The sequence below is a fragment of the Mycena indigotica genome, assembly GCF_014461135.1.
Source record: "Mycena indigotica strain 171206Taipei chromosome Unknown Mind.scaff0004, whole genome shotgun sequence".
NCBI classification, from domain to species: Eukaryota; Fungi; Basidiomycota; class Agaricomycetes; order Agaricales; family Mycenaceae; genus Mycena; species Mycena indigotica.
In genome coordinates this window covers 4,829,673-4,959,161 of record NW_023503003.1, presented here as the reverse complement: position 1 = coordinate 4,959,161, position 129,489 = coordinate 4,829,673, and the positions used below count along the sequence as shown (strand labels likewise).

Below are 129,489 nucleotides of genomic sequence, written 5' to 3'. Positions count from 1 at the left end.
TGCCCCACCTGTCATCAGCGAATCCACCATCGGCCTGTTCCCAATCGTCGCCTCCAGTGGGAAATCCGACGCAAGTACTGCCAGCAGTGGTCGATGCGAGCACAGTCGATATGCGATTCAGAGGTTTTCATTTTCCAGCCGAATTCCGTTTAGTTCGCTTGTACCCTGGGACGAATCGTAGACTGTTGCCAATCTAATATACTGATTGCTGGCCTTGCTTTCTTGCCCGTTTGTTTGCTTCTTACAGACCGATGGCCGGCGTGCCCTGTTTGTGACCACGTTATCGATTCCTTGAAGTTTGCCACTGACAACAACTTACAAAGCTCAAGCATGTCCGACTTGACCCACGACTCGGAGCAGGCGGCCACCGCCCTTCAGGCGCAATTAGCAGATGCGCAGCTTGAAGTTCAGAGACTCCAGTCTCAGGTTGCCAATATCGAAGGCATCCAGCTCGTCCCACTACACAAGAAAATTAGAAGTATGGCCTTTCTTTTCAGCAACATTCAAAGACGAATTGACCATTTTGAAAGCTCATGCAAACGGGCTCTTCTTCGCCGTTTTTCGGGGCCGAAAGATTGGGGTGGCTGAGGGCTTGTGAGTGCAGCTAGATAAAAGATAGGAACTCCGACTCCAATTGACCGTTTGCTACAAAGCTCCGCCTCCACCAAGCCGTCTGGGGCTTTCCGGGCATGATTTACAGGTCGTACACCGATCTTGATATGGCTCTCAAGGCGTTGTCCCACGCAGAAATGCTTGGGCTGACTTCCAGCAAGACGATAAGCGCCAGGAGAGTTGCATTTACCCATCTCGATGACGCCACTCCCTGTCAACATCGAGGACCTGGATGCCGAACCAAGCCTCCGCCCTGGAGAGTCATGGTATGTTTGCATTGAAGGTATCCGACCAGGCGTATATGCAACATGGTGAGATCTATTGTCAGTCCCAGACGTCGAAGGACACTGATAGCGAACTCAGGATCGAGTCTGCTGCCAACTGGCATGGGATTGAGGGCGGTAGACATAGACAAGCGCAATCGTTTGAAGATGCTCTGGAGATCCTTGCGCGTGCCAGAAAGGATGGGGAGTTGCGGGTATCGAGGGTTGCTTCGACACAACCAGTAGGCAGAACCATTAAATCAGACCCCCTGTTGGGTTGGGTGTACGTTTAACGTGGTAATGGCATGTATTGAATCCAATCTTCAACTTGAAAGTACATCAAGGTTTGCCCTCACTGGCACTCAACTCCTATCGCGCGCGCTGAGGAAAATAAGGTGTGGGGCTGGCATTGCTCTTGCTTGGAATATGTCGTTTACACGCACTTGTATCGTGCCATTCTCTGACGATTCACGATAATATCTCGGTGTCTACATTGGAGCTCGTCAATTCTGTCCCAGGAAAGAAAATGCGGGAAGACATACGTTTGTCGATAGCGACGGCTTGCCTCTCGACTGCGCCTTCTTCTTCTCTCGTCCTCCGAGGCATCCTTCTGTATCAAACGGTCCCTAGTGGCCAGAGGGTTTGATGTCAATGGCGCCAGGAGCTTCGTGGCTTGGCTTACCGCTGCATCCGCTCTCGTGCTTTTTTCCTCAGCACTAGGCGATTTCTGTAGGGCCAAGGCACTCATATCAGTAATAAAGGACTGTGCTTAGTTCACTGACTTCGTGCGATACTTAGCGCAAGCTTCTCGTCGAGCCACCAATGCAGAGTTGCTTTGGAAAGTTGAAGTCATCGTGGCACAAGTGGCAGTGTACAAACACGGGCCGTGACAGTATGAAGTCAACGAGAAGTGCACAGATTTCATTCAGTGAACTCATTACACAAGCACCGTCGATATGTAACCCCGTAAGGTTCTCCAGTTCGCGTGGTGAATGTTGTAATGGCGGGTTCGCTGGGGTGAGGACAGACTTCGCCCTGGATAGGCTCGCTGTGTCCAAGCTGGTAAACGTAACCGATAGAGCTCATAAGCTCGCGCCAAAAACAGTCCCATCCCAACGCTACCCAAAAACATTTAGGAATCCAATCAAAACGGCAAATTGGAGGGCTAACCTCGATATATGGGCACACCGCGACGAGCATGGTCTATTTTGAAGCAATCCGCGCAGCCATAGAGGCCCGTCCGACAGTAAGGAGTGCAGCAACGATATAGTGGACCATTCGAAGAGTAGCACCAAGTACAATGAAACGGGCCGCCCAGTCGGACTTCGCGGCGCAACTCACGACGTCGAGCGAGGTAAAAACGTGGGTTGAACATAAGTTGACGAAGAGATGAATCTGAAGGTCGGGGAGGCGACGAGTCTGACGATGCCGCTTGCCCAGCTTGAGAACGTAGAACTCGATCGGAGGAAGGAGTTCCTGGGTTGGATGTAGTAACCTGGCGTCGCCGGGGGGGAGGTGAAGGGCGAATGGGAGAAGAAGCGGTAGAAATATTGTTGTTGTCTGCGCCATTGCCACGGGAGCGCAAGAGGCGATTCCGCTGGTTTCGGGACCGGCGAATAGAGCATAACTCGACGAGCCTGCCAGTGAGCGGGCGGCGAGGACTTCAAGTTGAAGTGTCTTGAAATCCGTTGCTGATTATATGGAAGTGCAACCTAGCCAGACCTGGCGCATTACAGCGGCTTGTAAGAGTTGAAACACTCTTGAATCTAGATAACCCTGTCGCATTGGTGACAACTGGAAGGTTGGCACACTGGCGCTGAACCATTGTTTTGGGCCAGCAGGGTCGCAAATAAATGTAGCCTAGAGCCTTGGAGGTAAAACTAGGCGGGTTAGCCTGAGATCTTCGTTACGGAGGCATGAACCGCTCAAATTGGGCAGATTTTGCCGTAAGATCGCGAACAAATTTCACGCTGAGAAAATGATGAGTTTGGTAACCATGAAATGACTTGGCGATACTTGCAAGTTAACAGCGAGTGCGACAGGCTGCGACGCGTCGAGCTCCAGCGGGATCGCCTTTTCTGTTTTTTTTTTTTCATGTGACCCAATTGATTGCTTCTTTCCGCCATCTCCACCACAAGCCACTCAAATGCGGCCACAAGCCACTCAAATGCGGTTATGAAAATTGGCAATGTCACTGTGGACCCGGCCACAGTAACCAAAAGGTACCAAAATGCATCGCGGTCAAGGCTAGCGAATGCCGTTACTGCCCTTCAATGGTGCACAAAAAAGGCCACAGCAACGATTGCACGACCTCGCTTTCTCCCAAGTCGCACTTCTCCGTGGTGCCAGGGCCATATTTGCCTGGTCCGACTCGTCGCACAGCTTCAACTTCTCTCCCCCGGCTCCATGGCATCTTTATCGGTCGACGTCTCAGCGGACACCTCCAATTCCAGTATGTCTGCGCTGCTCAATCTCAGGCTCCGCGTTACTAACTAACTATGTTTCCACAGTGCCAGCCGAATCAGGGCAGCGAAGACGGCCGCGTGCGGAGAGCGCCGCAAGCGAACTTTCAGGTAATCTCTCGTTCCACTGGCAATGACTGCTTCCAAGCTAAATGACACGGGCAGCGGCTCTGCGACCTACTCGACGCGCACGAACAGCCGCAACTATTGTCAACACCGTGGTTAACGTCAGTGTTACCTCCTCTCCGCCCATCGCTGTTCTGCCAGTCGAGGACTCTCAGACTGCAAGTTCTGTCTCCTCAGGAGAACTTTCCGACGCATCCAACACCACTGGCACTGCCGACAGCCCGCCGCCCTTCCTATTGGACGACGAGCGCGAGCAACTTGACCAACGCGCTCAGGCGCTGCTGAACATGGAGCGTTTCAGAGAGCTCCGTCGACAGCGGTTTCTTAATCGCAGAGCGGAGGGTCATCGCGCGCACTCAGAGGAATTGACAACAACTCAACTTTACCTCGACGGCGGCCTGTTTCACCCACCACCGAGCCCAAATCCCCTCGTGAAAGCTTTCGAATGTCCTATTTGTTACGAAATGCTCTCCCATCCTGTCGTGTGCGTGCCAGCTATACTGACACCAAATCCTCGTTGGCTTACTCACTCTCTCATAGTACCGCGTGCGGACACACATTCTGTTACACTTGTATCCGGAAAAACCTTCAGGCACGATGGGCCTGTCCCGAATGCGCCAGCCCGATTCAAACCCAGCCCCACCGTCATTACAAGTTTGAGCATCTCATTCAATTGGCTTATCCTGAATGGATCGATCCCACCCGAGTCTCCTACAGTTTTTCCGACCTCCGTTTCCCTCGAGGCCCCGCCGCCAGCACTTAGAGTTACCTTTATATCCTTTTCATATTCCGTCTCCCGTTACTGCACTCTCAAAACTTTGACCTGACTACTCCCTCCACTCATCATTATACATTATGCCCAACTTGAAGTAGATCTAGACTCGTACTGGGGATACAAAATTATATTTTCCTTCGCAATGCGGCGCGCTGAAAGGACTGAGAATAAGACATCCGTAAGGTGTGATTCGTCGCCTGTTCCAGCTCCAGGTTTTCGGGCAATGCGCTGGCCTTGACAACCTGCGCACGTTGGTCTTCTTCATCGTATATTTCATGCAACATGGCATCTCTGGCAGCGCCGCCGACACCGTTTCCTCTCTTTTTCTTCGTTTAACCTCTTTCTAAGCTCCTCCTGCTCTTCCTCCTGTTGTCGACGTAAACGCTCACTCGCGAGTTTCTCGAGCAGAGCATCGACTCCATGCTTCCGAGCATATTCCCTATGACCGGAGCATTAAAAACACTGGGCTTTGTATAAAGGAAGAAAAAAACATGCCTCTCACTCAAATCGGTTCGTATTTGAGCAGTCTCTGCGCGTTTAGAACGCTGCTTGCGGTTTGCAATCTGAATTCGCTTTCGATGTTCCGCATGAAGAAGGGGGTCTGCTTTGATAGCAGCGCGGTACCTGAGTCAGACTGAGCAGGACTCGTCTTCAGAGAGCAGCCTTACTGCTTCATTCGTTCCCGAGCGCGAGCCTTGACTTCCTCAAGGTTCCTGGCCAGACAGTTTGACAATTTACTCGGGTTTATGCTCCTAGTAGTTGGTACCCACCTCTGCCTATAGTTTTCAGATGCACGGCGGCGGGCATCTGAGGTCTTGAGCTGAGGAGGCGAATTCATTACGCCGAGGAGCTAGTAGGGAAGTAAAGTCAGATGGGAGAATCTTGAGAGAGAGATGATCGACTTATTTGATCATCTCTCGAGATAAGACAACACAGTCGCCGACACATTTTTTCCACCCCATAGTTTGTCTTGAAAAGGTCAGCCGAGTGTGTACTGAGCTTGTCTCAAAGCACTTACTTATGCGGCATTTCTGGATTTACAAGCATTGAATCGACTCCTTCCAGCTGAACTGGAGATAAAAGGGAAGCCCCTGTGATTGAACAAGCATGAACATCCGCGGCCGATAGACTGATGTCGACAAGTGTTTTGAAGCCACAGGGGTTGTCTACGATGTAGGCAGTACTTCTATAGGTCGTTAGCCGAAATTCAAGTTCCAATATGAATCAAGAAAGGTTGAGACGTTGTCGTTCTATGTGGTTTATAGTGGCCTATGACTGATATTCAGACAAACACGAAACCCTTTATAACAAAGATCGCCGACCAGGGATTGCTGGACTTAGGTTGGGAACGAAGTACACGACCTGCTGACCGAGCTTTAGAGGCTACGATAACTTTCCCTTAGAGTTATGGTCGAGGCCAAAAGCACAAGTCGAAGAGTGTGTGCGTTACATCACTTGAGTGTGCGTTACACAAGTCAAGTGTGTGTTACACCCATGTCGTTTTCTGCTCTTCACATACTCTATCTTGCGCTGATCGGCTTGCTTCTTCATGGACCGCTCGCATTCCACTCAACAGTCGCCACTTCCCCAGCAACGCGCTGAAAACACAGTGCTTGAGCGAAAACGTGAAGCCTGCGCTAAGTATCGTGGCGGTACTGCAGGTTGGCCACTTCGTCGGAAGACACTCAAGTCCACCAGGAATATCTCGAAGCTGCGGGAGAAGGCCAAGGAACGAATGGCGAGGGGCGTTTGCAGCAACAATCTTTGCCCTCAGTTGGGAATACTGACTGGTGCCACAGACTTCAAGAGAAGTACTTTCAGACGCAGAGCAAGCATTGGGCGCTCGACGGCGCGCTCGAGAGAGTACAGCCAACGATACAGAGAAGCGTACTAAACCGAAATAACTCTCTTGGGGTTGCTGAATCTTCCATCTTAGAAATCGGGACACAATTCTCGTCAAACAGCGAACTCAGCGGAGAAAGTGCGTTATGTCTTGCCCGCCCTTATACTCTTATTCACATGCGATAGAGAGCATTCGAAGACCGCTATGGTTCCATTTGCCCTCGATCTCTGGCTCCATGGGAAGAGCGGCAGCTACTGTCGTTCTATGACACGAGTGATTCAGATACTCCATCATGTTGAAGTCCGTCCCCTACTCCCCTACTACCTCTTCGCTATCTTAAGTTATTTGCTTTGTATCATTGTGCTATCAATTGTCATTTTGGAATGCTGCTATCATGCTGGACTACGTGCTACCCATGAATTACCATCCTTCTTGGCTCTGTCGAATTCCTCCTTCGCCTCTTCAAACGACGTTGCCTTCTTGTGTAAACCACCCCGAATTCCAATGCAATTTAATGCGCATTCTATCCTGCAGCGGATGGTCAGTACGAGGCAGCTTTTGCATGACAGGGAAAGCGCACCAGGTTGGATAGACACCAGGATGAATACCAACAAAACACATATACCAAAGGTCGCTCGGGGCGCGGGCCAGAAGACGGTCTCCGACTAGCAAGGGGTCGCCTGACTGCAATGGGCGCGGCGTCATGTTTAACGGCATGGGTAGCGTTCCGTGTGCTAAACTTGTGGTTGTGCATTGTCCAGCCTGTAGCGCCAGCTTGAATGCATTGCGTGCGTGTTCGATGTGAGTGTACGACGAGAATATTGAGCCGCGAAAGCCGTGGACCGCTTCCTCAACATCAGGCCTGCAAGTCAAGTTGAATGTCAGCAGGGGGCGAAGGCCAAAAGAGAACTCACGTGTAGGTGTTCTTGACTCCAATACTTTTCCCTCGAAATACAACCCAGAACTTCGCAGTACCACCCTTTTGGACGGACGAAGGATGCAGCTTGTCGACATGACCTCCGGAAACACCCTGGGAACGGCTGCCCGCCTCAGCCCTGTGAATGGTCGGTCTAATACGCAATTGGAAAATGGCTTCTTACCAGTCTGCTGTGAGAATGATTGGCTGGCCAGGTACTTTGTAAGCATATTGCGGTTGGCGATGAGCGTGAACTTGAATTGGCAACGAAAACTTGCAATTGACGGGTTCTTTGTGCCTCGTGCCGGCGAACGGAAGGAGGAGCAAAAGACGATGACCCTTCGGACAGCGACAACGAAGACACAAGTGACGTGCTTGTGGAGGTCATCAGACTCGGAGAAGCTGAGTAACGCAGAGATAGGCTTGAGTGGTCGTCATATCCACGCTGACTAGACTGGTGCAGACGAAGCTCTAGCTGCCTGACTCGTCGGGCGGAGGGACTGGATTTCGAGCTCAGCGAGTCGCAGTCGTAGTTGATCGCGGTCCAGCTCGACTCGGGAGAGGCGTTGCTTGAGGTTTTCGATGTCTTTATCTGTCATGATGGGGGGGAGGAGCCAGAGGCGAGAAAGCATCTACTGTAGTCATTTGTTTCAGACTTGGACTTGGCAATTTGTGGCAGCTTGGGAGAAACCAAGGAAAATGTTCTGTGCCGCGCGGTCAGAAGTCAGATGGCACGTTTGGAACGGGATCGATATCGCCAAATGACGACAACACAACGGCTAGTAGATCACACTGAGGCTGATTGATTCAAGGTACGCGAGGGACAAAATTGGCAGGCATGGGGGGTGCGGGCAAAACAAAAGTATTAGGAGGCAAGGCCGGGTTGAGGTCCTCCGCCTCGACAACGATACTGTATCAGCGAGTATTCAGCTAGAAGCCGGAGGTAAGGAAGAAACAGACACACCCGCCGCAAAAAGGTGCGATGAGCTCAAGATCTGCAGCGTCGACATCGAAAATACGAGCATCCCAAACGGCATCAGGCCCACCAGAGATGGGAGCATGCTTTATGACCACGTAGTTGCCTTGAATTGATCGATAGTTGGGGGGAAGTAAAGTGCCAATGGAATCGTTGAGAGTTCTGTCCAGATTGCTTTGCGCGACGGGCGGTCGCCGTGTGCATGCAACACCCAATGAAAGTTAGCGCGTAGGGAACCGCCGAAGTCCGTGGTTGCGCCGTAAAGCGACGGAAGGCACATTCGAGACAATACAGTGGACGAGATTCCCAGTACTGGGCCAGACTCTCGCGGCCTCCAGCCAACGCCGGAGTCGGAGTAGAGAAATCGTGGAGATTGTGTTGGCGCTGCCCAGAAATGGGATAGACGACGATATATCGACGCTAGCGCGAGTGGGTGAGTTGTAGCTATATAAAATAAACGGGTGAGGATCTTACCGTCGGTGCCGTCTGTGCTGTCTGACCTGGCGTAGAGGCCATGAGTTCTCCAAAAGATGCGAGACGATAAGCAGGAAGAGGTCGAAAGCTTTGAGACTTTATATCGGATGCCGCAGAAAAGAAAGATTCTGGGCCTTGGCGTTTGACAATTAGACCCCTCGAAACAAGTGTGTCCGAACCAGAGTAACGGTCCTTTCTTTTAAATTCGTTCCTTCTTCTTCTGGCCTTCAACTCCGACTGAACCTTTCTTCCCCTCCAATAACTTGAGGACGACAACAGCGAGGCGACTGACTAGAACTACAACACGTGTGCGTGTTAAGTCGGCAATTCTGCATGTTGGCTTACTGCTGACCTTTTCTGATTCTGGCTTGCAGGATGGCACGCACAAAATCGAATAGCAAGAAGCGGTTGATGTCGAAGTCTGACCGCAAGTCTAGAAAATTCTGGGCAAAAGGCGTTAGAGAGCGCATTCTGTGGCCTCACGTCGAAGCGTACGCCAAAGCCATGTCCTTGGACTGGCGAACAAATCGCGACAGAATTCAACAAGCTTGCAACGAGTATCATGCAAGGATTTCCTGGCGAACGGCAGACGACGAAGAGCCCGACCTCCCCAACCCTCTGGCTCCATATAACCCTCACGCCAGACCGTCGTCGCCGGAGCCACAAACGCAGGAGGAGCTCGAGAAGAAACATGGGCGCATCAAAGATCTCAATGGGGTATGCACGTGATCGCTATTCCGCTTCTGTTCTCTCACTCATGTGGCAACGCAGAGTATTGCTCGCTACATGAAGTATCATGCCCGAAAACTGCGAGGGAAATTCTTCCGCCCTGTCGCCAACAGTCCTTACACCGTTCTTTTCCATCGCCTGAAGGCAATACCCAAGGCGAAGCGCAAACTTCAGCCCCAACAACAGTACCAGCATGAACACACCGTAGAGTTGCGCTCGGTTTACCTTGCGGAGGCCAATCGCATCAACGAAGCCAATCCTGGCGCCAAACCCGTCGTTATCAACGCTCCCTTCCGGCAAAAGGTGGTCAAGGATATTTTCACAGCATTGCCCGAGGAAAGCCAAAAGGAGTATGCGGAGGCGTGCGGAGGCAGAGGCAGCAGCCAACAAATCCAAGGTTTCGATCTACGACAAGGAAGGACTCCCAATGACTCCAGAGTTTCGTGAAGAGTGGGTTTTTTCAAGACGAGATTTGGCTGCTAAAGCGCTCGATTCACAGATGCATGCAAGACTTCAAGGATTTCATTTGGCCCATCGCGACCAGGTTTACGGAGATTACTCAACTCCATTTCTTTTGCATGGTGGGCGGCTTGAAACCGACAGAGAACGGTGGCGAAATTTGGACATCCTCGTAAGTTGTTGTCGGCTTATTGAATGACCAAGTATGACACCTTCTACAGGGTTTATAATGGCGTGAATCGCGCCACAGATCCAGTTTCCTGGCCGGCCTCCGATAAACCTCGATTCCAGACAAACGTCGTCGATTTCTTTCGCGAATATCTGGAGGGAGCTTTCAGTGAGTGATCCTTTTTTATTTATTTCAGTTCATCTTCTGACCAGCTGGATACAGGCGACAAGGAACGAGCTGAAGCAACGTTGGGTAACAAAGACGCTGTTGCAGCAAAACCTGTTATCCCCCAACCCCAATCGATCAACTTATCCGTCTTCCTACCGAGGCCCCGACGACCACGAGGAATTTGAGTTCCGTCACTGCCTCAGACCTGGAGGGTTCCGATGAAGACAGCTCAGACTCGGACATGTCAGAGAATGAGTCGGACTCTGAAAGTCCGAAGAAGCGCAGAGATAAAGCAAAGGCGCCGATGAAGACGAAGACTAAAGCCACCACAACGAAGACAGCGAAGACTAAAGCCGCGACTACAACAAAACCCAAACCAAAATCCACTCCCTCCACCGTCGACTCTGCGGCCAATACCAGCGGTAGCTCCTCCCAAGCAGGTCCCTCGACCCTGGCTCAAACAACTACCCCCTCGGGTCCGAATGGTCTCGTTGTGGCCGGCGAAACTTCTGGTCAATCAGAGTCCAGGGGTCGAAAACGTGGGCGTGACGATGCAACAGAACAAGATGTTGCAAAGCGCCCAAAACGCATGACGGAATCCGCCGCCGAAAAAGAAAAGGCGTCTTGCAGATGAGGCATCGGAGAAAGCCAAGCTACTCGCGCGGGAGAAAGAGCAACGAAAGGAGAAGGCCTACTAGAAGAAGCTTGCCAAAGATCGAGCGGATGCCGATAAACTATTGGCGGGCTACAGGCAAAGGATTGCGAATGAGGAGAAAGAGGCAAAGGAGAAAGAGGCGAAGGAGAAGGAGGCGAGGGAGAAAGAGGCGAAGGAGAAGGAGGCGAGGGAGAAAGAGGCGAAGGAGAAGGAGGCGAGGGAGAAGGAGGCGAGGGAGGCCAGTGTTATTCAGCCCACGAACAAGACACTCGCTGTTCCTGGCCCTGTCACTGCGCCTGTTGTCAACTCCCCTGTACAGAGCAACGACAAACCCCCAGACTGTCCTTCCGATGCTCCTGCCTGGTTCACCAAGATCTACTCCGACATTACGGGGGTCAATTTGGGACCGAAGTTCAACCGCCTCTTACGGAGTCTCATTTTACTCGAAGCTGCATACGGCTTCCTCGATCGCCCTACCAAGTCCTCTGGTCGCAATCGCCCTGTTTTAGTAGCCACATGGTTCAAGACGGGTCGCATCTACAAGGCCGACAAAATGACAATGCCAAACCCAGTCGAAGTTCGGCCAGGAGTGGGTCGCCTGGTGGCGGAGCTTGCAACCGTCATGGCGAAAAGCCAATGCCGATGGCAGTCTCTCGGTTGGAACCAAATAACCCAGATTGGGGTTCATTGGCCTTGCCGGGATCAAGTGGGATGGGTGTTCTGGTTGCGTCGCTAAGCTGGTGGGGTCGAAAAGTCTGGGACAAGAAAGTATCTGAGTGGGAGGCAGCGGTGGATGAGGTTGAGTGGGTGTTGGAACGGCTGAGAGCGGCGTCTGCGACGACGTTGACGGGACTAAAGACTCAACGGCAGTGATACTTATGCAGCACATAATATCAATAATACAATTATCTCCTGTGGCTACTACGTCCATTTTGTCGTTAAATGTCGAAAAGCACTGATCTGTTGACTTTGACTCTTGCAAGTGAGGAAGTGACTAAGGTGGCTGCGTTGGTGTGACAAAGCTTAAATTTGCTCTTCTTCTTTTCCACTCATCGTCCTTACAATGCCTCCGTGGGCAACGGGACTGAAGCAGCCATGGGGACAGGGAAGGAGGTGAGTGAAAGCAATACTGCTGTCTCCCTTGTCTAACTTAGGTATACTACACAGACCATCTGAAGAACGCATATACGCAAAAAGGGAAACTTTCCCGCCAAGACCGCGCCTTAGCTCGTGCTCTTGCAAATGCGGGTTGGACGCGAACAAGTGGGAACTGAGCTTGAAACTGGGACTGGGAACATTACTCGGGCTGTCCACAATGAGACGCCAGCAAAAGATACATTAGCGAGATGGGCAATATTTGGACAAACAACGATACAAGGAATTGACCGGGACGGATTGGGCAAGTGAATCATGGGGGATTTCGATTGGCTGACCCTAAATAGCAACCGGATTCCCAACCTGAACATGCTACCAGCGAAGATGAAATTGCTGAAACGGACAACGAAGAGGAGAATACGAACGACAGGGAGAATGTCATGGGCCGTGAGGTACATGTGCGTTGAGAATCTTTTTCTTAGTTATTATTGACCTATATATCTATAGGACAACGACGAGGATAATATCAAAGACGAGGAGAATATACACGACAAAGAGAATATCGCAATCGACAAGGATATAGACGAAGAGAAGATTGGCCGAGGCGAAAGCGAAACAACAGCCAGCATGGAACCCGACGAGTCTCTGTCCGTCGTTGAAGGCGATATACTGCAGGCATCAGGTCAACCGCTCGAGGGAGACGAAAAAGCACTATCAAGTTTCTTATATCAACCACCCTATATTGACTGGAGCAACAAACTCGAAAATTTCAACGCCCACGACATTTCCACCCTTGAAGACCTGATGCTCTTGAAGCGGTGGCCGCAGGAAGAGGTGGATGAAGCACTGCTACTGCTGTTCTCCCGCAACACTTACAGTTGGATATCGGACGGGGAGCAGCAAAAGCAACCACACTGCCTCGGCGCTTTCGACATCGTTGTGCTCGGCCTGCTCATTAAAACGACAGAGTATCGGGAGCCGTCTCCAGATAGCTACTGTAAGGGCAACCCCGGAGGCCTGAGATCAAGGTCCTAGCAGGGGAGGATCCAAAGAGAAGAAACTCTAAGGGTCCGCCTGCTAGGTAGCTGACTATATACTGCTTGTCCGTAGCTGCCGCTGTCGGGCACAGAAGGCTTGGGCGGCGTCGCAGGCGAGGTCCCAGGGCGACCGTCGGGAGGGCGTTGACGGATCGGTGATTGTGCGGGCGAGATGGAGGGCCGGACCGGAGTCGGAACCGGAGTCGGACCGGAATCGGGCGCGTCTCCGGGCCGAAAGGGAGGTTCCCCTGACATCACCCCCCCCTTTGAATGCGGCGTCCCGACGCATAGACCGGAACGGAATCGAGTCGAAGGTCGCGGAGGCGATGTGTCGTGGCTTGCCAGGGTACTTACGATAGAACTCCGCGATTTTCTCCGGGGCGAAGACGCGGTCGAAGCGGACCCACTGGTCGTGCGACGCGTCGTAGCCTTTCCATCTGACGAAGTAATTCAGCCGTTTATACCTCACCCTTGCGTCCAAGATTTCCTCTACTTCCCACTCCGGGACTCCGTCCTCGAGGTCCGGAGGGGGTTGGTCGTAGCCGGGGCGTCCGTCGAAGGGGTCGTCCTGGGCGAGCTCGAGCTTGACGACGGGGAAGACCGGGTGGAGCTTCGAGTAGCGCGGAGGGAGGTCGAGCTTGTAGGCACCTTTGCTGATCTCAGCGACTATCTTGAACGGTCCAAGGCGGCGATGGGAGAACTTTTCCGAGGGGCGAGTCGTCCTGATGTCAGAGGCATCCAGCCAAACACGGTCGCCAACCTTAAACTCCGGAGACGGAGTCCGTCTCCGGTCGTAGTAGCGCTTGTACTCCTCTTTGGCCTTAGTGAGCGCGGCCTTGGCTTCAGCAACACCAGTGGCGATCCGGTCGCGGAACTCGTTCACTGACTCCATGGCGGAACGGATTCCGGGTTCGAAGCCCATGCGCGGGAGCCGTCCCGTGTCCGTCATGAAGGGGACCTGCTGCGTGGAGGAGTGAACGTGGTTGTTGTAGGCGAACTCCGCGGCCGGAATCAGCTCATCCCAGTCGTCCTGCTGGTAGTTGGTGAAGATCCGCAAGTACTGCTCCAGCTCCTGGTTGACGCGCTCTGTCTGACCGTCTGTCTGCGGGTGGTACGCGGTGGACGTGGCGGGCTTGATGCCGATTAGACGCCAAAGTTCTCGGGTGAAGTCCGCGATGAACTGCGAGCCGCGGTCGGAGACGTACTTCTCCGGAGTCCCATGGTGCCGCCACACATTCCGGTAGTAGAGACGGGCTGCCCCTACTGCATCGACCGTCGTATGACACTCTGAGAAGTGGGCGCGCTTTCCGAGGGTGTCAACGACGACCATGATCGCGTCGTACCCATGGGCTTCGGGAAGCTCTACGATGAAGTCGACGGAGACGGTATGCCAGCGTTCCGGGGGCGTTTCCGTGGGGTGCAGTTCTCCGTGGGGCAGTCTCCGGAGTGCCTTGGTGCGACAGCACAAGTCACAGGTCGCAACATACCGGCCGATATGGCGAGACATCTGAGGCCACCAGTAGTTCCGGGAGACCAACTCCAGGGTCTTGAAACGACCTGCGTGTCCGGCGACTCGGGTGTCATGGCAGAGCTCGATGATGCGTCTCCGGAGGTCCTTGTCCTTTGGTACGACGATCTTTCCTCGGAAATGGAGAAGACCGCCGGAGACGGCCCATTCGTCAGAACGTGAGGAGCGGGGGCCTCGAGCTTGACCTTGAACCTTAAGAAGTTGCCGGGCCGCTAGTGCGACGGGCTCCTCCAGGTCAGGCTCACCGGAGAGGGCATCACGGATGTCGCGGAGGAGTTCAGAGCCGGGACCGGAAACGGAAACGCCCTCGAGTGCGCGGACGTGGAAGAGTTCAGGCCGCAGAAGGACGACGTCGGAGTTGTCGGAATCGACTCCGTGGTCGGGTCTCCGGGAGAGGGCGTCAGGCCGACCCATATCGCGGCCAGGCTTGTGGTGCAGCGTGAAGTCGAACCGGGAGAGGTACAGAGACCACCGGGCCTGTCTCCGGTTGAGGTGCTGCGTCTTCCTGAAGTACTCCAAATTCTTATGGTCAGTCCAAATCTCGACAGGGTGCGCGGCGCCCTCGAGGAAGTGTCTATACTCCTCGAGTGCGCGGATGATCGCGAGCATCTCCTTGTCGTGGATTTCGTAGTTGCGCTGGACATCATTTAAGCTTTTGGAATAGAATGCTACAGGGTGCCACTTCCCGTCCGGGGCGGATTGTGAAAGAACCGCCCCCGTCGCATAATCAGAGCTGTCCGCCTCGAGTCGGAAAGGCCGTGCGTCGTCCGGAATCGCCAGGACCGGTTCCGAGGTGACCGCGTCCTTGATCGCTTGGAACGCGGAGGCCTCCGCGTCGCCCCAAGTCCATTGCTGGTCCTTCTTGGTGAGCACGAAGAGAGGGCGCGCAAGGGTCGAGAAGTCCCGAATGAACCTGCGGTAGAAGTTAGCGAACCCAAGGAACTGCTGAATGTCCTTCTTGTTTTCCGGAGTCGGCCAAGCGGAGACGCCTGCGACCTTGACGGGGTCCATTTCGACGTGGTTGTGGGAGATGATGACTCCGAGGTACTCGATTGACGATTTTTCAAAGTCGCACTTCTCCGCTCGGAGGTACAACTTGTGCTCTCGGAGTCGCCGCAAGACCTCCTGAACGATCTGCCGGTGTTTCCGGAGGTCGGAATGGGCGATCAAGATGTCGTCAAGGTAGATCATGACGTCTCCGGAGAGGATGAGGTCCTGAAAAATGTCATTCATCATCGTTTGGAACGTCGCGGGAGAGTTTGTCAGGCCGAAATACATCACCAAGGGCTCGAACAGGCCTCGGTTAGTCCGGAAAGCCGCTTTCCACTCGTCACCTTCCTTGATCCGGACGTTGTTAAAGCCCCAACGGACATCGAGTTTGGTGAAGTAACGAGCGCCTTTGAGCCGGTTGATGAGGTCGTTGATCAGCGGAAGGGGGTACCGGTTTTTGACAGTCATCGCATTGAGAGCACGGTAGTCCTGGACGAAGCGGAGTCCGCCGTCCTTCTTCTTGACGAAGAAGACCGGAGACGCCATCGGAGACTTGGAGGGGCGAATCCGGCCCGTCGAAAGCCCTTCCTCGATGAACGCGTCGAGCTCGCGTTGCTCGAGGGGCGAGATGGGGTACACCTTGCAGTTGGTGGGCTTAGCGTCGGGGACGAGTTCAATGGCGTGGTCCCAGGCTCTCCGCTCCGGTAGCGTGTCGAAGGACTCCTTGTTGAAGACGTCCTGGAACTCCTTAGCCCAGTCCGGGATCTCGGAGGGCGGAGGGGCGGAGTTCCTGGCGAAGGCTTCGGCCAGGCGTTGCGAGACAGTACTGCCAGCGCGTATCTCCTCCGAGGGGCGGAACGAGGTGTAGAAGATGCGGTCACCATCTTCAAGCTGACCATCGTCATCGTCGTCGTCGGAGTCCGGCGTCAGATCAGGCAGGCCGGAGTCGTCACCGGAGACGGAATCGTCTCCGTCATCAGACCCAGAAAGGTCCATGGCGCAGACCGAGGGGAACGGGCCGGAGCGGAGACGCTTCTGAAGCGACCGGAGTCGCCGCAACTCGGTCCGTTCGACCCGCTCTTCCTCACGGCAGGTCGAGCAATTGCGGGGGCACCGTGTCATCTTGACCTCCTTGGTTTCCCAATCGATCTCTGGGTTATGTTTCCGCAACCAGGAATACCCCAGGATGAGGTCTTGCTTGCCAAGATGGGTGACGGCCAGCTGAACTCGTTCGGCATGGCCCTTGTAGCGCAGGACCAAGTCCGCGATCTGTTTGATGGAGCCAGCGTCATTGGGGGTGCCATCGACATTGAAAACCGGAATCGGCTGATCAAGAGTGCGGACCGGAATGCCATTCCGAGCAACATAGTTCGTGTCAATGAAGTCGGAGGTGGCACCACAGTCGACAAGCCCAGAGAGCGAGAGCTTCAGTGCGCTGGTGGTGGACTCGAGCTCTAACGGGAGGTGGAGGGAGTTCGCCCCAGGGGCAGCGGCAACGGTGTACTGCTTGGGCAGTTTCTTTTCCCAGGCAGTGAGGCGGCGGAGGACGATGACCGGAGTCGCGGGCGGAGTCGGAGACGGAGTCGAGGCGGGGGCAGGAGAGGGTGTGTCTTTCGTTTCGGGCTCATTGTAGGGCAAGGAACTGCATTCATCATACAAAGAGGCAAAACGATTTATAGACGCGAACGAGGGCACACCAGTCACTCGTCGCGGGGGACAAAATCCTCTCCGGCCATCGACTCCGCTGCCGTCTCCGGCAGGGCAGCTGTGTCCGTGTAGCGGGCGATCAACTCCGCTAACATCTCGTCACCGAGTTGTTGGATCACCTCGTCGAGGATGTCCATCGAACGGACATCGGCGGGGAGGGGGCAATCCCGGGCGAGATGGTTTGGGTCGCCGCACCTGAAGCAGGCGCGACGAGGGGCACCCCGAGCCCTGGTGCGATCCAACTCCATAGGGACGGGAGCTGGAGGCGCCGGAGCGGGGGCGCGGGCCGCGGGTGGTACGACCGGAACCACCGGGCGGAAGGGAGCCGGAGCCGGGATGCGGTTGACCGGAAACGGAGTCCGAATCAAACCGCCAGGCGTCTTGGGGGCGGCTGACTTGATCAGCTTGGCCCGGACCAGGGCCTCATATTGACGGAAGGCCCGGGTGCGCCAGCTAAGGTAATCCCGGAGGTCCGGGGGTCGTTCGAGGACGTGATTCCGTTGTTGATCAAGGGGTCAAGTCCGTGGCGGAACTTGGTCACCTTGACCAGCGCGTCTTCGAATCCGGCGAGGTCCATCAGGTCCTCGAAGTCGTCGGTGTACTGGTAGACATCCTTCGTGCCCATGTGATAGGCGGAAGTCTCCAGCTTGGAGAGAGCGTGATCTTGCTCGTTCTCCTCGACGAACCGGAGTCGAAACTCGGAAACGAACGAGCCCCAGGACGGAAACGGAAACGGGGCTTTGCTTCCGTGGCGCTCCGCCCATTGCTGAGCGGGTCCTTCTGCCATAAACGACATGGCATAGCGGACAGCCTTTTCCTCGCTCGCCTCTCCGTTGACCACGAAGGCCTCAGGGGCAAGGCGGGCGTAGGTGCGGACCGCGTAGAGGAACGCGCGGCCGCGTTTCCGGTCGCCGTTGAAGGTGAACGGGGGGTTTGGTCGTAAGACCAATTTTGAGGCGAGGTTGATGTCGCCAAAAAGGGCTTCGGAGTCGCCCTGGACCGGAGTCGGAGTCGGAATCGACGTCTCCGGCGATGGTGTTTGGGGTCCGCCAGCATTATTAGCGGCGGCAGCGGCAGCGGAAGCCTGGTTGGTGAGTAAAGCAAGGGCCTCAGTTAGGCTATCAATTTTCGCCTCGAGTGAGTCCAGCCGGGCGTCTGCGGTAGGAGTGACTCCGGACGGCATGACGGGTGCGGGGACCACAGGAGTAGAGGAGGAGGGGACAAGTGGCAGGGGCGGTGACGAGGGCGGAACGGACTCGTACTCCGAGCCTGAGTCAGCGCCGAACCTGGCAATCTTGTCCGGTTGATCCCGTAGAGAGTTTCTTCTGCTGTAAGGGCAACCCCGGAGGCCTGAGATCAAGGTCCTAGCAGGGGAGGATCCAAAGAGAAGAAACTCTAAGGGTCCGCCTGCTAGGTAGCTGACTATATACTGCTTGTCCGTAGCTGCCGCTGTCGGGCACAGAAGGCTTGGGCGGCGTCGCAGGCGAGGTCCCAGGGCGACCGTCGGGAGGGCGTTGACGGATCGGTGATTGTGCGGGCGAGATGGAGGGCCGGACCGGAGTCGGAACCGGAGTCGGACCGGAATCGGGCGCGTCTCCGGGCCGAAAGGGAGGTTCCCCTGACAGCTACACCGTAGTCCTTCCTACCGGTTTCGATCCCGGCTTTGCAAGATTCCTTGTCCAAGTCAAACCGACCGTCGACTTTGGAGAGCGACTGAATTTGTTTGCTGCGGTGGGCTGGACCAACTTCAATGCGATACAACAATTTGCTGGGTGGGAATTTGCCGCAGTCTTGTCGACTCTCGACTCACGCTGCGTGCCCCATTTCGCCGCAATGGTCCTGAATGGGTTGGGCGGCACCTTAGAGACATTGGAGGAGGTGGATTGAAGATGATCGAGGTGGTGGCACTCGCGCAAGAGATGCGGAAATGGCTGGCAGCTCAAGGAACTCCTTTGCAGCGTGGTCGTCGCGTAACTTTGATAACTCTTTGACTTGGACTGCTTTTCTCTCTGTTGGACAATGAATCCTTATTACATACAGTAGGTACAAATACGATATGCTTTGTAACTCGCCACATTGACTCGAAATTGATATTCTGAATGGCGCGTGAATTTGAGAGGGCTCCGAGTTGTGGAAAAATATCGATTGAGCGGTTCGGGATGTTTTGGTAGTCGACAGTATAGTCAGGATGATGCGAAAAAAAAAGAGTCGCAGTTAATGCGCGGAAAGTGGGGGAGGCTGCCTCGCCGCCTCGCCTCAGAAGAGAAGCAATGTGAGGGGAGGAATTGTGCAGTTGCTTGAACCAAGTTTCCTGGAACGGTCGTCATGTTTTGCAGACGCGGTTACTGGCCCATAATATCGAATGTCGAATGCGTCACAACAAACCAAAAAGGGTGGACTTTAGATACAAATATTGGGTTGATGTGGCCCGCATGCCGCGTGCCGTTCAAGCCATCTTTTCCTGCCCGCTGATTGCCTGGTCGCAGCCAGCCGAGGAGCAAAGCCTTTATTCCGTGGCTATTGCCAGAGGGTGGCTGGTGCCAGCCCATTTGGAATCAAATAGCCTGGCAACTGCCACAGGTTTATTGCAAATACTTACAGCGTGGGCTCCCCCCTGACAGCTAGAGCGGATGGGCCGGGTCTTATCCATAACAGACCGATTGTCATTATCAACTGACAGAACCCTTCTCGGTTTCACAGAGTCAGGGATTCAAGGACCAGATCTGCCGCTCATGTGACCATATTATATAAGCACTTAGTAAGTGTTCAAAATTGGTTGTGACTAAGTAAATTGTGCTATAGACTCTTCAACTTCTCATAGCAAGAACAAAGTCTAATGATAACTGCAGACAAATACTAACTTGATGCCAAGAGAAAGGCTACAATGTGTCTATCTTTTGACGTTGATCTGTTCATCTAAGTATTTTTCAGAGATGTAGAGAAAAGAAAGCAACTCCAAAAGTGGAAACACCGCTTCATAGCCACTGACAGATTTAAGGCATTTTCGACCCACGATTGTCCATGCAGTCTTAGTCGACTATAAAAAGCGTCTGAAATCCAAGTGCTCGATATCTAATCGATTGAGGATTGCGCAGCTTGATCTTGCACTTGGCAATCACGCCAAGCCCCTACGCAATGGTTACATTCCATCGTCACTTACTCCCAACCACAACCATGCACACCCTCTTACTCCTTTTCACCCTCGCCATCGTCGTCTCCCTCTTCTTGTCCGTCGTCCATCAGCTCTTCCCGTCTGGCGTTGACATTGCCCTCAGATCGCCAGTTGCTGCGTTTGGAGCCGGAGATATTCCCGATTTCGCCTACTTGAATGGCAAGCATTTCGCTTTTGGACGATCGAAACCTCATTCTCTTTAGATAAAGCCTTTCGTCATGGCGACATCGAGAACATACTTGCCACGCTTGCCAAAACCGCAGGGCATGCCGCACTGTCCGGCGCGAGTGGTGGCGACCTCCTTGGGTTCGCCAAATCTCTAATCAAAGAAGCTGCGTCTGGCTCTGGCGGCGCCAAATTCTCTTCTGGCGATATCAAGAAGGTCTACTTTGTACAGTTTTCCTCTTGTTGTCAATCTGAGTGCTGCTGACCTGACCGATGTAAAAGGGGAATTGGCTTCGCGACTATTCTCAGGTAGGCCCTGCATATGATCCATCTTTCGTTTGCCACATATCGTTTCACGTAGGCAATGGACATCGGCGGCTTGAGCAAGCTGACGGCAGACACACTTGTCCTTGTGGTCTCGGTTCTAGGCTTCATGGTACGTGTCGCTGCGACAGGGAACCATTCACTGGGTTGACAACCAAACTAGACTTTCGGCTTCGCGACGCAGGAGTTCCAGGTGACTGCTGAGCGTCTCGGGGTCTATCTTCCTGTCGTGAGTTTAGCATCCGTGCTTCCATTGTAGTTATAACATCTACTTAGGAACATATCGACAATCCCAAGTGTGTCTTCTCATTGTTGTCGTAACCATAACTCATGCTAGTTTTCCAGAGGATACGCAGAGAAAGAGGGAGATGCCCGTCGCTTCCACCCCAAACTGCGGCCACCCGTCAACCCACAAGAACTTGAGATCGATGAGCGTACGGGAATGAAGGTATACGTCACGATCTTCGAGTAATGTCCTTTGCTGACGCTGATCCAGTGCTACATGGGTTTGTTTTTCGTCACGGTCATGTGTCTCTAGCTCACCATTGTCAGCAACTGAAAACCGCGGTTGGGACACGTCTACGGCACACATCCGACGCGTTTTGGTGGAATGCATCGAAAAGGGCCGGCGTGCCGGGGGTCGTGATGGGCCAGATTTGTATGAGGCCTATCGGCTGCTTGGGACTGGCCTGCACACTCTTGAAGACCTTCTAGCCCACAGCAACTGGGTCGAAATCGGACTTCGCAAGATGGGTTATCGAGACGTGTTTTGTCATGTTGGCGACCAAACTGAGATTCAGACACCCAACGGTCGTGCCCCGCCCCTTGTCACGGGAACATTTGGTGGAGCAGACTTTTTGCACTCGTAAGTTTACGACCTCTTGAACTTGCTTGGCTCATATAAGTTACATAGACTAATGGGAGAGGCGACTGAGTGAGTTTCTGTCAGTATGAACGTCATCTATAACTGACACACTCAACTAGCAAATTGAGTCAAGCCAGTGTAACAGACTTGGCCTCGAAGATGGACCAAGCGCAATCGCAAGACCAGGCCTCCAAAATCTCGACCTTGAAAGCTATACTCTCCAAACTTCCGATCGGAGGTGGGGATTCGAAGGTGGACGAGGGCGCGCAGCTGGGAGAAGAAGCCAAAGCATACAACTTTGACCCGAACAATGTCGCTCCCCCAGAGGTACAGCAAAAGTTGCTGGCGTTGCTCCGTTGGCGTGATGATGTAATGCGCTCGATTCTTGAGAAGATCGAGATGATTCCGGGCTTGGAGCAGTTGATGGACCAGCTCTCTGAAGCATTAAATGCCTGTGGGTTGCACTTTCTACGTCGCCGAGTGTGTCTAAAATCGTGACTCAGATGTTTACACTGTAATTGCTCCCTGGCTCACGGTAATGCTAGTTTCATTGCATGGTTGGAGATGGTGTTGACCTGCGCCTGCAGCCCATTCTCCAACAAGCGACCTCTGCTTTGGGAGAGGGCAGCAAAGCAGTCATTGATTCGGACGACCAATACGAGGTGTTCACTAACCCCCGCGCTTCGGATCCTTCACACAGTCTGCTTTCAAAGGCTTGTCATTCTCTTCCTACCTTACAATCATGCTGATAGGTACTCGTAGGACCACTTTGGCTTGATTTTGAACGAGCCGGCGGGAAAGATTGCAGTTTTGGTTGTCCAGCATACGGTCAATGTGATCGTTAAGGCCTGGTCAGACAACGGGGACCCGAATCGTGCTGTCGACGTGGTTCGTTCCTATCCCCTTGGCCGAAGGAAGTCATTGTGTTGATTCGATTGACCCAGATTCTCGAGGCTTTCCACCACCCGTACTATGCCACGGGTCGTTCGGACATTCAGAATTCGATGTTCAAAGAGCTCGAACGTTGGATCCGTGACTTGGACGATGATGTCGCCCGACAAACAATCAACGCCTTGACGAAGGTATGGAATATTTTTTTCTTTTTCTTTGATTCGTCCATGATGCAATGGTTTTTGCAGGAGAGCGTCCGCAACGGGAAGAACAAACGATTGGGCAGCGAAAATCAGAGTTATGACGAGCCAGGTTATGCCGGATGTGGGCATGGGCATGGCGCCTCAAGCCGCCCAGGTAATCAAAGCTCGAGGCCCACACAACAACAACAGTATGGAGGTCGGTTTAACTTGGGACTTGTTGTTTGCACCAGGCTGAAACTTATCTTGAACCCAGGGACCCAATCTTCCCACCAGAGCAGCGGCTATGGTCAATCGGGAGGCGGCCGTCGCCCGGACGAAGACAATAGTCAGAGCTACGGGCATTCTCAAAGTCGGCCCGGCAATCGGGGCTACGAACAAGGTATTCCGGCTTGCTTGGTTAGATATCGGCATTTTTGATGGAAACACAGAGACCCAATCGTCGTACAAGAGCAGCAGCTATGGTCAGTCGGCAGGAGGCAACCAGAGCTACGGAGAGTCGCAAGGTCGCTCGCATAATCGACAAGACCAATCGTATGGAGGTTGGTTTGACTTTATTGTGGGAGGTCAGGGCTCATCTCCATTACAGAGACACAATCTTCGTATAAGAGTTCTAGTGGTGGCCAATCGAAAGGCGGTTACCGCGAAGATGAGGACAATAACCAGGGCCGGTCTGGTAATCAAGGCTACGGACAGGAGCGTTCATACGGAGGTTGGTCGAATAGGTTGACGACAAAAATCCGGGATTGATTTGAAACACAGAGACCCAATCTTCGTATCAGAGCAGCGGTTATGGTCGTGCAAGTAATCAAGACGAAGGCAATAAGAGAGAGCAGCAGTATGGCGGGTCTCGTCGTCAAGAAGAAGATTCGTATGGACGCCAGAATGAAGGCTATGGCAGAGCGGAACACCACGGCCAAGGAGACTCTTATCGTCGTCAAGAGGAAAACTATGGCGGGCGGAACGAACACCGCAAGACGGAAGAGCACTCGTATGGTCGGCAGCAACACGAGACTGGGTATGGGCGGTCTGAGGAGCGTTCGTATGGTGGGCGGAATGAACATCAGGAAAGCCAGCAACGTCATGGGGAGACTGGGTATGGTCGGTCTGAGGAGCGTTCATATGGTGGGCGAAATGAATATCAGGAAAGCCGACACAGTTCTTCTGGACGGAATGACTACGAGCAGGCACAGGGGGGTGGTCGCCATCAAACATCCGGCTATGGACGAGAGGAGCGCCAGGGATACGGAAACCAAGAGACATTCGGGGCTGAGCGGTTGAATATCAGTGACGAAGGATACGGTGAAGAGGAAAACCGCCACCATAAGAAGAAGTCTTATTACTGAAAGGTTGAAGGACAAGTAGAAGTGTAGAATAAGTCTGTTGTAAACTGTTCGTGGTGAGAGAAAGCAGGGCATGACTAGAGCCAGTCGTTATTGGATGTCACACCGATTTTCAGCTTGATGGCAACCAGCACTGACGCTGAAGCTGAGCTCCTCGAGAAGGATCCCATTTGGACTAGCAGTCGTACTGCTCGTCAAATATATGCCCTTGGACAAGTAGAAAAGGTTGGTCAACAATGCAGAATGCAAAGTCTTATTACAAACACAGGACATTTCACGATTGCTCGCTTTAGCCGCGTCGTCCATCTCCCTGCTGACGCTCCCCCAAACGGACGCGCCGGAAGATACCCTCCCCAAGGACGGAGAGCGTTCTGAGCAATTTGTGCTGGAGGTGAACGAGTATTTCGACCGGCTCAACGTGAGTGCCTGTTGTTGTTGTTGTCCAGCTAACGACCTTTCCGCAGTCTATCCAGAGTGCCATTCGCAGCTCCCTTGCTCATATAACCTACTCCCGCATCGCCCCGTCTGCCATAAACGCGCCACCACCGAATGTCGTCCCGCCATCGCTGGGTGTCGGGATGCCCAGCGACTCGTCCAAACAGAGCCGTGGATTGCAGGAAGAGCGCATCGAAAGGGACGCGTGGAAGGGAATTCTCGATGCACTCACTCGACTCAAGGCAGAGCAAGAAGAGGCAAAAATGGATGTTACAGAATAAGGCAAGAATTCGTATCGTATCTTAACGTGAATCTTATCAAGTCTACAGCGCCGCGTCTTCAAGTATACCTTCAGCCTCGAGATAGGCGTCGTCGCCCGTCAACGCTGGCTGCTTCTTGGCTAGCACCTACGGCCTTCAAGCAAGGAAACGCGAACAGAAAACTCTTACCACGATGTCGCGCAAGTTGCTGAACGCCTTCCCTAGTCGCTCGGCAGTGTCAATTACCATCTTCTCCGACTCCTCCATCATCCGTGTCTATAGGAAAATCATCAGTTAAGCCACCGGCCAAAGCGCGGCTTTTTACCGCATTCTTGATCTCCCATTCGTCACCCGCATCAGCGACGAGCTTGTCCTTCCTTATTTTGAGATCGACAGCCTCTTTCTGATAGAGGTCGTGTTCCTTCTTGAGCCTGGACGAGCGATTAGATCGGTTGGCTGGTGGCGCACGAAAGCAAGGCACGGGCGACGGGTAAACGGTAGTCTTTGGACAAAACAATGACTTTTTTGATAAAAAATATTCACCGTGCAGTAACGCCTGCTCTGATCTGCAGCTGTCGGCGGAGAGTCTGGATTTCATCCATTCCTTTCTTGGTCTTCTGTGTTGTGGCCCGTGAAAATCCAGACAGGAAGGCTAGGGTCGCGTACTCGTGGGGGCTGCTGTCGCTGGTTCGCGTTTGAGGGGGTGAGAGAGTGCTTGGACGGTAGCAACCCACAGACTGTGTAGATGACGAGGGGGTGAGGCAACCCAAAGATAAAATCTAACCAACGCGTGTTCTGATGTGATCTAATCAGGCGCGCGTTTTCTGCCTGCAGGCAGCCCAGCCAGGGCCTGACTCGTCCTGACTCGACGCGAATCCGTTCCCCCCCTCGTGTTGGCTTTGGCAGGAGTAATTCCGCCATGTCGGCCTTCCGCAGTTCATTCATAGATGCAGACAAGTACCGCCTCCGGTTACAGTTGTGGGTTTGGGCTCTTCACCATCTCACCAAGACAGGGAAACGGTGACTGAGAAACTCCTGACTGCCGATGTCAACTTCATTTCCGCAATCTCGCGAAACGTTCTACTAAATCCTGCGTAAGAACTCACTCGTTCAAAAAGGTTCTAACAGAAAAGCCATGTTATGTGTGGTTTGTTTACAAGTTATGTGTACGATCTAAGTGTAGGTGTGGGCCGCTATGTACAAAAAAAAAAAGGTCTCCATCCAACGACGCTAGAGTTGAGAGCACCGGCCAGATGAGCGAGCGCGGCGAAGAACAACACCAAAGGGGGGAATGCATGCAGTATATGACGAGGGGGGACGAAACCAGCCAGAAGAAGTGGGCCATCGAGGCAGTTAAGTCGTCCACTGAGAGAAATCGATTCGCAAGCGCCACGGGCGAAGACAACGGACATCGGACACAGAACCAGGGAGTTCGAGCAAGGCCAATTTGCCGCAAGCACCCGTCAGCCAAACGCCCTCCAACCGGAAACCACCACATCGGAGGAAACTAGCCCGTCACGATGAAAAGCAGCTTGACGGCAGAAAGGCAGGCGAGAACGCAGGCGGCAAAAGGCAGTCGAAAGCTGTGGAGTCGGGTTGTTGGAATCGGGGAGAAGGGAGACGGGGGAGTGTGGGAAATTCGTGTCCGTCGTCGTAGTTGTTGCATCTACCATTCGAGCTTGTTGGTCGCAGCGCTAGAACAGCTGGCGCGAATCGAGTTGGAAGGTGAAAAGCAGGAAGAGCGCCGGTGACGACGGGTAGAAGTCGGAAAGGGGGGGACATAAGGGTGGCCGTGAAAGACATGATGCACATAAGTAGAATAAGTCAATTGCGATTCGTGGAGGCGGCAGGTGTCGATGGGGTAGTATGCTCCAGGGGTGAACAAGGGCCCAAGAAAAGTTGACAGGGCGAAGCAAAACCCGAGCGAACGCGATGCCGAAACGCAAATGAGACTTGGTCGAAGACAAAAAACGGTGAAGACACCGGTGTGTTGGCAACGGGCGAGGCACGGAACCACAGTTAAGTGGTCGTCGCCTCGAGCCCGGATGAACAGTTGAGGATTCGGGGATGGTGGCAGGACAAGCGACGATTAAAAGGGGGGGTAGTACAAGAAAGTTCCAGAGGCAGGCGAAGCGAGCACTTCCAACTCAACAGAGCGGAAGATATAGCGCCTCAAGCAGCAGCCTGAGTCTTGTGTCGGTGTCGTGTCGACTGCAAACCATCAACCGGGCATCCAATGTTCATCGTCGTCGTAGATTGCTCGAAAAAGTCTCGAGGGCGAGAACGGCGGTGGCGAACGCGTGATTGGGAAAGCGGCGTTATGGGCCAAGGAGTCGTCCAAGCGACAGGACCGCCGTGAGAGGAGAGCGATGGCGTGAGTATATACATTAATGCGGGGACGAGTCGTTATAAGTCAGGTACGCCCGTCCAGACGGGAATTTTTTTGGGGGGTAGGATGGGCGTAGGAAGGGAGAGAGAGACTCAGTAGGAGGTGACCATGCTGCGGGTTTGGGTGACAGCCCGCATACTCAAGACCTCGTTGATGTGGCGGAGGTGTTTGACTTGAGTTTCGGCCTCCTGCAACCGTTTCTCCAGCTCGGTCTTGGAGGTATCGAGGTTCCGGATGTGGCTGGTCGCTAAAGAAAATGAAATATCAGATATCGGTGTCAATCAAAAGGAGAAAAATCGGGAGACTAACCTCGATCGAGCAGGGAGACTTTACTTGATTTCTGGTTGGTAGCAGGAAGGGTCTCCTTGAGCCGGGCATAGCCATCGCGGAGTTCATCTCGTCTGCGTTGCTCGGACTCAATGCGTTGACGACGAATGGTCTCGCGACGGGTGTCAGGGCTGCCACTGAGATTGGCGGCTGGCTGGAAGTCATCGTCTTCATCCTCGCTGTCGTCGTCAGCAGAGGCACGACGAGTTGGCTTTCGTCGTTGAGGACGGGCGATCGGGTTATATCGGCGACCAACATTAGCCAGAGCACGCGGAACAGCAGAGGGCGAGTGGATAGGAGGGGACATTGAGCCACTGCCACGGCTACCACGGCGGCCAGAATCGGGGGCAGCGAGCATGTACGAAGAGCCAAGTAGAGTCGGGGGAGCAATACTGGCGCCACCTTCAAGCGGGGTGAATGTCTGAGTCGGAGAGCCAAAAGGACCAGAGGTACCCGAAGAAGATGGAGACGATGGCTGGTAGTAGACCTCATTGAGTGTGTGGTTGAGGCCTAGGGCACCGTGCAAGTCGTGAAAGGTGGCGGGAGGACTGGCAGGGACTATGTCTTGTGTTGTTAGCAAACACAACGATGATGAGGTGAAGAAGAATGACTCACGGTCCATCGCGTCGAGAGTGTCGGTCGGATACTGCATGAACTCGCTGTCCAAATAGGAGAAGCCGGCCTCAGCTGCGTCCAAGTAGGAAGGGGTCTTTGGTGCGTGGTCGAATTCCATCTTAGTCAGATTATATGGAGCGCAAGAAAGAAGGAGCAAGCAGGAGAGCGCGGCCCAGCGAAGGGAAAGGGGCGGAAAGAGGGAGAAGGGGAAGGGTTTGAGGAGGATTGTGCCCGCGGGAGTATTTATACAGTTACTTCGGCCCTTGTACCGCAGTCACACGTGACATGTGACAATCTACTGATGGACTGCATCGAGATTCAAGGGAATCCTACCCAAAACGAGGGTCCTCGGATTCACACCGATTCCGCCACACATGCTTTTAATTTTAATCGCCCGTCATCGCGGGGAAACAACAACTGATATTTAACACAAGAAGGCCAGAAACGCAATAAGTCACGGTAAAAGGTTGGTCATTAGTAGAGTCGTAAAAAGTCGTAAGTAGCAGACAGTCATTACAAGGAGACAGAACAAGGAAAATGAGCGTCCTTGAGCGGGATATAAGCAACGAAAAACGAGTCTAGCCTAGGCGTAGTATCCTGACAAGACGATCAGCAAGAAAACACAATAATCTGTCACCAACAAACCGTTTCCGAATGGTCCTTTCATACCGGAATAGTGTATCATTCTTACACAGAAGCGCCACATTAGGAAGAACATGTACAGCTATTTCCCGTTCGTCAGCAAGAGAGAGCTTACGCCACACAAGGATAGACGATACCTGGAACCCTAGGTCCGCCAGTAGCGACACAATAAATGACGTGTTGATAGCAGGGAAACCAACGATGCATAACCCTGATGGCATTGGTGGAGAAGAGGAGATGTTGTGAGCAGCCGACTCCCAGTACAAGACACCACCATTGTCACACTCCCATTGGATCTTGTCTTTTCTACAAGCGAGGCATCAGACCCATTGGAGCAAAAAATGAAAACGACAAGAAAAGAAATGCACCCGCGGTTCAGTTGTACAATCATAAGTATAGCGCGGATTGCACAAGCGACGATGACGAATGGCCATACAAACTGCATGGCACGGGCAAAGGTATATGATCGCTAGTTGTATGTGAGCCGTCAAGACTTCTTCTTTGTGGAGTTAAGCAAAACTCACTGTGGCGAGGGCAGCAATCGAAACAGCAGCGACGCCCATCACCCCCATACCAATACCGCCGTATATTTGCCTGTGAGGCGAGTGATTAGGCGAGCAAGAAGGATTGGAAGAGCGGATTGACTGACCATTCAGGACGTAAGAAAAACAAGTATTGGCCGTACTGAAGCAAGAATATACCGCCGCCAAGGCTGTATAACTAATTCAAGGTCAAGTCAGAGAACGTTTAACGAGCCAAAAGCAAAAAATCGCACGAAGATCACAACGCCCCAAGCAATCGCACCGGCTCTCTGTTCCAGCCGTCAGCGGAAACATGGCGCAGGAGTAGAGTTTCCAGCATACCAAAGGTAGAACGAGCAAGCAGTTATCGCACCTAAACGCTATGAACATAAGATATCGCACTGAGAAAAGCTACGGACCACATCGTGAAATGAACGTCAATATCAGGGGTGTAGCACCGGGAAGAGGCGAATTAAAGCGCCAAATAGAACAAATGAACGGTTCTGGGTGTCGCAGTGGTCGTTGACGGGGCCGTTAGAGGACCGCAGGCGCTGTCGGCGTCGTGGGGCGGGAAAAGGAAGGACGTGTGACATGTGACATATATTGTCATTTCGGCTCAAACGTGCACAGCTACCGCTCGTCTTGTCCTTGTTGTCCCCCGACATGGCGGGATTTTCCTCTGGGATTCCAATATCCTGCCTTGACTCGAGCGCGTGGAACTGATGCAGCCATCTCGCCAAAATACTTTTTGTTGCCCACGTTCCAACCCATACTGTCAGACTGTCTTGACCCAATTCTGGTAGTTTTCTTCATTTGTCGTTTCTCCCAGCACGTATTCGAAACTTCTTGCTTACCGGCAAACCTCCAGGCACCCGTTGTTACTCCGCTGTAAAATCACATCTTCCGCTCCGTTTCCCGTTTTTGCTTCGCCAATTCTCGTTTTTACTAGACTGTCACCCGCGACTAGTCCGGGTATCTCTGGTATACTCTCCGTTTTACTGTCTCCCTGTTCTCGAACCAGAAGTGTATCAACCAGAAATCCGGCGCCGTCCTGGCTGCGAACGAGAATCAGCGTCTGGTCGATCTGATCATAGCCTCGCGTTCTCTGGCAGGCGCTCAAGGTTAGACTAGTCTGGAGTTGTCCACAATTGCATGACTCCCCCTCGCCGACTCTATTCAATCTTCAGTTTGACTCGCCCCTCAACACCCTTCTCGAGGCAGTTGGGCTTTCGTAGTAAAGAGGCGCTCAGGTCAAAGCTGTACCCAATATCGTCTCCGATCTTGAAGGTGGAAGAACGGCATTATCTCGCTATTACGCGTTCTACCTTTGATTGGTCCCATACCTCGCAGCCAGCCGTGTCGTTTCGTTTATGGACTTGATTTTCATTCCATCACCCTTGACTTGGAGTTCGCAATCGTTCTCGAATTTCTTTTCGTTCGTCTTGACCCAGTCGCTCCCACAGACTTTGCCATCCTGACGTAGAAGCCTCAGCGATGTGGTAAAGGTAAGAACGTGACACTTTTGCGTCCCTAGCAAGTAAGTGGCAGCCACAGTTAAGGATACTACACGCTATTGCTTAAACCACTGCAGGATCTCTGACGCCAGTGCATGCCCAACACGTGTCCCAAATTATCGCCCCCGTAACTGGACCAAGCTCGACAGTCCTCGAAACTTCACCCTGATTTGGGGACAGATATGGCAGAGGGAGTCGCCCCATTTCGCGACCCTTACTCCTTCAGCCGCCGCTTCAAGAGATGTAGTTATAAAATGTCGCTTGGGAGAGGGGTCACAAATATCTGTTTGGTTTCACAGAGAATCACCTTCAAACAGAGTTGTCTGTGGCGAATGAATCAACGCTCGCATATTCTTGTCATGGGAAAATGTTACTGGACCACAAGCTCGATCTCTTATCGGATGTGCCCCAGCTAGCTGTCAAGAGGGATCGTCCCCACCAAATGTCTCTGAGGCCGAAATGGCGGAAGCGCGAAGCAGTTTTTCGGAGGCCGACCACCCCCACAAGGTTGATGGACGGACCGGAGACGGCAGAAGATCTTGCCGATTCACTTGGTCGGCGAGTGTGGGGAAGACAGTGTCGAAATTCCCCCCATCACCCATCTGACCTAGCCTGGATTTGGAGATCGGGCAGTTGTTGTTGCTCACGGCAACGCATTAAATATTCGTGAAGCAAGAACAAGGACAGGTTGGTATCATTGATCTCTACGGCGAACTCAAGCGGGCGGTAGGACAATGCCCCTCGCGTAGCCCGGCGGCAAGGAATGTCTGGGCGGAGCTTAGCCCCAGCTGTCAAACGAGCAAGCACTGATATCACAGCGCCAAATCCCCTCTTCAGTACATACCTCCGCCGGTCAATGCATCTGGCTGCTACACAACCGCGACAGTATGCGGTTTGCGCCGATGCGCTCAGAATAGGACCTCGCGGGAGGACTTGCTTCATTGCCCCAGTTCATACCACTCCAATCGCATGTTCATGGCCGCTAGATCCCGACACGTCGAAATCCTGACAATCTTCTCGCCTGCAGAATAAACAGAAACACGAAATGAAATGAAATACTTCCGTCGTCAGCTTTAGATAATCAGACCTGGCTGATAACGCTAAGCGCGAAGCGCCGACGTTCGGAAAATCATCCACACACCCACAACCGACCACCGACAAACGAGCGCTTCGGGTTTACTCCACAGTTCGCGGAGTTGGGAATCCAGCGTCCGGTTTAGACTCTCTTGCTTTGCCAGGCAGCGGCAGAAGCGGTCGAGTGACCGCAGTCTAAATGGGTCTGATGGCGACCGACGGTGCCACAAGCTAGGTCATCTGGGGAACACAATTGCGTGTTCATCTTGCGGCTCAGGGCCAGCACGACGTCCGTGGGTGTCCTGGCTATTCTCTATAACCTGGCTGGCACTTTGCTTCACAGAACTCTATTATCTGACAACCATTGCGGTCGCAAATGATCCCCGCGCAGGCCTGGCTTCGCGTGTTCGGCATCGCCAAGCCTGAATGCTACATTCCGTCTCACTTGTGCGCCGCGCCGCGTTTCTGTGGCCCCGAAATCAATAATTTCCTTTTTCGGATCGGTCCAAGCGCATTATCGCAGGCGTTGTGGGGCCAGGGGCGGTGAAAGGTTGGGGGCTTGACAGCTCAGTCTTCTGGGCTATTTCGAAAGGAGTGGAGTGGGGTCTAGTCGCTGTAGATCTCCCCGCGCCACAGCGTCATGCCAACTTTTAAAACCCACCTGCTCCGTTGATTGGAAAGCGTGATTTGGGTCAGAGCTGCCGCTCAAGGAGCTGTCGACACTGTTTGCCTTTCTTCCGTGTGAAATGCAGTCCAGAACTGCAGAGGGCAATTGTAACAACTTGTAAGGTGATAATATTAATGATCAGGGAAAACATCATTGCTGGTGGCCATTGGCTCGATAGCAAGAAGGTTCCGCGACCATCGTCGGCCGCCGTGAAAGGATTGTATATGTAGAAAAAGGATCACGCTTCGTCTCGTCGGTCAACTTTGTGAGATTAACCACTGAAGAGCGAACACTAATGCGGCTACTAGTAAAATCCAGGCGGAACTCTGGAGAACTATAAGGGAATCACCGCCGAGGGTAGACTAGTAGCTCCAGAAATTTGCATCCTTTATTATATTGAAATGCACTGTGTGGTAATTTCCTTGAGCTTAATCGTGTCGATGGTGGCCATTCCTTGATCCTGAGGTCTCCGGAGCAAGGGTCAGTTGAGAGAAGTGAATGAGTATGGACTGAAGATGCAATCGAAAACGGTTGGTAGGATTTCAGGGTAGGGCCACCAGTGCCAGTGATTCGCCACAACAATCCTATTCGATTTGACGCGGCGAGGAAGGGATCGAGGGCCAACGGCTTGCAGGCTGCGGTTTCAGCGTTACAATGAACTACTGCCTATGCTCCGCAAGATCACGAAGGGTCGCTTGTAAGAGCCGAGGACGTAGAGTTCCCAGGTAGAGCGTGAGCCGACGAGTTTCCAACACCAGCGTCCAAGTTGTAGCGCCGCAGACCGCGGAAGTTTGTCCCAGTGACCGCAGTTGAACAGATGACCTATGCAAGTTTGGCTCTGTGAACGAGTGGACGGCAGTCCGAGCTGGGAGAAGTAAGCAGGAAAGAAAGTCCTGAGCGGCCTGCCGGGTGATAGAAGAAGTATTCGAACATATAATTGGTGACCGCAGAGATTGCGTTGATCGGTTGCTGAAGAGAGCCCGCTGTTTGATGTTCCGTTTCTCCCATTTTGAAAGACGCCTTCTTGCTCATTGACTTGTTCGAAGATACCAAAGTCCGTCTCGAGTTCTGGCACTTGAAGCTCCGTCGGCTAGCTTGCAGAAAGAATTGAGTTGATCGACTGGCAATGACCACGTGGATCTTATCTTTGAAACTTTGACTAATACGCGAGGTCGCGAGACACGGTTCTTCAGCGGATTTGTGGACAAGCGTATGAAACAATTTTGCCGTTAGCCATACGACGTTTGAAGAGTCCGCTATTGATATATTCCCAGAGAAACCCACGCCTTGTTACTCGTAGTCCGGAACCAAGTGGCGTACAGAATCGACCAAAGCCTAGGCTTGCGAAGATAGGAAGACTGCTGTTGACGTCCTACTACCCCAGCCTGAACATCTCTTCGCGCATTATTGGAGGCCGTGGAAGCCCGGCCCGGCGTTTTGAGCCTGAATTTTGACGTTGAAGGAATGCGAATGAAGAAGCCGATTGACGTTTCAACCACGAGGGCGTGATTCCTACTTTCTCAGTGCATCGCCAACAGTACCTCAAGGCTCTCCATTTTGCGATTTCCCTGTTGCCGTTCCGCTTCTTTTCATATCTATATTGCCTCAAGGGCGCGTCGGCCGAAGAGAGTGGCGCCCGAAAAGAGTTCTTAAAGCGCCTCTCGTTAGTCAATGCGGGAAATTCCCTCCACAGCTCGTCGACGAAAACGCTCAGCTTCCATTCTTGCCCGCCGTTAGAGCGGTGGTGGCTTGAATTCCCGATATGGCCTCGGCCAACTGCAATTCAAGAGAGCTCAGGAGAGTTGCCGTTGCCTCAAGGTCCCGGAGGGCGTAAAATCGGCCCAGGTAAGCGCCATCCCATCCCATAGAGTATTCTTCCAGCATTGGTGCCTGATAGCGCACCGTCGCAGCTCATGGCTAGTAAGTCATTTCAAGTTCCGGTCAAATTTTGGAGTGGTATATGCCTACCGCGATTCGATTCTGACTCGGTCAAGCTCACTAAAGGCGTCCAATTGCTTTAACTTGAGCTTGAACCTTCACAGGATCTGCGAGAACACCTTGAGCATATCCGCGTCAACCCACCGCCATTCTTCATCAGCACGAATATAATTGGCTTGATAAAAGGAGGGCGAGTCAGAGACTCACGGCAAGGCGGATCTATCTCGACAGCAGTGACTTGTGCGTCAGAAAGGCCGTTCAAACTTCAAAAGTGTTGACCGTTGAGTTCATCGAAACCAGAATCAGAGTGTGAATCACATCAATATGGCCATCAATGGCATCAATTTAATTGCATTCAAGTTTTTCGTTCTTCAATCGTTCTCTTTCTCCGACTGTTCATGTGAAGAAATGTACATTTGATTCAAGATTCGCCTAGCTAACTACACTAACAAATGGTGGATACTAACTACAACTTTTCTGGGTTGGGGTACGACTCTACCAGGGAAGTCACCGCCGGGCGGGTGAGCGCTATAGCTACAAGCTATCAGTCCGAGTTGTGGGTCGTTTATGTGTGGTTGTGTGTCGTCCGTGTGTCCGCTCCGTCGAGGTGCGGGAAACAGGGATGGCGTGCGGAAGGAGAATTGGATGCAAGGCGGATAAGAAGACGGAAGATCGACAGTGGCAGAGCAGCCACCGAGGAAAAGCCTCACAATCGAGCTATATCCAGCGACAACAGAACCATTCACCCTTGCAGCATCCTCGCAAGCAGCCCCATCAAGGGGCAGCGCGGCAGACAGGCAAGGAGGAAGGTCGAAAAATCGCGATGGAGAAGAGACGATCGGTGAAGCAAAAAGTTCCACTTCGAATCCAACGACACCAAGAATAAAACTCCCCTCGTGCCTCCATCTTGGTCGACATGTTTATACATAGCCGGCACTAAGGCCAGCCGCGGAAGCAAGAGTCCTTCATCAAGAATTCGTTGTTGAGGTCGTAGTTAGGCGGACACGGCTGGTCGCGGTCCGTCGTTGTCGTCAGTGCTTAGAAAGGGGAAGATAAAGCGAGTGTGGGGGTGATTTAGCTTGTTTGTTCGAGGTAAAATGGCGCACAACAACACTGCAAGCAGGAACCGTCTTGACGGGCAAGAACTGTGCGATGTCGATTCCTGGACAGGGAAATCATTTACAAGGAAAGTTTTGATGGAAGAACTTGGTGTCGGAGTGTGTTACCCATCGATTGTCGCTATCGATAGGTTTTGAGGTTGCGAAAGCCGCAAGACAGGCAAAAGCGGCCCTCTGCTCCGAGTTCAATCGATGGTCCGAGGGTCCACTCGGAGCAGACACTCTGTACCGATCGGCGAGCTCGACAGCGACAGCGACAGCAACCTTCTCCTTCGTTCCTTCCAGCAAAAAAGCGGGGGCTATGTTCCCAATCCCATCAAAACCGAAAACCGAGATCGCAGCAGTGTTGTGGATGGTTGTGGTGCTGAAAACGTGTGTGTGCGTAGCAAGAAGAGCCGTCAAAGCCAAATCAGATTGGCGACGGGGGTTATGTGCAAGAAAAAAAGTGGAGCGACGGCCAAACGGATTGTCGGCGTTGAACGGCAAAAGTGGGCGGAGTTTGAACTGGCCCAGAACAAAGAAGATCCAAGGAAGAGGACCCTCGATTCGACCATGGAAGGTGGATTGCCTGAGAGAAACGACAGAATGCGCCACACAGGAGAACTTCGATCAACGACATCAGAACACGCGTTCCGGGTGAGGCTTGCTCACACAGCACTACGTGGTCTTGGTCCCAGTGTTTGTCTCTCATTATGTCGCATCAGTAGTATCCTTCCAATTTTTTGTTTGTTGAATCCGTCGACACCATAAAAATACAAGAGCGGAAAAGAAATTGTGAAAACCAGGATTTCATGAGCAGCAACAGCAAAGCAAAGCAGGCAGGCGGGGCGGGGCGGGTGAGTAGGAGCAAGAGTCTATCGTCGTCGTGTCATCGAGTCCAATCAATCAATACCCATTGTCGGAAGGTGTGGATGCCGTCGAGCCGTCGCCTGTCGCGCCAGCGAGAGAAGAAACGACTGGCAAAATCATAGGGGTAGCGACCTCGGGAGGGGGAGAAAGTGGCCGCTCATACATGCCAGGTGAAGGCGTGTCAAGGGAGCCACCAGAGAATTTGGCGTTCAAGGCAGAGATGCGACGAATTTCCTCTTCAAGTGACGCGATGCGCTCGCTCAGATTCTTGTTCTCGAGCTCGAGTGCAGTGATGTGGTTGGTAGCTAATCGAATGATGAGCCGATTAAAGAACAATGGACAGCAGGCGCACCTCGGTCAAGCAGCGAGACCTTGCTGCTCTTCTGGTTAGACACTGGAAGTACATCCTTCAGTTTGGCGTAACCGTCACGAAGTTCGTCGCGGCGGCGTTGTTCGGCTTGGATTCGCTGTTGTCTGGTGGCCTCCTTGCGGGTTGTGGCGACGTTCTCCTGGTAGCCGTATCCTAAATCTTCGTCATCAGAGTCCCCGTGACTTCGACCGCGTCTTCGTCGCGAAAGGGACCCAGTTGGTGAGGGGGTTGGGTCATAGGGACGACCATGGCGCTGGACGAGACTGTTTGCACGCGAAGAAGTGGGAGAGGCCTGCGGAGAGTAAATACCGTCTCCAGAAGTGTCGGAACCGGAAAGTTGTGGCGAGATTGGGCCGTCGGAATACATCTGCTCTGGAGAGGGCGGTGGAGAAGGCTCGACATGCGGTGAGGGCGGTTGAGTTTGTTGTGAGTAGTATGAATAAGTGTGGAATTGCGGCTGAATGTCAAGCTGATGGTGGCCTGAGACAGACTTAAGCAGTTGCTGTTAACACGAGGCTACAATGCGATACGCACGCGGCTGCTGGGGATGGACTTGATGGTAAGGGCTCACTTGGGTTGTTGGATAGTATTGCTGTTCGTGGCCGTCTGTGCCGTAGAAAGAGTAAGCGTCCTGGGGGTGCTCCATGTCTGGGTCGTGATAGTCGTAAGGAAAAGAGAAAAGTGGGTCAAGCTGGTCTAGAAAAAGAAACCAAAGCTTGTTTGTCCCATTATCTGATGTCACATAGTGTGGCGTTTGTGACATGTCGCCAAAATTTCTTGTTTTCGACCACGACCACTATTGTGAGTTATTCGCCCTGTTGTCCTACCATTGTCTGTACATGACGACTTCCACCGAAGCAATTTAGGAAGTGCCGGCTGAAGGCCTCCTCGTTCTTCACTGGACTTGTTGAGCCGCCGCTGTCGAATTCGGTTCTCTGATTCTCCTTTTTCCTCTTTGACTCTTCCCGTCTTGCGATATAATTTCTCATCATTCCTTTCACAGGTCAGCTAAACTCTCTGGCCACCGCCGTTCACCACGGATATGATGATGTATACTCGTATATGGAAATATGACTTTGTCTTTCTGCTTCCTCTGTGTCACAAATTACTCTGTCTTCATCTTCTCAGCCAATTCCCTCCGTGCCTCCGCCGCTACATTCTCCAAGCCATTCGATATCCTCGGAAGCATCGTCCTTGCCACAACGACCAATAGAATGATGCTGAAAATGGCAAGCGGTGCCAACGATGCCGGAAGCACGCCCAACAATAATGGCTCGAGCGTCAGAACAAATTGAACGTCAGTCTTGTTTGATCTTCCAGGCGACTGGCTGTAGAAGCCAGGAAAGTAGACACTGTAGAATAACTCGATAAGACGCGAGGAATGTGGTTTGAATGGAGGTGTGAGGACCCCCGTATCGACAGCACGTATCCGAGCATATTTCCGACGTGTAGCTGGGCCGCTAGCGGTTGCTGGTGAGAGTGAAAGAGCAATCAACGCGTCAGCTGGGTCGAAAATGGCAACAGAAAAGTCTGTTGGACTCTGTTTGCAGTTCAGAAAAGATAGGACGATGAAAACACGCGAACCGAGGCGGGGTACGACAACCTGAGAGTGAACTTCTTTGCTCCTCGTTTGGGTAGGTCAACTACAAACCACCGTTCGTGGGCAGCTGAGACTGCTGTTAAGGGCGTCCCAAAGGGTGCTGGCGTCATTGTCCAGTTTGTTGTAGTCCGTTGGTGCAGCCATGACCTAGGATTCTCTCTTAATCCATTTCCTTCGGTCACCAGACATACCACTCGAGTTCACGTCCATACAACAACCCTGAGACATCGTTTGCTGCCGCGTTTGCTGCAAAATTGACAATTTCAGTGTTTGCAATAACTAGGGCCGGGCATAGCAGTAGAAATGCTGAACTGCGCATCACTGTTGAAGGCAAAGAAAAATTGGTGAGATTTGCTCCCGTTGCAAACCCTCACAGTCAGGGGAAATGCTGGAATTATTAGACTAAGGGACACGAGACTACTATACACATGTGCGGTGGTACACAAGTACGACATAAAAAAGCCTGAGGTAGACGACTGCGAATGAAAGAATAGGAAGGAAAACAAAGGTTCAATACCAAATGCAGGAAGGACTCGAGGAGCTATCATGATACAGGAGCGAAAAGAATAGGATAACGGTATTTCGGCGGAAAGGAGGCTGAGGTCTGCCCGCCGGAGAGAGCTTTGGGATGAAGGTGAATCGTGTTCAAATGACTGATAAGAGACGAATTTGAGGGCGTCCTTATCATCTTCTGGAGACAGGGAGCAGGAAACACAGAGGCGGCATGGTCCTGTCAGTCGCAAGGTTGTGGTGCCAAAGTTGCAGAGCAGAAAACAACAATTGCCCTGATTGGTTGATGTAGACGAAAAAAAGCACTTTAGTGTTGGGGGGACTGAGGCGTGTGGCGACGAAAGGCCCTGAGTGTGGGGTTTAAGTTTTAAGAGATTTTGTTGGCCGTAGTAAGCTAGTTAGCTGGGTAGAAGCAAAGAAGGAGAAGAAGAGCATCAGGATGTTGATCGAATTCTTCGGCTGTCTTTTGCCTTCTCCCAAGCCTGACCCCAACCCTCCCCGACACCAACGACGCCCACTCATACAGTGCGGCCTCTCCAGTCCGCCGTTGGTTATCTCTACTGAATATCAGAGACCCGGCATCTGGTGGTGAAACGGGATCAAAGTTTGTTCATGTTCTAACCCAACGCTCATTCCAACATACTACATGTCCGACCCTACGCCTGTTCAGCAATGGGCCCCTCCAAAGAACCCTCTTCCGCCTCACCGACTTGCGCGACTAGCCAATGCCCTTGGTGTCTCAACTCCCCTTCCCGCCATCCATGCCCCGCCACCCATACTGTCTCCTTCATACAACGGTTCAAATACCACATTGGACCAATACCGACGATCTCCAACGCCATCTACCGCCACTTCCTTTGCATTTGCGTCGTCATCCAAGTACCTCCTCCATGTAATTCCGCCAGTCAACTTACCTCACGATTCGGACGCGTTCGACTCGGATTTGACACCACCACCCTCCACCGCATCTGGCTACCACACCCATTTCAGGCGTGGAACTCTCGTCCCCTTCCATCCAACTCTACAGTCGCAACTCGGGGCCATTGCAAAGGAGTATGCACTCCCAAGCACAACCGGACTCGTTCTTTACCTCGTCTCCCAATCCTCAGAGAAACCGAAACAATATCCAGAAGAGGACGAGCCCCCAGGTCCTAGACTGTCCGAAGAGGTTTGGAGGCACCTGTGGGCTCGGGTGGCGAAGTCAGAGAGTCGTGATGAAGGTCTTGCACCACCTTTACTTGGACTTGGTTTGGGTGTTGCTGGCCGCTCGAGCCCCTATCTACACCAGTCCAGCGCGTACCCATTGCCATTAATTTCCACAAACGGTACTGTTGGATCATCAGCCCTTCATCCCCAACCTACCTACCCATTCACTCCATCCCCAACCACCCCGTCTTCCACTTCCGACATTCCTCGTTTCAATACGAAGTCCGCACCCCCGTCTTCGTCCTCGCGCTCCATATCCGATGCGGATGGCGATGGCGAAGCTGAAACACCAGCAACTTCTCGAGCCGATTCGCTTGATTTACCAGGTCTTGGCAACGATTCACTCATCCCCATCCTTGCCAAAGTCGAGTTTGACATCGATCGACGACGTGCTGGCTGGTATGACCCATGGGTGCGCAGCAGGCGGATGAACCATGCTAAACGAGCAAGGACAACAAGCGAAACTGGAGCAGGAAGTAGCGCAGATGATGCTGAACGGAGAACGGCCCCATTGCCGTTTAAGCTCAAGGGCAAACGAAACAGTATTCCTGACTCGCTCGCTGCGGCCAGAGCTCGTTATCTACCTTTTTCCGAATCTCCTCAATCCATGAATGAATCCGATTCCGATGCTGACGATGAGGACACAGGTTAGCATTTTTTTGGTGTTCATTTCTGCGATGCTCACTTTCTTTCGAGTAGATGCCAGAGGTGGCCCTCGGCCTCATAATCCGCATCTTGAGGGGGAGCATTCCGATGATTCTGAATTTGTCGAAATGATTGGGCGGCCAAATCTTGGCGTGGATATTCCTGCAATGTCAAACCGGTCATCTCCTTCCCGACGACGCGGTCCTCCAACACCACTTATTCTACATAGGCCTCCAAGCGACGCAACTCCCGTTGCTCGTATTCCGTCTCTTGCTCCCGATTCCGACAGCGACGGGGCAACTCCGCCTACGGACGAAGAAGGCCGAACAATTTTACCCTATCTTGATTCTGAACATGATCCGTCATCAGAAGAGCGGTCCCGAAAGGCACCAGATAGGCGCGAGGGAGGATTTTATGACGATATGGACATTGGGTTTTCTTCAGACGATGTGGGTGCCTATTAGTATTGATCATTATCGCTGACACACTTTAGCTTGACAACGACGATCCTAATGATAGACGTAAGAGTCAGTTCATTATGCGTGCCCAGCTGGACGAGATCGAGAAGGTACGTGCCCAGTCATATGTTTTTAGTCGAGACTCAATACGTCACGCAGAACTTGGCACAATTTTCTCCGAGGCAGCTCAAAACAGAGCTCCTAGAAGACAGTCAGAAGCTTACGCTGGCTCAAATCGCTACTTCACCTACACTTTCACCGCCAAGATTCTCTCCGCAATCCGCAATCTCACCATCCGAAGTATTCCGTGCCCTTTCCAACGCGGATGTCTTTCCTCCGACACCCCGCCTGCCGGAAGATCCCGATAAGCCAAAGGAATCGGACTCGTATGTCCTTTACTTGGTCAAATATGAGTGTTATAACTGATGATTTTCTTTCTTGCAGAGAAGAAGACCTCTCCCATCAGGCTGCTTGGCCAGCAGTACCCTTCAGCTCTCTTGTGGAGCGACCACCAACAAATGAACAATCTCCTCCACAGCTTGCTGTCAACGGCGTCAGTGCATCAGTCCCCAAGCGGTTTCGTGCGGGCACCAATTCCAGTGGGACCACGAATGCGCCTAGCGAAACAGAAGTGAGGAAACGGGAGCTTGCTGAAGAGCAGCCCTCAACAGCATATCCTGCCATGACTCCATCGATTGGAAACAAGAGTTCATTAAATTCACCATTAATACCGCTTTCGCCTGATCCCTTCGGACGTTCTTCTTCGAGTGCGACGGCTCCTCCTGGCTCGCGAACATCTGGTGCATACTGGGAATCACCAGTAGTTATCCCCGCATCGCCTGAGCCGCCGGTCAATGTGAAACGCAAATCGTCGGAAAAGTCTGTATCGGACAAGAGTTCAAGTCGATTCTCAACAGACTCCATTAATGGTGTTGCCAACAGCGATGCATCATCCCTAGCTGCAAAGCAGTCAAACCGAACGACCATTATGAGCGTTAAGGGCATCAAAAATCTGTGGCGAAAAAGCCAGAAGAACTCGGTTTCGATACCGAAAGACCGGTCAATACCCGCAGTTCCAGAGAATCCATTTTCTCCGTTGGCGCCTCCTTCCAGGCCCAATCGACCATCAATGGAGGAGATGCAGTTCCCTGATGTCGATGTACCAGTTCCAAGGACACCATTGACTCCTAGCTTTGGTCAGCAGCAACCACCGCCTTCTCCACGAATATCACCTCGGCCTTCGCCACGCCCTTCTATGGATCAGCCTCCATTACCAACTCGTCGTCCATCGCAAACATTGGATCAAATAGCGCCGATTTCACGAACACCGCCTCCTCAGGCTGCCGTTGTCCCACCGCAACTGGTTCCCCCACAACGAAGACCATCTCAGGATGAGCTTCGAATGCAACATATAGGACAACCACCCCCACAACTAATGCCCCCACGAGCCCCAACACATCCAGCGCTGAGCAATATGGGGATGAATCGCCCGCCACCGATGCTTCAGTCAGCCAATAGTGCTCCGATTGTTGCAGCGAAAGCAGGCCCGCCTAGGCGGCCATTTGGCGACGAGTTGCACTGGGATCAAGAATCACCATATCCCACAAGGATGACACCAATGCGTGCCCCCTCTGTGACGTCTTCAGTGCCGTCAAGACCGCCATCAGCAGCATCGACTCATCCCTCAAGTTCTCCTTCTCCGGCACCCACTGCTACGACTCCCCCACCAATGCCAGCAAGCCCTCCACCGCCACCAGGGTCAGAAAAGGACAAAGCTCGCAAGTCAATATTGAAATTGAAGCCTGCCACGAACGGAGCAGCCGTGCCTGCTCCTTTAACTCCATCAGCATCGACATTCCGTGCCAGTCTTGCGGGACGGAGACCAAGTTGGTCGCAAACTTCTTCTTCTCCGCCAACCCAAAACTCCCCGTTGGTTTTCCCGCCGGATATTCCGCCAAGCCCGAAACTGCCCGAGCAGTTCGTTAAACTGGCTGGAGCGAGTCAACCGTCACAGCAACAGCAATCCTCTAGGACACGGCCAAACTCGGCGGCGATTATGCGGAGACGACTGAGTGCGAAGATGAGCACGGACTCGACGAGGCGACATCGTACTCAGGGGTCAACTGTGTCTATTGCACAATCGCACACGTCAGAAGACACACACGAAAGCACGAGTTTGGATACCTCGGGCTTCGAGATCGTGTCTCCCAAGATGGGCGGGGCTCTCAACTTTCCATATACGGAGCATATTTCGTGATTTGTAGACAGCATCCTTTTGCTTTGCATCCATGGTAGTCGCTTTTCTTTCGCTTCGCTAACACCATTTGTATACCGTCTGTACCTCGCACGATCTAATTTTCTAATGCATAGGAATTTCTGGATCTCCTTATTTGGAAAAGCAGGCGAAAAAAAAAAGATGAAAACATTTATCAGTCACTAGCAAGGAGCCGCTCAAAGTCGGGAGTACCGAACCCGCCTAGCAAACGATTAAGTTGGAAGCGGGATCCAAAATTCGACTCCAGCAGGCCATAACTGGGATATGTTATTAGTGAGACGCAAAAGGGTAGAAGAAATATGTACGAAGTAGTCATGACTGTCGGAGGAAAGGGGGTGCTGGCTATGAAATCTACGGTATCAGGTTCGGTAGCTCTCTGAGGAGGCAGTATTACCGTATTTTTTACCAAATCCGGTGTGAACAACAAGGCAGCTTGCGGCTGCTGAGAGTAACAATGGATGCACCGATCATGTGACCGATGGCATGCCTGAAAGATTGAACTCGCAGGCCCAGGATGGTCATCGCTCATGTCAGATCGCTGCGGCAGCGCCGTGCTCAAAGGACTGCAGCCGGGGTGTCGTTCGTCTCCGGGTTGAAAAACGCTCGTGAACCATCCTCGATATTGGAGTCGGAAGGTCGAGGAAACAGAGGGATGAGTTCACTTACAAGGCCTTTGACCTCACAACGAAGCCGTTTTCGCTAGCACATGTGCAACTAAAGGAAAGTGAGGAGAAGGCTCAGTAGCATATGGGTAGGTGACAATTAAGAAGAAAGAGAGACTCTTGTGGCAGTACCGGAAGGAGCAGACATGTTTCGCGATCGCATGTTCCAAGATTCAGATTCGAATGACCGAAGGCAGGAAACCTGCTGACACAGTTAGCAATGAAAGGCAGTCCGTGGTACCACTTCATGTAGAATGGCACATTGACATCAATACCAACAAGGACTTGAGACCCGTCCTAGGCAGCGTCTCCCTGTTGAAGATGTCTGAGAGGCAGACGAGTCCAAGCATGAGAAGTCATCGGAAGTCCGCATATGACTCGTTATGGTCGATTGAGAAGGTCGAGGAAACGAGAAGATCAATCAGGTCAAGGTGGTACAATGTGGCTAGGTCGAAATCATACTGCAGCCACGATGAATTAGTGTTTGCAAGTCGGAGAGAGTGGCAATCCACACAAATGGAAGACACTTGGTATGAGGCGCAATAGTAGAGGATGTGGCCGACTAACTATGTGGGCAGGTTGTGGTCAAGAAGAAAGAAAGCGTGTGGTGGCAGTACTGCGCAGGTAGCAGATGTGTTTCTCAAAGACAAGATTCAGAGTCGAGAAAAGGAAGGGAATCTACTGCAAACGTTATCAATGAGAAGATAAAAAAGCGGTGAGAGGTCTGACATTTCGGACCAACCAACACGTAGGCTGGTATCTCAACATCCGAGTCCGACAAGTCCTTAGTCCGGCGCTTGAGCTTGAACATAACATCGACTGCTTTCAAGTTTAGCTGTCTTCGGGGCACAAAATGGGCACTCCATGCGTTGGAAAGAAAGTCGGAGTTGGAAAGAGTCTGAAAGACCAAAACGAAAGGAAAAATGTGGTGTCACTTCTGTGACACGTAGATTAGATTAGATAACACAACGTTATTTAAATAAGTACGACTGCCACTTCCTTGCCTATACATGCTCGCACAAAGGCAAACAACCTCAACTGTCGTTGAAGTCCACAGAAATAGAGTTGATCGACTTCGCACGAGCCAACGGTTTGTCAGTCTGCTTTCTGAGAGCTTGGCAAGCCTGAAGTGTATGGAGTACTATGGAAGTGGCTATGGAATGCCCAGTCCGAGTTGAGGGAGCTCCAAGGAACTGGATCCTATAACTATTGGTTCGCAAACCACAAACGAACTTTAACGATCATCGACAAGTTGCTTAATTCGGGTTGGGACTGTCGTGCGACAACGGTAACTGGCTATTCTCTTTCTCTTCCAGTTTCTTTTGCTTATTGCGATTTCAGTATGCGTTTGATGCAGCAGAAGGCTGGGATCCATTAAGTGCGTACCATTCTGGTGTTTCCAGAGCTCAGAGTCTCAAACTGTCTATAGCCGGCTTTGGTACCCCGACTACGAGAAACTTTTGCCTGCCGCATTCGCTGCTTGAACGACTGCCGAATGTATAGTAGTTGATAATCATACCTACCAACGACAAATATCAGTAAGGAGCCCCATGTATACGAACCTGGCACGACATTACCAACTTGAATGATGTATCATCTCCCAATGCAGTAAAAGACTTGCCTTATCCGGCTATAAGCTTCCTGGCTTCTGAAAAACAACGCTCGCGTTCGATGCGTGCCCGATTTAAGAGAAAGAGATACCAGAGAGCATGAATGTTTTGATCCCGTGGGCGCGGATGTAAATGTTGACGTCGATCGCGTGAGGCCGTATATATTCCCGTGCTGGCCCAGGTTTTACAACGATTCCAACCTGGTCTGCGACGACCACCACCACATTCTTTCTTTTGTTCGAACCCATTGCTGCGCCATTCTCTTCCCCATTCGCGCTTCGACTATTCTTCGACTGTGTCCTTCTTGTCCTCGCCTCCCAAATCATCCTCCTCTGGTACAATGCCGCCTCCCCCTACCGCTGTCCCAATCACCTCGCCGCTCAACGCGAGCAACCCTCTGTGCGTTTTTCGATCTCGCCGTCGAGTTCGTCCGTGTACTGAATGTCTCCAGTTGCAATCGCAACACGCCCCGCCCAACTGTGGTGATACCGCTCGGCAAGGTACAACTGTCGCACGACCCACAAAAGCTCGCTGCGTACGTCTGGTATGTTTCGCCCTCGTTTCGCAGTATCGTGAGCTGATTTGATTAGCTTCCCATATACTGAGGCATCGCATAGGCTCCTCTGCACCGTCCTTCTCGAAACATTCCGAAAGGCGACGGAGGTAGAGTGGCCAATTGTGGTCGATGAGGATATGTGGAAACACGTCAAGATTCCCCAGATGGATTGCCAGTCAATCACGGAGAGATTCCGACAGTTGGGAAGATGCCGACTTATAACGTTGGTTGCTCAAGGCCGACGCAAAATCGACGCCGCCCACAACATGCTTGAGACCGAGCTTAGCGTGAGTAGTTGGTCGTTTCGGAAATGGTTTCGCAACTCACCTGCTTAGTTGGTTTGCAGCGTAGTCATGGACCGTCACATTCTTGCGACGGTGTTTGTACCTTCTCAGATTGAACTTGAAGATGCCGTAGCCTTCGCGCGCGGTGCACGGATGTGGCCGCAGGCAATTCCCGAGCCGGACGATCCAACGCTGGGCGACTTCGTTCTTTCGACATTATGCCTCGGAGACCAGACGGAGGTCTGGAGGAGGATGGCGCGACTAGTGAGCAGCGCGGTGGAGCTGATAGTGCATGGGTGCGATTCATTCATTTGCTTGCGTTGAGAGCGCCAGACTGATATATTTTGCTTAGTCGTATCCCTTCTCTCAACGACCTCATCGAAAATTCGACAATGCAAAGACGACGAGTTGTGGATTCAGAGGACTCCGAGATGGAGGATTCCGAGTGGGAGGATTCTGAGGAGGAGTCCGAGTCGGAGGTCACGGTGTCGGAGGGGGCTGAACACGATGAGGATGACAAGGCAAGTGACAGTGTGGCGTTTCGATTATGATGACACTCACTGCCAAGCAGGAGAACGACGAGAGCCTCGTCAAACCAGGGCCAAAACATCAGCACAAAACCATCAACAAGGATAAGTGGTAGTCGGCAACAGAGAGGAGCATGATTTATGTAGATTTGTATCCGAAAAACATCATCATTGAAAGTTTGGCAAATACATGAAGAACCTTGCCCAATTAACGACCTCGTCGAATGCCATTCCAGCTTACAGCATTACCAAAGTAAGTCCCGCAGCCACAGGGCCGACAGCTTCATCAAGTCAGCGTGAACGAACTAAAGACGAGGTGAGTTGAGAGTGGCAGGTGGCCCATGCACCCAACCACGTGATGGATGGCATGCCAGTCCACTCGCAAACCCCGAATAGTTGTCGCCCATGTCAGATCTCTGCGAAAGCGCCATGTTCAAAGGACTGCAGCTGCGCTTTTAAATCGCGCTCGGAAAGAACGGCCCTGGGATACACCGTCAGAAAGGCCGCCCGTGGCTAACAACGGAGCAACTACCAGGCGAAAGCTTTGTCGAAAGCATACGATTGCGCGACCCCAAGCTTGCAGCGTTACCAAAGTAAGTCCCGCAATCACAGGGCCAACAGCTTCATCAAGTCAGCGTGAACGAACCAAAGACGAGGTGAGTTGAGAGTGGCAGGTGGCCCATGCACCCGATCACGTGATGGATGGCATGCCAGTCCACTCGCAAACCCCGAATAGTTGTCGCCCATGTCAGATCTCTGCGGAAGCGCCATGTTCAAAGGACTGCAGCTATTGATCTTGGAAAGCGTCAGAGAGCCCCGCGAAGGTTTCTTGGGGTTCAAGTCAACTTGAAATCGGTGGTTGTTAGTCAGAGAGAGCACCAACTTGATTCCACCAGCTGAGTAAAGGTCAGTGTCCGGCTGAGCAGTGGGGGACGTGGTGGACTAACCGAGTGGGCAGGTGATAGTAGAGAAGAAAGAGGGAATCTTGTGGCGGTACCGCGGGAGGTTTCACGATCGTATGTTTCAAGGTTCGGATCCCAGTGACGAAAGGCCAGAAATCTGCTGCCACAGTTAGCAATAGAAAGAAAAGCGCAGTAGGAAACTCGACTACCTGATCGCAGCGGATCGTTGACATTGCTACTGACCAGCCAAGACTGTAGAGTAATCATGGGGCCAGGCAAGCGTTCGAGATGAATTGGAGGCCCTCTACAGGCATGAGAGGTCGTTGGAAGTCCGCATGTAAGTCCATGTTGATGGTGGAGTGAGAATTCTGAGGCAATGGGAAAAGTCACTTCCAGGGCTCCCGGGCGGTGCAAAGTGGCTCGGTCTAATGCATAAGGCAATTGTAACCACAACGAAGCAGTCGGTCTTTGCTAGTCGGCAATCCACAGCTGGAAGAAAGTGAGTGGAAGGCGTAGTAGTGGAGGACGTTATCGACTGACCATGTGGGCAGGTCAATGGTGGTCAAGAAGAAAGAGGGAGTGCAGTGGCAGTACCGCGGAAGTAGCAGATGTGTTTCTTCACGATCGCCGGCTCCAAGATCGAGATTCAAAAAAGAACTGTGGCCACGATTAGCAATGGGAAAATATGAGCAGCAATAGGATGGACCATTGAAAGCGGAGTATGCACCCAAATGTCGACATGAGAGTTTAGCCACAACCACCCAGCCAAACGACATGCCCCGGTTCCCAATGCCTTCGGGATAGGCTACAGGTACGACATGCCGTAGTAGGAGGTCCGCATCGAAGTTGAGATGGAAGAAAGCATGTGGTAGAAAAAACGGGAGTGTCACAAAAGTCACCCCAGATTAGATCGATTTTAGATAGTATTCATTAGCATTTATATCATCTGCCTATAGGCTCAAGTATATGCTCGTATACTTCAAAAATATTCAGTAGAAAGCTACTTACATGAGATTAAAGACATGTCGACATGTCACCAACTACATCCATTGAGATATCGCAGACACATGCAAGAGTACAGTGAAAAAGGAATACAAACTTGAACTTCGGTCCATGGCCTATGCAAGAGCGAAATAGATGGCGGGGAATAATTAAGTAACATTAACCCCTTGTACTTGGCGACACAGAGCTGATCGTTGACGCCGTGTAGGCTTGCCCCGGCCCAAGTTGCTCATAGGGCACATAACCACCCATGGCATAACGTGGTGAGCCAGGTAGTCGATAAGTCCCTGATCCCGGGGGCCCGTCAATGTCTGGGTCGTATCTTGGCGGAGGAACTCGTCTGGGCGTTCCTTTAGGTGTGTTTGGGCCTAACGCACCCGCCATTGGTGGAGGGGATCGTTGAGGGCTTTGTGGTACGGGTATCGGCGAGTTATTCCCATATACCAAGCCTGCGCCAGGAGAGGTGTAAGGATATTGTGTTGCAGGCGACTGCGGCGCGAAACTGAGTGGGATTTCCTTGGGCATTATTGGCTGCCCGAATTCATCAAGGGGAGTGCTGCCAGCGAGCAAATCGACCGATCCTGGCGGCTGATTTGAGTTATACCATGAGACTGTTGTCCGTCTGCCAACACGTGACCTGGGTCGAGGACGTGGGGAGCCGATAGAGCTCCCCATTGCTGATTCCAATGCCATCTGCTCACGGGCTCCACGAGGAATGTAGTCCACAGTGACACGGTCGGAGGAAATCCAAGGGAGGTCATTAATGGCTTTGATGAATCGTTGAACTCGGGCAATATACGATCCCAAAGAGGCTTCGGATCGTGGAGGCGATATTTTGGCGTAGTCGGGGCCAGGTTGAGGTTCATAGAACTGCGGACTACCGTATTGGTTTTGGAAAGGCTCGTGGTTGACAATGGTAGTGCCCTCGTAGTTCTGGTGCATCGTGTCAGTCGATGTCGAGGACTCCTTCCGTTCGTGACTTGGACGGTGGTCTTCAACGGTTTCTTCATGGATATCCTCAAGGTATTGTTGTTCTGGGTAGGGCGTATGCGCTTCATGGCCATAACGTTCTTCAGGCGACAATGCTTCGTACTGAGTTTCTCCGTCATGGATGATGGCCGGTTCCGGGTACGGAACGGACTCTTCGAGGTCTGCGGGCGGTCTTCCACGTTGCCACCATGCCTTTTTAATACCGCCCACAAATCCACCAACGAACCTGTTTCGTCCAGCAGGCGGTATTGGAGGTTGGTATGTCTCCCCAGCAGCATCCAACACTCCCGTTGTCGGATCGATGTCGAAGGTTTCGTCAGCGACATGAAGATTCTCTGGGACAAACCCGGGGGTAGATGGTCCAGCATAATTGTCCGTCGCTCGAAATGGCGATGCAGCCACAAACTCGGATTCCGGTGGAGTTGTGGGACTGCGAGGGCTGGGGTATGACCTGACACGGTTTTGCCGGGGAGATGAGCGGGTGGATGAGGAACGGCGGTGATGGGATGAGCGCGGGGCCTTGGGAGATGATATCTGCACAGACATGGCGGCAGGAAGTGAATGAGGTCAGCCACACGAGGCTATCAACCGTAAAACTTCCGAAAAGGAAATCGCGTCACCCGTGACGGCTCGGCAGATCGTGAGAAGCTCATCAGTGGACGTGACCGCGTCCCGCAAGGAGCGATTGTGCTGCTTGTTCAGCGCTCGATGCGAGGTATCTTTACGGGAACGCCACTAGACTTGAAAGCTCATCCATAGCGACAGCCGCCAACTCCTTGACTTAGCTAGGGGAAAGGAATAGCATTGCAGTTCTGATCCCACCAAATCCCATGAACTCCTCCTACTCAACACGCTCTGTTGGAGAGCCTGGCACTCAAGGTCCGCCTAGTACAACCTCGATAAAGATTTTGTCTTGCTTAACATCGAATAGATTACCGAGCCTTTATTTCTTTCAATGGACACACCATCTCTGCCCTACATGACATCCCTCTTGCCATCTCTTCGGCCTCAAGCGACCTAATACTGAACATGATTGTCGAATGTCCACGCTGGAGCTCGGCCAAGATGGCCCTCGCAGCAGAGGAGCCGTTTGCGCCAATCAAACATACCATGTCGCGCAAAGGCCGGCCAGCTTTCGTCCGTAGTGTGTTTCCCCACCACGGCTATGTCTGGAACTACGGGTGCTTACCACAGGTCAGTCACTATCCCCAATTTCTCCATCTTCCTTCCAATGCTCTACAGACATGGTCTGAGGATGCGCCGTTGCACGCCTGCGAAATTGGCGAGCGCATATCCCAAATCGGCGACATAGTACAAGTCCGCGTTCTTGGCGTTCTGGCTCCCCGCGACGAAAACATCTTGCGCTGGACCTTACTTGTCATCAACACCACCGACCCACTTGCAAATCGTCTCCGCTCTCTCAAAGACGTCGAGCAACACCTCCCGGGAATCGTATCCTCAACAAAAGAGTGGTTCAGACTGTACAAGCTGCCAGAGGGCAAAGACCAGAACACGCTTGATTTGGGCGGTGAGGCAAAAGGAGCCGAATATGCGCGGGATATAGTGCGGTCTTCTCATGATGCATGGAAAAGGCTGGTTCTGGGATCGTCGCAGACTGTTGATTTGTGCGTTTTGTTGATTCTCTTTCGCCTAGTCTAATACTTACCCATCAGAACAAATGTCACTATTCGCAACTCGTCCAGGCTGCTTCAGATCAGAGATGCAGATGAAAACAAGGCGTTTGCTGTAACCCAACACGGAGCCGGGGAGGGTCCTCCTGCTCCCAAATCTTGTCAGTCCAACTCGTTTCTGCAACACTGCATATCTAAGCGATTCTAGCTGAAAAGTGGTGGTTTGTTGGAACTACTTAGCGTACGTGTGCTAGATAAGGTTTTGTTTCGCCTCTGTCACAGCCGCTTCCCCATCCGTTGCCTCGTCAAACTGATACATCGGAAACTCAAAGAGTAGAGTCCGTTTTATGAATGCGGGTAATGGCGCGTATATCACAGGAGGGAGAGGAATCAATATGGACGTTCTTTGGAGGTACTCCTTGTATTCGGCCCAGATGGTGGAATTCTCTGGCTTGGCTTCTGGTCCATAGCTCTTGAGGTAATATCTCTTTGCCTGTGGTTTGGTCGATGTCGGCATACCCGAGCCGAACATGAGGATACTGCAACCACGGTCACATCGCGCAACAAACAACGAAGGCGAACGCACACAACGGTGAAGATCGGTGAAAGAATTGACGCGTATTGTGCAGCACGTGATCGCGCTGGTAGCGAGCCGTTGGTGGTTGGCGATAAGCACAGTATCCAAATGCCCCACCAGCATATCATCCTGTAAACACGCTGTTACTCTTGCTCAGAAGAAACAAGACGTTAACACGCACTCGCCAAAATATTGAGGGTTGCGTGACCATGCCCAGAGGCCTGTCTAAAGACAGTCAGCTAAAGAAGAGGACTGGGAAGAGACGCAGCATTTATGGGTTTGTCTTTCGAAGTACTTGGAGATGATTTGTAGCGAAACTAGAAGAGATCAGCGAACAAGCGGTGTATTGGACAATGCAAGGTAACCTTTTGCGCATCTGCGATAGTCTATAACGTGGAGCGTCAGGACTCAACGAGAACAAACAAGAAGATAAACGGACCTCGACGAGAAATCCTAATGTCCACATCACGACACCAACGATGTCCCTTGCGGTCCCAAACTTAGGACTGGAGCCACCATGAGCGACGTCCGACACAGCCGGCGCGTTCAGGATGATGACTGGTAGCGAGACCGTCCAGACCTGGAGACAGTGAGTGCTGAAGACCACGATATTTGACCATTTTCTACCCAAAGAATTTGTGCTAACAGAGGGTCGGAGGTCAGCAAAGTTCGAAGATCAGATTACTGCAGGACCTATCCAGAAAGCTGCAAAAGTCAACGACCAAGTAAAGCATTCAGCTTAAGAGCATACTTACCAAGAAACTTGAAGAAAGACTTGCGGATGTCGTCGAATCTCCCATCATGCCCCGTCTTGAGTACACGGTAGAAAAGGAAAGAGGCGATGCGGACGGCCCATACAAGCACAAAGACGCTTGCGATGATGTTTCGCGTTTGGTAGGTCCCACCGAGTAGTAAGACAAGCAATGCTATACGAATATGAGCGAAGGAGGGGAAGCAGAACGAGTAAACGCACCTAGTATGAAGAAATTGGAGCCCTAAGAGGTTCAAAGCATGGAATATTGGTCGTTCTTCACATACTCCGGTTAAATCTGTTATCTTGTCGAATTGAAGAGTGTAGGCGATGGCGAAACCAGTCAACTGGTATGCGACTGTTGGTAGGCTGTCAGTGAGGGCTTCGGTGGGTTGCTTCTAAGCCCACCAGTCACCAGGAGAGACACAAGCAAGTAAAAATGGTCAAGGGCATAGACAGGCATGGCGGAAAGAGAGAAGGGTCTGAAATGAGAGACCTTTACATTTGGCGTTGACGATGAGAAACGCGGGATCAAGATCGGACCCGTTGGTGTATGACGGCTGCAAAAACACTTGAGCTCGTCACCATGATAATTGAACAGTGTCGAAAATAGAAGTGGGCAAAGCCGAAAATCGCAGAGTGGGCAAAAGTTGGGTGAAGACCTGTCTACATGGATGGGAAGGCCCGGGCTCCGGTTTCTTCTTTTGCTTTACCACGAGCTCGACAAAAATGCCCTCCCTCTTCCCTCCGACGTAATCGAATGGTCAAGACATTTCCGTGTTGTTTCATTACCTGTTGTCCGTACTCTTAGCTCCGGTTCATGGAGTGGCCGGGAAGCGATGATGAGAAATCCATGTCTTGCAATTTTTGTTTGTGGTATGATCCCCAAACGCTTCCTCTCCCCAAACTCCCGTCCAATGACCCACTGCTGAACCTAAAGCTTCTTCAATGCTTCCATCGGCCAAAGTTATTCATGTCGACACTCGCGGGGCAGTCATTCTCTCCGAAGAATCACCAGAGGTACGATATCATCACCATTCTGAGGCCTTTTTTCTAACCTGGAATAGACACGAGACAGTAGAGGCATCTACCTCCCCAACTACATAGAGCCCGTTTCGCACATTGCTGTCGACGTAGGCGGCTCGTTGGCCAAAGTCGTCTACTTTACCCGCTCGCCCGAACCACCATCTTCTCCGTCGGTTATCGCTACTCATGGCAGTGGCACTCCCAGTAACCTCTCCACCCCTAGTCCACGTTCCCGCTCCCCCTCTGACGACTCGAATACGCTCTCTCCCCCACCACCAAAACGGCATGGCGCGCTGACACCGCTTGTGCTACACAACGACTCCCAACTCCATGCTGATGCCCTGACTGGACTGGCCAATGGCTCCCTCATGCGCGACACCATTCTGCGAAGAACAGTCCAGCACTTCCCTGGCGGGTCACTCAACTTTGAGCGATTCGAGACCGACGCGATCGAGGACTGTGTCGAGTTCATCCAATCACTCATTGCTCGATCCGCCGAAGTTAACGGCGTGTCGATAGACGAGATGCGTCGTGGGGTGAAGATAATGGCGACTGGTGGTGGGGCGCACAAGTTCTACGAGCTCTTTCGCGGGACATTGTCGGTGGAAGTGAGGCGGGAGGACGAGATGGACTGCCTTATCGAGGGCCTCAAGTTCCTCACCCTCATTCCCGACGAGGTATACTACTTTTCTGACGAGCTTATACAGAGCGTGTCGGCTGGCAAAACGCCAGATGTTGCTGCTGATGTCAGCGTCGTGCTCGAACGACCAAGTCCGAACCCACCTGCTTACGCGGTCACTTTCGAGAGCAACCCGACCCCACAGCTCCCTTGTCTACTGGTCAACATTGGCTCCGGCGTCTCAATCATCAAGGTTGACGAAGATGGCAAGTTTGAGCGTGTAAGCGGAACAAGTCTTGGCGGAGGCACGCTGTGGGGTCTGCTTAGTCTACTCACACCTGCAACTACATTCGATGGTAAGTGGCCGATTCTTTCCTAGCCGTATTAATTCTCTATAGAGATGCTCAAGTTCTCAGAAGGCGGTGATAACGCTACTGTGGACATGCTTGTTGGAGACATCTACGGCCAAGACTACAGCAAGCTGGGGCTCAAGTCGACAATGATTGCGAGCTCGTTTGGCAAGGTATTCAAGAAGGGTGGCGAGAAAGTGAAATTCTCTGCAGAAGACATCAGTCGGAGTCTGCTCTATGCTGTCTCGAATAATATCGGGCAAATTGCGTATATGAACGCAGAGAAATACAACCTCGAGCGCATATACTTTGGTGGCTGCTTTATCCGAGGTCGGTAACCTTGTTCTTTTGTGTCGATCTTGTTTAAGCTCAGGTTTTAGGTCACCCAACGACGATTGCAACGCTGTCTTATGCAATTCGGTTCTGGAGTAAAGGCACGAAGCGCGCGTTATTCCTTCGACACGAAGGCTTCTTGGGGTCGATCGGGGCGTGGATGAAGAATTTTACAAGAGACGAGTCTGACGACGCACAATAATTTGTGTTCGGTGTATCAATAAGATGCCGGTGGACAGCCACTAAGGCTATATAATTTTGTCATGACGCATCTCGGATCCTGTTCCCCACGACCAAAGATTTCAGCTGTTTTCTCTCCCGGCAGTTGACTTGCATCATTGAACGCTAATATGGACGTTGGAATGGTATCATCTATCGCTCGGGTGTTATTATTGTGTGGCGCAGGCTTTTCCCCCTAGCAGCGTAATCTTGATTCCGCCTGAGAATCAATCGGCTTTAGAGGCTACCAGCCACGGGGGTGACCAATAAGCCAGAAGACTGCTGAAGACTGCTTCTCGATGGGCACGGGTAAGGACGGAAACACACGGATGCCATAACAGCTGCAGCTGAAATTGCTTTAAACGGGGAAACGGATTCATCACGATCACTAAAACCCCAATATACCTTGCTGCCATTCCTGTGAAGCAAATTTGGTTTGTCATTCATCTCTTTCTCCTCTCCCTTTCATGTCCGACCACACCAAAAAGCCCCGCCATCGTCACAGCGCCGTCCAGCTCGCTGCCCTCAATGCTCTCTACGATCAGACAGAGCACCCTTCCCTGGCCCAGCGAACAGAGTTGGCGCTAGCTTTGGGACTGTGCGTAACCTCTTTCACGACTCTTTGTCTTTCATGCTAAACCGATGGATCGTTAGAGAAACAAAGAGCGTCAACACTTATTTTCAAAACAAGCGTGCCTCACTGAAGAAGCAGCCACGAGGCATCTATGACCACCCTAGCTCAACCTCCCGCAAAACCACGACTTCTTGTTCTTCCTCTACTCCCCCCCTCTATAATCCTGTCCCCAATGAAGACGACGACGACCGAGACCTCCATCAGGTACAGCTCGATCATAGACAGCCGGTTAATCAAAGTCAATATATTCCTGATCCAAATTCCGCCCAACACCTTTCTCGCGCCCATGTCGAGGAACTCTATCAGATTCGACTGCGAAACCCATATCCTACCAGCGACGAGTCCAAGATGATAGCAGATAGGCTTCAAGTGTGAGCATCTTTTTTTTTCCTTCTTCTTGTTATGATCCCTGGCTTCGGTAAATTGACCAAGCATATGCTTTCACAGGCACCACTCCACCATCAAAGAATGGTTTAGGCTGCAACACCATTCCAGCCAAGACGACCACCATGCCCACCTTCCTCCTCTATCGGAAGCGATTCCACCATCTTTGAGGCTGCCTCCCATTACGACTCTGCCACCAGCAACAAGCCATCCATCACTCGTAGGCTCAGAAAGTCTCCGACCTATATCAGACGATCAATATTACCCACGTCAACGGTCCTCGTCCCCCCGCAACAAAACTCCATATGGTTCATCCTCTATGACCAATCCTCAGCGACGAGGTCGGCCAGACTCGATTCAGCTTGAGGGCCTTCGTCGGTTGCTGTTCAAAACCCCGAATCCAACCATCGAACAAAGAACCGCATTAGGACGGGAGATTGGCATGGACCTTGTCAAGGTTTCGAACTGGTTTCGGAATCTCCGACAATCAAAAGCCAAGCGAGAACGACGGAGACTCGCTGACATCGCAAGCGGTGCAGCGAGTGATGATGAAGCCCATTCCTCTTATGCAGGGAGTGTCGTTGGCGAGCGGGTTTATCTCTCCTCGTCTACGTCTCCCTCGCGGTCAGAAACACCTCCCCCATCAGCGACAAGCTCGAGTGGTACTAGCTCGCGTTCTGATGACTTACAAGAGGCTAGGGCTGCTGCTGAGCGGTCCCGAGCTTGGATGCGACGTTTAGTCCATTCTAGCGATGAAGAAGAAGAGGCGCAAGAGGCAGTCACGCCAGCATCGTCACCTACCGTCCCTTTAATGCATGACTTTGCGATGCCCGTGGACGATAAGCCCACCGCCGTGCCCTACGAGGACGCATTGCTCCTCCTGTCGTTCCACCAGCGAGCGACGACCTTTTGACTTGACCTTACATATTTATTCTTGACCTTATAACCACAAAAGTACCCACAACTCAAGCTGTACTTTTAGTCGCATCTAAAATCCTAGTCTTGCATTCGATTGAGAACGTTCTTGCGAGCGAGGGAAGATCTCACAGATCCCACCGAATCGGGCAAACCTCGAGTGAATGAGAAGAGCTTTGGGGGTGGAAGCGCGGGCGGGAGAGGGTTGGTCCAGAAGCGCTGATAGCCTGCTCGGGCTGGGGCTAAAGACACCGTGAAATGCACTCTACTAAATGGCGGACGCTTATTTCCATAGAATCGCGCATCAGCTTAGACTGCGAGATGTGGTGCTATTTTCCGATATCATAAGTAAGGTTTTGATGAGAAGTTGGCCTGGCGGGCCTGGCTTATGCTCATCTTGGCCTCCTGAGGGAGGTTAGGTTGCAAAGGTTGTCATCGAATGAAACGGAGGCATCGCCGACAAGGGTCGAGCTATTATATTACTTATACCGTACAGTGTCTTCTAGTTCCCTGAATCTAAGAGCAAGTATCTAGTCATGCCGGTCGTCAATGTCTCAATTTGAGCAAAGTCGTCACCCCGCCCTGCCAGTCTTCCACTCTCCGCTGTGCCAATATCGACATCGTGCTCAGCTCAGTCCCAATAAACCCGATACCACGAGACTGGATGACGGCGTCGATGAGTACGGGGTACCTGACCCAGCATTAGTGAAAGCATATTGGAGCGAATTAGTATATTTACCAGTCGCCCAGCAAGTCCGCTGTTTCTAGATGGTCGTGGTCCGGAATGTACCACCCCGCGTCGGTCACCTCGGTCCACCACGCAGGGTCTGTCTCGTCACTGGTCATGACAACATGTTCGACCTGAATGCCCTTCTGCTCGAGCACCTTGGCCTTCATCTCGCGTACTTCATTCTTGAACACGTCGATGGAAGGGAAGCACGCTTTCGGCTTCTTGGGGTCGCAGTGGTCATTGAAGTCGGTGTGTCGCGCGTGAATGGAGATGAACTAGGCAATAATGTGAGGGACGAGAAACAGAATAACGCGCAACTTACAGGTGGGAGCGTTGCACCGTCCGGCAAGCCGAATATCACGAGCAGCCACTGGTCAACGATCTTGTCGAGCGCTCGGTTCCAATGCATATGGGTGCCGACCGTATTCCAGGCCGGACTGCAATTAATCAGCTCCTCGGAAAATGTCGTTGAAAGAGGAACAAGCTAACCTGTGTTGAACACCAATCTCGAAACCCATGAAAGAACCCACGTAGTAGAGGAAGTCGAAGCATAAGAGATGTTCATCTGGCGGAGTAACATGCTTGCTATACGACGACGGCGCAGTCTTCACGCTTTCAAACGCCCGTTGCCTTGTCTCAGGCCAAGCCAAGGTCATCAACGCGGGAAACGAGGCGAAGGTAGAGTGATGCGCGGTGCTAAGAACGTAGTCGGGAACAGGTGTGTATGAAATGTCTGCGAAGGAGGTGAGATTCAAACCAACAATAACACGAGAATAAACACACCGAGCTTGAGTTGGAAGGTTCTGTGGCTATCTCGCGGAGCCCCTCCTTGCTTTTCCATGGGACCCCATATATTCCAGCAGCCAATTTTGTCGACCTCGCTGCTGTTGGGTTCTTTGACGTCGTCCCATTCTAACACTGGATGCCCCAATGCTGCTGCAAGTCTGGGGATGTCGAAAACTTCTCCAAACGTTAGCTGTCCTTGGACACTCCAAGGTAAATGGGTCGATGTGTGGGCCGGTAGGATGGGAATGCGGTTCGTTTGTTGGCCTAGATATATGAGATGTATCTGGCGAAATTCAGCGCAAAATTAAAGATGATTCCAGTGCGACGCACAAAGCTAATCACATCGTTGCCTGAGCGTTATCAGAGCGAGACACAAGGCGAGTGGAACACATACTCCAACCAGCAGAGGATCCCCAAGATGTGATGTACTTCTCAGTCGGCAAGAGGTTGTCTGTTTCGCGGTAAGCAGGAGGTATATGGTTTGATGCTCTTGCCTTTGTAGGATGTAGAAGGGGGCCCTTTGAGCACTGTTCGGGCGTCGAATTTAGCCTTGTTGTCTTTGAATACGATCCGCGCTGTGAGGCCATCGACGTCGACTTTGAATGTACGGCTTATCCAGGCGCTGGAGAGGGTGATAGTGACGATAACTGTGAAAAGGGCGATCCGTCGGGTAGAAAAGAGTGAAAAGGGCATGGAAAAACGGAAGAAAGGTGAACACGTTCCTGACACTCGGAAATGAGCCAGTAGGTATCCACTCAGGGGTCCCGCCAATTTGTCTCACACAAGTATCAAGCATGTCAAGCCTTTTCGTTGCAACAGGTCAATGTAGGGTGCGAGGTTGTGAATGTAACATGCCGACGTTGACAACGACGAGAGCGTTGCAGGTTGAGATGCGTGGAAGTTGTCACACCTAGTCACGACGCGTTTTACCTCCAGACATGTCCACGAAGCGCAGAGTCGGCGTCAGTGCCGCAACCACCGAAGCGGCGCGGAGAGCACTTATGCAGCCTGTGCAATGCTGGGAGAAAGTCTGGGTTGTCCCCGAAGTTATGGCTGGGAACAGCTCAACGGCGACAGTACGCGTCAAGAAATGGGTCAAGACAACTAAACCACAAGTGCGTGGCTGCTCGATTGACCTGAATTACCTTGACCACCATTTTTTCAGCAATTCAGCGATGATGAAGGGACAGTTGACGAGCCATTGGCCCCATTACCTGATGAAGTGGAAGTTGTGGACGGGGACGACGATGAAGGGGACGAGAAAGACGATAAGGACGAGGCAATTCCTGCAAGCAATGTTCCAAGCGCCCCTCCCGAGCTGGAAGAAGTCGAGCTACCTTCCAAACCACCGTCTCCGAAACCCCAACTTACGATGGGTGATAATATGACCACCAACGACGACGCGCTTGATGAGTCTCTCAAAGCTATGGAGTCTAACATGGACAACGGTGTGGGCGTTGGTCTGGACGAGGCAGACACCGGGCTTATAGATATATCTTCATTGGCGCCGGACGGGTTAAGTCTGGAGGACGCTCACGACCTAAGCCAAATAGACCCTGCCGACGCGCTTCTGGGTGGCCCTCTACAAATGGACGAATCTGGAGACCCATTTGCGGAAACTTGACAGGGGAAAAGGGACAGTAGGTTTGTTGTATTATTTTGTATCCTTAGAATGCATGCTCTGTCGAATCTTTTCCTGTGCTTAGGGTGCTTGAAGACCCTGACGACACGCTCTGAAGAATACGGTCGACGTAGTTTGCCCCACTCCTGCACGCGAAATTAGCGGTTGTAACAAACAATTGGAGAAACCAACCATTTCTGATGGGTCAACACATCGCAGCCAATTTCCTTCTCCTTCTGTTGGATCAGCTTCACATACGCAAGCATTCCGTCGTCTTTGAAGTCCCGCGCAAGCTCCGATGTTGTAACCGCTCCGCTATGTAGACCAGCCAGCGAAATGAGCTGGAAGACGAAGCCTTCCTTGGCCAGATCCCACACGAAACTCTTCAGTTGAGCCTCTACATCACCATGTTAACTGTTGTTCGTATTCAGACAACAGCACCTACCGTTATAACCCGCTTTTGCCCAGTTGAAACTTGGACTGAGGTTATATACGAACCACCTAAGATGTGATCAGTCATTACAAGTATCGTGGAACAATATATGGCTACGCACTTTCCAGGGTATTTCTCTCGGATTTGCCTTGCAAACGAACGTGCTTGTTCGAGGTTAGGCTCCTTAGTTTCCAACCAGATCAAGTCTGCGTAAGGAGCAAATGCCATCGCGCGTTTGACTGCTGGCTAGACATCAAGTCAGAGAGAGAAAAAGACAAATTAGCCAGTCATACCTCAATCCCTCCAGTAACCCGATAATAGCCTTCACGCGTGCGGGGCACTAGCCAACGATAAATATTACCACAGAGTTATGAGCGGAACCTACGGTCACAGTCCCAGTACACAGGTGCTCCCAAGATGTCGGCAGCAATGTCTCGAGCTTCTGAGTGCGATTTACCAGCAGCTGATGTAAGGTACCATATGTAGGCGGAATCCTTTTCACCAACGGACGATTGCTTGATTGCCCTTTCAACAGCTACACTTCAACTTAGCAAAAAGGACAAGAAACAGAGCAATAGGAGTTTTAACCTTGGTTGAAAGTACACAATGGATTTTCGTCCATCCACTCTTGCTCGAGTGCATCAACCTCCGGACCCGATGCGCCTCGCGCCTCCGCTTCCGCCAGCGTTTGCGCAAGTCCCTTGCTGACCTTAGTGGTCGTGCCCTGGATGAACTCGTGATCTTCTGTATCAATCGAGGACGACAGTAACTTGGCGGATTCTGAGTCTGTCCGTGCAATGAGCAGCATCGTAGATTTGAGGAGGTCGAGTTGGAAACGCGCGGTAACGAGACGGGAAATGTGTGTTGAAGTGGGCACAATGACCTTACCACCCAAATGGCCGCACTAAAAAGCATTGTCAAAAGCTTGAAAGTTCGCCGTTATATACTACCTTCTTCCCTCCGTGTAATTGATCCTCCATGTGGATTCCAGAGGCACCCTATCACGTATTGGTTTCTAGTTTATGTCCGTCCAACAAACACTTACAGATTCAGCAAAGAGTTTCGTTAACTTGAGAACAGCCGAAAGACCACCATGACTAGCTGACAATCAGACGAAGATAGCAGGGGAAGGAATATAGTCAGCTACCCAGTATCTGCATCTGCAATAATCGGTCGTAGGTAGTCGATATACTTCATCTTGGCGCGAGCCTCTGGTGTGGCAGTCATCCGTTCGTCGTAATGCTTTTTGTCATGAAGCTGCTGAGCACGGAATATCCGGTGAACTTGGTTAGGAACTGTGGTGTACGGATAGTCTCTAAAGTTTAAGTTAGACGATGGTAATGACATTTGTGTAGACTTACCCGAGATCAGGCCCAACCTCATTATTCCCTGTTGTAAGCACGCTCGATGCCGCCCAGCCGGAAACATAGACAGCCTCTTGGTGCTCGGCCATCTGTGTCATTTGGACCGGGTCAATAGCCCCCATGGTATGTACCGGTTCACCGGCAGCAGCGCGTTTGGTCAACAACGCGAAGAGTTTATCCGCAAGTAATGTGGAAGGTAGAGGAAGAACAGGCAGTGAACCCTGCTTGGAGGCAACATCCACAGGCGTGTATGGTCGTTTGATATTGCTGAATCGCGGGAGGGCAAAGAATTGAGCCATTTCAGCAGTCCTTTCTTCGAATTGCCGGGTCTCTTCATCGAGTGAGGGAGGCTGAAGGGGTAACGCGGCAGACGACATAGCCCGTACGACGCGCGAAGCCGTCGTTAAGGTGATGCCTCCACGAGTCGTCAGCATTATGGTGGTCGGGAGTAAAGTTGTTCACGGTAATCGTCTGTGATCCGGGCCGAGTGACCGACTGTGACGTTCGCGTTGCTGACTCTAACATGCCTCCCAAACGACGACGTTCAGCCTCGCCCTCTAAAGCGCGTAAACGAGCTCGCGTTCCAGATGAAGATGTGATCGTGATTTCTGATGAGGAGGATGACCTGGAGGAAATTCTGGCTCTCATCAAGCAAAATGAAGAAAGCGAGAAGTTGGCCAGGCAGTTGAATCAGTCAACGCATCATAGCACACAAGAGTGTGATGATGACGAAGCGCTAGCCAGGCGTCTAGCTGCTGAATGGGACGCGTTAGACCAAACGCAAGAAAACCCCGAACCTGGACCCTCAAAGAGCGGATCCGCCTCCGAGCCAAGAAGCCACATTCACAATGAGCTCGATGCTTCCCCAGACATAAAATTGAACGAATTCCGGCCGTTTTTCACTGCTGCGCGTCCCTGCAGCAAATGCGGCAAGATGGTTGCAGCTCCTCGTGGCTTCGTACGTCGATATGTCGTATTTTAGCCTCGACGAATATGACAGAACTCTTATAGGTCGTATTCTCACCAACACCCATTCCAGGAGGCATTACTCCCTCGCTAGGAATGTTATTACATGCTTCCTGCTCCTCCTGCGATACGAATCATTGTCGCGGCTGTTTTTCTCCACTGCAATGCTCTTCATCTTGCAAAGGAGCTGGCGGCTTCAAAAGCCAAAAATGTAAGGTAGAGTCGTGCTGTGCTGGCGTCCGAGCCATTGCTATTTTCGAGTGTCTAGGAGGCTTCGATCGGCTAACTTTGGGAGAAAAAGTCTCTTCAGAATCGCGTTCATCTCAGCTCGCCAGACAAAAGTACCCCAAAAGCAGAACTGTCGGTCCTGGTGGAACAGGATACGGCACTGGTGGACAAACAGGCTATAGCCCCGGAAATTCGAAGAATAAGGCCGCCGCCGCCGCCGCCGCCGCCTCTCGACAGAACCAGCTTTCTGACCATTGGGACGAGCTTATTGTTCGCGCCTTCCAAACACTCACGCAACTTTTACCCTCGCCTTACGCCGATGATGCACAAGAATATGACCTACTTCCACATTCCTCCATCGGCGATCTTATTTCCCTCTCGCAGATTCCAGAGTTACTTGCTGTGCTGTTGCGTAACGACTCGGTGACCGATTGGACCGCTCGCAGTCAGGTCTACTATGCTATGATTGCCCTTCTTCGGCGGATGTCCGACTGCGAGCTAACAGTTGAAGTCATCATCAATCGACGTTTTTGCATGGAGAAAGCACCTGGACTGGAAGATTGGATGTGGGGAGATGATACGTCAACTGAACTAGTTTGGGCCCGTGACAAGGATGGACAGTTAGAGCGAGCACCCCCATTATACGACTACTTCAAGAAAGTTGCCAAACAATGCGAAGCATTTCTTGCTGGCGCGCGAACTATAATGGACAGCGACGAAGAGCACGATGACACGGAGACCGTCCAGGCGATATCGCTCTGTGGAGATCTGCTGGCCGCTGGAAACGACATGGAGCGGGCAATGTCTATTCTAGGTCGTGAATCCAATACTGCATCCACAATACAGTCCTCTCCTTCCAAAGTGAAAGGAAAGACCAGAGACCCTGCTGTAGAGCTTGAACGGAACTACTCCAAATCCTGCGAAGGGCTGGCCTTTTCTCATGTGGAAATGGACATGAGGAAGTACAACTACCATGATCTACTAAAGCAGACAGAGATATCGACCAGGGCGCCGAAACACCGCTTACATTTGCTCAAGGAGTTGGCGACAATGGCAACAAGCCTCCCTCCAGGTATTTTCGTTCGTGTCGATGAAGTTCGGAATGACGCCATGTAAGCGTCCTTTAAAGTTTGTTTTGGGTTCATTGACTTGATTTGGGCAGTAAGGTCATGATTGCTGGGCCCGAAGGGACGCCATACGCCGGCGGCCTGTTCGAATTCGATTGTTACATGCCCCTGGAGTATCCTACGACGCCCCCGCTTGTTTATTTGCGCACCACAGGTGGAGGGACTGTTCGTTTCAACCCAAATCTGTATGTCTGGCTTCTTAAGACTTGCGCTACATTGCTAACGACTTCATTATTAGTTATAATACAGGCAAAGTGAGATGCTTGACCAATCATCACCTTCAAGGAGACTGATTTTTGGTTTAGGTGTGCCTTTCTTTACTGGGGACATGGCCGGGTCGACCGGAAGAGCAATGGTCCCCATTCAAATCGACTTTTCTGCAAGTCTTAGTGAGCATACAAAGCATGATTCTAATAGATGCGCCATACTTTAACGAGTAACATCGGTCTTGTCGGGTGCGCTTTCTTGCTGACGCGTCACAGACCCGGTCATGGACAAGTCAACCCAAACGCACCAGCCAGCGTCATGTACAATCTCGAGATCCAGCGACAGACGTGTCGTTGGGGAATCGTCGAGTGGCTAGAGGAGTCGAACAAGCGTGAGATGTGGAAGGTGCGCTAGTTCTCAATCTACTGCTTAAAATTCAGATATACTTGATAGGACGTTATCGGAGCCCACTTTAGTATCCGAAAAGACAGGATTCGCCAGCAGTAAGTCCCCCATTTTTCGTTGAGAAGCCCCGTCCTTGGCGCTCATTTTTTTTCTACGAGAATGCAAGCATGGTCCGAGTCAAACTCTGGGATTCGCTCATATTTCGGGGGACGCTCAACGCAAGTGGTAGATCTTATTGAGCGATTCGATACGCAAATCAGAAACTGGGTCGAGTAAACTTCTTCTAAATAAGGCACAAACCCAAACCAAAAGATAGCGGATTTCAGCCAAGTCAGAAGCTGGAAGCGTCTGACCGCCGTCTGTTAAGGCAAATGAAAACACTTTTTGTACTCGGTTCAGCTTCGATTCATTTGTCAGCACGATGACGACACCAAAGCCGCTTCCTTTTCCATTTACTTCATTTCCGCTCCGATGAAATCCCACTGGTGGTCGTTTCCTCTCAACACTAGACGCCAATCAAGGAGCGTAGAACACACTGAAACTTGATACTGGTGTGGCATTCGCTCCGAACGTCCTCCAACGGCTTCGCTTCAACAGTGGCGCGCGACCCACTTAACGACCGGCTTCCTTCAAGGGGTCTGTCAAATGGAAGTCGGAAATGTCAGGTTAGACTTCGTGCAGGACTTATAAGTATGCGGTCAAGCGGCCTACGAAAGTCAGCATTCCTCCCATTGCAGCATAGTCAGTCTAGCGCCGACTTGTGTGCTCTTTTTGATTTTCCTGCTTATAGAATGTCGCTCGCCACCACCGAATCGACGTTAATGCACTCGGCACTTGCTGTCAGCTCTCCCGCCCTCCGCCAATTCGATATCATTGCATTCAACCAGTCGACCAACTCTCTTTCATCTCTCCCGCACGAAATACTTCTCCACATCCGCCTATTCCTTGTCTCCGCTCTCATTGACTACTCCATTTCCATTTCTGCAACCTCACTCGAAGAATACGAAACCTTGACGCGCGAATTCATGTGCTCCCACTGCGCCTTCTACAACGAATACATATACGGGCCGGACATCTTCCTGTGGCATCCATGTGGTTGCCTTTCTCGTTGGCCCGAGAACACCTACCAGTCGTTCCGCAACCGACACGAATGGCTGGAGTCTCATCTCTCGCACAAATCGTCGCAAAACATTTGGGAGGTCGTGAGGGAGGTAGTTGGCGAGTTTGGCTGCGAAGTTCCGCCCAGACTAGGCCTTTATCCGCCACGCAGTACCCGAAAGGTCATTTTGGTCCCAAAGCACAACCAATCATTCACGTCGCTGAATCGCCTGAAACGCGATATGGGACTCTCTTGGGAATACGATGAGCCATGTCAACCCCCCCGAACGGCTCCCCATAGGTTCAAGTTCGAGACCCAACAGGCCACAGTTGTTTATTCCGAACCTCAGGTTGAATGGGTTGTCATAACCGCCTTCGATACTCTTGTTGCACCTGTTACTGCAACCATCTCATTCATAACTTCTTCTCTCACCCTACTCTTGACTGTTATATGTTACTATTCGCGTCCCGCGGCCCTTCGTCTGTTTTAGTTTTCAAGGGTAGAGTTACAGCGCTTTGCAACAGGACGTGGAATCCCCACGTAAATTTCCCTTCGGCTAACAGCTCCGACTCATCATCGGACCGATTCTTGAGCTCTTAGTTTTATCGCGAAGCCTCCGATTCGACATCTATCTCATACTTGTGTTGTCTTAGGTGGCTCCTGTCCACAAGTGTTTATAGCTCACTCTCTTGTAACAACGAGATAGCACCCAGAATAAGGAAAAGTGGTCAATCAATAGCGTGCCGTCAGACATTAGCCGAGGGGAAATTTACGTGGGGATTCCACGTCCTGTTGCAAAGCGCTGTAACTGGGCAATATAATGATTTTTGCGTGCGTGACGCATCACGTTACTGCCACCTTCGAGCGACCACGTCCTCGACTCCCCTTCCGTTCTGGCTTCTTGGCCGTCTTCCGCCACAAAATGTCGCTCGCTATGGCGTTCTATAAGAAGGAGGACGAAAGCGCTTCCGGGCTGAGCTCCTACTATAACAACAAAACGACCATCATTCAGGAAGCCCGCGTCTTCAACGAGTCTCCAATCAGCCCCCGCAAATGTCGAGCGCTGCTTACGCGCATCGTGTACCTCCTATACGTGGGCGAGAATTTCAACACACAAGAGGCTACTACTCTCTTCTTCGGCGCTACCAAGCTGTTCCAGCACAAAGATGTAGGCCGAGCGTGTTTTTAAACTGTTGACTGACATGGATTTTCAGGCCGCCCTGCGACAGGCGGTATACCTCGCCATTAAGGAACTCGCAACGACGGCAGAAAATGTCATGATGCTAACGAGCAGCATCCAAAAAGACATGCAGCCCAATGCGGAGGTCATCTATCGGCCCAATGCCATTCGGGCCCTTTGCCATATCATCGACGTGCGTTGATTTGTTATATCTTTATATTTTCAGATGCTGAACAAGAAAAATAGCCTTCTATGGCTCAAGGTGTCGAACGCTTTTTCAAAGCTGCCATCGTCGACCGAAACCCTTCCATTTCATCCGCTTCGTTGATCTCGGCATACCATATGTTCCCGCAAGCTAAGGATGTTGTCAAGCGCTGGGTTAATGAAGCGCAAGAGGCCGTGAACATCAAAACCGGTGGCTACTTTGGATCCTCAGTAACGGGTGGAGGTTTCTTCGGCGGCGGGAGCCAAAGCAACGCACAAACCGTACCTTCCTCCAGCAATATCACACAATACCATGCACTCGGACTGCTCTATCTTATTCGTCAACAAGACCGCATGGCCGTTACAAAAATGATCCAACAACTGGGTGGAGGGAAATCCGGTTCGGGAACGACATTGAAAAACGCCATGGCGTTGTGTATGCTCATCCGATATGCGGCCAAGGTCATGGAGGAGGATCCCAAGTGCGTAACTTCCCCTAGTTGATTGAAAACTGATCTTTCGGCAGCGTCCAACGACAAATGGTTGAGTTGCTCGAAGGCTGGCTTAGGCATAAGAGCGACATGGTCAACTTTGAAGCAGCCCGTGTTCTCTGCGAAATGAAGAATGTGACACCTGCTCAACTGACCAAGTCGATAGCTGGCAAGACTTGCAATTTTCTATTTGTTTGTCTGCTAATGTATTTTAGTCCTCCAACTCTTCCTGTCTTCTCCCAAGCCTGTTCTTAAATTCGCCGCTACTCGAACGCTTGCTGCTCTCGCTGTCACACATCCTTCCAATGTCGCCGCTTGCAATGTTGATCTCGAAAGTCTCATCACAGATCAGAACCGCAGTGTTGCTACCTATGCCATCACTACTCTGCTCAAGGTATCCTTGCATTTATATTTGACTTCTATTTCTTATATTTTCTCGTAGACTGGTAATGAAGCCTCTGTAGACCGTCTCATCAAACAGATTACCGGCTTCATGTCAGAAATCAGCGACGAATTCAAGGTCATCATTGTTGACGCGATCCGCTCTCTTTGCCTCAAATTCCCTGCCAAACACGCCGCGATGCTCACATTCCTTTCTGGTGTCCTTCGTGACGAGGGTGGTTATGACTTTAAACGCGCGGTTGTTGAAGCTATCTTCGATATGATCAAATTCATCAGCGAGTGCAAGGAGCAGGCGCTGTCGCATCTCTGCGAGTTCATTGAGGATTGCGAGTTCACAAAACTCTCTGTTCGCATCCTTCACTTGCTCGGTATCGAAGGGCCCAAAGCCTCCCAGCCCGCCAAATTCATTCGTTTCATTTACAATCGCGTTGTCCTGGAAAATGCGCCAGTGCGAGCTGCCGCTGTGTCCAGTTTAGCCAAATTTGGCCTCAATTCCAACGACGAGGCCCTCAACCAAAGTGTTGGTGTCCTTCTGAATCGGTTCGGTTTTCAATATTCTGCTTAGTCTGTTGCTAAGACATAGACATGCACAGATGCTTAGACGATGTCGATGATGAAGTTCGCGACCGTGCTGCTATGTACCTCAAGGTCTTCAAGAAGCAAACCCTCGTCGAACCGTACGTGAAGGAAGGTGCGAATATACCGTTCTTTTACCGAACTCGCCTGGTTGAATCTTTGTGATAGATTCCGTATTGTCTTTGGCTGCTTTGGAGTCGAAGCTTGTTGCCTACGTCAAGGATCCTGCTGCTTCTGCACAAGCGTTTGATGTTTCTGGTATTCCCAAGATCAGCCGTGCTCAAGCCGCTGCTGAGGCTGCCCGTATGTTTATCATATCGTTCGTTTGCGGTTTACTGACCTCTGGCATAGGACCCAGCTCATTGGATACAATCGGTGTTCCGTCTACTCAAACTGGGTCATCTGCGGCCCCTCCACCAACTGCAGCGGAGACTCAAAGTGCATACGCGGAACAACTTGCTGCTGTCCCGTCGTTCGAGCCTTATGGAGCTGTGCTTAATAGCAGCACCCGGCTTGCGGAGCTTTCGGAAAGCGAGACCGAATACCAAGTTACCTGCGTCAAACATATTTTCAAAGAGCACGTTGTCTTCCAGGTGAATTATTTTCACACTTTTTCATGATATTTTGCCAATTCGGTCCTAGTTCAATGTCTCGAACACGATCCCAGACACCGTCCTCGAGCAGGTTACGGTGGCGATGGCCACGTCAGAAGATTCTGGTCTTACACAGGACTTCATCCTTCCTATTCCCAGCCTGACTGCGACAAGTTCGCCTGGAATAACGTATGTCTCGTTCACAAGGGACGTGCCCACGGATTATGCGACTGCTTCGTTCCCTTGTACCTTGCAATTTGTCAGCAAGGAGCTCGATCCGACAACTGGTGAACCTGAAGAGGAAGGCTATGAGGACGAATACCAACTGGAAGAGGTCGAGCTTAGTGCGGGCGGAGATTACATCGTTCCTTCATATGCTTCGTTCGGCTCCGAATGGGATCGGATGAAGGGCGGGCCGAGTGTGACGGAAACGTTTGGACTGGGAGCGGCTGTGGACAGTCTGAAGGGTGCGTGTTATCCTTGTCTTTTTTACCGACTTTTCATTGATGTCGCTATTGCAGCTGCCTGCGACTCGATCATCGAAGTACTCAACATGGAACCCTTGGGCGGGACAGAAAGCCCGACATCTTCCTCGGTGCATACGCTGCAGCTGTCGGGATTGGTCACGGGCGGAGGTGGGAAGGTGCTTGTACGGTGCCGAATGACGTTCTCGCAAGGTGTTGGCGTTACGCTGGAGCTTGGGGTCCGCGCGGAACACCAAGACGTCTGTCAACTTGTGGTCAACGCTGTTGGTGGTTAGGATGGTCCATATTAGAATACTTGTCGAATCATACTTTTTTCTCACTTTTCGTTGTTTGCATAGGAAGTTCCACCACTTGATCTAAGCACAGAAAGCACATAGGCTACGTGTACGAATATAAAGCAACATTCGTTGAGGTATCGTCTGACGATATCTAATCTGCGGGTGTCATTTTGTGACACCTACTTTTTTCCTTGGACCACCACATGCCCATCTCGACTTTGCCTTTGATGCGGACGTCCTACTATGACCTGTTGTGCTTTTAGCCTATCTTGAAGACACTGGGAACTGGGAGATATCGTTTGGCTGGGGGGATCAGGCCACAACTCTGACGTTGCCCACCATCGGAGTCCATACTCCGCTCTTACGTAATGGTCGACCCTCTTGCTGCTCATATCTCCCCATTGTTAATTGGGCCAGCAGAGTTGTTGTTTCCTTCTCGAGTCTGAATCTTGGAGCCGGCGATCGTGAAGAAACAGATCTGCTACTTCCGCGGTACTGCCACCGCACTCTCTCTTTCTTCTTGACCGCCCATATGGTCGGTTGACAACATTGTGCCTTCTCAACACTTTCCTCCAGTTTCACACGTGCTACCGAAAACGGATTCGTTGTGGCCTCGTTTTATTATGCCTTTGACCTCGGACCACCCCGGGAGGCCTCGTGAGTGACTCATCCCTCTATTTCCTCGACCTTCTGACCCCAATATCAAGGATGGCTCACGAGTGTTTTCCAACCCGGTGACGAACGACACCCCAGTTGCAGTCCTTCGAGCACGGCGCTACCGCAGCGATCTGACATGAGCGATGTCCATCCCGGGCCTGCGAGTTCAATCTTTCAGGCATGCTATCCGTCACATGATTGGTGCATCCATTGTTACTCTCAGTAGCCGCAAGCTGCCTTGTTGTTGGTCCGCTCACGCTGAAAATTCATGACGTTGTTGGCCCTACGGTAGCGGCACTCACATTGGTAATGCTGCAAGCTGCGGACGGCCGCATGGCGCTGTCGATTCCAATCCCTCTCAAGTTAGTGTATTGTCTGTCGTATGTAAATTGCTACTAGTACAAACAACATTTACGAGCCTATGTTTCTTCACCATTGCATCACTTCCTATTGGGACTTGTCTGACACTTGTCAGTGGATTCCATCTCCCAATGTTTCTCAAAGCCACCAGTCAGCGCTGGACTGGAGGCAAGCAAAGCAACCGCACCAAAACACAATCAGCTGCGTTGCACTCAGAGCAAGCAGTTCTATACTTACGCAGACCTCTGGCCAGGCAGAGTGGTGAGTAGCAAAATTACATTGCTCAAGGACTGTCGACATCCCGCTTGACGTGCAAGGTTGATAAAGTTGATCAGGTCTGCTCCGAATTAGGAAACTTTCTTGCTAAATTGGGTTTTTCGGACACTCCGGGCCGACCCCAAAGACTTGTTGTATCCAACTTGCACAGTCAAGTAATCTACCTACGCAAGTCCAACTGCCTTTCTGAGTCTGGCGTAATTTGGTGCGCCGAGGCCAGTGACGGGGTCCCAGCCAGTGGTCGCGTTGAAGCCGCTATGGGTAGAACAAATCAGTCCCCAAGCGCGACAGACAAGCGGATCGAGACTGACCTTGTTCCGCATCCAGGGTTTTTGCCCACCGAAACGTCGTCGAGTGCTGCGCGCCCAGCCGGACTGTAGAGGAGTGGGTTGAGGAAGCCAAGCGGAGGTCGGCCAGCCGCCATCAGCTCATCGTTCAAGAACGCGATAACGGAGGCAAAGACTGGGGTCGAAGCTGATGTGCCGCTGGCAAGGGTCCATCTGTCGCCTAGGAACAGCGTCAATTACGCAAGAATGCAGGAGACAAGGGGCTGACCGACGAGAGTTGGGAAGTTGACACCCTGAGCAGAGACATCCGGAATACTTGAGAAATGTCAACCAGTGGACGCCGTGCGTATGGAACACCAACCCTCGCCCATTCTTGTTGTAAAGTCCCTCATAACCGTTGATGGTCGCAACATATGTGCCAACGTCTGCCTTCTGGTATGTGGGCGGCTTGAAGTAGTTGGAGAAACCTGTCCAAGCCTATTAAGGAACGATCGACGACTCGAGCCAGAAAAGACTCACCACCAGTGGAGAAGGATGCCGCGATTTGAGAAAAGTTGTTCTTGGTGAAGTTTTCGAGGATAGTCTGCGACGAGCCGACTGATGTAACCCATGGGCATGTTGAAGGAGCGGTCGGCACGAAGGTATCGCAGAACCGGGCGTGGCCACCAACACCGCCATCACCAGAAGAGGTCCTAAAAATTTGCGTCACTAGTACTCACAATGTTAGCGCGATGGTAAGAAATGAATACAAGATAGAAGTTCCCAGAGCCCCTAGTTGCAGGTAGGCGTTACAAAGTCCGTCAGCAACAGGGAAGGTCAGATCTTGCTCATCGAAACCATAAGATGTCGAGAGCACGGTAGGACGGGAGTCGTCCGCAATCAGGGTATTAACTTGATCCAAAAATCCACCCAGTTCATCGTTGTTTAGTGGACCGACCGAAATGAAGCGGATGGGAATTCCGTTGGCAACACCCACAGAGTACTGGATATCGAGACTCTGTTAAGCCAGTGAGTGAGGAAAAGAACCACGAGCGACGGGACCTACTGCTTCAACACCAGCGAAAGCACGAAGCCTGTTTGCTCAGTCAGAATATGCAAGGGGTTTGTCCAAAGAAAAACAACGCGCTGGGTGTTGGACCCTCCATCAATCAACTGCACATCGAACTTGGTCGACGACGGCATCTCAGGACGGTATCTGGCGAGGAAATCCTAATCACAGTTTTTCAGAAATCCTAGGCCGCCGAAAATGATGAGGCACCTTCAGATCGTTGAAGTTGGCAAATTCGTTCAAGAAGCCTGATATTCCTAGCACGTTCTTCTTCTGCGTCGCAGGCCCTTTCGGGAGGCCCATCACTTCCAGCAAACACGAAAGAGTTGTGAGGTCAGCGCAATTAGGGTCCATCTCCCGTTTGCGCTTGACATCGTAAGGCTCGATCCTGGGTGTGGCGAACGGATTAGTGAAGCTTGTCGTGGGGTGGACATAGGCGACATGCCCGGACAAGTCGGCGGGGAGCGAATACTGAAGCGTTCGGATGGTGGTTTCATTGCGGCCGGAATGCGTGAAGCTTGCGAATTCCGCGTTCAGAATGGAGCTGGCCTGCGAAACGGGGACGGTAAATTGGAGGGTGTCGCCTGCGGGGGAGATAGTCTTTGCGGTGATCTTGTTCGCATCCAGCCATGAGTTCACAGCAGAAAGTGCCTCCGTGGTAGGCTTTACGTATTTGACGACCTGTTTAACGCGTTAGTGGGCCCACAAATCTGTAAGGACCGACATGCCTCGTCCAATGTCAAATGTTTGCCATAACGCGCGCTTTTGGGATCGGAAACGGCATATAGTTCCTCCTCAAGACCGGCAATGTTGTTGGGCTTTAGCGCGATGCGGAGAGTGAGCTGCTTGGACGGCGGGGCAGGGCCAACTTTGACAAAGCCTCGAGCAGGTGTGTCACGTTGTTCGTGGATAACATAGGCAGACAGTTCTGCTGGGGTAGCAGCTGCTAGTGTGACGAGGGCCGCAAAGAGGGAGGCAGACACAAGAACCATTGCGGTGGAGGGGATCTAAAGACAAAGCCACTCTTAGTACTTTTTCGGTGACCTGGGCCGCCCAGCTCTGTGTGTATGACCCGTCGGAGGAGGTTTGAGCTGAATTCCGGCAAAAGCTGCTGCGCATTTTGTGTCGCAACGGCTGAGAGAGCTGAGAGCGAAACGAATCTTTTGATGACCTCAACCGCATGCCTTCTGCTCAAAAAGAAGCCCGCAGATCCCGAAATTTCCAATCAGGTGCACAACGGCGGTAGGGACGCTATCGTGGTCAGCGTAGGCACCACGAGGAACCGGGAAGGAAGACTGTTGGGATGGTGGTGTAAAAAGCACCGATTACATACGCATTGCTGACAGTCAATTGTTATCAACGCACAAGAGAAGAACAGAACTCTTTCATTGGTTCACTTGTAAGTATTCTACATACTACACGCGCGAGAAGGTAAGTTCAGCTTTGCCTTCCTTGGCACCGTCAACATCGACCTTGAACTCTGCTTGGCTGGCGGGGTCGACGTTAGGTTGCCACGACATCTCAGGTGGGCCACTTGTCATATTGACATTGATGTGTTCAAAGACCAGCGAACCCGCCGGGTAATGACTGGGCTGGAGAACACCTTCCTCCTCCAACTGAAGAGTAAGGACGCTTGGGGGTGTCTGCCAACCCATGTCTATGACGGTGTCGTTGCTGATACTAGGGAAACTCGCGGAGTACCAAAATACGCCAGGAGCTTCTTTTTCCAATTCATGATTGCGGACGATAGTGCTGTCGAGTGTTTGGCCGACCTCAAGAGTTGAGTTATCGAATCCGACTAATTGGAGGATGTTCTGCGCATCGAATTCCACCTGCATTGCGTAGGTATAGAAAGGTCCACCTTGGAGCCAGCTGCCGCCATACTGAAACGCAAATTAGATATCGGTTTCGGTGGCCAGATTCCCGCAAACCTGAAGGGTAGGGCGCACCGTGGCGTAAGGGCGGCCGGTTGGTGGGTCGAGAACACGGATGTTGGCGCTTATGAAGATGATCTGGCTGTCGAACGCTTCAGGCGTAGGGGGGACCACGAAGGTGGTAGTAAATGATTCGATTGTGTCGGTGGGAGTAACGTTGAACTGAGCGACGAGTTCTGTTACACTAAGAATTTGCCGCTTGGGTTTGGTCCCGCCTGAAACGACGTTTGTGAAGGTATGCAGGAGAGAGCCGTCTGGCGCAAAGAGCTCCATGTCGCGACCAGACTGTTTGACACGAGAACCAATTGGCGCAGTGTAAATCTTCTGGCCCCTCGCGTTTTGGGTGACTGGCGTCAATGCATGGGTTGCTTGGGCCAAAAGGACAGAGGCAAGAACGCGAAAGAGCAGCATCGTGACAGGTACAAACTACATCGGTTTGGATGAGGTTTTAGATGAGAGTGAACTTAGAGAAGCCATCGATCTGATCACGACCATGTTGTTCCCGACGTCGACAACCATTCCAAAAAATCCGAGCGGCCACACCATGAATCTCGTGTGTATAGCGTCATCCGCAGTTGTCTTCCCCAGTGATCTGTTACTTGAGTGTTTCTAGGCAAAATCATATCGCGCGATGCTACCAAAGCTTTCATGGGGAAACCCAAGACGGTCGCTGACCATGTGTAAAACTGAATCTGCTTCAGAGGATCGCCTCTAACATCAATCTCATCTTTTCCGTCTAGAATATAAACATGGGACTCTGCTTACGATGCGGGCAGACGACGGTCTCCACTTTCGATGTCCTTCGCCCGTTTGCTCAGCACTCTTTCCCTGGTCCTCATTGTCTCCGCTGGTAATCTTGTCCAGTTCGAGCAGCGTAAAAGCGCTCCCGCCGGATTCACCAGCAAAGGACCAGCAGGCGACAACCACCCGCTCACCCTTCGCTTTGGTTTAGCCTCGAACAACATCGCCGGACTCCACGAGAAACTTGCTGCCATTTCCACACCTGGAAACCCAGATTTCCGAAAATGGCTCAGCGCAGATGAGGCACGTCTTTTGCTCATTCCAACGGTACTCCTTCCACTAAATTTCCCTCAGGTCAAATCGTTTGTCGCTCCCTCCAACGAAGCAGTGAAGGCATTCAACTCATTTGCTGACGCGAATGGACTCAAGACCACTTCTACTTCACCATTCGGGGAGTGGGTGACCGTCTCGTTACCAGTTGCGAAAGCCAACAAACTCTTTGGCGCCAAGTACACCAACTTCACACACGCAGACGTCCCTGACCCAATAATGCGAACACTCTCAATGTCACTGCCTTCAGAGCTTGTCGGTCATATTGATGTCGTTCATCCCAGCACAGCTTTCACCATGCCCGACACGCGCCCTCGCAAGTCCATTCGATTTGATGGTGTACCCAAGCGCGAGGCCACAGCGCCTGAAAGCTGCAACGTCAATGACAGCAACCCGAGAAATGTTCTCACTCCGGCTTGCCTCCAAGCCCTGTACAACATTCCAACGACCCCAGCGACGCAAGAGAACAATCCACTTCTTGTCACTGGATATATCAATCAATGGGCCCAAATCAACGACTTGCAGGTGAAATCGGCTATGAACATCTGCGGCTTTCTCTGATCTTCTTAATAATCTTATCCAGGCGTTTATGAAGGAATTTCGCCCTGACTACCCTGCCGGCGCCAATCAGACCTTCCTTCGTCTCGCGGTCGCCGGTGGAACTAATCCGCAATTCCCTGGCGCCGCTGGGATCGAAGCTCAACTCGATATCGAGTATGCTGCTGGTATGTAGTTTGGTCTCGTGACCGTGTTTTTTATGACTCTGGGTGTCAATGTAGGTATTGCCACTGGTGTCCCCCTGCACTTCCTCACTGTAGGCGGGTGGGATTTCCCGACGGCTTTGCTTGATACCACAGCCTACGTGGCCAGCAGCCCAGTGCCTCCAACTGTTATGACGACTTCGTGCGAATATTGTCGCCTTGTTCTATATTGCTGATAACAATATTTCATCAGGTATGGTGACCAGGAGTCGAATTTCGGATCCGCGTTGGCCAAGTCAGCTTCTATTTCTGTCCACAAGAGTACCAAAAACTGACAAATCACAGTAAAATCTGCGATGGTTATGCCGCTGCATCTGCGCGCGGTGTTTCAGTGCTCTCTGCGTCCGGTGACGTTCGTCGTGTCGAACTACAACCTCTCCTGTTGTCCGTCTCACCTTTATCATAGGGCGGTGTGAATGGGAATCACGACGATGGCTTCAGCTGCGAGCTCTTCATCTCCGTTTTCCCTGCCTCCTGCCCATACGTGACCTCTGTCGGCTCAACCATCGGCTTTGGCCCTGGTTTGTTGTCACTCGACCTATCTTCATCCAGTTAATCAGCTCAACAGAGATTGCGGTCAACTTCACTGGTGGTGGCTTCTCCGAAGTCTTCCCCCAGCCCTCGTATCAAACTGCCGCTGTCGACGCCTTCCTCAAGACCATCCCTGATGGGTTCCCCGAGTTCAACCGTGCTGGACGGGGCTACCCCGACCTTTCTCTCCAGGGCTGGAATTATCTGATAAGGGCCAACGACGAAGTCGGCGCTGTCAGCGGGACCTCTGCTTCCTCGCCGACCGTCGCTGCGATGATCTCTCTGGTTAACGACAAGTTGCTCGCAGCCGGAAAACCCGTGCTCGGCTTCCTCAACCCCTTCATCTACACCAATCCCTCTGTCTTCAATGATATTGTTACTGGCCACAACTCGGGCTGGGACTGTCCTGCGACAACGGTAATTTACTATCCTCTCCCGGTTTCTTTTTTGCTTATCGCTGTCTTAGGCTGCTTTTGATGCAGTGGAAGGCTGGGACCCATTGAGTGCGTGGCATCCTTATTCCTTTGTCACAGGCTCAACTTATCACTAGGCGGTGCTGGCACTCCCGATTATGAGCGGCTCCTTGCTGCTGCGTTGGCTATATGAGGGACCAACTACTTAGTAAAATATTTAGTATCACACGTCTCGTATTTCATCTACGGGTCATCCGGGCCGCCAGAAGTGACGTCTGTGACAGAGATTTTCTTTCCACACCTTTCCACACACTCCCACAAGCTCAGCGCAAGCTTCCATCTCAGCTCGAGCATCGACTTGTATGCGGAGTGCCAGCGGCCTCTCGTACCTGTGCCCGCCTCTCACACAATTAGAACAATTGCTATCGTGTTTAGCCCAGACATAAACGCCGGACTCTCAGGTTGTTGCCCATGCTCTGCTCTGAACGGTCAATCCTATTGCTACTCTATATCTTCTCATTGATGATGTTCACACCAGGATCCTTGGGGACCACTCGAATCCGAATCTTAGAGCCTGTGATCGTGAAGAAACACATCTGCTACTTCCGCCGTACTGCCACTGCACTCTTTTTCTTCAAGTTCTTGACCACCACCGACCCACAGCTTCGAGAGGAACTCCCCTTTCGTTTTCTCGTCGTAGGTCGTCATTTCATGCCCTGTCGCATATCTGATGCTCTATTCCGGTTCCAGTATACCTTGTGGCCCTCACTGAGGACGAACTCGACTCCATTACAGTCCTCATCGTCCGGTGCCTTTTGCATGTCCGTAATGAGCCTTGCCGGTTGGGGACTGCGGTTGTTGCCGGAATGCAGGCAGAAGTAGTGGCGATGCCGACAAAAAGTGCCTCGCATGATCGCAACACCTCAATCCTCCTTGTCTGAGACTTGGAGTCCTCAAGCCGGTGGCTCGACGCTGAATTTGATGATGCTCCTCAAGTTGAAGCGGAGAATAATGACGCTATTGGTTCTGCAGAGACATGCGTCGCTGAGGTAACGCTGCTGGGAGCCAAGTAATCGCTGCTCGTTACTACACAACTCTGGTTACAAAACGATAGATTGTATACGATAGTACACACATGAAGTTTCTGATCTAATCTAATCTACTTGTCACTTCTGTGACACCAATTTTTTTTCTCACCGGTGAACCACCACATGCTTTCGTTTTCGTCTGTCAGGTTCTATCTCCACTCGATCATTGACTTCTATATGGATCCTCAAGGCCTTCGAAGACAATTGAAAGCAGTCGTTATGTTCAAGGGCCAAACTTGTGTTGTTAGTCCACACTCTGCCCGGAATGGTCAGACATTTCACTGCTCTATATCTTCCCACTGATAACTGTTGCAGTACATTTCCTCCTTTTTTTTCTCGAATCTGAATTTTGGAGCCTCTGATCGTGAAGAAACACATCTGCTACTTCCGCCGTACTGCCACTGCACTCTTTTTCTTCTCGACCACCACCTGTACCCACATGGTCGGTCGGCCACATCTTCCACTATTGCACTTTCCATTGACTTTCTTCCAGTCGTGGATTATTGCTCTACCCGACTCGCGAAACCCGATTCGTCTTCGCCGTGGTTGCAGTATCCCTTCCGAGTCGACCAATTCGCACCGTCCCAGGATCCCCTAGAAGCGACTTGCACCACCCTTTTTTCGACCTTCACATTCAACGTCAACATTGAGTTGTATCTAGACTTTCAATGACCTCTCATCCTTGGGATTCGTCTATCAAACCGGGAGGCTTGGTTCCAGGACAAAGATAAAGTTGTTGTCAGCGGCAATAGCATGTCCCGCTCTACTTCTTATGAAGGTCTGCTTAGTTTCCCACTACTTTTTTTCGATCTTAATTGTCGCAGCTGGTCTTTGCCTTCCGTCAATCGAATCTGAATCTTGGAGCATGCGATCGTGAACCATATCTGTTCCTTCCGCGGTACTGCCACAAGAGTGCTTCTTTCTTCTTGACCACCACCTGCCCACATGGTTAGTCGATAATGTTCCCCACTACTGTGTCGTCCATTGACTTTCTTCCAGTCCAGCAAACACCGACTCACCGTGGCTCCAATCGGGGTTTCGACCTGGCCGTTTTTCGCCGCCTAAGGAGTTTGGAGTCAACTTCCCTCTCTCCGTTTCCTCATCTCTCTGATTATGCTATCCAGGATGGCTCACGAATGCTCGTCAAGCTGGTGAAGAACGACATCCAGGTTGCGGTCCTCTGGGTGTGGCGCTACTGCAGAGATCTGACATGGGCGACGACCGGCGGGGTTCGTGAGTGCAATCTTTCAGGTATGCCATCGGTCACATGATCGGTGCATCCATTGTGGAGACTCGCAGTCAGCCTCGTTCTTGGTGCGCTCACGCTGATTCCATGACGTTGTTGGCCCTGCGGTAGTGGTCACGCACATGGGTAATGCTGCATGCCGGGAATGGTGTTGTCAGTTTGGATCCTTCGCATCGCACATGGGAACGGCAACGACTGTAACAACGACTCGGCAAGACTAGCGAGGGAGGTAGGCTTTTATTTTCCTATATGGTCGTTCTGACGTTGTATTGTAGCGTTTTTGCGCCGCTTTGATGACTTTCGAGATTTGGTGACGAACGACACCCCAGCTGCAGTCCTTTGAGCATGGTGCTATCGCAGCGATCTGACATGAGCGATGTCCACCCGGGGCTTGCAAGTGCAAAGACATGCTATCGTCGATTGATTGGTGCATCCATTGTACTTCCAGGTTGCTTCGGTTTGGTCCGCTCAAGCGAGAAATCATGACGCTGTCGGCCCTGCAGGTGGTATAACTCACATTGGTAATGCTGCAGGCTGCGGACGGCCCCATGGCGCTGTCGATTCCAATCCTCTGGACGATGTGCTGTACTTATCGTTCTTTCTGTCAACACTACCTACTACAAATCTATTACAAAATGCTATCCGTTTACCACTTGTTGTTGGGACGGAGAATCCGACGCAGTTTCTGGTCGGTAGACTGTGGAACGGTATTCTCCTGCCGTACTTTTGCGTCAAGTGCACGTGCCAAGGTAGAAATCTCAAACTTGCCTTGTCACTGAACCGATTCTTCATCGTCTTCTCCTCTATGGGCTCTACCGGTGTCCCCCCTCCCTCCTCGACAATCAAATCGCTCAGAGAAACGACTCGCCTAGGATGCTGGTCAACAGTGAACTCGAAGCAACAAAAAAAATGGGCACCCATTAATGATCAGTTCTGTTGCGCTGAGGGCAAGCATTTTCATCGTCGTCCAAACATACGACCGGTCTCCCAAACAGAGCGCTGCCACGACAAAATCGCTTAAATTCGGGTTTGGTGGCTCAGCGATTGTTGCAGGCCACATAGACTGCGCGAAGAGAATGGGGTTATGGCAGCCAGATGGCGTGAATAGTGTGCGGAGTATGGTATCATCCAAAAGAATCGCGTCGAGCAACTGGGTAGGCGCATATTAGCAGGAACACTTCTCAGGCGACCGACCGCTCACTTCGAGCTCACTCTCCAGCATATTCTCGGCGCCGCTGGTCTTGCGTCTTGCCCCCGCGATTATGAACGAGAGCTGGGATTGACCAGCGTTCACCAACGCCTCCGCTGTCCAGTGTTCTTGCATCAATCCCACTTTCTCCCATTGAGCAGCCAGTCCTGTCTTATTGCTCTTGCCAGTGACCGTCGTGAGGAGGACTTGGGTAAGAATTCTTCGAGACACCTTGGTATTGGCCATGCTAATCAAACTCAGTCCATCGCCACGCGAAAACGGGAAACACACCAATGAAACGGCGCCAGTGGCTCCTCGTTGCTGAATAAAGGAGCGTGTCCCAATCTGATGATAATGGTCGATGGGGCCCAGCTAGCGACATTGAGCGCACAAAATCAACGGCGAGATCGTGGAACGTACGGGGTGTTGGTCGCCTTGACCGATGAGGGGGTTTTGGTAGTCATGGACATGGTGGTCGTCGTCGTCGCGAGAACACGCATCGAGAAAATGAGCTTGCTGGGACGACAGAAGTCAGCGAGGAAGGACAGACGAGAAATCCAAGCACGAACCTGGCGGGAAAGTTGAGAAGAAGGCAGCACTTGTGAAAAGGGAAGGTGTGTAGTTGTGGTCGTCGCAAAGTTCAAGTCAATGGGGAATTGACCCATAGCCCAAGCGATCGAGGTCAAAATGACATCCGCGCCCACGGGATCAAAACATTCGTTCGACTATCTAAATATGCCTTCGTCTGGCCCAGGGTTCAAGCGCGACTGTGAAGTCGGTGCTCATGTCAACCTTTTCTACTTGGAAAGGTCGGACCTCTTGCTGCTCTATATCTTCCCCATTGAAAATTGTTGCAGCGGATGCCTTTTCCGAGTCCTCTCGAATCAGACGTGTATGGCTTGTCCTTCAGAAGCCAGGAAGCTTGCAGCCGGATGAGGCAAGTTTACCGCATCGGGAGATGATCGTTGGTAATTCTCAGTCCATCCACACGCCGTTGACTGATATTTTTTGTAGATTCATCCAAGTGATGCTCAACCCGCTCCTCTATATAGTCCACCTGGGAGGGCAGCGCTGAATGATGCGTGGATTGGCAAAAACCCCAAATGTGGGACAAGGTCAGCTATTTTATTCCACTTATTTGGTGTATTGCCGACTTAGTACAGTGGCTTCAACCGTCAACGCAACTGTTGGCTGGCCTCGGCTCGCCGAATTACGCCAGACTTAGGAAGGCAGTGTAATAGATATCATGTCTGCACATGTTGGAACAACGCTCTGGGGTGCGGCCGGATTACCCGCGGCCGGAAGCCCAATTTAGCAAGAAAGTTTCCTAATTCGGGAACATGCGCGACAGACGATATAAACTTGTGTAATGGGCAGAACCCTTCATTCCGCTCACTGGATACAATTGGTATTCTGTTTCGACTGGGCAAGTTTCGATTCACTGGCATAACTCGACTATGTATGTGCCGAGTTGATGTGCTTGTATGGTATTTTAGGCTGTTTGTTTATAGCTGTGTGCTTCAGAGGAAGTAGCATTCGTTGTCGCAACTCGCATGGACTCATGATCAGAATGGCTCACACTCGTCTACGGATCATCCGGGCCGCCAGCTGTGACATGTCCGTGACAGCGAATTTTCTTTCCGCAAGCAGCAAGCTCAGCACTGAGCACAGGCTTCCATCTCAGCTCGAGCATCATCTTGTATGCGGACCGCCAGCAGCCTCTCATACCTGTGCCCGCCTCTGACGCAATTGGAACCAATTGCTAGTCATGGTGTTTGGTCCAGACTCAAGCGCCGGACTCTCAGGTTGCCCATGCTCCGCTCTTAACGGTCAATCCTCTTGCTACTCTATATCTTCTCCTTGATAATCTTTACACCAGAACTCTCTTGATTTTTGGGGACCACTCGAATCCAAATCTTAGAACCTGTGATCGTGAAGAAACACATCTGCTACTTCCGCCGCCGTACTGCCACTGCACTCTTTTTCTTCTTGACCACCACCTACCCACATGGTCAGTCGGCCACATGATACATCTTTCACTTTCCATTGACTTTCTTCCAGTCGTGGATTGTTGCTCTTCCCGACTCGCGAAAACCGATTCGTCTTCGCCGTGGTTACAGTATCCCTTCCGAGTCGACCAATTCGCACCGTCCCAGGAGCCTCTAGAAGCGACTTGTTTCTGCCTTTCTTTGACCTTGTCATCCAACGTCAACATCGATTTATATGTGGAGTTTCAGGGAGGCTTGGTTCCAGGACAAAGATAAAGTTGTTGTCGAGTCAGCGGCAATGGCATGACCCGCTCTACTTATGAAGGTCTGCTTAGTTTCCTACTACTTTTTTCGATCTTAATTGTCGCAGCTGCTCTTTGCCTTCCGTCAATCGAATCTGAGTCTTGGAGCATGCGATCGTGAAACATATCTGTTCCTTCCGCGGTACTGCCACTAGAGTCCTTCTTTCTTCCTGACCACCACCTGCCCACATGGTTAGTCGATAACGTCCTCATTACTGTGTTGTTCATTGACCTTCTCCAGCAAACACCGACTCATCGTGGCTCCAATCTGGTTTCGACGTAGGATAAAGTTGTTGTCAGCGGCAATGGCATGTCCCGCTCTACTTCTTATGAAGGTCTGCTTAGTTTCCCACTACTTTTTTTTCGATCTTAATTGTCGCAGCTGGTCTTTGCCTTCCGTCAATCAAATCTGAGTCTTGGAGCATGCGATCGTGAAACATATCTGTTCCTTCCGCGTTACTGCCACTAGAGTCCTTCTTTCTTCCTGACCACCACCTGCCCACATGGTTAGTCGATAACGTCCTCAACACAGTTCATCACTGTGTTGTTCATTGACCTTCTCCAGCAAACACCGACTCATCATGGCTCCAATCTGGTTTCGACGTAGCCATTTTTCGCTGCCTGGGCCGGTTGGTAACTTCTCTCTCTCTCCGTTTCCTCATCTTTCTGATCGGAACGCAGCCATACAACTGTCGATTGAGAAAGGTACCCATTATTTGACGCCCTGTATCCTCTTTCTCATGCTTTATTTCAGCCTTAGAATACGATGTCTCGTTAGGATCAACTTCCCTCCATGGTCCCGATTGTCCCGCGCCTTCGTATGCCCAAAATGAGCCAAATACCGGTCGGGGACCGCTGGACCGTTGCGCGGATGCAAGCAAGAGTAGTGGTATAGCCATGAAGAGTGCAGCAGTCTCGCAACACCTCGATCCTCCCTGTCAGAGACTTGGGAGTCCTCTACCGGTCGCTCAACGCCGATTGTGATGACGCATTTGGCTCTGCGGAGGCGGGCCGTAATCGGGTAATGCCGTGAGTGGGTAGTGTTATATGTGATCCACGAGTACAAGTACAAATCGATACATTTCCCAGTTATAGCCGTCTTGATTTCTCCAGCCTGTGCTCATCCTTTTCCGTGGGGAAATTTTCCTGTAATGGTTTGGTCAGCCAATGCCAGCTGATCATCAAACGTGACTCTTGCCTTGTCCGATTCCAATTCCGTAGCTTCAAGCTTTCTCTTCCTCACGTTTTGCCGAGGCACTGTCTGTTTCATCGAATGGTCTGCGAGCATGATAATGTCCCTCTTGAGCGCACGGCTAACATAATTGTCAGTCTGGGCAGTCGAAGAAGCACAAACCACCTCGTGCGCACTATGGGTTCAGCACCTAGGTCTCTCTCGAGACAAAGAGCACACAACATTGCGTAGGCGAGCTTGGCATCGGAAGGGAGGTAGAGATGTGGCGGCCATATCCTATCAACAAAGGTCATGTCGATGTGCAAGAAAGCTTGGAGCACATCGGGGTCAAAGATGATAGAAAACAAAAGCTACATGTCGGTGGTCAGTGCCCTTGTATTTCTGAAAAGACCAAGGCTGACTGACTCTCAGCTCAGTGGTGAGCATGATGCTCGCTTCGACCTCGAGACGAACACGGTCTATGATATCGCCTATCTCGATGTACCCCGCGTCCACGATGTCCTGCATGGTACAATCCTCTTGGTATGCGACGGTGTTCTCCCTTTCCGTGCTTCCCGTGGGGACAATAGGTTTGATTTGGTCACGAATTGACCCCAGCAGGAGGAAACGCAGCACGCTTTGGCAATCTGGCGTATCCTCCATGCTGGTGCCAGTCAGTCTGCGACTAAACAAAAGCGGCAGCAACACCAGCAATATGCTTTGAAATACTCTGAGGGGTTGAAGGATGGATCGAGGCCGAGGCTGATAGCCAAGTCCAGCTGGCGAGAATTATGGCGACTACAGATACTGAGTGCTCAAATCAGCCGGCGAGGTTGCGAAACGCACAGAATGTTTCTCGCATTGAGTGGCGAGATGGACTTGACGACGAAGGTGGGGGCATTGGTGGCGGCGAGGGCGAGCATTGTAGTAGGAGAAGCGACTTGGTAGGTGCGAGGAACAAGTCAGCTAGACCAGAAGAAGCAACTTGAAGAAGGCGACAAACTGCAGCAGCACTCGGGTCGGTGGGAAAAGAATGAATGTGGTGGTGGCCGTAGCAGACCCAGTTGGAAAACGCTGCAAAAGTGAGCCCAGCACGGGAATATATAGGGGCCTCACGCGATCGACGTCAAAGTTACATCCGCGCCCACGGGATCAAAACACTCGTCCTCCTCAAGAATTCGATGATAAAGTTGGCGGTGACGAACTTCACTCTACTGCAAGTCCTTTGGGTCCCGCGCCTCCGTATATCCGAAATGAGTCGTCACTGTGTAGTCGGGGGAGTGCCGTTGCAATGCGCGGTCTCAACAAACCTCGTTCCGCGCCTCCGCGTCGGGCCACACTTGGGTGATGTTGCAAGTTGGACATACTTTTACTCCGGTACTAGCAGTGTTGAAATCGATATTATTGGCGTATATGAAGGTTAAGAAAGCCGAGCTCAGAGTTGCCGGCCACAAGCAGCTTATCGTTGAGCAGAGAAACTATTGATGCGAAGCAGATGTTCCGCTCACACCACCTGTCTTCTCGTTGGCTATGACGAGGAAAACTCAAGCCCTGGAGAGAAGGATCGGAGTATCCCCGTCCAGCGCGGTTTTAGGCAGGGGGCTCATCGGAGGCGGTCTTTTCGACCGCGTCAATCCAACGCCAGTGAAGTTGATATTAAATAATAGCAACCTCATACCAATCGTCGATCCCACGTCATCAGGTCTGGGCAGGAGAGGAGTTGAATAGCTTCGGGCGACCGGAACAACAGGAAACGCAAAATTACATGCTAGTCGAGGTGATTACATTATGAAGTCTGGTGAATGTGTGATTACTATCCTCCAAGTCAGCGGTCATCCAGCTAATGCAGCAGCCAGCAGCCGTTCATAATCGGGGGTGCCAACACCGCCTAGTGACCAGTTTAGCATTAGACACACAGTAATAGAAATACCACGAACTTAAGGGATCCCAGCCTTCCGCTGCATCAAAAGCAGCCTGAAACAGCGATAAGCAAAAAGAAACCGGGAGAGGATAGTCAGTTACTGTTGTCGCAGGACACCGCCAGCCTGAGTTGTGGCCAGTAACAACATCGTTGAAGACAGAGAGATTCGCGTAGATGAAGGGGTTGAGGAAGCCGAGCACGGGTTTGCCGGCCGCAAGCAACTTGTCGTTGACTAGAGAAATCATCGCAGCAACGGTCGGCGAGGAAGCAGAGGTCCCGCTGACAGCGCCAACTTCTTCGTTGGCCGTTATCAAATAGTTCCAGCCTTGGAGAGAAATGTCAGGGTAGCCTCGTCCGGCACGGTTGAACTTGGGGAAATCATCAGGGATGGTCTTGAGGAAGGCATCGACAGCGGCAGTTTGATACGAGGGCTGAGGGAAGACTTCGGAGAAGCCACCACCAGTGAAGTTGACCGCAATCTCTGTTGAGCCGATTAACTCGATGAAGATAGATCGAGTGACAACAAACCAGGGCCGAAGCCGATGGTTGAGCCGACAGTGGTCACATATGGACAGGAGGCAGGGAAAACAGAGACGAAGAGCCCGCAGTTAAAGCCACTGTCGTGATTCCCATTCACACCACCCTATAAGCACAAATTAAAGGCAGCAAAAGTGGTGATTTGATTTCACGAACGTCTCCAGAGGCAAAGAGAATTGAAACGCCTCGCGCAGATGCAGCAGCATAGCCATCGCAGATTTTACTATGATTTGTGAATTTTGCAAGTATGTGGGTAAAAAAAAGCTCACGTGGCCAATGCGGGTCCGAAATTCGCCTCCTGGTCACCATAACTTGAAAATTATCGTCATCAGCAGTACGAAACTGGGCAAGAAAAAACATCCGCACGATGTGGTCATGACCGTCGGAGGCACAGGACTGCTGGCCACGTAGGCTGTGGTGTCGAACAAAGCTTTCGAGAAATCCCACCCACCCACGGTGAGGAAATGCAGGGGAACACCAGTAGCAATACCTGCATCAAGATTCATGAGAAAAAAAGTGCGGTCACGAGACTCAAGCCATACCAGCAGCATACTCAACATCGAGTTGAGCTTCGATCCCGGCAGCGCCAGGCCATTGCGGGTTGGTTCCACCGTCGATCGCGAGACGAAGGAAAGTCTGGTTAGCGCCAGCAGGGTAATCAGGGCGGAATTCTTTCATAAACGACTGATGAGATGATCAGAGACGTTGTGGATGAAGGGTCAATTTCACCTGCAAGTCGTTTATTTGGGCCCATTCGTTGGCGTACCCGGTTACAAGAAGAGGATTGTTCTCTTGCGTCGCTGGGGTGGTTGGAATGTTGTACAGGGCTTGGAGGCAGGCCGGAGTGAGAACATTTCCAGGGTTGCTGTCATTGACGTTGCAGCTTTCAGGCGCTGTGGCCTCGCGCTTGGGTGCACCATCAAATTGAATGGACTTTCGAGGGCGCGTGTTTGGTACTGTGAAAGCCGTGCTGGGATGAACAACGTCAATATGACCGACAAGTTCTGAAGGCAGCGACATTGAGAGCGTTCGCATTATTGGTTCAGGAACGTCTGCGTGTGTGAAGTTGGTGTATTTGGCGCCGAACAGTTTGTTGGCTTTCGCCACTGGTAACGAGACGGTCACCCACTCCCCGAATGGTGAAGTAGAAGTGGTCTTGAGTCCATTTGCTGACGCGAATGAGTTGAATGCCTTCACTGCTTCATCGGACGGCGCGACGAAAGATTTGACCTAGGTGAACTTTTTTTCAAACAAAGTAGTTGACAGAAAGACTACCCACCTCGTCTGCGCTGAGCCATTTTCGAAAGTCGGGATTTCCGGGCTTGGATATGGATGCAAGTTTCTCGTGCAGACCTGCGATATTGTTTGACGCTAACCCAAAGCTAAGAGTGAGCGGGTGGTCGTCGCCAGCTGGTCCTTTGCTGGTGAAGCCAACGGGAGCACTTTTACGTTGCTCGTACTGGACAAGATTGCCAGCGGAGACGACCAGGACAAGCGAGAGAGTACTGAGCAGACGAGTGAAGGACATTGAAAGTGAAGGCCCGTCGTCTACCGTATCGTAAGCAAAGTTCCATGTTTATAGAAAGGAAAGATGAGATTGATGCTAGAAGCGAACCTTCGAAGCACATTTGGTTGTACACATGGTCAACTGCAGTTGAGACTGACTTGAATTACCCATTTAGGTTTCAGGAATCGGATCAGCAACGCCAACTCAGTAGCACTGGAGGAGAGGAGTGCGCATGACGCTTTAGACACGAGGTGCGCGATGCGCATCGAGAATGGTGGGCATTGGTGGCATGCTTGTATCTTGGAATGGTCGTGGTTGTTGACATCAAGAACGACATGGTCGTGATCAGATTGATGGCTTCTCAAGGTTCACCCTCATCTAAAACCTCATTCAACCCAATGTAGTTTGTGTCCGTCACGATGCTGCTCTTTCGTGTGCTTGCCTCTGTCCTTTTGGCCCAAGCAACCCATGCATTGGCGCCAGTTGCCCAAACCGCCAAGGGCCAGAAGGTTTACACTGCGCCAATTGGTTCTCGTCTCCAACAGTCTGGTCGCGACATAGAGCTCTTTGCGCCAGACGGCGCTCACCTTCATACCTTCGCAAACGTCGTTCCAAGGGAGACTCAACCCAAGCGCCAGATCTTCAGTGTAACCGAACTCGTCGGCCAGCTCAATGAGACCGCCACCAACACACTGGAGTCATTCACGAGCACCTTTGTCGTCCCCCCTGAGCCCGAAGTTTTCGACAGCCAGATTATCTTCATGAGTGCCAACATGCGTTTCATTGACCCAGCGACTGGCCTCACTTATGCCACTGTGCGGCCCACCCTTCAGGTCTGTTGCACTGAAGCCTAATGTCGATATCTCACTTGCATTTCCAGTATGGTGGCAGTTGGATTCAAGGCGGATCCTTCTACTCATACGCACTGCAGGTGGAATTCGCTCAACAAGCCCTCATCCAATTCGTCGGATTTGAGAACGTCACTCTTGAGGTTGGCCAAACACTCGACAGCACTATCGTCCGCAACCACGAAGTAGAAAAACAAACTCCTGGCTATTTTTGGTACAAGACGAGTTTCCCTAGTCTCAGCAACATCGCCGTCATAGACATGGGTTTGCAGATAACCCCAAGCCTTGTTACACTTCAGTTGGAGGAGGAAGGTGTTTTCCAGCCCAGTCATTATCCAGCCGGCGCGCTCGTCTTTGAGCACATCAACGTCAATATGACGAATGGTCCACCTGAGATGTCGTGGCAACCTAACCTCGATCCCGCCACCCAAGTAGAGTTCAAGGTGGATGTAGATGGCGCCAAAGAGGGCAAAGTTGAAATGGTCTTCTCGCGCACGTAGCACGTAAATTCAAGGACCGATGTGAATCAATGAATTCTGTGTGTCAATTGATACGATAAGATAACGGATGGGTTTGTCAGCAAGTCATGTCGGGTGTCACGGTTGTTGTTTTCACTTGGTTTTCACTCTTCAACAACAGTCAACAACTCTTCAAATCAATCTTCCTTTCCCATTCCTCGCGGTACTGATTCTTAATATCTATCCTACGGCGGCCACAATATCGTCCATGCCGACGCTGCTCATCTGACCAAGGTACCAGGAGTTACGGTGGACTCTAGGCTTCTTCTGGGATGCAAGGCATGCGACGATTGAGGTCATCAAAGATTCATGGTTCGTTTCGCTTTCAGCTTTACAACACTGCAGTACCTCTGGCCGGAACTTACCTCAAAACACCTCTTCTGACGGGTAGAGTTGGGCCGCCCCAAGTCACGCAGTACCAAACAGCACTAAGAGTGGCTTTGTCTTCAGACCCCCTCCACCGCAATGGTTCTCGTGCCCGCCTCGCTCCTTGCGGCCTTTGTCGCCCTAGCAGCTGCCACCCCAGCAGAGCGGCCCGCCTATGTTATCCATGAACAACGTGACACACCTGCTCGAGGCTTTGTCAAAGTTGGCCCTGCCCCGCCGTCCAAGCAGCTCACTCTCCGCATCGCGCTAAAGCCCAACAACATTGCCGGTCTTGAGGAGGAACTATATGCCGTTTCCGATCCCAAAAGCGCGCGTTATGGCAAACATTTGACATTGGACGAGGCATGTCGGTCCTTACAGATTTGTGGGCCCACTAACGCGTTAAACAGGTCGTCAAATACGTAAAGCCTACCACGGAGGCACTTTCTGCTGTGAACTCATGGCTGGATGCGAACAAGATCACCGCAAAGACTATCTCCCCCCGCAGGCGACACCCTCCAGTTCACCGTCCCCGTTTCGCAGGCCAGCTCCATTCTAAATGCGGAATTCGCAAGCTTCACGCATCCTAGCCGCAATGAAACTACCATCCGAACGCTGCAGTATTCGCTCCCCGCCGACCTCTCCGGGCATGTCGCCTATGTCCACCCCACGACCAGCTTCACCAACCCGTTCGCCGCACCCAAGATCGAGCCATACGATATCAAGCGCAAACGGGAGATGGACCCTAGCTGCGCTGACCTCACAACTGTTTCGTGCTTGGTGGAGGAGATGAGTCTTCCTAAAGGGCCGGCGACGCAGAAGGAGAACGTGCTCGGAATAACAGGCTTCGCCAACCAATTTGCCAACTACAACGATCTCAAGGTGCCGCATCATTTTCTGCGGCCTCGAATTTCTGAGCAGCTGTGACCAGGACTTCCTCGCTAAATTCCGTCCTGAGATGCCGTCGTCCACCAAGTTCGATGTGCAGCTGATCGACAAAGGCTCCAACACTCAGCAAGTTATTTTCTGTTGTTAAGCATATTCTGACTGCGAGCAACCAGGATTCGTGATTTTGCTGGCCTTGAAGCAGTAGGTCCCGTCGCTCGTGGTTCTTTTCCTCACTCACTGGCTCAACAGAGTCTCGATATCCAGTACTCAGTCGGCGTTGCCAACGGAATTCCTGTTCGTTTCATTTCTGTCGGTCCCATGTACAACGATGAACTGGGTGGATTTTTGGATCAAGTGAATACCCTGATTGCGGACGACGCCCGTCCCACCGTGCTCTCGACATCTTATGGCTTCGATGAACAAGATCTGACCTTCCCTGTTGCTGACGGACTTTGTAACGCCTACTTGCAACTCGGGGCTTTAGGAACCTCTGTTGTGTATTTTTTCCTATCGATTGCCCCAGTACTTTCAGTGACATCGTTTCTTTAGCACCTCTTCTGGCGATGGAGGTGTTGGTGGCTATGCAAGTTACTGTGATGCCTTCGTCCCGACCGCCCCTTCATCCTGCCCCTGGGTCACATCAGTCGGCTCGTCGCAGACTGTCCTCGAAAACTTCACCAAGAACTTTTCTCAGATCGCGACGTCCTTTTCGTCCGGGGGTGAGTGATTTTTGGCCGAACTTGATCGAGCTTTCTTACCTCTGGGCAGGTTTCTCGAACTACTTCAAAGCGCCAACATACCAGAAGGCGGACGTCGGCGCGTATGTTGCGACCGTCAACGGTTATGAGGGGCTGTACAACAAGAATGGACGAGGGTCAGTGCTCCAGATGTACAATTCCCACTGACTTATTAACATTTTTGATTTTGAAGTATCCCGGATGTCTCTGCTCAGGGTGTCAACTTCCCAACTCTTGTTGGTCAGTCTCTTGTCCCCTGCATTCTTGCGCGACGCATGAACCCCGTTTCCAGCCGCCAGGTGGCACCTTGTCGACGGCACTTCAGCGTCGACCCCAGTCTTCGCCTCCGTCATCGCGTTCCTGAATGACGAGCTCATCACGGCCGGCCGGCCCCCGCTGGGCTTCCTCAACCCGCTCCTCTACAGTCCGGCCGGGCGGGCAGCACTCGAAGACGTTTCGGTGGGCAACAACCCCGGATGCGGGACATAGTCAGTCAATCCTCTTGTCCATCGCGGTTTGGGGAACTGACTTGTGCGCCTGCAGCGGCTTCAACGCGACCGCCGGCTGGGACCCCGTCACCGGCCTGGGCGTGCCGAACTACGCCAAACTGAGGAAGGCGGTGGGGCTTGCGTAGGCGGGGCTGAAGTGCAGTGCTGTACAGTCATGTTACGTAGAACAACTCTTCGTGCACCCAATTTAGCAAGGAAAACAACTGATACGGGCAAGAGCAAGTCCTGTCAGATACAGACAAATATATTCGCTCCGTGTCAAAACTATCTTTGGGTGTATATCAAAAACATCGCAAAGATATCTAGTATCTCACAATCTCTGATCTTGACATCATTATCCATGTAAAATATGTTATTTCACAATTTACTATATATTACAACGATATCGGCAGCAAGGCGACGTTATCGAGGTATTGTGTTGTATCGTTATGTATATTACATTTGTACTCGTATACAGTCACTGGCAGGCAGAACAAGTGTAGGATTAGAGCTAAAACACCATTCGATTCCCAGCTTCGAAATCGAATTTTTTAATCGCGGCATTACCAAAGTGGGTTACTCCACCGCAGGGCCGACAGCGTCATGAACGTCAGCGTGGGGGAACCAAGCCTGAGGCGAGTTGAGAGCGCCAGTGGCCCATGCACGACTCATAAAAACGTGGCACGCCATGCAACTCGCAACACCCCAACCGGTCATCACCCATGTCAGATCTCTGCGGAGGGCGTTACTCAAAGGACTGCGACTGGGGGGTGTCGTTCGTCACCAGCTCTCGAAGAGCACTCGTGAATCCACCTTGATGATGTCAGAAGGTCGACGAAACGGAGAGAGAGATTGACCTTGAGGCAACGGCCTTTTGGAGTTGTATATGCCACTAGTCGGGTAGAACGACGCCGCAGTCCACACGACGAAAAAAAACCAATGAAAGGCACAACATCGGAGGACCCGGTCGACTGAATCATGCGCAAGCGGTCAAGAAAAAAGAGAGATTCTTGTGGTAGTACCGCGGAAGGAGCGAACGTGTCTGCTGCGACAGTTAGCGATGGAAAAATCGAGTCATAGGAAACTCAATCACCCTGAACGGAGTGGGATGCTTGCCCGGTCTAAGTAAGAGGCGGACTTGAAGTACAAGAGGTCAACGTCCGCATTCAAGTCGACAGTGGTGGTGAAGCCAGAAGATCCAGAAGACGGAGAAACAGGCCACTTCCAAGGCTCGGTCGAAGGCATAATGCAAACCACAACGAAGCGGTGTTTACTAGTCGCAATTCACACAACTGGCAGAAAGTGAGCGAAAAGCGCTCGAGCCCAACTGACCGTAGGCAGGTGGTGGTGGTCAAGAAGAAAGAGAGAGAGCAGTGGCAGTACCGCGGAAGTAGCAGATCTTCTTCAAGTTCACGATCGCCAATAAGATTCAGATTCGAGGTAGGAGGCCAGAAATCTGCTGCTACGATTAGCAATGGGAAAATATAAACAGCAAAAAGATTGGCCGTTGGGAGTGGAGGGTGGACAATCGGCCTGAAATCGGCTACTTCAGACTCCAGAGTTGTGGCCGAAGCCCCGCCAAACCACATGTCCCAGTTCCCAATGCCTTCGAGATGGGCTACAGACACAACGGGCCGTAGTAGGACGTCCGCATCAAAGTCAAAGTTGAGATGTGGTGCCCGGTGGGTCCGGAGGTGTCACCAAAGTGACCCACAGATGTTCCGAAAAAAAAAGTACTTGACATCACATTATGGCCTCTCGTAGATTTGTATACTAGCAAGTACTACAAGTTGCAGATCACGTAGAACACTACCCACTCGCGGCATTACCCAACTGGAGCGCGTCTCCGCAGAGCCAAATGCGTCATCACGATCGGCGTTGAGCGACCAGTCGAGGGAGGATCGAGGTGTTGCGAGGTTGCTCCCCTCTTTAAAATTGTGCCTCCGCGCAACGATCCAGCGGTCCCCGACTGGTATTTCGCTCATTTTGGGCATACGAAGGCACGGGGACAATCGGGACCGCACTGGGGTGGAGTTGATCCTCAGTGTACTTAACGCTACATCGTATTCTAAGGCTGGTATAAAACATCAGAAAGAGGATGCAGGACATGAAATAACGGGTACCTTTCTAAATCGACAGTCGTATGGTGCGTTGCAACGTGATGGTGGATCGAAAACAACGCCTTTCCCAGCTTGCAGCATTACCAAAGTGGGATTAAGTCAAAACTAAGTGGGTCACGCACCCCCAGGGAGAACAGCGTCATAAAGTCAGCGTGAACGAACTAGACGAGGAGAGTTGAGAGTAGCAGGTGGCCCATGCACCGTTCAGAAGAAGAATAGCATGCCACTCCACTCGCAAACCCCAAATAGCAGTCGCCCATGTCAAATCGCTGCGAATGCGTGACGTGCAAAGGACTGCAGCTGGCGCTCGTAAACAGAGCTTGGGAAGACTGAGTCTGAGAAAGGGCGTCAGAAGGACCACATACGATGACGTGAAAAAGTCGCATTTACAGTCCCAAGCAGAAAGCGTAAGTTGACAGCGCAGTTGGTCGTCTAGATCGCTGCGAAAGCGTCGTGCTGGAAAGTTGGGACAGTGAGCAGCACGAATGAACGGTGTGGCAGGTGGTGGTTCAGAAGAAAGATTGCAGTGGCAGTACCGCGGAAGAGTCATGTTTATAAACCTCGATCGAGACACTCGGGTGGAGTCGGGCCGGTAAGGAAATTTCTACCACGATCAATGGCAAGACCATTCCCAGAATATCAGCATCTGAATCGCGGGCCAAAAAATCGTTCCAGTCCTGCATGATGAATTACGAGCGCCGGAGGCCCCTTCGAGCTGGGGTCGCCAATGCTGAATTCGCGAATTCGAAGTGACTGACCACCAGATTAGATGGGATCTTCATCGGCCGATATTACTTCCAAAGGGGGGTATGCCAATATGCTCGTACACATAGCTACACTTCGAACTGTATCTCGAAACATCGTTCATTACCCTCCGTCCTATCCGTATGCGGCATGCACCAAATCAAAAAGCGGGTGTAGACGAAAAAAGCAGATATAAAAAACTCATGACGTATAAATAAGGTTCCAAGATTAGCGCGCGGGAAGGTAGAAGCAACCTCCTCAGAAGCCGCATAGTCGGAAGATGAGGTACAAGAAGGATCCTGCAAAGCGGACTGCCGATAGACCAGCTCTGAAAAAGAAATGAGGATCAAGAAGAAACGAGACACGTCCTTGAAGAACTCACAAGGCAAAGAACAGGAACTGGAGGTATGGGTTGAACGTCGAGTCGCCGCTGGCTTTGATGTAGCTGGCGACGAAGTTGGTGAACGCTGCTGACGTGAACGCGACAATCATAAGCATGTTTGTCCCGACCCAAGCCAGCACGACGTTGGTCCGACTATTACGGTCATGGTCGGCTTGCTTGGTCGCAGCGTCACGGTGCTCCTTTTCTTGCGGAGGAGGCACTCTGAGCGAGTTGCGTGATGCGTTCCATAATTGGTCGACGTCCTCCTTCGATGTGATGACCTCGACCTCCATCATCTCTTTCCCATCCTCACCCTTGACCTTCTTGGCACCACCGAGATCCTTAGCAGCGCCGTTGTCGCCCTTGGTACCCCAGGTAACATCGTGCAAGTTGCACATGGCATACATCACTAAAAACAGGCCGTCAGCAACAAAGACTTGGCTAGATAAACGGCATACTGAGAATGTTGACGTCTGGACGATTAGTCAGTATTTGATTGGTTACCAACATTGACACCACTCACAAGAAGGAAGGAAGAACATGTACTGGATGAAGCTCGTGAACATGTGCCAGGGTTCAAAGTGCATGAACGAGCTGATGAAGTACAAGCCATATGTCGCCAGAAGCGAGATAACAATGTCACGCAGCGTTGCATTCGTCTGGAGAAGGGTGCCAATATGTTCCCATTGCTGAAGAGTGACCTTGGAGACGGACAGGTACACCGTGAAGGCTGCGCACCATATTGTGATGACGTTGCAAAGCCCGAAAAGGAAGATGGCAGTGACATAGATCCATTTGCTTCCTTGTGGTCGGTTACCCAGGGAGCAGACGGTGACGACGAACAGCAGGGCGATGTACAGCTTCAGGAACACTTCAAACACGTCTTTACCGGCGCCAACGCTGAGGAAGTTGAAGGCGTCAGTTTCCTTGTTTGAGGTAGCAGAAGAGACAAGGAAGAAGAAAGCGAGGTAGAAGTTGGCGATGGATGTCCAGGTAAATATCAGTTGAATGGCGTTGTAGATGAATTCGAGTTGGAGGGCAATTTTACGGAAGAAACCTTGGCCAGATGACCAGATACGGAACCAGAAGACGGTAGCGTGGATGGAAGCGAAGAGGGAACCATTAAGCCATCGCCGACGTTGAGAAATAAACTCAGGAACGGTGGTGGGTACATCGGTAGAGGCTTTAGCGCTCTTGACATATTTGAGACTACAAAATATTAGTGCGTGTTGGTGTTTGAAATAAACTCGCTCACGTCCAGGCTTCGTTCTTCTTTGTTACAATTTCAAAGCAAAGGATACGATCTTCGGCAAGATACATGTTGCGTTCTGAACCAGTCGATTAGATCGGAAAAAAATGAAGAAAACGTTGCTTACCGAATAATCCAGCGCCGCCCGGTCCACCAGAGTGCATTGTCTCACCCTTGAAGTAGGAGGCGAGAGGACCCTTTCCATTGGGCCCGTTCTGGAGCGCCTTATATCGGTAGGCACTGAACGCGCCAGGCAACACGGAGATGTAGCCAAACACACTCTCCAGCGGCTTGTCCAAGATGTTGGACATCTTGTACTCGAAGTTCTGGGACGCAGCCAGAGGGGAGGTTAAGAGAAGTGAGCAACCACGACCAGTGTCGACGCAAATCTCGCCACAAGCACCACCAACTCCAGGGTGCTTGTCAAAGCATTTCCATAGCTCGTAGATTGAGGTACCGGTTGGTTTCGTGCCAACATCCAGAAGAATACAGACGTTGGGCTTGAGAAGGGGACCGAAAGCGTTGAAGAACCAACGATGACTGTTGAGTTTCTTCTTGTTCTGCTCCTTGAGGCAGAAAAGGATCTGCACCGGGCACGATCCTTGGGAAACCTCACCGGAGGCAGTTGCGACAACACTTGATGTGTACTGAGGCAATTTTTAGAATGATGATGCGGAGATACGGAAATGAAACAACCTCGAAGATGTGGGCAGTCACATCTTTTCCACCGACGGTATCTTTCGCAATGCCATCTTGGTAGGCTCCCATGAGACTCAGAACTTGGAGGGTCCGTTTGTTGACTTTACTCCGACCATCAGATACGACACAAACAACAACCTTCTTCCAGCCTTCTGGGCCCCAGGTCTTGGACTTTGTGCGACTACACAGATGAGCGACGTTCTTGATGACAGCGTTCATCGTTTTGACGAATAGAACCTCATCTTCGTTATACATGGTCATAACGATGAAAAGCTCTGTTTGGCGGCCCAACAGGTATGGACGGAGAGAATATTTGTTGCGCATGAAGTCGTCAGGGTCACATGTAGCAGCAGTGTAGCGCATCTTGGAGAACTCCTCGATGTTAGCTTTGCCGGCAGGAATAATGTGGGAGGGCACGGGCATGTCAAGAACAAGATTGCCCTGAACGAGCTCGACTTGTCGAACGCTACGTCGCTTCCTAGAAAATTCCTTGAGCACAAGCCAAGAGCGAAAGGTTGACAATTCACATCATCTTTTCGTGTACTGCGCTGTAACCGGAATTGCTTGGCGCGTAGGGCATTCCGGGTCGTTGTTGTGGTGGGTAGTTGGAGGCATAGGGCATGGCTGGGACATTAACTTGGCTCATGCTGGGGTTGAGGTGGACTTGTGAGCCTGCATAGCTATCATTGTAGCTCTTTCCGTCCCAGTTCTGGTCGTGACCGTAGTCGGAACCAGCATTGTAGTTCTGGCCGTTATCGTAGTAGCCCTGTTGTTGTTGTTGTCTGTTGCTGTTGGTCAGTGAAACGAGGCTGAAAAAGAAAGGAGCACGGACTGGGAGTTGTAAGAGTCCTGCTGATAGTGTTGTTGCTGAGGTTGTTGTTGATACGGCTGGGAGTTTTGCCGTTGAGGAGCGTCGTAATAAGGCTGCTGAGCGGGTTGCTGCTGGTAATAAGGATCGTGGTTTTGACGGTACGCCATGACGATTTAAAGAGGGGCGGGGTCAACCCGAAGACAGCAGAGTGGGGGGAGGAGGCAAGAAATTGGAATTGCCTGATTAGGGTGGGGCAGCAACAAGGCATCATCACAAACACAGCCAACTCACATATGCAAAGGCCAATCCAAGCCGTCTACCTGAACGATTTTCAGAAGCTACACTACAGGTCCCACACAGTTATAAATCGAATACAATTATGTCTCGTCGGAACAGAACACAACAAGAGGATGACAAAGTACTGCCGTCTCGCTCGGACAAAGGCAAAGAATACGTCAAACGATGAGCCACTTCGGACCTGATTAGAAGTACTCTGGGGTTGGTCGGGACTCGGCGGCGTTGTTTATCGATTCTAAGCGTCTGTGCAGACAGGCAAACTGGTGGATCGATTTCTGTTGCGTGACTACTCGTGACAGCTCTTGTTCCTCTCTTCTCCCATCCCCTTTGTCAACGCCCTATTCTTCCCTCTCTCCTCCCGTCTCTAATCTTGTAAGTCGTCCCCTTCATCCCCAACCTCCTTCGCCTTGCATTTTCCCGCTTTTTTCGTCATGTCGTGTGGCATCCTCGTTGAAAACGTGGAGCATGCGTTGTTGGTCAGCCAACTCAAACATAGTCCACCGATGACCACCGGAGTTCCTCTCCAACGACGAAGACGAGGGGTTTCAGAGCGGGCGACAACGCTCATTGTTTCATCAGCTGGTCTTTGCTTCCCGCACTGCCGCAGCGTCTACCTCACAGCCCTTTTATCCGCAGGCCATCGTCATGGATCCTTCTGTCGTACTCTTCTCTCCCCTCCACCACCGTCACTGACCATTTCGTCTCTCCCCTTTACAGGCTCAAACTTCTTCAATGGCCGACAGTTCCTCACACAGACTAGACTTGCGAGTTGGCGGCAAGTACAGACTTGGTAAAAAGATCGGTTCAGGATCTTTTGGTGCGTCTTTGGCTGCTTTTGCCGTTTTCGAGGACTGACTCGACATGCGAACCCCTCTAGGTGATATTTATCTCGGAATCAACATTATTTCCGGTGAAGAGGTCGCCATTAAGCTCGAGTCAGTCAAAGCAAAGCACCCTCAGCTCGAGTATGAGTCCAAGGTCTACAAAACCCTGGCAGGTGGTGTCGGTGTACCGTTCGTTCGATGGTTCGGTACAGAGTGCGACTACAACGCCATGGTTTTGGACCTCCTAGGTCCCTCTCTCGAGGACCTTTTCAACTTTTGCAACCGCAAATTCAGCCTCAAGACCGTCCTGCTTCTCGCAGACCAACTGGTGAGTCACGCATCAACATGTTGTTTTTTAATGACACCGGCCTGTCAGATCTCGCGAATTGAATATATTCACTCTCGCAACTTCATCCATCGCGATATCAAGCCGGACAACTTCCTCATGGGTATCGGCAAGCGCGGCAACCAGGTCAATGTCATCGACTTTGGTTTGGCGAAGAAGTTCCGTGACCCAAAGACCCACCTTCACATCCCCTACCGCGAGAACAAGAACTTGACTGGTACCGCCCGTTATACCTCCATCAACACCCATCTTGGAGTGGAACAGGCTCGCCGCGATGACCTTGAATCTCTTGCCTATGTCCTCATGTACTTCCTGCGTGGGGCGTTACCCTGGCAGGGTCTCAAAGCTGCAACAAAGAAGCAGAAGTACGACCGCATCATGGAGAAGAAGATGACCACTCCCACGGACCTTCTGTGCCGTGGTTTCCCCAACGAGTTCGGTATTTTCCTCAACTACACTCGTGCTCTTCGTTTCGACGACAAGCCCGACTACTCCTACCTGCGCAAGCTCTTCCGTGACCTTTTCGTTCGTGAAGGCTACCAGTACGACTACGTCTTCGATTGGAGTGTTCAACGTGGAGCCCAGGATGACGGTAGCTCTGGCCAGAACAAGTCGGCAACAGCTGGCCGTCGCAAGGTTGTACAAGAAGACGAAGACCACCGTGCTAGTGACAGAATGTGAGTATTCACTTGTCCATTGTTTCGACCTTGGTTTGGTTGATATATTGCGTAGGCTTCGTTCTCACACTCGTCAGGCTCAACAAGGCACGCCTGGTGCCGTCGGCCAGCAACGTGGAACGCGTGGCCGTGAAGCCGAGCTCTGGTAGATGATTTCGTCATGATCGTCTCCGGAGTGGGTGTACGGGTACGCCCCGAGTGTGGCTGAGCAGTAGTGAGTGGAAGCGAATTGGTTGTTGTGCTCAGTCAGGCGCTGGCCCGGTGTAGACGTCGGGAGCGGGAGGAGGAGGAGGAGATGAATGTAGTGAGCGAAGCGACAAGGGAAGCGTTCTATCCCTCCGACGCAAACATGACCAAACTCCAATGTCGGTCGTCGCTTTGGCTCTGGTTCGTGCGGTTTGGAAACATCAACATGCCATATTATTGCTGTCTACCTAGCCCTCGAGGCCCTGCTCTGCAGCGCGATATATGGCTTCTCCGGCAACACTACACTCCAACTCCATTCCCGCCAGGCGCCATATGTATATATCCACACGGACGCTTTTTTCTTCAAGCTTGTAGCCACCCCGACCCTCGGGGAGGGGTGCTCTAGCTGCCCTGATTCCTTGCCTCGTCTCCATCCAAATATGATCCCACTAGTAGCGCGACCGTGTCTTTTCTAATTTCCCAGATCCCCATCTCCCCATCCACGAATCCTCCTTTCTGCTTCTTTTTCCTTATTCCGTGACGTTTCTCCTCGGTTTATCTTTGCTTTAGCTACGGTACCTACACACACTCTTTGCTCCTTTCCCCACTCCACCTCATGACATGACCTCTCCCCCCACTCGACCTGGTTCTTTTTTCCCGAATCCTCGCATTGGTTGTCCTCCGCCTGCATGGCTGGAGAGGGCTTCGGGAGGGCGGCGGTTGGTAGACGGGGCACGACGCGACGATGTTGAAGACTATATAATAGACGTGGGGCACCAACAAAACACTTTCGGAGTTGACTCGACACATACGCTCAGTGTACGCTCTTGTTTGTACTGTTTTTGCCCAATCGAATCGAATGTGAATTGTACCTTGTTGTGTGAGCGTCCCAGTCTGTTGGCCATGGCATAGATGTCATGTCATAGTCGTCAATGGTAATGAAAAATTACCCTTTCAGCTCTTCACAGATATCGCCGATTAGTTGACCGAAAGACGGTTGCTACTAGTACCGCAAATCTTCGCAGCCAACGAAAAGGTTCTCCGCGTCGTCCAGATGAACCCATCGTCTGCGATTATTAGCCTGGTCTGCGCGGAACCCCGCAATAAAGTTGGACCGCTGCGTCCAAGCGGTCTGACGTGTGCATGGCTCGGGGTCGTGATAAATCAGCTGACGCGGGTGGAAACCGGGAAGGATATCCATGTCGAGCGGGACGGCGATGTACCTCCATGACCACGCGGCGTTGCGGCTTGCGAGGATGTAGCGCCCATTGTGAGCCGCGAAGTGTTGGCTGGGGTCAGACACCGGCGCTCCGTCGGACCTGGGGGAGAGTCGTAGCAGCAGCAGGTCCTCGTAGCCTGCCGGGTCGTCGATGTATGCCTGCGGCAGGACCTGGCCGGGAAACCCGAACGCTTCCGCCAGGATCCACCCCTCGTCGTAGGGGAGTCCTTCCCAGGTGAAAAAGTTGAGAAAACACTCGCGCCGGCCCCGGTTCCGCGAACCCGCATTGCGGCTCGCGTCTGGTGTGAACTGGACCGGACTCCATAGGTTTGAGCCGAGGGGAAGGCCGTCCTGACCCCAGCGAGCGGGGGAAAAGAGCGCAAGTTGCGCAAGCGATCCGCTTTCCCTCAGTTGCAAGGGACAATCCCTTACCGGTACGGGGAGTCGAAGGGGAATTGGGACCTGAAATCATTGGCTTTGGTAACGTCTGGTACTGAGATAAATACCGTCAACATCCGTCGCATGACTTCGGCTGGCGCTGGATCCGAGTTGCCCATGCCCAAGTGCGCGTAATTCCCAGCATGATCATATACACCAAGCTCGCCGAAATAATTTCCGACCACCGTGAGACCAAGGAGGTCATCATAGTCGATCGAGGCAAGTGCCCATAGCGCAGGGGCGTCGCGATGGTCATCTATCCATGAGCAGAATCCCTCACGTGACTGTAGATCATAAGCTGGCTTCTCAGTTTGCAAAGGTAGTATCGCCAATGACGGAGGTCTATTTGCAGGCGCCGAAAGCCAGAGGACATTTTTTCGAGTCTGACTCATCTGGAGATGATAGCCCCTTGGAGGGGTACCATAAGTTGGCGGAAGGGTGTAGAGCACTGTCGACTCGGAAAAAGGCGATTCACTCGTACTGTTGCGTGAGCCCAGCCAGACGGAGCCCGGTATGACAAGCTTCTGCAGGTCTTCTGAAGTAAGTATGACCAGAGTGAGGCTTGTTGGGTCCAACGACGAGGCTTCGACAACTTCAGATATCATTGGCGGGGTTAAAGATCGGAAGAAGCGAAAGCAATCCCCCTCCATGGCATAAAGTTCGATAGCATCGGCACGAATAATAACGAGGGCATCATTCCAGCGCAACATGAGATGAGGAACACTCTGCGTTTTCGTCAACCAAGCTGGTGCATAAGTATTTTGAGCGAAACTTACGCGACGACCGACTATATCCAGCCCGCCGGGCGGCGGCTGGACTGGTATGACTGTTTCGGTCCTCCAATTTATCACATGGGGCACATTCATTCCTCCTCGGATTGCACAACCGACAAAATCCCCAGCGAGCATGAGGACGTGAGACGAGTTGGGGACGACACATCGTTTGGCAAAGAAAACACCATCTGTTTGATTTTGTAAGGAGAGCACATATACAGCCCTTGACCTCCGCAAAACGTCAGAACAAGAAGCACGCAAGCATATCCACATAGTGACATACGGGTTCATCAGCCCAAGCGCGATAATGATTTGCGAGCCCCGAGCCTCCAGCCTTGCCGTCTTGACCTGGGCGGGGAGGTAGATTTCGGCCACAGCCTCGTGTGATTTACCACCAAAGGCGAGTGTCAAATCCCAACAGGACAATTTACTGACATTCCTGTCCGACGAAGCGACAATTAGCCATCTCGAAGAAGCCAGCCCGACCCAAGAGATGTGTTGAGGAAGAGATTTCCGCCAAACTTGCCGCGCAAGTATTTTGTTGGCGCGGCGCTGTCTTGAGAGGTTGGTTAACCGGTACACCAGAGCCTGGAGCTTTGCGGTGTCGAAGTCAACGTAAGTAGAGAGCACTGGAGGAACATATCCTGGGAGCTCGAGCAGGGCTTCGCGGAGCAAATGCAACCAGAGTGATTTTGCCTTCCCTTGCTGCCGCAATGAGTGGCATGTCTGGAGAGAGGTCGGGTCAGGTTTCTACTTGGCAATGAATGCACGCGCACCATCTGCAGTGAGATCAGGTCAGTTAAATCAAGCTGAAAGCATATTTCTAGCTGGAGTTCTGGAGGTAGAAAGGGGAGCATTGGCGAGACAAGAGAGCTAGGATGCTTAGTCATCTTACGTTCAATTCATACATCTCGACAGCATGTTTCTGGATTCTTTCGTCAATTCCGTTGACTTGACCTGCCCTAGGTAGGTTCCAGTAGCGGTGGAAGCATTGCTAGTTGAGGTGTCGTACGGAGACGAGGTTGTTAACATCGGGAATACCCACTCCTAATCATTGTTGCAGTTGTCACCTGTAGATGTAATCCGCTTCCTCATTCGACCATTGCTCCCCCATTTCTGCATCGAACACGTTATTCGCGAGACAAAAGACATCTTTGACAAAGCCCAAGAGGAGCATCTATTCCGCGATCGCGTTATGAGATTGGATATACAACGGCAGCTGTCGAGGTATGATGCTTTTCGCAAGTTCCTGTCGGAAATTTATGACGCTGTTCAGAACACAAAAGGAGCAGTCGTACCTTCGCTCGCGGGTGCTCCAGGACCACGGTCTGAACTGTTCAGCGCGCGAATACCTCTTCATATTCAGCGACCTTGCGCGCCAACTGCGCAGATGTCACGGTCGACGAGAGGCCAAGGCAATCCAGCTGTGCCTCTTGGTATGCCCTTCACATTAATTAGTTTTACTTGAACCAAGATTCGTCTAGAGAAGTGTCGAGGACGAGAGACGCGGGCTTCACTGCGAACGCGTCGAGGAACTTGCGGCCGTGCTGTCGTCAGAGAAGCTTCGGGTCAGCTAGTGAGGCAGATCGACTATGAGTCGAAGGGATGCTTTGCATTGTGTTGCGGCCCCGAGGATGGCGACTTGGCTTGGAAGTACTTAAGCACTCAGTATTGTGGGTTTCGTTCTGAAAGTCGTTCCTGTTGTCGTGTCTGTTAATGCTATGGTGTGCCGAGTCAATGGTCAGTCAGTCTACCACTGGATAGTAGGCCATGGGATGATGGGAGGTCTTTCAAGTTGACGCAGAGCAAGATATCGGGCTTGGAATCCATTGAAGTTGGAAGTTTTGTCCAACCGTTGCGACAGTGCCACGTGCTGATCCGTTGTGGCGGTGCCCACGTCCACTCTCCTCCCTGTGATTCAGTGTGAACGCGTCGAGGAGATAACGGAATTGGTTGATGACCTATGTGTTCTATGTATTGAGTAGGAACATTGGATGATCTATGTCGTAAGTATGTAAGTATGTATCTGACTATTACAAGGCCGAATTTATTTCTTCTTCTGGAGGGCAACAACATCGGCGCATACAACAACAGTTACCGGAATGAGTGGTCCTCTTAAATGTCTTTTTCCTCAAGTGAGCGAAAGGACAGTCGTTCTTCAGGCTGACATCCCCTGTTCTTGGCACTGGATCTTGTGTACCCCGACTCGGAGGCGCCGGCTCAGCAGGCTCCGCTTGCCCATTTATCATATATGGACTGCCGCAGAGGGTACCATGCCAAGGGTCGAGCCCCGATTCTACCCCAAATAGTTCAGAATTGGATCTAGAAAATTGTGTCATTGCCCATGTGCAAGCAAGAGACGTGGACGCTTGCCGGAGGGAGGGTTTGCCGTTTTCGAGTGCTATCTTAGCACGCAACTGTGCAAAGTCAAAGAGACGGAACTCCATAGAGTCAACCAGTGAATGGCTCATAGTAGAATAGTAAGGTGTCTGGAGAAACGACAATGCAAGTTCAGTTGAGAATCAAAGGTAATAAACACACTCAACGCTCAAGGGCCCTCCCAGACGGTCTGAAACAGTGTAGTATGAGACTACTCGGTACTCCACTTCTTCAACATTTATTGCAAAGACCTATGTACACGTTGGGTAAGTTGACCACAATTGTGAATCGCAATATAGAAGCGAAAAACCTTCTTAATGAGGCCACCAAGTTTCAAGTTTTCCTTGGGGGATTGATCGTCATTACCAACGGCCTGCCTGTATGTATAGATGGACAAAGGAACGGATTATTTCTAACACAACATACCGGCCTTGATTGTTCGAGTCATAGCCCTCGAGTTCATGGTAGACCTACAGCATGTTCAATGTTGGATATCGTTTACTAACAAGAGAGACCAGAAAGTTGCCAACAGCGCGTGAGCCTGACCATGCCAAGCCGTCTACAGGACATGGTTAAATTTGAGTGGTAAGAAATGGCAAGTAAGCAATGGCATACCAGTCCAACGCTTGATACCACTCTCGCCGGGAGAGAAAACGAATATTGCCCCGCTCTTGAGCCAGGACTTTAGCTGTCTTTTGGTAGGGCGCTGAAGGATGCGAGGCACACGCCGTTCAACAGCCTGTTGAATAATCGCGCAAGCATCGAGGCTCGTAACAACACTGCCAAAGCAGGGGCCTGACTTGAGAGCGTCCATGCAGTTCGTCTGAATCCCAACTGAGTCACTGTGTCACAAAGGCCAGGCGCCGACGAGCACGGGGAGGGGCTCGCAAAAGTGTGTCCATAACTTTTGTTCTACTTCTCTCGGGCTTGTTGGTTGAGTGGAACTTGAACAAGCGGCATCAATGCATCACTATTGTTTTCTGTCCTATCACCAACAGCCTAGGCGTGAGAGTCTCTTGCTTGTGTCACTTCCCATCTCCCACCAAACGGCCGCATTCCAGCTTCACGCGCACCCAATGGAGCCGGAAAGTGGTCGCGCCCAGCGCCAACCGGATTGGAAGTAATCAGCCAGCCAAGTACTACGCAGATTAGCCGCGCGACCTGAGGTCAATGGCAGTGGATCACGTCGCGGCGACTTCAATGTCCCACTGCGGGCCATCCTTCTTTCGCCTCTTACCAGAATGGGAACAGCAGCTCCTATGCTCAGATGAATGGAAATGGGACCGCTCCGGTACAGGACTGGAATCTACCACATCCACAAACTCTCGAAAGGCCACGGGCCATTTCCCACCAACCGCTACCGCCCGACAACAACGCGCCGCCCGACGGGACAGACGGGGACGACGGCAAGGTCTACTAGCGCCAGAGCTTTAGAGAGATGATTGCGTGTGACGGACGGAACTGTCGATGGGAATGGGTGTGTGCTGGTGCTCTTTTCTCTTCGCCCGCGTTGATTTTCTTTCTCTTAGTGCCATCTGGCCTGTATTGGTATGACCACGACCCCCGACGGAAGCTGGTTCTGCGATGACTGCAAGTCCAAGGGCGTTACGAACAGCAAGCGCTCCTTGAGGCGCTGGTGGGCAGAGAAAAGCCTCGGGAGGGTAACGCGCGCATGGCCCGTGTTCTCTTTGACCACATATTGTACGTGCCCTCGTATTGGCTTGGGACTGCTACTCAACTGCCGCGTCAGATAGCTTATTGGCTGTCTGTATCATTACCTTGTCGTCCATCAGTGGAATCAACATTGAAACAACCTCAGGCCATGAAAGCAAATCGCACTATCCAATATTCCTGAAATTGCGATACAATCGATTCCCCTAAACCTAATGTCAACCAGACCGAAACCTTTCCGATGAAAGTACGGCCGCAAGCTCCTCGACGCGTTCACAATGGAGCCCGCGTTTCGCGTCTTCCACTTGTTTCTGGAGGCATGTTAACAAGGAACTTGTCGACGGAAACGGCGCACCAAGATAAATAACTGGATGGTCTTGACCTCTCGTCTACACCTGCGGAGCTGACACGCGAGATTGCTGAATATGAACAGGTATTCACGCGTTGAGCAATTAAGTCCATGTTCGTGGAGGACTCGAGAGCGAAGGTGCGACTCCTCTTTCTGCGCTCTGGCGAATGTCAGAATTGCTGATAACGCTGTCAAGCGGAATATGATACCTCGACAGCCGCAGCTGGATATCCAGCCTCGTAGCGCGATGGTGCAATAAATGCTCTTCCTGCGCTTTGTCGAAGATGTCCTTGGTGTCACGAATAACGCGTTCGAGATCGTCCATGCAGATGTGGGGGAGTAATGGACGAATGAGGAGACGGAGAGCTGCGACGAGGGCGGCCAGGGCGAGGAGTGTATATTGGAGAACGCTGCTGTTGGTCTCTGCTGCGAGATGGAGGAGCTGGGCCATGATGGTACATCTCTTCATGCTCAAACGGCCTTATATTCCTCTGGATAAAATTAGATTAGATTGGTTCAGTTGACGATTCTCGCTGGGCATACATAGCATACGGCTATCCCGCCGCACAGCCTTCCTCCCCCCAATTCTTCTCACGCCGAAAGGGCTCCCAAATTGGGACTTCCAAGTTCTAATTGCCGGGGCATTTGCCGCCCGTGTAGCGATGCCAATGTGCGCAGAAAGATGAACATTTAGATGATTGAGGTGCCCTTGGCAGCTCGCCGGCATTGAAGATATCCAGTCCCACAGCGATCTGCCCGCCCGTGCTCAATGCTCTTCGTGGGTGTTGGTCAAGTAGATGAGCTCTCGGCGCAGAAAGGAGCCTTCAATCAATTGCAAGCTGTCTGATGACGAAGGACTCGGACGATGAGTTTGACGTTGCCCATTCGGAATTCCCACATGGGCTATTCAACCTGGCTGTGGAACAGGCAACCTGGAGGAATTGAATCAGCATGAGTGACATGTCGCCAACTGTGTGTGAGTTGCTAGAGCTGATGCCGACCTTCGCAAGTAAACTATCAGTTGGTGCGAAGACGTGACCGCGACTCGGATGCGCATCATTACTTCAGCTTATACTTGATCCACTAGTACGAGGGGAAAAAGAAGAGAGCTGCCGGGCCATGGTTTGTTGTATCAACTTGTATGTAGTTGCGTAGATCAGCGGCAGCAGTCCCGATAAGTTGTTTCTTTCTCCTCCTTCTCTCTATCTATAGCATGATGCATTGGCGGAAATATGACATGGCTCTGAATCTTCCATTGTGTCCAACTTGATGGCTCGTTGGGCTGGTCCGAGCCCACATTTGGATGCAAGATCTTAAAGCGCTGAGGCCTGAGGACCAACATGAGAAATGGATTCAAGTAAATCCAACGGAACCGAGGAAGATAATCCTTCTATTCCAGCCAGGCACATACGTACAAAAATGATCGCCGGCATGGAATATAATATCCATGCCTGAACGATCTACCTGCTTGGCAACTCGTGCTCGTGCTCGATACCCGCTTGGCAATTCGTGCTCGATGCTCTTCGCAGAATGTCCCAAGTTCTTATGTAATGTCACAAATTTAATTTTTTCTTGATCAGGCCTGACTACTGGATTGGGCCTGATCAGTGTCTGATCAGTAGTATATCAGGTATGTTAGGCAGGGTCAAGACCAGTCAGGCTCAGATCAGTGCATGATCTGCAGCCTGATTTGCAACTGACCAGAGCCTGATCCAGCAGCAGCAGCTTGATAGGCCTGATCCTGCTAGAAAAGTATAATATATTTCAAGTCATATATATGCATAAGATATTGGACAGTGAGGGGGGTGTATATTATTTCTGCACACTATAGTGCTATTCCTGATATTACTCAAGTTATGTAATTATACTAAAGTAATAAAAAATGCAGAATTAATTGTATCATGAGAACATGCACAAATACTATAATTTTGGGTGCAATACATAAGCTAGCAGTAGTACTCCTCATAATAAAAAGAATCATACCTCTAGATGTTGAGGAAAAAAAGTTGCGAGATGGCATATAGTCGGATTGAACTTTCTCAAGTTATATGCATGCTTGGCTCAGCCGGATGGCCTGGGACTTTGCCTTCTGGAATTGCCTGTTCAATTCCTCGAAGTGACAATACTTGGGTCACTCATAAGTCACAGTCCAATGGTACCACAAGAGGCTAGGTGGGCCGTTGGAAAGAGGATAATATTTTAAATATTTATTTGGCCCAACCTGGTCAGGCCCAATAAGGCCGTCTAGCCTTATCAGGTCCGTCAGGCTGATGGTCCTGATCAGTTGCTGGTCAGAGTCTGATTAGACCTTTCCGTCTAATGTAAGTAACCTATCAGGCTGATTGCCTGATCAAGCTAGATCTACCTATATCTAGGTAGATCTAGGGAATATTAAATTTGGGACAATTAACTTGGACAAAACCTCTGTTAGGACCCGCATCTGATCCCAAAGGCACCACAACGGGCGACAGTAGCTGATGTACGATTCGGACGTTGAAGCGGGCGGAGAAGAGAGCTGCCATGGCTTGTTGTGGAGACGAATGCTGACGGCCTGAGGTAGTTGCGTTGGCCCGCACCCCCCGCGACGGCGGCGGCGACGCATTTCTGTTCTGGGGTCGTCTTTCTTCCCACGTGTCCATCCAATCTAACTTGACCCATAAGGCTGTTTTTAGCATGAAGAGACTCCCTATATTCTCCCATCCAGAAGTTCTCGGGAATGTGAGAAATTTCCACAGCGTCGACGTCGGGATTGTTTTTTGATCTGGACTTGGCTTGGTCTGATTGTGGGAGCTCGAGGGGGACAACTTGAAGGTCACACGCCCTATGAAGGGTCTGGAAACGTCATTCCGCCCACCCGAAGTGTATGTATGTATTGCCATCGTCGGGCTCGAAATATGATTATGATTCGCTTTTATAGAATTAGATAAAGCCGAAGGTTCACGCACACACTAACTTGTTGCGGTCCCGCCTTTTGGACTAGATCTATTCCTACGTTCTTTGCCAAGGTCGGTACGGAGTTCATATGCTGTGCACGAGCCGGCTACAACCAACTGCAAGCGACAGAGATCTTCAGTCGGTCTAATTTTACTTGAAGCAGTATAAAGAACGATCAAGCATGAAGAGACGCACCAACATGGCCAAGCTCCTCCATCTCGTGAGTCGTAGCAGATACCAACACCGACATTCTCCAGTACACAGTCCTGGCCGTGGCCACCCTCATCGCTGGACTCCGCTTCCTTATCCGACCGCTGCTCCCCCATATATGCATAGAGCACATTCGCGAAACCAAGGACATAATGTATTCCGCGATCGTGGTACTAGATTGGATATACAACTGCGACTGTCGAGGTTGCGTATTTTATATGTATTCTATCTATAGAATGTTAACCTCTTGGTAGGGCGCGGGTGCTCGACAAACACGGGCTCAACTGTTCTGCACGCGAACACCTCTTCATCGGCAGCGGCTCGGGCGCGTCGGCTCCGCACGAGGTCAAGACGATCCAGTTGTTCATCTTGGTATATTCGTTCGTACCGACTGCTGTCATACGAGCGGAGGGGCCGGCATGGCGAACGCGTCGAGGAACTTGCAGCCGTGCGTTCATCCGAACGGGTTCGGTCCGGTTATTGAAGGCGCATCGAGCGTGAGTTGGCGGGTGTGTTGCGTTGAGGACAGCGACTTGGCTTGGAAGTACTCAAGAAGTAAGTATTGTGGGTTTTGTGCCGAAAGTCGTGGTACTGTTGCCGTGTTCAATGGCCAGTCCGTCTACCACTGGATAGTAGGCCATGGGATGATGCGAGGTCTTTCAAGTCGACGCAGAGCAAGATATTGAGCTTGAGTCGTTTCGAAGTTTTGTCCGTTCAACGTTGTTGAGTCACGGCCACGTGCTGACCTATCGTGGCGGTGCCCCAACGGTGTCACGGTCCACAGAAGAACTTTACTCACAGCCGCCATTCAAAAATGTTTAGGTGGGAAACGTTAGTGGGAATATATAAAGTTTTTCTTGGCCCAAAAACTCATTGCAAAACATTAAATATTTTGGTCCTAAAAATCCTGTTGCCCCAGCCAAGTCAACATTTTTTGGGCAGAAAAACTCAAAGTTTTTTACACAATAAAAAATTAATTGCAAATTTTATATATTCCCACTAACATTTCCCACCTAAACATTTTTGAATCACGGCTGTGAGTACTCTCGATCTCCCGTTCAAGTTCGTGCTCGATCTGCCGACTGCTCTATTGCACATTAAATGGCGTTACAGGGATGTTTGAACGAACCGGGCCTCCGGACGGCGACGTCACAAGGGGCAAGCGCCGTGGGAGGCCACTTTTCTGAGCTGTGGATAAAAGCCCGCGCATTCGCAGCCCCATAGATAACGCGACATGGCTAGCTTTGCACCGCTGCTATCGGACACCAGCAACAATGTCTCAGCGCTGGTCGTGGTCGCGCTGCTCGTCGTCCTGCGCCTCGCGGTGCGCCCGCTGCTCCCGCACGTGTGCATCGACGACCTGGGCCACGTGATCCGTGCGACGGAGGGCATCTTTGACGGCGCCCGTGAAGAGCAGCTGCTGCGCCGGCGGGACGTGTGGCTGGGCATCCAGCTGCGTCTCGCGAGGTACGACTACTCGTTTGGATTTTCTGTGGAGGCGTCTCAGTGTTTCGTCAGGGTACAGAAAGAGCACGCACATCTCCGCGCCCGCGTGCTCCAGGAACACGGCTTGACCTGCTCGTTGTGGGAGTGCCTTTACATATTCGGCGACCTTGCATTGCGCATCCGCAAATGTCGGCGAGAGGCCAGCGCTATCCAGCTGTTCATCTTGGTGCGCTGCCTTTCTAAACTGGGGCAACGCTGAGATGACTCCAGAGCAGGATGGAGGACGAGAGGGTCCATCTCCACTGCGAACGCGTCGAGGAGATCACGGACCTGCTCTCTTCAGGGCGGAATCGGTCCATGACCCATTAGGCAGCGTCGAAGCCGGGTGTGATGTTGTGTGCGCATGCTGTATGTGTGAATTGTACATTGCACCTTTTTGTGTGCACGTGAGCGTGGCGTCGAGTCTGGCAGGTGGGAGATTACGGGCATACGGCTATCAATCAAATATTCTGACCCAAACAGCCTTCAGAAGAATCTGTTCGGACTGTTCCCCACTTGATGATGGCGCTCAAACTTGCTCTTATAAGCCTGCTCAAGTGTGAAGGAACCTGCAAACATGGCACGGCTCCTCCCTTTCATAGCAGACACCGACAACAACGATATCCTCCAATACACTGTCGTAGCCGGGGTCGCCCTCATCGCAGGCCTCCGCTTCCTTATTCAACCGCTGCTCCCCCACTTCTGCATGGACGACATCGAACACGTTATTCGCGAGACTAAAGACATCTTTGACAAAGCCCAGGAGGAGCATCTATTCCGCGATCGCGTTCCGAGATTGGACATACAGCTGCGGCTATCCAGGTATAATGCTTTTCAGAAATTCTTGTCCAAAAATTCTGACATAGTATTCAGAGCACAAGAGGAGCAGTCGTACCTTCGCTCGCGGGTGCTGGACGAACACGGGCTCAGCTGCTCTGCACGCGAATACCTCTTCATACTCAGCGACCTCGCGCGCCAACTGCGCAGATGTCGACGACAGGCCAAGGCAATCCAGCTATGCCTCTTGGTATGCCCTTAAATTAACCAGTTAGTTTCGTCTGAACTAATATTCATCCAGAGAAGTATCGAGGACGAGAGACGCGGGCGTCACTGTGAACGCGTCGAGGAAATAGCGGCCGTGCTGTCGTCAGCGCGGTTTCGGTCCAGCGATTGACATTCAAGTTCAGGCAGACACGGCGTACTATATTCAGGGCAGAACTGCGAGGTGTGAGAGGTGTACAGTAGTGGCTTGCAGCTTGATGAATGTTATTTGCTTTCATGTTGTTGTGTGAGCGGGATGGACAGCCAATTTCGATAGTGTTGGGCCATTTCATGGCGCCATGAGAGGCATGCGCAAGTATATGACGCAAAGGGCAAGATTTTGAGCAGGGTGTAGTTCTTCGTAGTGGGAGTTGCAGCACAACCTTGAGTTGGTCTCAACCTTGAGTTGGTGTCACAGTGACCGTGACATTAATAAGCGCCAACAGAGCAAGCCGTGTATTTTCTTCTACTAGTATCAGGACAGCTAAGAACTAATAGCCCAACTACTCAAGGAATGGTCAAGAACGGCTGCTGTCCTTCTTCGGAGGGAGGAGTGGGCTCCGAGTCGGGGGCCAAAATGCCCCGCTCAATCGCCACCATTTTCTTCTTCCACAACAGGCCTGCGTAGTTGCCTGCGTTATAACCCGCTGCTGGATCCGGCGGCGCCTCATAAGACCAATCATCAGGGATCAGCCCCATTATGATTCCTCTGCCTCTCCTGGCCCGAAACGGGTCGGCCGATCTGTCCGTCGGCATCAGCCTTTTGGTTGTGTTCTGAATAGGCTCTTCGGTGACGATGGGACGCAGTGGCGGAAACACGACGTCTGCGGGGGACGAAAGCAGCACTGGAGACGATGCGTCGGGAGACAAATAGTGCTTTATTGGCGCTGTGGACACGGTATTGCCAACGACCACCACCGGAATGCGTGCTTGGAGGTATTGTATCCTGCTCGGCGCGACCGCGTGCGGTTTCCCCACCATCGTGTGCGAATCCCACAAGCCCTCCTCCGTTTGCATGGCATCGTCTGAATCACTGCTTTTCGAGTTGGCGGCATATCGAAGATGTCTTGGTCTTGGTTGCCATCGAGGCAGCGAGCGATTTCGCGTGAGTAGACCGCTTGGAGGTTTATGACGAGGTTTGCGCCAGTGGAGCCATAGTAGGCCGTAAACGCAGGCGCAATATATTCAGGGACCTCGAGGGAGAAGTCGAAATAGGGCTTGTCGTGACTGACGGCCCCGCCGGCGCTCTCAGAGGGCACAAAAAAGGAGAGCTCATGCAAGTTCTCATGGAAGAGATGTTCGGTGCGGGCGAGAGATATCAGGTCTGAGTGTGCGGAGTAGCGGCGAATATCGTCGTTCGAGAATTCTGTGTCCCCGCCAGCCGACGCCTCCCGCTTGGCCCAGTCCATGTTCTGCGTGATGCCAAGTGTGAGGAATATGCGCGACATGGTTGTGGAGCCCCTGGTCGCATTGATAGAGACCCTACCCGTTATCTTCTCACCTGGATCTGCATGAGCGAGGCACCACCAATTGTAAATGGGAGACCAAAACCTCGTTGCACTGTGTTCCCACCCTCCAGCCTTACTTCCCCAACGTAGACAGTTTGTTCGGGCGAGGGGAAGCATCGTTCTCTCTTCTCTATCCATTGTTGCACATCAGGGGGCGCAGGGTCACCGTGATCGTTGGCCGCATCTAGGGCTCGGCGCCGTACCGTATACGGCTACGGCCGTACTTTTACGGCGCAATACGGCGCCTCCCGGACCGTCGCCGTACCGTACTGCCACTTGGCGACCCTCACTACGGCTCCGGTACGGCTCCGGTACGGCCGTATACGGTGATACGGCCGTAGTTGCCATCAATGTCTGATGGCACGCATTCTACCCCTGCCGGTGGGTTATTAGGCGGTCTGATGGCTGCGAGACTGACCTTGATTACTCCAAAGGTCTGCTCTCATCGTTAGCGCCGGTTGCGCACCTGCGGGACCATATGTGACGCGCCGGTGTCACATCATGTCACCGCGACGACGCATCGGGCCAGCGCTGGCGAGCGTCCATCACCGGTCAACAATGAGGATGTTGACAAGCCGGTGTTCTGGACCTCGTGAGGCGGCGTTCGGCTCACGATTTGCGGGCCCGTGGCCCATCAGAAGCGACCGCCGTAGGCGACCGTACCCCGGCCGGATACGGCGCTACGGCTACGGTCAGTACGGCGGCTCACCGGAGCCGTACCGTACCGTACCAGCCACCATCAACCCCTGGTACGGTACGGCGCCGTAGCCGTACTACGGCGCCGTACTGCCGTACCACTACGGTACGGTGCCGAGCCCTAGCCGCATCCCGAAAGACCGCTGTGATAACGGAGGGCAGGCTGGTTTGCTTGACGAAATTCGGGGCAAAGTTTGTATGTCCTGCGCTTTGCTCGACAACATTCCCATCGGTGAATGCTACTAGCTGTGGCGCCAGCAGCTGACAGTGAAGAGAGCCGGCCTTTACCTATGGCGACAGCGACAGAGAAAGCACATATCTCCATCAGGCGCCGAATATCGGAGGGTTTTTTTTTGCTTGTGCTGCACGCACAACAGGGGCCTCATTCGTCGTGTTCTCTGTTTACCGGTGTCCTCTTCATCAAACAATCTATAGATGCGTGTTCGTCAATTCCAAAGTATTTGTCCTTTCCATGTCCTATGCTTTCGATGTTAACGTTGTCGTGGGACCGGGCAGCAAGCCACAATAAAATTATTTTGTGCTTAACATTCATCTCGCTCACGAAACGCTGTTATTGCAGCCTATCGCTGAGTTCCCAAACAGGACCTGCCAGTGGCGACAGCAGCGTCGACGTCATGATCATCCAGGTGTGCAACGGAAACCACAGAATTCATTCGGAGAACCACAGAGGCGCCAGCGCGAGGAACGTACATATTTGGCTGGTTCACGAACATCTCTTGGTTCATAACCGAAAGATTCCATCGTAAGAAGAAATGAAGAGATACGTGCACAAATGCCTTGCCGTCTCAAAGCTTCATTTGAGTCGCTACAAAGCCATCTTCATTACGGGCTGAATCAATTTTACATTTAAGCTCACAATGATGTGATACCCCAGTCGCAGGTAATTACGATCCGAATAGTATTTTAACTGACAGGCTCTCAGTTCAGAAAAATAGTACCAAGGTACACAACTTACTGAACCTGGATCAATGCTGGTCTTTGTTCCAGTGGAATAGCGAGATTTGGTTTGTCCATAATTAAACGCGTCATTTGACTGTCGATGCCGGGGGTGTCTGTTTCACAAGTTCTGTTAGAACGATATGAGGCTTTCGTGAGGCGGCTTTGGCTGCCCGCTAATGTCATTCCTTCTTCCCAAGTCTGAGTAAACCAGTGATTAGTCGCAAGATATGAAGATCAACAGAGGGAAACCCACGGAAAGGTACTGCTTTACTTGTTGCACAAATTCTGGATTTGTTTCGGACATCTCAATCCAGTCTGCAGCTATCATACGGGATCGCTTTTTCAGTTCGTCGATTGCTTTCCTGTCGAAGTGAGCCCCTTGTGTCATATAGGTCGAGGTCCACTGTGGAAGATATTCGAGGTCGTCAACGCGGGGCTGAAAGGGTACGGCGAGAATCCATTGGTCGTATTGATGGTCCCATTCTGGAACAGAATGAATATGTGCCTGTCCGCTGACCATGTTGGGGAAGACAGGAACTAGGAATTTTTGGAAGATTGCTGGTGGGGGCGAGCCGCCAAAGCTACACATTAGACAGACCAGTTGAGATCTTGCGTCGTACACCACGCACGGGCGGCGTGGTTTACCGGAGGCCACCGACGAAGCTCCACTAAAGATGGAGGATTTAACATCGCCATCAGCAACAAGACCAAGAAGTGGGACCCGGATAGATGTATATTCAGCCGTCCTGACGGCCCCGTTGCGCACAGTTTCTTGGCCTTTCCCATCCAAACGGTGAATTCGAACGGGGCGGGAGTCCGAGTCATTGCAATATTCGCAAGGAAAGCTTGGTTGAACCATGAGTTTGAAGTGGTCTGAATCCGAGCGCACCTCCACGACTTTATAGAAGAAAATAAACAAGGCTGACAATAGCCGTTGTACTCACTTGCATCACCGTGGCGACGTTGTCCATTAACAATAACCTTTGTGGGTCCAGGTATTCACAATAGAGCTCCCAATAGTCGCGCGCCAGCGACAAAAGAACTTCAAGTATAGTGTAAGACAACCAACAAGCTTGTTACCCACGACTCGGAAAAGTAGATTGAAGCAGGTCAAAATTGGATTTGAGTGTCCATGGGAAACGTACATAAGTAGCTGGAAAATAAAAGGTGGTCACGGGAGCTTACGTAGTCGGCAGACCTTGACCATCTACATACTTGTGTGGTGGACTGACCTGACGTCTCCTCACCTCTGTCCTCAATGGCCAACAACGTTAAACCCGACTTCGTTCCACGCAGAGGCACATTTGCATTGCTCAAGATTGACCCTGTAGCGTCTGTCGAGTATCTCGAAGATCCAGAAGCGACGGTTGCAAGCTCCAAACTTAACACTAAGCCCTACGTGATATATTCATCGGGTGTATGACTCCCAGCAACTACTTATGTGCGCATCTCTGACCTTTCGGCACAGTGGCTCAAAGTCTTCAACCCTCATGCACCATTTCGGGAAGAACGATCTTATTTTGTTCTCCAGGGACAACCACAGGACTTGGCCGAAAACTGTGTCGAAGCCAGCATGTCCCTCCCTATCGCCCCGCAGTCCATTGGTGTCACTGAGCACCCATCTGGTCGCGAACCACTGAAACTGGTCGACAAGCCTTTCCCTTGGCCGGACTGTTATCTCACGGCATTCGCATCTGTGATTGTGCGTTGCGCGAACGTTAAGAGTGTAGAGCCTGTTGCTGCCGAACTGGACGACGACGAACAATTTCGTTTCATAGTACTCACAGGCGATGACGAGGAGCGTCAGACCGACCTCATGGAGGAGCGGGAGGAAGCGAGGCGGAAAGATACCGAATCTGTGATCCAGCCAGAATCATTGGAAGAGGGCGGTCCTTCTGGCCAAGTTGAAGTTGATGCAGGAAATGTAGATGACGAAGAGGAACTTGAACTTACTGGTCCGGAAGAAACTGCCGCCATCATCCGCACTTTGCTGTCAAACGAAGTCCCGGAGAACCTTACAACCGTAACCTACACATTCGACTTATCAAGAGTCAGCGAGTTTAACAATCCCCGCGGATACTGGGAGGAGGTGGATCAAATCAACGAGTCAGTTATTTTCATGTTTTTCCTCCCGTGTTGTGTGCTGAGCACAGAACAGAATCGTCAAAGCATCACTGGCACGAAAGGAGGCTGTCAAAGTTGCGGCACTCCAGAATGACGCTGCGCGGTACGATAATAGAACAGGCACGGCCATATTTGATTGTACCGTTTATGGAGTATTTACCTTGTCCTCAGCGGAATTGTTACAAGGATACCAAGCTCTGCCACGCGATTCCGACATTCCAGAGCAGAGAAATGACGCACAACAGCCTCTGTCGTCACCCGAAGAAAAGTGGCATCCATCTCTCCGGCAGCGAATAGCACGAAGGATTTCCCGGGCTTTAGACACAACAAAATCACTCCTCCGGAACGCTTTTTGTTTATCTTCCGTATCGCATGAGACATAGACCTGCTCTACATAAACCTGCGAACTATCGTTTTTAACAGCACAAAACTGATACAGTGTCAACGAGAGAAAGCCTGAGCTTTCAAGTCCGATGCTGATTCAGACCTGATGTAGCCAGGTTATGAGCAGATCGGACGAGGTGATCATAATGCTGGGTCATGCATGACGATATTAATGTTCGCAAGACATGCATAAGATACGATGAATGAGAGATTTGCAACTGTGAACACCTCGAGCAACTATCCGTGTCAAGCGGACTGGCCGACATTTTTCTGCTAACGCTGCTGTCGAAAGCCAAGAACGCGATTTTTTCGCATTTTGTGGTTGGGATGCTTGATGGCCTTGTAATAACTTGGCTAAGGAACGGAGGTGAGCATTAAAAAAAAATAAACATTAGCCTCGACCTACCTGTTTTATTATCATAGCATGCAGCATCGACTTCTGCTGCAGCAGCTCTGGCGGAATTTTTGCGTGCCATCGATGCTTTGATGATTCTACTCCGAGTCCTCAATCAAAAAGAGGCAAAAAAAGAGAAAGTGCTTACTCGGCAATTTGGTCCATCTCTTTCCAGTACTCGCGGGGATCGTTGATTTCTTTGACGCGGGAGAGGTCGTAGGTAAATTTGACCGCGGGGAGCTGCTCGGAAGGCTCATTCGATAGCAAGCAGCGGAAGATGGCAACCATTTCGTTGGCCTCGTCGATTGGTTCATCGGCGTCTACATCGCTTCCGTCATCCTTCTCGCTGGCGGTATCACATTTTGACGCTGCTCTTCTTTCCCTTTCTGCTCTCGTAGACGCTTGAGGCGGCGAAGCTCGAAGTCATCCTCCGTCAAATTGCTGACGCGCAATTGGTCTTCTTTGTGGAGAACACAGATGATAGGGTCCACAACGAGGATATTTGCGGTGCGCACATTGGCGGTCGCGAACGCAGACAAGTAGCAGTCCGCAAAAGGAAATGGGTTGGTCGCCATCCTAACTGGTTCGCGTTTCGACGGATGCTCGTCGACACCGCAATTCTGAGGGACAATCGGAATCGACATGCTGGCGTCAATACATTGGGCAGGGAAATCTTGCGGTCTGCCTTGCTGGACGAATAAAACGTCTTCTTCGCGAAAAGGCGCCGCAGGATTGAACATACACTGGAGCTGCAAGATGTTGGTGAGGATGGAAGCAGATCGAGAACGCACTTACAGCAGGGATTGACACCACGTAGTCCTTGCTAACAAGTTTGGCACTTGCCGTTGTCGCCTCGGGGTCATGCAAATATTCCACCGATGCAACAGGGTCAATAGTGAGCACGGCAAAAGTTCCTCCTAAAGGAGCGAATGCGGCCTCTGGTGTCTTTTCAACGGAGGCCATGGAGTTGAGTTGGGATGTGTCGGTACTTGTAATGACTCCCGTTGCTGCTGGATTCATGACGGCGCAGATGGTTGAGGGACACGAGATGCGATGAAAGCAAGGGACAAGGGCTGGTTATTCATCCTTGTTTCTGTGGGTGAGTGGACGTCTGACATGAACAAAAGCAGAAGAAAACAAGGTCGGCGGCACGTGATCAGCATGAATCTGAGAGTTGTCATGATCGCATTCCCTCACGAGCGACTACTTGTATTTATGGACGACTAATACTTATTCTGCGTGGATATGTGAAGTATACGACGGAATGCTGGTTTACAGATGCTCAGGCTACGGGCTATTATGCGTGTTATGAAGCCACGGCGGGAAGGTGCGGCTGGTGAACACGAGATTTTATCTCGCGGCACATCACGGTCTTGTAGGAGTTGAGCTGTCAAGGCAACACAGTGAGCTTCACGAGACATATTTACTGGGCAAACCGACCTGTTTTTGCGTCATAAGACGTTGCATCCTTCTCAGCGGCTGCGATCTTGGCTGCCTGCTTTCGTGCCTCTGAAGCTTCAACTATTCTGCGCTGCACATGAGCAAAATGAAACAGCTCGGAGTATTTCTCACGTACTTCTCAATTTTCTGTGCCTCCTCCAGGAGTTCGCGAGGATGGTAAATTGTGTGGACGCGCGAGAGGTCGTGCGTAAACTTGACGATGATCATCTGCCCTACAGACTCGTCTTCATCGTCATCTTCGGCCCCACTGCCCATTTTGCTCTCGCCATCTTTCTCGGCCTTGTGCTCTGCGGCGTCTGCTTCACGCTTGTCTCCGTCCACCGCCTCCGCCGCTGGCTCTTTTGCCTTTTGCTCCTGGAGACGAGTTTGGTGAAGCTCGCGATCATCGTTGGTGAAACGGGTGACACGTGATTGGTCTTCTTTGTCAAGCTTGCACATGACAGGGTCCACGACGCGGACGTTCGCCGTGCACAGGCGCCCGTTGTCAAATGCAGACACGTAACAATCTGGGAAGGGAAAGGGGCTGCCGACCATCTTGACCGGCTCGCGCTTGGACGCATGGTCATCGACGCTGCACGTTTGCGGCGCAATCGGAATCGACATGCTGGCGTCGACAAAGTTGTCCATGTCGGTCGGCGGGCCTTGCATAACAAACATCACATCCACCTCGCGAAACGCAGCGAAACGATTGAACTTGCGTTTGTTCTACAGAGCAGGGAGAGGTTTGAAGGGCGGTAAAGAGCTTACCACAGGAGCGTAGATCACATAGTCCTTGCTGACGAGTTCAGGCAGCTGTAGCCTCTGGGTCATGCAAGTACTCCACTGAAGCAACGGGGTCGATGGTGAATCACCCAAATCGCCTCCAAACAACGTCGCCTCCGTGGTCCACGTCTTGCGCTCTTCTGCCTTAACAACCCAGAGTGCAGGGTCGCTGAGCGCTCGGTCGTAGGCGGTGTAGTTGTACAGTATTTCATCCTTGTCCTGAGAACGGACCATCCACCCGCCAGCCAACTGCGAATCCGGCCGTGTCTGGTTGTCTGCTTTGACGATTGGGGGCAATTCTGCGCCAGGACGCATGTATTTCACCTCGGCGAACTCATCGAGGCTGAGGCGGAGCGCGACGGAAGCGACTTTGGTCCCACAGTGTGCCGGGGCGACCTTGATTCGCAAGTCTCCTACAACACGCCAAATCAGAATTGCACGGTCCACTCCTTGGATAGGACTCACCGTGGGACGTTGTGTCGGGGGCAAGATCCTCCGCCCGCACCCAGGCTTGGACACGGCAGCCGCTACTCGACAGCGTTTTGGTTGTAGCGGAGCACTGGTGGGTCAACAATGCGACCGTGAAAAGGGCTGCGATACGCCTCCACGACGGCTTCATCATAGTAGGGTCAAGGTAAAGACGCCATTGTCGAGTTTAAGTACTTGCACAGATAGGCGCTGGGATTCAATAGGCGGAATGGGATCACTGGCAGTTATGCGGCAGAAGAGTACTTCTTGCCGCTTTACATTAGTTTGTGGGGACTTGAAGGCGAGCCGGATGACTGGCACAATGGATCCAACGCGTTTTTGACTCGGAGGATGATGAAGACATTCGTCAAGTCATGTGATCCAAATTTCTCTTCTGTTGTTGGTTGAACTTTTGCAAGTTCGTCCAAAACGTCGGTGCCTCTTCGACGCTATATCATATGGATGCTCTTCATCAGCTCAAGGGCATTCAAGAAAATCCCGCGAAAGGACTCGAAGTGGGCACCCCCAATAATTGACAACAAATTATATTATCTCCTATCCGTCTCAACACTCGCCTCCTCCATCCCCCTACCCTTCCTGTCATCATCGTCGTCGTCTTTCCCAAACATCATCCCATCCTCATCCGTATGACGCATCGTCTGCACCTGTGTCCTGACTTGGATGCGCTGCACTTTTCCGAACGTCCCCAACTCGACACCGCCACGCCCGCCGCTCGGCCCGGTTCTCCGCCCGCCACTCGGCCCGTCGTTGCTGCTCGTGTCCTGGTTCGAGGACCCGCCCAGGCGGATCGAGCGCCGCGAGTTCAGCGTCCACATCGCGCTGAAGGCGTATATTTTCGGGAGCATGTCGGTCGTGATGACCGAGAGCATCAGCGAGACGTTGTACGGGTCGGGCTTGTCGGACGTCCGCGAGGTAATCAGGTTCATCATCGCACAGAGCGCACCCGGCGCGGCGGTCTGGAAGGTCAGCTTGAGGATCGCATTCAGCATTCCCGCGGTTTGGGGCAGCACTTGTTTCGAGTGTTTCTGCACCTGAGGTCAGCGACGAACGGGAGAAAAACAAGTCTTCGCGCACCAGTAAAAAGTGTGCTGTTGATAAACAGAGAAGGACGTCGCCACCAAAAACGACGCCGACGTGGACAGAAACTGTGATGTCGATTAAGCCACCTCATACGCAATCTAAGCACGCTTACTCCAAATGCTTCGCAGCGGGGACGCAATGTTATGCAGCGTGAAGACCAACTGCGCGAGGTAAATGAATGCGCGACAGCAAAACGGGCACATACTGAGACAAACGCGGCGACCAAGGAGAAGAAGAAGATCAACACCAGGGCCACGAAGATGTAGACGTTTTTGCTGAGGACCTGGGAAAGTTGAGTGCCGATGGGACAAGCCTCGAGAGGAACCCTTACCCAGAGACGATGGCAGAGAAACATCTGCACATAGAACGACACACAGGCGCCAAATGCTAGAAACGATGAGTACCATCTCAACGAGAGAGCTGGCGCGTTACCTAGGCTGACTTGTTCGAGCCAGTGGGTGAAGAATAAATCTGCCGCTCCGCGAACGTCCGCAAAGTAAACGACATTCTGGACCCACATAACGCCACTGCAGAACCCGTCAGTCCGCCTCTCGAACAGAATCGCCACGCACATCATTTGCATTGACTTGAGTGTTGTGAGCACCAAAAGACCCAAGACGAACAAGCGAAGCGCGAATATGTCGGAATGATAGAGAGTGAAGTAGTGGGCTATTTGCGCGAAAATCACGCCCTGCAGGAGGAGGTCCCCGCAGATGCCCAAGTCCTGTTCTGTGAGATTCGGGAAATGAGCCAACACTCGTCACTCACCCAACCACCCATAACATAGATGATAATTTCAGTGGAGGAGGCCATGGCTGAGTCCGCGCTACCCTCATACGCTTTTTATATACGCATCGGCGTCTGTAAATCATGAGTCGATAGGAACTGTAGCGTGGCGATGAAATATAGGAGCCCTCCACAAAAAAAACCGCCGAGGGGAGAAATAGGTTGACGGCGACGTCGACCACTTCGCACGGCGGAAGACAATGCTTGTTCATCGACGATCCGCTGCTGCTCTTAGCTCAACCGCGAGTAAGCGCAGAGGCCCGTCGGCATAACCCATGGCGAGATGCGAACGCCGGCCCTCGGCTAGCCCTTGCGCGGAATTTTGTTCATCCAGGAAGGACTAATTGCTCAGAATTTGAGGGGGAGGCACAAAACATCGATATGTGTGGAGGTCTAGATTCGGTACAGGGCCTTGCGAGGCCATTGACATCGAGAATGGGCCATCTCCCCTGAAAAGCAGGCAGGCACCCACAAATGCCACGTAGAGGAAACCCTCCGAGCGCTAGCCCACGACGCCGAGGCGGCCAAACGAGAGAGCTTAGTGGCGGCAGAACAGGTCGCTGACCTAGCAAGACGGACAAGGGCGTTGGAAGCGACGCTGGTAGGCAAACTGGAGAAACTCGAGCGACAAATGGAGCTACAGGCAGCAACTACACCCATTACCAGTACATCAACAAACGGCAACCACAACACGAACACGACGACGGCGATGGGACCGACGATTAACCCGACACGAAAAAATACACCAGGGACGAACTCAAAACAGACCTCCAACCCACGCAAGCCTCACCACGATGCCCGGCTCATTGTCCAGATCAAGGAGGATTCGAACGGAGCAGGATCAAGACCGGACCCCACAATTGCGTGCAAAGAGATAAACGAAAGACTGACGGCCAATGACGACGCAAAACACCTGCGGGTAGTATCAGTAAAATACAACGACAACGGCAACTGTGTAATCACACTCCGAAGCGACCAAAACGCCAAAGAACTGCTACAGTTCCAACATCTGTTCTTGGACGTGATCTCCCGAACATACCCAGCGTTGGCGCTACCAGACACCAAGTGGGTGAAGATCAAGGTAGATGGGGTGCGCACAGGCATGCTGGACGACATCCCCGGGATTTACAATTCGGAAACGCTACATCAGGAGCTGGTAGAGAACAACAGAGAATACGCCGAGCTGAAAATATTGAGGCAACCATCCTGGCTGAGAACGGAGCAAGAGCTGAAAATGGGAGTGGCCCGGTTCTCGTCCATTGTCTTTGCAGCAGAAGACTCAGAAGAAACTCGGCGACTAACCCGGCAAGTCCAAGCCCTCGCCCTCTTCGGTAGATACTGCCGCATATCCCTATACACCGACAAACCGCCAGTGATCCAATGCAAAAAGTGCCAAGGATTCGGCCACTTCCAGGCGGCATGCAAGAACGAACCGCGATGCCGAATCTGCGCGGAAACACACACGGAGGAACAACACCGAAATGTACCAGCAGTCGAATGCAACAAATGCCGAGCTGAATCAGAGGCCGAAGGAATGGAGTTAGACGGGGATACACTTTGCGCACACACCGTACAGTGCGCAAACTGCAAGGGAAAACCTGACACGGACGCGAACCATATGGCGGACTCTCGCCAATGTCCGGAGCGACTGGCCCGATACAGCGCCGCCAAAAATGGCACAAACACAAACGCGAACATGACTGACAAGGAAAACGGCTGGCAGACAGCAAAGAGGACACGCAAGACGAGACCAACGGGCCCGCCAACTGCTCAGACACGGGAGGAGGGCACAATCAGCCAGCTACAGGGCCAGAACCAGTTCAGCGCACTGTCTGTTGAACAGCTGACAGCCCTAGACACAGCAGTGCGCAATATAAGAGCCGCCCTACCAGCAGGAACAACTCTAACACCGGAAAGCATTGCCGAAGCCTACACGAACAACCGACACCAATTCGAGACGCAATGACTGGACACGACCGGCGAACACTTAGAACGCGGCCAATTCGTCTTGGACAACTGAACGTCAACAAGAAACCAGAATCCCTGGCTGGATTACTGAACGATGCGGTGAGAGACTTTGATATTCTATTTATTCAAGAACCATGCTGGTCAAGAATAGGGTCGGACACAAATGGAAACGATGTACGCGGTCCAATGGCACAACAGGCATGGACACCAATGCTGCCGATGGACAACATACCAAAGGACAAACAACCCCGAGTCATGACTTACTTCAAAACGCGGCCCGACTTCCAGGTCACGCTGCGCTCTGACCTGCTGAAGGACCTCGACATGCAAGCAGTGGACGTGACACAACAAGGAGCGCCAACAGTGCTCGTCATAAACCTGTACAATGACACGGAGTTACCGTACAGCTCGGTGGAGAAGTTAGCCGAGCTCATCCTCCCAATGGACCGCCCGGTCGTTATCCTCGGCGACTTCAACCTGCATCACGAACTCTGGTCATGCCTGAACAAGAACTCGAACGAGCGATCAAGGAAGTTTGTCGAGTGGATATCCGGGGACAACGGGGGAGCGGCATTCACGCTAATGAATGAAAAAGCTGAGATAACATTCACTCCACATTCTTCACGCGGGTCAAGTTCAGTTATAGATCTTACGCTGACCAACGCAATTGGAGCAACAAACGCAACAATCAAAGATTGGTCGGTCGACCGCGGCATGTCATATGGATCAGACCACCATGGAATAAGATTCATTATAGACCATGGAAGGCATGAAATCCAGAATATAACGGGTGAAAGGTACAGCCTATCTCTAGTTGAACCGAAAGACTGGCAGTCTGCGTTTAGGTACGAACACGAAAAGAGGGTCGCGAGCATCACGCCAATCATGGGGGACTCCAACCCCACGGACGACGAGCTGGAATTGGCAGCAACAGCGTTAACGGACGCAATGCACGCAGCAACAGCAAGCGTGGGGAAGGTGAAGAAACCGAGCAAGGCAGCGAAACCATGGTGGACAGTCGAGCTGAAGGAAGCAGCCAATAAGCTCAAGCAAGCCCAAATAGAGCTCAAGACAGAGGAGACGAGGAGTGGGCGATGGTCAACATACCTACGGAAGAAAGCGAAGACCATTGGCAATTTTTTCAAGAGACTTGTGAAACGGACCAAAGCTAAATGGGCGATTGAGAAGGTACAATCAGCGGAGACGGCGGACATTTGGGGATTCCGCAACTGGTCCAAGGGAACTCGCAACTACCCAACCCCTGCAATAACCCGCCGCGGGCAGGACCCGGCAGTAACCCACGGAGAAAAATGTGATGCTATCCGAGATGAGTTGTTCCAACCCCCGCCGCCGCTGGAACACGAACCTGACATCAACCTGAGCGATAGGCTTGCTGGTGACCTTGAGTACGAGGAAGTAACCACGGAAGAGGTCCGAGAGGCCATCTTCGACTCCAGCACGTCCTCGGCACCTGGAGAGAGCCAGGTCTCCTACAAACTCCTCCGGTGGGCTTGGACTGTGGACCCGGAGACACAAGGGGAGATTACTACACTCATGCAGAAGTGCCTCAAGAATGGCTACCACCCACAACAATGGCGGAAAGCGATAGCAGTGGCGCTACGGAAGCCAAACAAGCCAGACTACTCAAACCCGCGCGCGTACAGACTAATTCAACTTCTGGAGTGTCTAGGCAAGGTTCTCGAGAAGATTGTAGCAAGGCGTCTAGCATACCTGGCCGGGCGGCATGACCTGGTCCCAGGCACGCAGTTCGGAGGGGTATCGAATACGTCAACAACAGACGCCTTACTCACGTTCACAAACGATGTACAGGCAGCATGGAACAGTGGCAAGGTTACGTCTGCCCTAACTTTTGACATAAAAGGATACTTTGACTGCGTAAATCACAGGAGACTACTTTGCGAACTGCGACGCAAAGGCATCCCGCTCGAATATGTCAAGTGGACAGCCACATTCCTGGAAAACCGCCAAGCCGCGGTATGCCTCGACGGGATCCGAGGGGAGATGAAGGCAGTCGAGAACGGGATTCCGCAGGGCTCGCCAGTCTCACCAATTCTGGCAGCATTCTACAGTAGTGGGCTCCTGGAAGCATTCGAGCCCAAGAAATCGATCGTTGGGCATATACCACTCCCGGACGACCCCTCAGACACGTCTCTGATTATGTATGTAGACGATGGCAAACTGTACGTATCATCATTTTCACTTGATACTAATGTTAGGATGCTACGACTCGCATACATACGGGTACACAACTGGCTCCGTGCAGCGGGACTGGACATCGATGTTACCAAGCGAGAACTGATGCACTACACACGTCGACGAAAGGATAAGTCCCCAGCAATCAAACTGCCTAGCGCCGACGGCACCGACACGACAGTCGTGGTCTCAACCTCATTGAGATGGCTCGGCGTGTTCCTTGATCGCAAACTCCTTTTCAACCACCATGTCAAGACGCTGGCGGCCCGGGCAGCAAACACGGTCAACGGAATCACGATGCTCGCTAACACAGTCAAAGGCCTATCCCAAGGCCACATGCGACAACTGTACCAGGCATGTGTCGTCCCGGTTATGACTTATGCAAGCTGTGTATGGTGGACAGGCAAGAAAAACCATGTCAAGCAGCTCGAGAAGGTACAGCGGAGAGCTCTAAGGCTGATCTGTGCCGCATTCCGCACAACCCCCGTCCGCGCACTCGAGATTGAAGCATCAGTACCCCCGATACATCTAGCACTGGACCAGGCAAATCGACGCGCGGGGATACGGTTTAACAAGCTGAGTACCAAGAACCCAGTCATACAACGTCTACCTGATGAATGGCGCAGCGGGAACGCTCCAGCGACTCCCCCACCAATGCCCATGAAACCCAACAACAGAAACAAAGCTGACCAACAGAAGACGACGCAGCTAGAAAGACTGGCCCGCCACACAAGCCCGCATGACGAGAGGATTTCCCCCTTCCTGACACCACCATGGCGCCGCAACTTGTCAGCATTTGGAGGAAGAATGACGGTAACAACTACGAAAGGAGTAAAGAAGGCTGAAGCGGCAAAAGCTCACCTCGAGCGAGTGGCGGACCTGGCACTACGACCGTCACACATACTCATTTATTCAGATGGCTCACTTAGGGAGATACACCGGATGCGAAGAGTGGGCGCGGGAGCGGTTATCTACAGAGGACACGAGGAAGTATTTGCGAGATCACAAGGTCTAGGTGGTCGTGCGGAAGTATACGACGGGGAGTTGGCGGCTCTACTTATTGGAGCTGCAAAGGCAACAGCAATGGCGAAACAAGATGCTTCAATTAAGCACCTGCACTTCTTCGCCGACAACACATCAGCCATCAAAACAATCTTTGACCCCAAACCACGACCTGGGCAGCTGGTCGCCCA

General features: G+C 51.8%; 36 protein-coding genes across 36 annotated transcripts; 18 read left to right on the top strand and 18 right to left on the bottom strand.

The window, feature by feature from the left end:
- Positions 1 to 8,858: 8,858 nt before the first annotated feature.
- On the top strand, positions 8,859 to 11,363 carry MIND_00535300 (uncharacterized protein; the record flags this gene model as incomplete). Its single annotated transcript, XM_037362137.1, has 8 exons — positions 8,859 to 9,164; positions 9,219 to 9,573; positions 9,614 to 9,626; positions 9,676 to 9,807; positions 9,857 to 9,972; positions 10,027 to 10,085; positions 10,133 to 10,511; positions 10,687 to 11,363. 8 exons carry the CDS (start codon positions 8,859 to 8,861, stop codon positions 11,361 to 11,363), a joined length of 2,037 nt encoding a protein of 678 aa, XP_037222429.1.
- An 8,795-nt stretch (positions 11,364 to 20,158) lies between these two features.
- On the top strand, positions 20,159 to 23,947 carry MIND_00535200 (Het-C-domain-containing protein; the record flags this gene model as incomplete). Its single annotated transcript, XM_037362136.1, has 20 exons — positions 20,159 to 20,211; positions 20,268 to 20,538; positions 20,604 to 20,630; positions 20,683 to 20,757; positions 20,809 to 20,874; positions 20,922 to 20,941; positions 20,991 to 21,093; positions 21,142 to 21,151; positions 21,198 to 21,510; positions 21,559 to 21,579; positions 21,630 to 21,964; positions 22,014 to 22,045; positions 22,098 to 22,172; positions 22,273 to 22,398; positions 22,455 to 22,592; positions 22,650 to 22,800; positions 22,858 to 22,983; positions 23,033 to 23,143; positions 23,191 to 23,313; positions 23,364 to 23,947. 20 exons carry the CDS (start codon positions 20,159 to 20,161, stop codon positions 23,945 to 23,947), a joined length of 2,760 nt encoding a protein of 919 aa, XP_037222428.1.
- A 117-nt stretch (positions 23,948 to 24,064) lies between these two features.
- MIND_00535100 (Mediator of RNA polymerase II transcription subunit 11) lies at positions 24,065 to 24,660 on the top strand (the record flags this gene model as incomplete). The annotated part of the gene is made up of 3 exons (XM_037362135.1): positions 24,065 to 24,169; positions 24,213 to 24,362; positions 24,409 to 24,660. The coding sequence occupies 3 exons, from the start codon at positions 24,065 to 24,067 to the stop codon at positions 24,658 to 24,660; spliced, it is 507 nt and encodes a 168-aa protein (XP_037222427.1).
- A 2,460-nt stretch (positions 24,661 to 27,120) lies between these two features.
- MIND_00534900 (BHLH domain-containing protein) lies at positions 27,121 to 28,175 on the bottom strand (the record flags this gene model as incomplete). Its single annotated transcript, XM_037362134.1, has 3 exons — positions 27,971 to 28,175; positions 27,338 to 27,919; positions 27,121 to 27,275 (listed from the first exon to the last, which is right to left on the bottom strand). The coding sequence occupies exons 1-3, from the start codon at positions 28,086 to 28,088 to the stop codon at positions 27,121 to 27,123; spliced, it is 855 nt and encodes a 284-aa protein (XP_037222426.1). The 5' UTR covers positions 28,089 to 28,175.
- Positions 28,176 to 28,553: 378 nt separating this feature from the next.
- On the bottom strand, positions 28,554 to 29,557 carry MIND_00534800 (uncharacterized protein; the record flags this gene model as incomplete). The annotated part of the gene is made up of 9 exons (XM_037362133.1): positions 28,554 to 28,567; positions 28,616 to 28,694; positions 28,750 to 28,918; positions 28,981 to 29,081; positions 29,137 to 29,206; positions 29,262 to 29,332; positions 29,388 to 29,423; positions 29,476 to 29,506; positions 29,553 to 29,557. 9 exons carry the CDS (start codon positions 29,555 to 29,557, stop codon positions 28,554 to 28,556), a joined length of 576 nt encoding a protein of 191 aa, XP_037222425.1.
- Positions 29,558 to 36,329: 6,772 nt separating this feature from the next.
- Positions 36,330 to 37,309, bottom strand: MIND_00534700 (BHLH domain-containing protein; the record flags this gene model as incomplete). Its single annotated transcript, XM_037362132.1, has 3 exons — positions 36,330 to 36,598; positions 36,646 to 37,143; positions 37,198 to 37,309. 3 exons carry the CDS (start codon positions 37,307 to 37,309, stop codon positions 36,330 to 36,332), a joined length of 879 nt encoding a protein of 292 aa, XP_037222424.1.
- Positions 37,310 to 37,768: 459 nt separating this feature from the next.
- On the bottom strand, positions 37,769 to 38,582 carry MIND_00534600 (uncharacterized protein; the record flags this gene model as incomplete). Its single annotated transcript, XM_037362131.1, has 3 exons — positions 37,769 to 38,203; positions 38,248 to 38,410; positions 38,455 to 38,582. 3 exons carry the CDS (start codon positions 38,580 to 38,582, stop codon positions 37,769 to 37,771), a joined length of 726 nt encoding a protein of 241 aa, XP_037222423.1.
- Positions 38,583 to 39,419: 837 nt separating this feature from the next.
- Positions 39,420 to 43,339, top strand: MIND_00534500 (uncharacterized protein; the record flags this gene model as incomplete). The annotated part of the gene is made up of 5 exons (XM_037362130.1): positions 39,420 to 40,626; positions 40,679 to 41,073; positions 41,118 to 41,192; positions 41,242 to 41,468; positions 41,527 to 43,339. 5 exons carry the CDS (start codon positions 39,420 to 39,422, stop codon positions 43,337 to 43,339), a joined length of 3,717 nt encoding a protein of 1,238 aa, XP_037222422.1.
- Positions 43,340 to 45,969: 2,630 nt separating this feature from the next.
- Positions 45,970 to 47,020, top strand: MIND_00534400 (uncharacterized protein; the record flags this gene model as incomplete). Its single annotated transcript, XM_037362129.1, has 5 exons — positions 45,970 to 46,028; positions 46,081 to 46,173; positions 46,220 to 46,472; positions 46,521 to 46,765; positions 46,822 to 47,020. 5 exons carry the CDS (start codon positions 45,970 to 45,972, stop codon positions 47,018 to 47,020), a joined length of 849 nt encoding a protein of 282 aa, XP_037222421.1.
- A 582-nt stretch (positions 47,021 to 47,602) lies between these two features.
- On the bottom strand, positions 47,603 to 48,165 carry MIND_00534300 (uncharacterized protein; the record flags this gene model as incomplete). Its single annotated transcript, XM_037362128.1, has 4 exons — positions 47,603 to 47,824; positions 47,880 to 47,892; positions 47,944 to 48,058; positions 48,108 to 48,165. 4 exons carry the CDS (start codon positions 48,163 to 48,165, stop codon positions 47,603 to 47,605), a joined length of 408 nt encoding a protein of 135 aa, XP_037222420.1.
- An 894-nt stretch (positions 48,166 to 49,059) lies between these two features.
- Positions 49,060 to 50,454, bottom strand: MIND_00534200 (uncharacterized protein; the record flags this gene model as incomplete). Its single annotated transcript, XM_037362127.1, has 1 exon — positions 49,060 to 50,454. The coding sequence occupies exon 1, from the start codon at positions 50,434 to 50,436 to the stop codon at positions 49,060 to 49,062; it is 1,377 nt and encodes a 458-aa protein (XP_037222419.1). The 5' UTR covers positions 50,437 to 50,454.
- Positions 50,455 to 50,720: 266 nt separating this feature from the next.
- On the top strand, positions 50,721 to 51,761 carry MIND_00534100 (Pantothenate kinase; the record flags this gene model as incomplete). Its single annotated transcript, XM_037362126.1, has 5 exons — positions 50,721 to 50,769; positions 50,822 to 51,084; positions 51,133 to 51,515; positions 51,564 to 51,682; positions 51,730 to 51,761. 5 exons carry the CDS (start codon positions 50,721 to 50,723, stop codon positions 51,759 to 51,761), a joined length of 846 nt encoding a protein of 281 aa, XP_037222418.1.
- A 10-nt stretch (positions 51,762 to 51,771) lies between these two features.
- MIND_00534000 (Hypothetical DUF1295-domain-containing protein) lies at positions 51,772 to 53,312 on the bottom strand (the record flags this gene model as incomplete). The annotated part of the gene is made up of 11 exons (XM_037362125.1): positions 51,772 to 52,238; positions 52,280 to 52,323; positions 52,363 to 52,415; positions 52,464 to 52,484; positions 52,538 to 52,678; positions 52,726 to 52,739; positions 52,792 to 52,803; positions 52,854 to 53,024; positions 53,072 to 53,093; positions 53,137 to 53,207; positions 53,258 to 53,312. The coding sequence occupies 11 exons, from the start codon at positions 53,310 to 53,312 to the stop codon at positions 51,772 to 51,774; spliced, it is 1,071 nt and encodes a 356-aa protein (XP_037222417.1).
- Positions 53,313 to 53,797: 485 nt separating this feature from the next.
- MIND_00533900 (Pantothenate kinase) lies at positions 53,798 to 55,379 on the top strand (the record flags this gene model as incomplete). Its single annotated transcript, XM_037362124.1, has 4 exons — positions 53,798 to 53,869; positions 53,917 to 54,850; positions 54,893 to 55,174; positions 55,225 to 55,379. The coding sequence occupies 4 exons, from the start codon at positions 53,798 to 53,800 to the stop codon at positions 55,377 to 55,379; spliced, it is 1,443 nt and encodes a 480-aa protein (XP_037222416.1).
- A 484-nt stretch (positions 55,380 to 55,863) lies between these two features.
- MIND_00533800 (Pantothenate kinase) lies at positions 55,864 to 57,327 on the top strand (the record flags this gene model as incomplete). Its single annotated transcript, XM_037362123.1, has 3 exons — positions 55,864 to 55,994; positions 56,051 to 56,401; positions 56,478 to 57,327. The coding sequence occupies 3 exons, from the start codon at positions 55,864 to 55,866 to the stop codon at positions 57,325 to 57,327; spliced, it is 1,332 nt and encodes a 443-aa protein (XP_037222415.1).
- A 548-nt stretch (positions 57,328 to 57,875) lies between these two features.
- On the bottom strand, positions 57,876 to 59,538 carry MIND_00533700 (uncharacterized protein; the record flags this gene model as incomplete). Its single annotated transcript, XM_037362122.1, has 8 exons — positions 57,876 to 58,020; positions 58,069 to 58,334; positions 58,382 to 58,496; positions 58,549 to 58,792; positions 58,843 to 59,128; positions 59,176 to 59,195; positions 59,240 to 59,296; positions 59,340 to 59,538. The coding sequence occupies 8 exons, from the start codon at positions 59,536 to 59,538 to the stop codon at positions 57,876 to 57,878; spliced, it is 1,332 nt and encodes a 443-aa protein (XP_037222414.1).
- A 239-nt stretch (positions 59,539 to 59,777) lies between these two features.
- On the top strand, positions 59,778 to 60,469 carry MIND_00533600 (uncharacterized protein; the record flags this gene model as incomplete). The annotated part of the gene is made up of 2 exons (XM_037362121.1): positions 59,778 to 59,960; positions 60,011 to 60,469. The coding sequence occupies exons 1-2, from the start codon at positions 59,784 to 59,786 to the stop codon at positions 60,467 to 60,469; spliced, it is 636 nt and encodes a 211-aa protein (XP_037222413.1). The 5' UTR covers positions 59,778 to 59,783.
- Positions 60,470 to 60,512: 43 nt separating this feature from the next.
- Positions 60,513 to 62,697, bottom strand: MIND_00533500 (Isocitrate lyase; the record flags this gene model as incomplete). Its single annotated transcript, XM_037362120.1, has 11 exons — positions 60,513 to 60,612; positions 60,659 to 60,863; positions 60,912 to 60,967; positions 61,021 to 61,145; positions 61,193 to 61,239; positions 61,285 to 61,434; positions 61,488 to 61,803; positions 61,850 to 61,897; positions 61,945 to 61,996; positions 62,047 to 62,214; positions 62,261 to 62,697. 11 exons carry the CDS (start codon positions 62,695 to 62,697, stop codon positions 60,513 to 60,515), a joined length of 1,704 nt encoding a protein of 567 aa, XP_037222412.1.
- An 89-nt stretch (positions 62,698 to 62,786) lies between these two features.
- On the top strand, positions 62,787 to 65,472 carry MIND_00533400 (UBIQUITIN-CONJUGAT-2 domain-containing protein; the record flags this gene model as incomplete). The annotated part of the gene is made up of 8 exons (XM_037362119.1): positions 62,787 to 63,221; positions 63,275 to 64,569; positions 64,620 to 64,769; positions 64,823 to 64,838; positions 64,890 to 65,020; positions 65,067 to 65,196; positions 65,245 to 65,294; positions 65,355 to 65,472. The coding sequence occupies 8 exons, from the start codon at positions 62,787 to 62,789 to the stop codon at positions 65,470 to 65,472; spliced, it is 2,325 nt and encodes a 774-aa protein (XP_037222411.1).
- Positions 65,473 to 65,987: 515 nt separating this feature from the next.
- MIND_00533300 (uncharacterized protein) lies at positions 65,988 to 66,785 on the top strand (the record flags this gene model as incomplete). Its single annotated transcript, XM_037362118.1, has 1 exon — positions 65,988 to 66,785. The coding sequence occupies one exon, from the start codon at positions 65,988 to 65,990 to the stop codon at positions 66,783 to 66,785; it is 798 nt and encodes a 265-aa protein (XP_037222410.1).
- Positions 66,786 to 67,154: 369 nt separating this feature from the next.
- Positions 67,155 to 70,501, top strand: MIND_00533200 (Coatomer subunit gamma; the record flags this gene model as incomplete). Its single annotated transcript, XM_037362117.1, has 11 exons — positions 67,155 to 67,463; positions 67,510 to 67,668; positions 67,722 to 68,161; positions 68,206 to 68,339; positions 68,386 to 68,564; positions 68,613 to 69,112; positions 69,166 to 69,263; positions 69,317 to 69,451; positions 69,500 to 69,741; positions 69,791 to 70,208; positions 70,263 to 70,501. The coding sequence occupies exons 1-11, from the start codon at positions 67,218 to 67,220 to the stop codon at positions 70,499 to 70,501; spliced, it is 2,790 nt and encodes a 929-aa protein (XP_037222409.1). The 5' UTR covers positions 67,155 to 67,217.
- A 1,460-nt stretch (positions 70,502 to 71,961) lies between these two features.
- Positions 71,962 to 74,124, bottom strand: MIND_00533100 (Family S53 protease-like protein; the record flags this gene model as incomplete). The annotated part of the gene is made up of 10 exons (XM_037362116.1): positions 71,962 to 72,052; positions 72,109 to 72,304; positions 72,353 to 72,399; positions 72,446 to 72,551; positions 72,604 to 72,776; positions 72,834 to 73,081; positions 73,130 to 73,157; positions 73,211 to 73,293; positions 73,343 to 73,813; positions 73,861 to 74,124. The coding sequence occupies 10 exons, from the start codon at positions 74,122 to 74,124 to the stop codon at positions 71,962 to 71,964; spliced, it is 1,707 nt and encodes a 568-aa protein (XP_037222408.1).
- Positions 74,125 to 74,547: 423 nt separating this feature from the next.
- On the bottom strand, positions 74,548 to 75,477 carry MIND_00533000 (uncharacterized protein; the record flags this gene model as incomplete). Its single annotated transcript, XM_037362115.1, has 2 exons — positions 74,548 to 75,015; positions 75,064 to 75,477. 2 exons carry the CDS (start codon positions 75,475 to 75,477, stop codon positions 74,548 to 74,550), a joined length of 882 nt encoding a protein of 293 aa, XP_037222407.1.
- A 2,836-nt stretch (positions 75,478 to 78,313) lies between these two features.
- MIND_00532800 (uncharacterized protein) lies at positions 78,314 to 78,783 on the top strand (the record flags this gene model as incomplete). Its single annotated transcript, XM_037362114.1, has 3 exons — positions 78,314 to 78,330; positions 78,381 to 78,538; positions 78,593 to 78,783. 3 exons carry the CDS (start codon positions 78,314 to 78,316, stop codon positions 78,781 to 78,783), a joined length of 366 nt encoding a protein of 121 aa, XP_037222406.1.
- A 919-nt stretch (positions 78,784 to 79,702) lies between these two features.
- Positions 79,703 to 80,267, top strand: MIND_00532700 (uncharacterized protein; the record flags this gene model as incomplete). The annotated part of the gene is made up of 4 exons (XM_037362113.1): positions 79,703 to 79,708; positions 79,755 to 79,878; positions 79,930 to 80,181; positions 80,230 to 80,267. 4 exons carry the CDS (start codon positions 79,703 to 79,705, stop codon positions 80,265 to 80,267), a joined length of 420 nt encoding a protein of 139 aa, XP_037222405.1.
- A 6,391-nt stretch (positions 80,268 to 86,658) lies between these two features.
- MIND_00532600 (Family S53 protease-like protein) lies at positions 86,659 to 88,912 on the bottom strand (the record flags this gene model as incomplete). The annotated part of the gene is made up of 11 exons (XM_037362112.1): positions 86,659 to 86,714; positions 86,764 to 86,800; positions 86,849 to 87,228; positions 87,276 to 87,390; positions 87,441 to 87,507; positions 87,554 to 87,595; positions 87,651 to 87,774; positions 87,827 to 87,968; positions 88,014 to 88,514; positions 88,564 to 88,832; positions 88,900 to 88,912. The coding sequence occupies 11 exons, from the start codon at positions 88,910 to 88,912 to the stop codon at positions 86,659 to 86,661; spliced, it is 1,746 nt and encodes a 581-aa protein (XP_037222404.1).
- Positions 88,913 to 89,210: 298 nt separating this feature from the next.
- MIND_00532500 (uncharacterized protein) lies at positions 89,211 to 90,139 on the top strand (the record flags this gene model as incomplete). Its single annotated transcript, XM_037362111.1, has 2 exons — positions 89,211 to 89,624; positions 89,672 to 90,139. The coding sequence occupies 2 exons, from the start codon at positions 89,211 to 89,213 to the stop codon at positions 90,137 to 90,139; spliced, it is 882 nt and encodes a 293-aa protein (XP_037222403.1).
- Positions 90,140 to 90,466: 327 nt separating this feature from the next.
- On the top strand, positions 90,467 to 92,782 carry MIND_00532400 (Family S53 protease-like protein; the record flags this gene model as incomplete). The annotated part of the gene is made up of 12 exons (XM_037362110.1): positions 90,467 to 90,469; positions 90,608 to 90,890; positions 90,934 to 90,975; positions 91,032 to 91,405; positions 91,455 to 91,551; positions 91,578 to 91,612; positions 91,661 to 91,908; positions 91,961 to 92,130; positions 92,180 to 92,285; positions 92,342 to 92,388; positions 92,441 to 92,636; positions 92,692 to 92,782. 12 exons carry the CDS (start codon positions 90,467 to 90,469, stop codon positions 92,780 to 92,782), a joined length of 1,692 nt encoding a protein of 563 aa, XP_037222402.1.
- A 2,976-nt stretch (positions 92,783 to 95,758) lies between these two features.
- On the bottom strand, positions 95,759 to 98,808 carry MIND_00532300 (Chitin synthase; the record flags this gene model as incomplete). Its single annotated transcript, XM_037362109.1, has 9 exons — positions 95,759 to 95,828; positions 95,883 to 96,291; positions 96,341 to 96,355; positions 96,406 to 97,091; positions 97,138 to 97,210; positions 97,259 to 97,778; positions 97,828 to 98,308; positions 98,358 to 98,612; positions 98,663 to 98,808. The coding sequence occupies 9 exons, from the start codon at positions 98,806 to 98,808 to the stop codon at positions 95,759 to 95,761; spliced, it is 2,655 nt and encodes an 884-aa protein (XP_037222401.1).
- A 561-nt stretch (positions 98,809 to 99,369) lies between these two features.
- Positions 99,370 to 100,934, top strand: MIND_00532200 (Ck1 ck1 ck1-d protein kinase; the record flags this gene model as incomplete). The annotated part of the gene is made up of 6 exons (XM_037362108.1): positions 99,370 to 99,414; positions 99,518 to 99,595; positions 99,656 to 99,755; positions 99,816 to 100,090; positions 100,139 to 100,785; positions 100,841 to 100,934. The coding sequence occupies 6 exons, from the start codon at positions 99,370 to 99,372 to the stop codon at positions 100,932 to 100,934; spliced, it is 1,239 nt and encodes a 412-aa protein (XP_037222400.1).
- Positions 100,935 to 104,578: 3,644 nt separating this feature from the next.
- MIND_00532100 (uncharacterized protein) lies at positions 104,579 to 106,594 on the bottom strand (the record flags this gene model as incomplete). The annotated part of the gene is made up of 9 exons (XM_037362107.1): positions 104,579 to 104,650; positions 104,700 to 104,729; positions 105,588 to 105,723; positions 105,775 to 105,890; positions 105,948 to 106,031; positions 106,091 to 106,157; positions 106,207 to 106,250; positions 106,296 to 106,339; positions 106,396 to 106,594. The coding sequence occupies 9 exons, from the start codon at positions 106,592 to 106,594 to the stop codon at positions 104,579 to 104,581; spliced, it is 792 nt and encodes a 263-aa protein (XP_037222399.1).
- Positions 106,595 to 107,669: 1,075 nt separating this feature from the next.
- MIND_00532000 (uncharacterized protein) lies at positions 107,670 to 108,251 on the bottom strand (the record flags this gene model as incomplete). The annotated part of the gene is made up of 3 exons (XM_037362106.1): positions 107,670 to 107,762; positions 107,807 to 107,960; positions 108,010 to 108,251. 3 exons carry the CDS (start codon positions 108,249 to 108,251, stop codon positions 107,670 to 107,672), a joined length of 489 nt encoding a protein of 162 aa, XP_037222398.1.
- A 4,755-nt stretch (positions 108,252 to 113,006) lies between these two features.
- MIND_00531900 (uncharacterized protein) lies at positions 113,007 to 113,603 on the top strand (the record flags this gene model as incomplete). The annotated part of the gene is made up of 3 exons (XM_037362105.1): positions 113,007 to 113,251; positions 113,303 to 113,456; positions 113,508 to 113,603. The coding sequence occupies 3 exons, from the start codon at positions 113,007 to 113,009 to the stop codon at positions 113,601 to 113,603; spliced, it is 495 nt and encodes a 164-aa protein (XP_037222397.1).
- A 6,253-nt stretch (positions 113,604 to 119,856) lies between these two features.
- MIND_00531800 (uncharacterized protein) lies at positions 119,857 to 120,556 on the bottom strand (the record flags this gene model as incomplete). The annotated part of the gene is made up of 2 exons (XM_037362104.1): positions 119,857 to 120,285; positions 120,332 to 120,556. 2 exons carry the CDS (start codon positions 120,554 to 120,556, stop codon positions 119,857 to 119,859), a joined length of 654 nt encoding a protein of 217 aa, XP_037222396.1.
- Positions 120,557 to 120,759: 203 nt separating this feature from the next.
- Positions 120,760 to 122,381, bottom strand: MIND_00531700 (uncharacterized protein; the record flags this gene model as incomplete). Its single annotated transcript, XM_037362103.1, has 5 exons — positions 120,760 to 120,923; positions 120,977 to 121,062; positions 121,113 to 121,702; positions 121,745 to 122,172; positions 122,225 to 122,381. The coding sequence occupies 5 exons, from the start codon at positions 122,379 to 122,381 to the stop codon at positions 120,760 to 120,762; spliced, it is 1,425 nt and encodes a 474-aa protein (XP_037222395.1).
- A 394-nt stretch (positions 122,382 to 122,775) lies between these two features.
- Positions 122,776 to 124,141, bottom strand: MIND_00531600 (uncharacterized protein; the record flags this gene model as incomplete). The annotated part of the gene is made up of 8 exons (XM_037362102.1): positions 122,776 to 123,273; positions 123,323 to 123,393; positions 123,441 to 123,489; positions 123,534 to 123,611; positions 123,660 to 123,715; positions 123,761 to 123,855; positions 123,901 to 124,052; positions 124,097 to 124,141. 8 exons carry the CDS (start codon positions 124,139 to 124,141, stop codon positions 122,776 to 122,778), a joined length of 1,044 nt encoding a protein of 347 aa, XP_037222394.1.
- Between the last annotated feature and the right edge of the window lie 5,348 nt (positions 124,142 to 129,489).